The sequence below is a fragment of the Arvicanthis niloticus genome, chromosome 20 (assembly GCF_011762505.2).
Source record: "Arvicanthis niloticus isolate mArvNil1 chromosome 20, mArvNil1.pat.X, whole genome shotgun sequence".
Classification (NCBI taxonomy): domain Eukaryota; kingdom Metazoa; phylum Chordata; class Mammalia; order Rodentia; family Muridae; genus Arvicanthis; species Arvicanthis niloticus.
This window is the reverse complement of record NC_047677.1, coordinates 48,401,076-48,537,725: the sequence shown is the minus strand read 5'-3', so window position 1 is coordinate 48,537,725 and position 136,650 is coordinate 48,401,076. Positions and strand designations below refer to the sequence as shown.

The 136,650-nt window shown below is 49.9% G+C and overlaps 10 protein-coding genes and 1 long non-coding RNA gene across 25 annotated transcripts in view; 4 read left to right on the top strand and 7 right to left on the bottom strand.

Moving 5' to 3' along the window:
- Positions 1-10,656, bottom strand: part of Tap2 (transporter 2, ATP binding cassette subfamily B member) — a 13,308-nt gene extending 2,652 nt beyond the window's left edge. Inside the window, exons 1-7 of one of the 3 annotated variants that reach the window (XM_034524643.2) lie at positions 10,354-10,656; positions 9,145-9,645; positions 8,944-9,058; positions 5,915-6,045; positions 5,490-5,695; positions 1,707-1,904; positions 1,431-1,559 (exon numbers count right to left, since the gene is read on the bottom strand). In XM_034524643.2, the coding sequence (XP_034380534.1) occupies positions 1,431-1,559; positions 1,707-1,904; positions 5,490-5,695; positions 5,915-6,045; positions 8,944-9,058; positions 9,145-9,637 (1,272 nt within the window). In that variant the 5' untranslated portion in view covers positions 9,638-9,645; positions 10,354-10,656. Of the gene's footprint in view, positions 1-1,430; positions 1,560-1,706; positions 1,905-5,489; positions 5,696-5,914; positions 6,046-8,943; positions 9,059-9,144; positions 9,646-9,740; positions 9,814-9,959; positions 10,096-10,353 lie in introns of those variants that run through there. The other 2 variants (XM_034524644.2, XM_034524645.2) reach the window with 2 other exon arrangements.
- A 647-nt stretch (positions 10,657-11,303) lies between these two features.
- LOC143435200 (uncharacterized) lies at positions 11,304-12,851 on the top strand. Its single transcript, XR_013105286.1, has 2 exons — positions 11,304-11,426; positions 11,799-12,851. It is a non-coding gene; the product is annotated as an uncharacterized LOC143435200 (long non-coding RNA).
- On the bottom strand, positions 12,123-15,281 carry Psmb8 (proteasome 20S subunit beta 8). The gene is made up of 6 exons (XM_034524263.2): positions 15,011-15,281; positions 14,188-14,335; positions 13,914-14,025; positions 13,389-13,518; positions 12,715-12,919; positions 12,123-12,415 (listed from the first exon to the last, which is right to left on the bottom strand). Exons 1-6 carry the CDS (start codon positions 15,155-15,157, stop codon positions 12,327-12,329), a joined length of 831 nt encoding a protein of 276 aa, XP_034380154.1. The 5' UTR covers positions 15,158-15,281; the 3' UTR covers positions 12,123-12,326.
- Positions 15,282-16,325: 1,044 nt separating this feature from the next.
- On the bottom strand, positions 16,326-27,266 carry Tap1 (transporter 1, ATP binding cassette subfamily B member). Its single transcript, XM_076916626.1, has 11 exons — positions 26,375-27,266; positions 25,544-25,658; positions 25,276-25,406; positions 24,109-24,314; positions 23,356-23,553; positions 21,993-22,121; positions 21,655-21,843; positions 20,831-20,999; positions 20,447-20,614; positions 18,773-18,909; positions 16,326-16,979 (listed from the first exon to the last, which is right to left on the bottom strand). The coding sequence occupies exons 1-11, from the start codon at positions 26,898-26,900 to the stop codon at positions 16,773-16,775; spliced, it is 2,175 nt and encodes a 724-aa protein (XP_076772741.1). The 5' UTR covers positions 26,901-27,266; the 3' UTR covers positions 16,326-16,772.
- A 110-nt stretch (positions 27,267-27,376) lies between these two features.
- On the top strand, positions 27,377-32,576 carry Psmb9 (proteasome 20S subunit beta 9). 2 transcript variants are annotated; one of them, XM_034524367.2, is made up of 6 exons: positions 27,377-27,532; positions 29,143-29,210; positions 30,418-30,549; positions 31,077-31,206; positions 31,583-31,724; positions 32,398-32,576. In XM_034524367.2, exons 1-6 carry the CDS (start codon positions 27,473-27,475, stop codon positions 32,523-32,525), a joined length of 660 nt encoding a protein of 219 aa, XP_034380258.1. In that variant the 5' UTR covers positions 27,377-27,472; the 3' UTR covers positions 32,526-32,576. The 2 variants fall into 2 exon arrangements, with proteins under 2 accessions (XP_034380258.1, XP_076772742.1); XM_076916627.1 differs by lacking the exon at positions 29,143-29,210 and having other exon boundaries at positions 27,420-27,532.
- A 22,128-nt stretch (positions 32,577-54,704) lies between these two features.
- LOC117724845 (class II histocompatibility antigen, M beta 1 chain) lies at positions 54,705-61,858 on the bottom strand. Its single transcript, XM_034524790.2, has 6 exons — positions 61,596-61,858; positions 59,386-59,667; positions 57,219-57,503; positions 55,482-55,598; positions 55,274-55,309; positions 54,705-55,020 (listed from the first exon to the last, which is right to left on the bottom strand). Exons 1-6 carry the CDS (start codon positions 61,648-61,650, stop codon positions 55,010-55,012), a joined length of 786 nt encoding a protein of 261 aa, XP_034380681.1. The 5' UTR covers positions 61,651-61,858; the 3' UTR covers positions 54,705-55,009.
- Positions 61,859-68,525: 6,667 nt separating this feature from the next.
- LOC117724116 (class II histocompatibility antigen, M alpha chain) lies at positions 68,526-75,723 on the bottom strand. 2 transcript variants are annotated; one of them, XM_034523710.2, is made up of 6 exons: positions 75,607-75,723; positions 72,252-72,812; positions 70,297-70,581; positions 69,486-69,764; positions 69,099-69,227; positions 68,526-68,782 (listed from the first exon to the last, which is right to left on the bottom strand). In XM_034523710.2, the coding sequence occupies exons 2-6, from the start codon at positions 72,337-72,339 to the stop codon at positions 68,778-68,780; spliced, it is 786 nt and encodes a 261-aa protein (XP_034379601.1). In that variant the 5' UTR covers positions 72,340-72,812; positions 75,607-75,723; the 3' UTR covers positions 68,526-68,777. The 2 variants fall into 2 exon arrangements, with proteins under 2 accessions (XP_034379601.1, XP_076772739.1); XM_076916624.1 differs by lacking the exon at positions 75,607-75,723 and having other exon boundaries at positions 72,252-73,504.
- Positions 75,724-87,150: 11,427 nt separating this feature from the next.
- On the top strand, positions 87,151-95,383 carry Brd2 (bromodomain containing 2). Of its 2 annotated transcripts, XM_034524307.2 has the most exons (14): positions 87,151-87,291; positions 87,606-88,797; positions 90,148-90,451; positions 90,682-90,773; positions 91,035-91,172; positions 91,576-91,714; positions 91,807-92,021; positions 92,118-92,492; positions 92,937-93,065; positions 93,232-93,474; positions 93,574-93,836; positions 93,924-94,228; positions 94,441-94,563; positions 94,701-95,383. In XM_034524307.2, the coding sequence occupies exons 5-14, from the start codon at positions 91,062-91,064 to the stop codon at positions 94,832-94,834; spliced, it is 2,037 nt and encodes a 678-aa protein (XP_034380198.1). In that variant the 5' UTR covers positions 87,151-87,291; positions 87,606-88,797; positions 90,148-90,451; positions 90,682-90,773; positions 91,035-91,061; the 3' UTR covers positions 94,835-95,383. The 2 variants fall into 2 exon arrangements, with proteins under 2 accessions (XP_034380198.1, XP_034380197.1); XM_034524306.2 differs by lacking the exon at positions 90,682-90,773.
- A 16,810-nt stretch (positions 95,384-112,193) lies between these two features.
- LOC117724491 (HLA class II histocompatibility antigen, DO alpha chain) lies at positions 112,194-114,985 on the bottom strand. 4 transcript variants are annotated; one of them, XM_034524346.2, is made up of 5 exons: positions 114,836-114,985; positions 113,300-113,548; positions 112,833-113,114; positions 112,605-112,740; positions 112,194-112,439 (listed from the first exon to the last, which is right to left on the bottom strand). In XM_034524346.2, the coding sequence occupies exons 1-5, from the start codon at positions 114,915-114,917 to the stop codon at positions 112,436-112,438; spliced, it is 753 nt and encodes a 250-aa protein (XP_034380237.1). In that variant the 5' UTR covers positions 114,918-114,985; the 3' UTR covers positions 112,194-112,435. The 4 variants fall into 4 exon arrangements, with proteins under 4 accessions (XP_034380237.1, XP_076772732.1, XP_076772733.1 ...); XM_076916617.1 differs by having other exon boundaries at positions 113,300-114,737; positions 114,836-114,980; XM_076916618.1 differs by having other exon boundaries at positions 113,300-113,651; positions 114,836-114,907.
- A 3,011-nt stretch (positions 114,986-117,996) lies between these two features.
- Positions 117,997-124,645, bottom strand: LOC117724498 (RLA class II histocompatibility antigen, DP alpha-1 chain). Its single transcript, XM_034524355.2, has 5 exons — positions 124,467-124,645; positions 120,555-120,800; positions 119,968-120,249; positions 119,725-119,875; positions 117,997-118,564 (listed from the first exon to the last, which is right to left on the bottom strand). The coding sequence occupies exons 1-5, from the start codon at positions 124,591-124,593 to the stop codon at positions 118,561-118,563; spliced, it is 810 nt and encodes a 269-aa protein (XP_034380246.2). The 5' UTR covers positions 124,594-124,645; the 3' UTR covers positions 117,997-118,560.
- A 1,424-nt stretch (positions 124,646-126,069) lies between these two features.
- LOC117724265 (HLA class II histocompatibility antigen, DP beta 1 chain-like) lies at positions 126,070-135,323 on the top strand. Of its 7 annotated transcripts, none has more exons than XR_013105275.1 (7): positions 126,070-126,227; positions 129,658-129,924; positions 132,827-133,108; positions 133,699-133,809; positions 134,219-134,251; positions 134,423-134,532; positions 134,885-135,323. XR_013105275.1 is itself a non-coding variant. In XM_076916615.1 (7 exons), exons 3-6 carry the CDS (start codon positions 129,723-129,725, stop codon positions 134,245-134,247), a joined length of 624 nt encoding a protein of 207 aa, XP_076772730.1. In that variant the 5' UTR covers positions 126,070-126,227; positions 128,840-128,998; positions 129,658-129,722; the 3' UTR covers positions 134,248-134,251; positions 134,885-135,323. The 7 variants fall into 7 exon arrangements, 5 of the variants coding, with proteins under 5 accessions (XP_076772730.1, XP_034379853.2, XP_076772728.1 ...); XM_076916615.1 differs by lacking the exon at positions 134,423-134,532 and adding an exon at positions 128,840-128,998; XR_013105274.1 differs by having other exon boundaries at positions 134,219-134,532.
- The last annotated feature ends 1,327 nt before the right edge of the window (positions 135,324-136,650 follow it).

Here is a 136,650-nt window from a genome sequence, read left to right as displayed (position 1 = left end):
GCCCAGGCTAACCCCAAATGTCACATCTTTCCCCGGGGTTACAGTGTCACAGGATTACAGACATATGCCACTGTCTCCAGAGTAACTTTGGCGGATTTTTAAAGATGAAGAAATATCTGTGTTCTGATTTGCAACGGAAAAGCTATGAAGTCTGCACAGCGTGTCAAGATCCCAGCTTTTGCTCACTGCTCTGCACTCTGTGTGCCTGGTGTCATCTTGCAGTCACCATGGCCAGCTCACCTTTGAAATCATCAGAGAGCTTGGCACAGCTCTTGAAAGATGGTAACAAAGCAACCGGGAAAATTACAGTCAATGCCCAAAGCAAAGTAACTTTTTGTTTTTGAAGTGATCAAATAGAAATAGTTAAATACCTTTTCTAATCAAAGTATACTACTGGGTACACCAGCAGTGGATGGGATTGTCTCTTGATTGATATATCCAAGTTATAAGAGAGGCACTGTTTTGCAACCCTGATAATTTAACAAACGTAGGCTTTAAGCATCAAAGACAAACACCAAGCGAGCCAGATATGTTGTGTCCCCTGAGAAAGAACACAGCCATAACTAGAAAGAGGGAAGCACTAGATCTTAAAGTTTCCAGATTCATCTACCAGTGCATAGGAAACAGTCAGAAGAACACACCAGAGTAACACTACAAAATAATACTACAAATTAGAATACACAGAACCCAGGCCATAGGGAACAGCACAGGACAAAAAATATCCATTCCTTCAACTAATAGCAGGGTGGGAATTTTAAATCTGTGAACACAGAGATTGGAAGAGCATCAACCAATCACAGTGTGTTCCTGTGGCACTCTGAGCACCGAGTACACTGGATGAACTTAAGGTATCATTGTTTTTAGGTGTGATAGTAGCACTTGGACTGCATACTTAAGGTATCTATATTCTAGAGATACACACTGAAATATCTACAGAATAGACTGTGATATGATGAATTTGTTTTAAAATAATATGAGGGAACTGGAGGCAGATCAAACACCGTCGGCTGTTGGAATAGGTTAGGATTAAGGTTAGATTAAGTGTGGTTTGAGATTGCAGTTAGGGATAAGATTAGTCAGCGTGGGGGTATGGCTACTTAGAGTTAGGTTGTTTAGCTAAGGTTAAGGTTAGTGTTAATTTAGAATGGAGTTCAGCAGGGTTAGACTTGGTTGTGGCTGGGGTTAGGGGTGGTGTTTGGGTTAAGGTTATGATCACTGAAAGCTGATAAAAGTTATCTGAAGATTTATTAGAATGGCTTTTTTAAAGCATGTTTAAATTTATCCATAAGAAAATTAACTAGGTTTTTGTTGTTGTTGTTGTTTTGAGTTTTTTTGTTTTGGGGGGTTGTTGTTATTGTTAAACAAATAAAGCTCATGGCCCAGAAGCCCAGATCAAAACACTGAGCATCCCATGAGCTCGCCTCACTCACCCGGACATGGTGCCCCACTTCCTCCTGATACAGCAGGAAGGAGAGCAGGCCGCCCCGGGTGACCTCCCCAGCCAGGATCTGCTGCACGCCGCAGTTCAGAATCAGCACCTGCATGCCCAAGGCCATCACCTGGACAGAAGGAGAGAGGTGAGCAAGTCCCCAGTCCCTGCGCAGCACTGGTCCCCAAAGCCTCTGTTGTCTGGCTCCTCCCCACCCCTCCCTCCACGGGCCCTCTCCCTGCGCCCTGCGCCCTGCGCCCTGCACAGGCCACCTCACCCTCCGTATGACTAAATACAAGTCTTTTTCCAGGTCTCGGCGCCACCACAGCTGTCGACATCTCTCCAGAGCCTCCTTGTAGCGGCCAACTTCCTGCTCCTCCGCCCCAAAGCTTCTCACAGTCTGCAGCCCCCCTACCGCCTCGCGCACCACCTGCCCTGCCTTGGCTACTGCATCCTGGATCTCCTTTAGCAATGCCTGGAAACAGGGGACAGCAGCGGATAACTCAGTTAAAGAGGGAGGATGAAACAGGCGGGGACTTCTCTCAGGCTCTTCACTGTTCGAGCCTTTCTTCCCAGAAGTAATATTTGGGGGGGGGGGGGGGGACGGGAAGAAGAGGTGTTGGGGAGATGGCTCTGTGGGTAAAGTGCTTGCCCTAGTGTATCTCACACACACAGAGTACATATGCACCTCACACACACAGAGTACGTGTGCATCACACACACTCAATACGTTTGCACCACACACTCACAAGAGTACGTGTGCACCTCACACACACGTGTGCACCTCACACACTCACAGAGCACAGGAAGTAGGGACTGAATGTGCATGGCTGAGGTCTCACTGTTCAGCACTGTGGGACATATGTGCTATCCTGTTTAACTTTCATTGGAAGTGAATTCTTGCACCTGATGTCAGATGAGGAAAGAGACAGAGTTGTTAAGAAAGATGGAGATCTGGCTGCCAGGGTGGTCCAGCTGTTCAGAGAGCTTGTGGCTCTTCCAAATGACCAGGGTGTGCAATCCCCAGCACACACACCAAACTCCTGCAACCGCAACTCCAGAGAATCAGGGGCTGTCTTCTGGCCTCTGTGAACACACACATGCACACAGACACAAATAAACGTGTAAATAAAATAAATCTTTATGTTTTAAAAAGGTGAAACTGTAATTTAAAATGGATCAAAGACTTAAATGTAAAAATTAAAACTAAAAACTCTTTTTACAAAGATTTATTTTATGTTTGTGTGTGTGTGTGTGTGTGTGTGTGTGTGTGTGTGTGTGTGTGTGTGTACATGAGTGCAGGTGCCTCTGAGTCCAGAAAAGGCCACCGGATAGCTGGCCTATGGGTGCTGGGAGCCAAATACCAGTCCTCAGCAAGACCAATAAGGGCTCTGAACCACTGAGCCATCTCTCCAGCCCCAATTAACTAGATTTAACAATGAAATCTTGGATTGGACACCAAAAGTGCAGGCAACAAAGACAGACAGGACCCTGTCCACACACATATAGGACCCTGTCCACACGCATATAGGACCCTGTCCACACGCATATAGGACCCTGACAACACGCATATAGGACCCTGACAACACGCATATAGGACCTTGTCCACACGCATATAGGACCCTGTCCACACGCATATAGGACCCTGACCACACGCATATAGGACCCTGACAACACGCATATAGGACCCTGTCCACACGCATATAGGACCCTGTCCACACGCATATAGGACCCTGTCCACACGCATATAGGACCCTGTCCACATGCAGCATAGGACCTTGTCCACATGCATATAGGACCCTGTCCACATGCATATAAAACCCTGTCCACATGCATATAGGACCCTGTCCACATGCATATAGGACCCTGTCCACATGCATATAGGACCCTGTCCACACGCATATAGGACCCTGTCCACATGCAGCATAGGACCCTGTCCACATGCATATAGGACCCTGTCCACATGCAGCATAGGACCCTGTCCACACGCATATAGGACCCTGTCCACATGCATATAGGACCCTGTCCACAGTGAAAAAGCTATCAAGGCCATGGCCATCTTTGTAAATCACACATCAGCTAAAGCAGCTGCTGTTTCAGGATGGCAGCTGACCTGAGTCACCCCAATTTCACACAAGACTGTGTTGCCTCAGGAAGGCTGGGCTTGGCAGAGCCTTTGCCTCCGAGCATAACCGTTATCTGCTCAGAGTTAACCACAAGTCCCAGCTGCAAAGTGTGGGTGCCATCTTAAGTCCCCTGTTCTGGGTTGAGCCGTTTGACTTGTAGTGAGTCTGCCGGTGTCTCAAGGCCGAAATAACCACAAACTAACGATTCTAGGACACTGTGACACTGAACGCAGCCTGACTGTGCGTGCAGAAACACCCCCATCACAGCAGCCCCTCGGAATTCCCCGTGCTGCTTCTCTGCTGTCTCTGCTGCAGCCATACTCGGTGCTGCAGTCATACTCGGTGCTGCAGCCATACTCGGTGCTGCAGCCATATTCAGTGTTGCTAATCAGCCATCTCCTGATGCCTTTTTCTGTCTTGGTGAATTCCTTCAGAGCCCGTGTGTCACTAGCCTACCCATGCTGTCCCCAGCATGTCAACTAACATCTGGATATATGATCCAGAATACATTTTTAAAATATAGTTTTAAAAACATATAGGATATCTTTTAAAAACACAACTTTAAAAAAAAAATGGGCAAAAGAATTTCTCTTAGCCAAAGGGCCAAAGAGTAACCAAAGGCATTGGTGGTGGACATGTGCCAAATGTCCCACAAGCACATGAAATGCACGTAACATCATTAATGGTTAGAAAATGCACATAGAAGCCACGATAACCCACTGCACCAGATCGTGTTGCAGGGGATAGTGGCTTTTATTCAAATTAAAAAATAAAATAAAATGACAATAAGTTTGGGGGGAAATGTGGGGAAATCAGAAGGCTTGTGCTTGCAACTGTGGCCCAAAGTGAGCAATACGGTGAATTTCACATCTGTGTGTTTTACTACAAGAGGAGGTGGAACTAACTTTCAGTCTCAGGACACACACACACACACACACACACACACACAGTTATGTATGCTGAGGGTAAAGGGGAAACGTTCTAGGGCTGGAGAGGTGCCTCAGTGGGTAAGAACACTGGCTGCTCTTCCAGAGGACCTGGGTTCCACTCCAGGCACCCACGTGGTGGCTCACAACTGTCTGTAACTCGGTTCCAGGGGATCCAGCGCCCTCTTCTGGCCTCCTCAGGCACTGCACACAGATGACATACATGCAAGCAAGCAAACACCCACACACATAAAATAAAAACAAATAACTGAGTGTAAACCACCGAAGATTCCCTTCACTCTGATTCACAGTTGTCTGTGGGAAGGGCACAGACAGAGTCCGAGAAGCTCATGAGAAGGCAGAACGATGCCTCGCTCGCCTCACTCACCTGCCTCTCCGACACAGCTAGCACATAAATCACTTCTGCTTACAGATCCAGTGGGCCACCAACCTCCTCAACTCAAATGTCCATCAGTGAATGACTGAGCTAAGGAAATGTGGTGTAAGCTTGTGATAAACTGTAGGTGCTGAAAAGAGGTGTTCTGTCTGTCTGTCTACCTATTTATCTGTCTATTGATCTGTTTATCCATCTATCTGTCTATCTACCTATCTACTTATTTATCTGTCTGTCTACCTATGTATTTATTTATCTGTCTGTCTACCCATCCATCCATCTATCTATCTATCTATCTATCTATCCATCCATCCATCCATCTATCTACCTACCTACCTACTTATTTGTCTGTCTGTCTGTCTGTCTGTCTCTCAAGCTATCTACCTACCTATCCATCTATCTATCTACCTACATACCTATCTACTTATTTATGTGTCTGTCTGCCTGTCTCTCTAGCTATCTACCTACCTATCCATCCATCTATCCATTTACCTACATACCTATCTACTTATTTATGTGTCTGTCTGTCTGTCTGCCTACCTATCTATCTCTCATCCTCAGATCTGCAGGTGGAAATCAGCCTTCTCTCAGGGCACTGTGACATGCATGCATACCTGATGGCGGGGGTTGTACACCTTCTCAGCTGCTATTGTGAGGGGCAGGTCCAGCAGGGAGAGGAAGGTAAGTCGAGGTGACACCTGGAGCATGAAGAAGTAGAGCCCCACCACCTTCACCAGGCTCCGCAGTAAGATATTGGCATTGAAAGGGAGCCAGCGGCTCATCAGGGAGGTGTCGGAACTCAGCCGTGAGTTCAGTTCCCCTGAGGAGGACAGAGAGGATGATGGAAACACAAGCACTGCAGAAACCCAAAAACTCCCTCTGGGTCTTCTTGCCGACTCATCCCCTCATCCTTTACAAAAAGACTGGGCTAGACCTCTACCCTGTTCTAAAAGAAAACTGCCAGGCTCCAGCAGGGAAGCAGACAGGAAAGTAACTGAGCACTCCAGGAAAGGCCAGAGGATCCAGATGCCAGGTTCACCTGTCTTGGTCTCCTGGAAGAACCCAAGGTCTTGGCGCAGCAGAGATGAGAAAAGCTGCTCTCGTATCCGCAGGTTGATCCTGGACATGGTGAAGACAAAGGAGCCTCCTCGGCAGCCTGCAGAGAGGGAGCTGGGGGTGGGGCGGAGGGGGACAGGCAAAGGAAGGGCAAGGTGGAGAGAGAGATGGAGGGAAGGGGAAGAGATGGGGCAAGTCAGCAAGAGTAAAGAGGGAAAAGAGAGAGCGGTGAGAACATACAAATAACCAATCAGGAAGGGCAGACGCGGGAGCTAGGTGTGGGATCAGTCTCACAACCCTCATGAAAGTCCCCATGTGCTCAAGGTCACCGGCCAGGTGACCAAAGGAAGCAGCAGTAAGTCCCTCCCTCCCATTCTGTGGACACCCCCAGTCACTGTTGGGGGCCGACTTTTAGCAGAAAGCGGCTATCAGCTTTGCAGCCATCTTGAGCCATATACCCTGACATGAGACTTGGATCACAATAGCCTGCAACAGCTGAGCACACTCTGATAATCTTGGTTTAGATACCTTGGGTGTGTGAGATTAAAAGTGTGTGACTTAAGAGTGACCTAGAGATCAGATTTAGAGACAAGACCTAAGGGCATGATTAAAGGTGTAACTTAGAGGCGTGGCTTAGAAGTGAGACATATAAAAGGCAGAGACAGAACAAATCAGAATCAGACTGAGATCAGAGAATCAGACACATCAGACATTAGGTAGAAGACACTTGGCTCCAGACAGAATCAGACACAGCAGACAGAGGAGACAGAGAAGGAGACACTTAGAGGAAGAGAGACTGAAGAATAAACGGGATTGACTCACACCCTGTCTGGTCTCCATTCTTCGAGTTCGTCCTCACTCTCGCTCTTGCTGAACCCCAACCGGCAGACCAGAGTGGCAGCTTGGGCCGGGATACAGTGGCCGCCCAAACGTGGGTTGGCCCGGGCCTCAACATTTTGCCTGGGCTGCGACGTTTTTGGCCGCCCCAACGTGGGGCTAGTGTGGACCCCAACAAGTCACCAATCTCATCTTTCATCCTTGGGGGAGCCTCTTAAATCAGCCAGATTCTTACAATAAAAACTTAAAGAAGTGTTTTCTAAATGCATAAAAGCAGGTGTTTTACAAACTATGAGTTTCAAATGCAAATTCGGTTACCATATTGGATAAGCAGACATGAAATGGTGGGCTCTGGGTAACACAGTAAGAACGAAAAGAAGCCACTGATGGAAGAAATGTGGTGTGTGAGTGTGTGAGTGTGTGTGAGTGTGTGTGAGTGTGTGTGTGTGAGTGTGTGTGAGTGTGTGTGAGTGTGTATGTGTGTGAGTGTGTGTGTGGGGGTGTGTGTGTGAGTGTGTGAGTGTGAGTGTGTGTGAGTGTGTGTGAGTGTGTGTGTGTGTGTGTGTGTGGTTTGCATGAGGGTGCACATGAACATCCAGGTGTACAGCTCTGTGTGTGAGCATGTGTGTGTGTGTGTACACGTATGTGCATGTGTGTGTGCATGTGTGTGCATATGTGTGCATGTGTTTATGTGTGTGAGTGTGTACATGTGTGGTGTGTTCAAAGGTTAACATCAGCTGCCTTCCTAGATCACCCTCCACCTTATTTCTTGAAGACTGAGTCTCCCACTGAGAGATAGTGCCATGCACCATCGCCATGAGATCCACCTGTGTTCACCCCACACCCTGAGACTCACAGTGCCCCCAAGTCACCGTGTTTGCACAGTAAGCACGTAATTCACTGAGCTAGCTCCCTAAACCAGGAGAGGCAGTTCTGAAAGCAAGAGACAGCAGGATGCCGCCTGGGCGTGAGGCTGAGACCCAGAGTGTGGTACTGAAGTTTGGTTTGCGGATGGGAACAGGAAGAGGGCCATCTTTAGGAAGGACCAAGAGGGAGTGTGATTCAGTGAGGTTCTGAGCACACAATGTGGAGGTGAGGGTCCCTAACCGGCAGCAGTGTCCCTGAAACAACTGGGTTTATAAAACAGAGCTAAGTGTGAAACCGTATCTGGGAATCACCCACCATGATGACCTGAGTTAGTGCAGAAGGAGGAATATTTTTAAGAAATCAAAATGCACCGTGTAGGCCATCTCAGGTGATAAAGGCGCTTGCCACCATGCCTGGTGCTGACTGAGTTCCATCTCTGCACCCCACACACTAGAAGGACAGAGCTGACTCCAGCAAGCTGCCCTCGGACCTCTAGTGCATATGCCCACCCTCATCCACAACAGAAAGACAGAGCGCAATAGTTTAGAACAGGATTTTCCTGAGAACCGGCCACACAACAGGAAAATGCTCCAAAGAAGACAGAGTAGATCTGAAGGTAGAAGGGAGGTTCACAGATGCTGATTGCAGAAAGATCAGTGTGAACCACAATCGCCAAAACTACAGAGATACCGAAGAGAAACCAAACCTGAGACAGGAGAGCGGGGAGAGCGAGGAATTGACCTATAATAAGTTCACAAGAGAAAACAAAACCAAACCAGCAAAACCAGAATGGAGGTGTAATGAAGGACTAGGGAGAGAGACAGAAACACACACACACACACAGAGAGAGAGAGAGAGAGAGAGAGAGAGAGAGAGAGAGAGAGAGAGAGAGAGAGAGAGAGAGAGAGAGACTACACTGAGACTGCACCCTCCCCCTGTACCTGGGTCTTCTCATCCTAGTCAAAGCCCAGCCAAACAGCCCCTTTTTATTTGTTTACTTGAGACTGCAGGCTCCTGGGTCTGTATAAAAAGAGTCAAAGGCAGACTGGAGAGATGACTCGGGCGTTAAGAGTGCCGGCTGCTCTTCCTAAAGGTTCTGAGTTCAATTCCCAGCGACCGCCTGGTGGCTCATGGCCATCTTTACTGGGATCTGATGCCCTCTTCTGGCTTGCAGGTGTACATGCAGGCAGAACACTACAATGTTCTTTACAGTACGTAATTTGTGCCTTATGCAAAATAAAGTGAGAATGGAGGGCCCCTGTCCAGTCGTGTCTCTACTACAGGGACCCGAAGTCAGTCATCTCTCACCTCCCAACCGAGAACAGGCACATGAAAAAGATGGCACTCGCAAAGGCGTCGGGGTCGAAATCACCTCCCAGGATGTCAATCACACGACCCGAATAATGAGGGATTAACGTCTCCCCTGAAAGAGCAAGAAAGATAAGGAGGCTGCGCCCTGGCCAGGTCCTTCTCCCACCTCCCTCTCACAGCGGTCTGTCCCCTTCTCACCCAGCACAGCCACCACAAGGAAGAAGAAGGCAGCTATGAGGAAAGGCAGGTCCGGCCTGGACAGCTTCAACAACCGCATCATGAGTGTTCTGTTGTTCTCCTGGCCTGGTTCCTTCTCCTGGGCTCCAGCAGGGCTCAGCACAGCCCACACGGCCCGGCTCAGCGCGGCGGCCCCATAGCCAGCCAGCAGCCAGCCCCAAGAGGCAGAAGCCACTCTGACAGCTGAGGTGCCCACGGTGCCTCCCACCAGGGCTCTCAGCGAGAAAAACAGGGGGGTGGCCAGGCAGAGCAAGGGCAGAAGTGTCCCCACAAGTCCCAGCAGCCCTCCCACCTTTAACAGTCCCCACAACACTCCAAGTCGCAGGGTACCCTCCAGCCATAGTCCTGGCAGCCCCCGGGGAAGCAGATTTCCCAGAGATCCTTGTAGCAACCCAAGTAAAGCTATGTCTGCCAGCAGCAGAGAGGCCCAGGGCCTCAGGTAGGACAGCGCCATGGTGGGGTCTGCGGAAAGAAAGAGAGAGATTAGGGCTGTGGAGTTCCAACCCTGGTCACCGGCCTCCTGCCCCAAATCCACCACACTGAGGCTTCTTGTTCACCGGAAAGGTCCCCTCCTAGTCAAGTCTTCCCTAGGATTAATGCCATGCTGCCTGTCTGAAGGAGCAGGGAAGGCCGCACTATTCTAACACAGACACAAACACCACGGGGGGGGGGGGGGGGGGGGGGGAGGGGGGGAGGCGGTCCGCTGCCACCGCGTCTGTCTCTCGGAAGCTTGTTGGTGTTAGCCAAGAAGACTCAATCCCCAGACACACACACACCCCCTATTCCCCGGTCCTTAGAGCCAGGAGACCCGGTGCAGGGGCGGGATGTGAGTGAGTTCGGTAGCCAGAGAGGGCTGGGGCAGGAACTAGAGAGCTAGCTTGGGGTAGGAGGTTCCGAACAGAGGCACTGGGCGGGGCGGCGCCTGCCAGAAGACCGGGGACGCAGGGCAAAGGAATGGAGCAGAGGAACTTGGGCAAGGGGTGAGGGGCAGGGGACCTGAGACATTGGGTGGGGCAGGGGAGCGGAGCAGAGGACTCGGGGCAGGGAGTGAGCGTCAGAAGAGAAGACCCACGATAGAGGAGGAGGAGTGGGGAGCGAGATGGGGACACCAAGGATTTGGGAATGGACCGCACTCCTGCTAACGCTCGGGTTCTAGTCCAAAGAACTCACCAGCGGCTGCGGAGCGGCAGCTCAGGAGAGCTTCTAAAACCTGCTTCTTCCCAAATTGGATCTCCTGGGTGCGCAGCGACGCCCTCGCAGTGAGCGCGCCCGGGTCCCGCGGCTTTCGCTTTCACTTCACTGCTGTGGTCGCGGTGCTGCGCACAGCCGCCAGCAGATGGCGCCTGTCAATCTGCGGGTGGGGTGAGCGCCCCAGGTCCCCAAGGAGGCTCGCCCTCTGAGGCCGCTACTAGCAAAACTCTGAGGGTCTGAGATGCTTCAAAAGGGGGGGGGGGACTGCATTTCTCCGACCTCCGAGCATATTTTAAGAAGCGCCCATTTAACTGGGAATATAGTTTAGAGATAGAGACAAATTGCCTGAGCCCAAGGTTCGCTGTCCAGTAAGTTTGAAGAAGGGCGAAGGCGGAAGGAAGAGAATGGTCATGTAGGGAGGGGGTGGGGAGGGACGAAAATGGAGGAGGGAGTGACTTTAGGTCCCCTCCCAGTCAGCGGACCACACAGGAGTCCCACCTCGAATCACTTTGGAAAAAAAGAGGGAGATGAGGGAAGGAAGGAGGGGAGAGAGAAGAGACGGTTAAGGTTTTTTTTTTCCCCAGGCAAGCTCAAGAATTGGGGTCTGAGGTAAAACGAGGGCTTACACGAAGGCCTCAGCTCCTCTCACCAGGCCCAAGGTTCATCTTCATAGATTTTGAACCCAGAAGGCTCTGGCCTTTTGTCCTCAGACTTTCTTCCCAACACACCACACCTGCGGTGAGGATCCTGGGTCAGTGCCAGAGCCTGCAGCTTGTGAGGTAGGGGGGGGGGGGCTGTAGGCTAACACCATCCACGGGGAATAGTCCTACCCGACCTCCTCCCCAGAGCCCAGAAATCACCCCTCTGGGCTTAAGGGAAGAGCCCTCACAGAACATGGTGAGGCGCCAGGTTCCATTCTCAGAGATGAAAATACAGTGTCTTTGCTGCTCATCACCACGCCTCTCCGCCAGAGCGCCACAGCAGAAGCGATTGGACGGGCTGAAACTCCCTATCAAGGAAAAAACCCCTTATAAATGCCTGAGTGACTACCCGTGAGTCACTTGAAATTTAAATGTTGGGGGTGGCAGTGGCATCAAAGTAGGTCCTGCTACATGGCTACGCCTATCTGCTCCGGGCTTCGGACCGCCCCTGCTGGAGACCGCTCCCATCTGGCTGTTCTGGCTCTCAGAGTCCTCTAACCCCTGACCTGGTTTTTGAGCACTCCTGCACCCGAGCACTCCTGCCCTGACCTCTCCTGTCCCAACTGCTCCTACACTTACACAAGGCTTAGGGGTTCCCTTTATTCTTTCACTTTCTCCTCTGCTCTCCCCGCCCCCATTCCTCTTCATGGCGTTCACCCCTTGTAGCCAAAGTTGAAAGACGATGAAACTGAACCTCAGCTCGCTGTTACATTCACTATCCAGTGTCACAAAGGTGCTGCCCGAGCTTTCCACGCTCACTGTCATCACAACGTCCTCCCGGCCACCCCAAAACATACACGAGGGGCCATGCCGGAGTCCCGAGACCAGGAAACTTGAGGAAGGGCTGTGGGCCAAATGGAACTGAAAAACGAGTTTCCAAAGAGAAAAACGACCATCCGCCCCGAGAGATGCAGCTGAGGGGTGTCCAGGAAGAACCTGGTGAACATCTTCCCAATGGAAGACGTCTGATTTCCTGTTTGCTCCCTAGCCCTCCCTCCAAAGGACCCCACATCCTGGCCCCATTCAGCCACAACACAGAGGCATGTATAACCGTCTTTTCTTTTATTGTACTTAGAAGGTATCCGAAAATATGGTGTTGAGTGAGAGGGTAAACACGGCTGTCTCCATAGCCTCAGAGCTTTCTCTCCAGCCCTGGTTGGGCCCTTTTTTCTTCTAAGACTGAAGTAGACCCAGGTCCCTGAGTCTGTCAGCCAGTGCGGCCAGTGCCAGGGGAGGCCTGGCCAGCAGCCATCACTGAGTGGTGTCTCGGTACTTGTGCAGCAGATCACTGACATCAGAACTCTCCACTTTCACCCAACCGTCTTCCTTCATGTGGTACACTGTGGGTGATTGAGAAAAAAACATGGCATCAGGCCTTTCTTCAGTAAGTCTCTGCCACGGTAGTATGGCATAAACAGCAGCAGCTTACACAAGCATTGAGCGCTCACACACCCCACACACCCCAACCCCACCACACACACACACACACACACACACACACACACACACACACAGGAGCTGAAAACTTTGTCTGGGACTTCAGTGTGCTCAGGCCTGGCAATCTCCACTCCTCTCCCCTGAGTCTCCCAATCTAAGCTCTCCCCTTCTCCCAGGTCCTGGGGGAGCACTGGTCTCTTACTGTTGACAACTCCTCCAGAATAGTTATCTCTGTGGGTAGCGTAAACAATAGCTCTTCGGGCAAGGTCGTAGGCCTCTTCAGGACTGAGGTCCTGCCGGTAACCACTGTCCATCACCCCGTAGGCGTACGTGTTCCCGCTGCCAGTGGAAAACATCTGTCCCGAGAGCCGAGTCCCTCTGTCATCTACGTAGTAAAGTCCTGGTCCCTAGAAGATGGGAAGCCATCCCAAGTTGAACTTGGAAATAGTTTATTGATTATAGAAAAACACAAGTGTGACTTGTGGAGAGCAGGCAACATAGTGATACCATCATAGAAACATTTGAGTTTCATTTGAGCACCCTTTAGGGGGCTGGAGAGGTGGCTCAGTGGTTAAGAGCACTGACTGCTCTTCCAGAGGTCCTGAGTTCAATTCCCAGCAACCACATGGTGGCTCACAACCATCTATAATGGGATCCAATGCCCTCTTCTGGTGTGTCTGAAGACAGCTACAGTGTATTCATATACATGAAGTAAATAAATTTAAAAAAAAAATGTAACAGTGTGTTTATTTAAAAAAAAAAAAAAAAAAAAAGGCAGCACACTTTGGTAAACATCAAAACCTGGACCAAACATGGGGGAGGGGAGGGTTCAACGACCTCTCACCCAGATGGGGAGCACAGGAACAGGCTACCTACCTTCTTGTCCCAGCCGCAGATCATGCTGCCCATGGAGAGGCCCATACCCCGGTACTGAAGCATCATATTGGACAGCAGCTTGGAGGCTGCAGACACGGAGATCCGTTCTCCATTCCTCAGATAGTACAGCCTGCGGAGGAGAAAGGAGGCCTCAGCGGAGGCAGGCAAGCGTTCGTTTTTTTCCCACAGAATGAGGGAGAAGGGACTGGAGAGATGAGTGTTTCGAAGGTATGAACTTGTGTGGTGTAAGAATAAAGGAGAGATTTGGAATTTTAAAATCTCTGAACAACATTTTAAAAGCCTAGTAAATGACACCATCCTGCTGGTTAAATAATAGCCAGGTTATCTGGCTTAAAAGCAGGGACATAGGCTAAGATTTCGGGGATTTTTAATCACTCAAAGGCATTAAAAAAAAAAAAAAAAAAAACAACTTATGATCACTAAAATGGATCACCCACCGGGTGTGTGTAAGTGACCTGGGACACGGAGGGAGGTTGAACCAATGAGATGATAAAATCCACTCACCTGCATTCCTTAGCCAAGAGCCTCTCCCAGTACTGACAGTCGGCTGCACAACCAGACATGGTGCCAAGCAGGTAAGGGTTAATCTCGATCACCTTGTTCATCCTTATGGTGTCTGGAAGAGTTTTGAGATCAAAGAAATGAGCCACAGCTCCACACCCCTTCCCCCCATGTTCTCTAACTCAAGGTCCTCTCTGTCGGAAATTCAGTGCAGGCCTTCCGCTCTACTGGGAGAACATCTCCAACAGAGGCTGGCCACTGGAGCACACATACTCACCAATGTAACTCCCTGCGGTGGCTCTGGAGTCCACAGCCACGATGACGCCATGCTGGAACTTGAAGGCTAGTGTGGTTGTGCCGTGGGCCATCTCAATCTGAACATTCCTTTCCTGGTCACTACCGAAGGACCTCAGGAACGCAGTGGGCTAAGAGAGGCAAGAGGCAGAGGAGGCCTCAGTACTAGGAGTTTCCTGCAGGGTTTCAGGGTGAGGAGGAGGAGGGGTCTGCAGACTCTAGATGTCAATAGCTCCGAAGAGGGAAACGCAGGATTTACGCCCACCAGCGTTCCGCTTTCCAGCACATGGGGACAAAGGTCATGGTAGCCGGCTTCAAGGTGTTTCCTGATCTGTGGCTCCTTCAGTTCTCGGAAAGCACATTTTAATAACTTATTCTCATTTTACAGTCGAGGGGCTTGAGACCTAGGCCACCTAGCGTGTCCTAGAACACTCAGGACATGTTGCCGAGGCCAGGTTAGCCACTCAAGCTCATAGGTCTTCCAAGACAACTGTACAGACCCTGTAGTAGTTAGTGGTGGGTCTGTGAAGCCACAGTGATTTGTGCATGGTGTCTTGGGATGAGCACCAACCATCTTCTCAGTCTCTCTCTCTCCTTCTGTCCCTCCCCCACCCTTTTCTCTCCTCCTCCCTCCCTCCCGCCTTCCCGTGCCTTAATCTCCACGTTGGTTCTTCAGGGCTAGCCTGGATGCTGTTCTCTGGGACAGCCCCTCCAGGCTTCCTCACCTCCTCAGACCCAGGCAGACACTTCTTTCTCTGTGCCACCACCTACCCACTGCATCTCTCAAGAACGCCTACAGTCCTCACCTGCATTCCCCGGGGAACTGCGAGCTCCGGAGCTTGCACAGAGAAACTGTAGTGTCCCGGGTCCGAGCGACACTCGCTTCCCGCATCCGGGGCAGCCCACCCGGGCCGCTGCCCCCGAGCAGCACCGCACAGATCCAGTAACGCCATGACCACGTAGCCCGGGAGGTCCGTCGACTCTCCGACGAGGAAGTGAAAGCGAAAGCCACAGTACCAAGGGGAGGGAACCAGTCCCCCACCCCCATCCCCTGCCCTTTCCAAGCAGAGCCCAGTCAATGGGTGTCTGAACTAAAAAAATGTGTTGGGGATGAGTTTTCCTGCTGCCATGTCGGTGAAACCAGCTAGAGAATGGGTTGTGGGGTGGAAGAAGAGGTGCGCCTTCGGAGGCCACCTAGCAGTGGGGTACGTGAGGACGGACCCACGGGGGGCAGGGGGGTTGCATCTTCTGGGAACAGCCGAGCACTGGATAGGGTACTGTCGTCTAAAGAAGTTCTCTAGAAATTTGGAATCTGAGGGGAGCATGGAGCAGATTCACCTAAGCGTGCGTCCTGGGGATGGGGGCAGCACTCAAATGAGCATTGTTTTATAGAAACTGGAAAATGCGATAAACGGGTGCACCAGGTCTTTAGGTCCTGGGACAATCAGGAAAAAATGGGGAAGAACGAACCAAGGAAAGGGCGCATGTATCCCTCCTAGGGCCCCTCTCGGTTCCACAGTCTCACCACCTGAGGCCACCCACGAGGACGCGCCCTTCTGCCCCGGGCTGCTCAAGTCGCTCAAGTCAGGGCTGAGCGCGCCTTCCTTGAGTTCTAAACCCCACCTCTCTTTGCAACCTTTGCGGACCTTATCTGCCCAGCAACTACTGACGTCACACACCGGGCCCTCCCTGACTGGAAGAGATTGACTGGATAATCCTATCGGTTTTATTGAGATTATCCAGGCGTGTGCCGCAGAGGAGAAGGTGAGCGGTTCAGAAAGACTCAGAGCGGACGAGGTTATCCAGTCTGGCTTCCTGAGGTCCCCACTGGCTGCGCTGCCGCGCTTCCCAGCCTCAACGAGGAAGAGAAGGACTCCAAAATGTTGCTGATGCCTTGGGGTGCGGAGAGGGAAGGGATGCCGCCCGGTCCTGCTCAGCACTAGGAGTCGGTGGGTGGGTAGGAAAGAGAAATGAGAGCCCCAGGAAATAAAGGATGGTGGGTCCAGCAGTAAAACAGAATTCTGGAGAAGAACGGGACACAGGGCTGTGGGGGGTGGGGTTGGGGGGAGGGTGCTGGCTAGCTCAGCAAAGACTTTGTGTGAGCTAAGAAACAGGAGAAGCCACAGTACAAAACACCAGTTTTATTATAAATATCAAGAACCCACAGAACACCCGTTGGCCAGCCTGTGCCTTTGGTTAACTGCGAGCTGCTTGTCCTTTCTCTCTCTGTACATTTTGGGCGTTCCTTCTCATTCTATCCCAACGCCACATCAACCAGGTTTGCGTGTGCAAGCTGTGATACAAGCTCACCGCCAGGAGGGTGGAGACAGGCGATTTAGCAGCTCAGTGTTAGCCTGGGGTACCTGAAACCCTGTCTAACAGGGAGCGAGTCAGGGAAATATCCGTGGTAAATTCCGGGCATCTCCTAGAGGTTACATTTTCTCATGTAACAAACACCACTCCTCAACTATCTCCGTGGGTGTGGTAATATCTCTGGTCCCAGGTTCTCTGCCACACGGGGCAGACAGGGGGAGGAGGGCAGCGCGCAGTGTGCAGTCCAGTGGCCCGTCAGTCTGAAGGAGCCGCAAGAGCCTCCACCATGGCCCGGTAGCACTCTCCTCGCTCCATGAGCTGCTGGTGGGTGCCCTGCTCGCAGACAGAGCCTTCTTTGAGAAAGAGGATGTTGCGGGCCTGCTCTGCCAGGCTGAGCTGCTGGGTGATAAGAAGAACCGTCCGAGAAGCCCGCCTGGGGCTCTCATACAGGAGCCGCTGGACCTGCAGAAACACACACACAACTTACAGCTCTGACCTCTACCGCCCAGGAGGCCCTGTGTCTCCAAGGCTGGGACACATCGTCACTTCCCAAGGAGCTGATATCCCTGGTCTGGAGATCCTCTCCAAACCTTAGATTTGTTAAAGTGTCTTCTCAAGAGGTGGTACAGTTAGACAGGAGAGCGGAAACACAAGAGGAGGGACTGAATAGTCTCTCACCTCTACCCATAAGCTGGGAAACTTTTTTTTTTTTTTTTTTTTTTTTTTTTTGGGTTTTTCGAGACAGGGTTTCTCTGTATAGCCCTGGCTGTCCTGGAACTCACTCTGTAGACCAGGCTGGTCTCGAACTCAGAAATCCGCCTGCCTCTGCCTCCCAAGTGCTAAGATTAAAGGCCTGTGCCACCACCGCCCCGACAGCTGGGAAACTTTAAAAGAAAACTATTCTTCTCCCATATATTACATCCCAACTGCTGTTTCCCGGTCCTCCTCCCCTCCCCCCACTCCTCCATTTCCCCCCCCACTCCTCCCCTCCCCCCACTCCTCCATTTCCCTCTAGGAAAAAGCAGGCCTCCCAAGGACATCACCCAAACACAGCATACTAAGCTGCAGTTAGACTAGGGTCGCCTCGTCCAGCCTTAATATGTAGGAATTTTTTTACATTCAAAAATATATATTAATTTATGCTTTGAGAATTTCATACATGAATATAATGAAATATAATCACATCATCTCCCATTTCCCTCCTCTTCTTCCAGGACCCACCCCACACATCATCTCTCCTATGTCATACATATTTTTAATAACCCTCTAATAAACTCAGAAGCTTTTTATAATTTATTTTTATTTTATGTTCATTGGTGTTTTGCCTGTGTGAGGGTGTCAGACACCCTGGAACTGGAGTTGCAGACAGTTGTGAGCTGCCATGTGGGTCCTGGGAATTGAACCCAGGTCCTCTGGAAGAGCAGCTAATGCTCTTAAAACTAATGCTCTTAACTCCTGAGCCATCCCCTCCAGGCCCTAAAATGAGAATTTTTATATTCAATTTAAAGAAATGTAATGCAGAGGCTGGAGAGATGGCTCAGCAGTTAAGAGCACTGGCTGCTCTTCCAGAGGACCAGGGCTTGAGTTCCAGAACCCACCTGGTGGTTCAAAACCATCCATAACTCCGGTTCCAGGAGATCCATACCCTCTTCTGACTTTCAAAGACACTAGGCACACACGTAAATTCAGGAAAAAATATTCATACACATAAAATAAATTAATCTTAATTTTTTAAAAAATGTAATAGTAACAGCGAACATGAGAATTTGGATAATGTGTATCTGGTCCCAGGCTCCACTGCTCAATAGCTGTGTGACTTTTAGAATGTTAATCAACCTCTCTTAGCCCCTATTTTGCCATCCACAGAATAAGCACAGCAAAAGACTCTGATGGGCAAATTAGTACAAAGGGTGGGATAGAGTGTCTAAGACACAACGCAAGCTTAGCCCACAGACTGTTAGAACAGGAACTCTGTTTGCTGGTTCCCATGTCCTGGAAACCGGGAATTCCAAGGACAGGTTTGAACAGTTACGTTGTTGGTGTAACTAACACGGGGTGAGTAACAGAAGCAAAGCTCCCACAGGAATGAGACTCCAGGAAGATGACACAGCAGGGTGACCCCACCCTCCAGAGGTAGCAGTGAGAAGATTACCAAGGGTCTGAGGCCAGCATGGTCTCCAAAGTGAGGCCCAGGCCAGCCAAGACCACATAGCAAGATGGCTCAAAAAGACAAAGGCTGAAAACCAGAGTCTTACCCGTAGCTGGTTGCCAGCATCCAGGGCACTGGTGGCATCGTCCAAGATAAGCAGGCGTGGCTTCCTGATCAAGGCTCGGGCCAAGGCCACTGCCTGTCGCTGACCTCCTGACAGCTGGTTGCCTGTCTCACCAACCTCTGCAGAGACAAGAGTCCAGCTGAGATGTAGATAGGTGTGTGCTCACACTCACATACACATACAGACACACACACATACATGTTGGGAGCCAACTCCTAGCAGAAAGCAGCTATCAACTTTGCAGCCATCTTGGGCCATATATTTGCAGGTTGATACTTTTCCACCCTGACAAGAGACTTGTTTTTCTAGCTTAATATTTTTGCAAGCAGCCCACAACAGCTAAGCACACTCTGATAAACATCTTGTTTTTCTCAGACATATCCTGGACTTGTTGTTTAGTGCCTCAGCTGCAAGGCACTCGTGGTAAAGTGTCTGCAGCTGCACTCCCCTGCGTGTGCTTATATACACATGGTTCTCTTTCAATAAATGAGACTTGATCAGAAAACTTTGTCTTGTCTCCATTCTTCATGTCTCTTGCCCCTCCATCCCCACTCTCTCTCTTGCAGACCCCATTGACTGACCTGCTGGCCCGGTCAGATACACACTCGCATACACAGACACACATATACACACACAGGTACACACATATATACTCACATACATACATACATACACATACACATACACATACACAGATACAATACACACATACATACACAGGCACACACATACTCACATATGCATACACATTCACATAATCAGACACAGACACACTCACATACACACACAGGTACACATATATACTCACAACACACATACATACATACTCACATACACAGACACATAATACACACATACATACACACAGGCACACACATACACACTCACATAGGCACACATACATACTCACACACATACACACATATACACAGACACACACAGACACATTGACATATATACATACACACAGACACACACATACACACAGGCACACACATGCACCCATGTACATACACAGTCATACACATACACACACATTCATTCCCTTAGGGTATGATACGCATACACACAGATATACACAAACACATAGACATAAACACACTCACATATGGACATATACACTCACACAGAGATACACACTCACACAGACATGCTCAGACACACAGACATACACACTCACACACACAGACATACACACTCACACACACAGACATGCTCAGACACACAGACATAAACACTCACACACAGACATACACACTCTCACACAGACATGCTCAGACACACAGACATACACACTCACACACACAGACATACACACTCACACACAGACATACACACTCACACACACAGACATACACACTCACACACAGACATACACACTCACACACACAGACATACACACTCACACACAGACATACACACACACAAACATACACATACATACATACACACATACATACTCACACACACACCACACACAAGAACATGAACACAGCTATCAGAGGAGCTGGGAAGGGAGGCCGTCTGAAGGCAGATGGAGCACTGAAGATGTGAATCTTAGAAACGAGGGTTCCAACTACGAATTGACATCCAGCGGGCAGGAGGGATTGAGTGATAAAGGCAGGATTGTTGGAGACAGGGTGAGAACTCGGATACCCGTGTCATAGCCCTGAGGGAATCCAGAGATGAAATCGTGGGCTCCAGACTCCATGGCCACAGCCGTGATTTCCTCCATGGTTGGAGTCCGGTTCAGGCCGTAGGCAATATTTTCCCAAAAACTTCTTCCAAATAGGAGCGGCTCTTGTCCCACTGCGGCCACCTGAGGTGAGATGTGAAGAGCCCAGGCAAGAAACACAGAAGTGTTATTGTGTGAGACTGAAGATTCACAATCCGGTGCATACCATACAGTCACGTGTCCTGTACACAGCCCCGACTCCGCCGTGCATCCCCTAACTCTCTGCAAGAGTTTTCACCGAGAATTTTCTCTTGGCTTGATCCCCTCCCCTCCCCTCCCCCACACCTCCTTCTTGCTCACCTGAGTGTGCAGGTAGTGGTGATCGTACTGGACCAGGGGCTGGCCATCCAGCAGCAGCTGGCCCCCGGTGGGCTGGTACAGGTTCTGCAGCAGGGCAGCCACGGTGCTCTTTCCTGACCCATTGGGACCCACCAATGCTGTCACTTTTCCAGGATGCAGCGTAAATGTCAGCCCCTGGAGGCCAGAGAAGCACATCGGAAAAGCATTTGGAGGCCTCTGTCAGTCGGTGTGCTACACGACATCCTACCCAGGAGAAAAACAGAATACACAGCATTCCCTACCCTCTATGCATGGACACCTCCGAAAGAGAAGAGAGGGGGCTGTGGCATGGGAACAGGCAAGAAGCATCACCCAAACTACAAGTGGAGGATGGAGGGCGAGCCTTTCTTCCCAGAAGCAGAAATCCAGTCTGCGTCACACAGCAGCTGGAGACACGGGTTGCTAACTCCTTTGTTAAAGGAACTTTATCTTTAAAAAATAGATTGATTTATTTATTTTTATGTGTATGAGTGTTTGACCAGCACGCATGCCACGTACCCCCAGAAGTCAAAAGAGGACGTAGGATCCCCTGGAACAGGAGCAGGTGGTTGCGAGCCACCATACGAATGCTGGGAACCGGCTCCTCGGCAAGCCCAGCACATGCTCTTGGCCACTGAGCCATCCTGAGCCCCAGAAGCCTTCTCCTTGAGGTCTCTTCTCCCCGTAGCATTATTAGAAGACCAAGCTGGTTCTTTGGTTGGGGTGAGTCTCATTGTCACCTTTGAGGGTTAGGGAGGCCCTGGTCACTGGTAAGAAGACTGAAGAAGTGAAAGGGATGGGTGAACAGTACCTGAAGCACCTGGACGTTGGGCTGGTTTGGGTAGGCAAAGGAGACATCTTGGAACTCCACAAGGCCTTCCATGTTTAAGGGTGCCAGTGAACCACTGAGTGGGGAGCAAGGAGTCAGGTCCAGGTATTCGAATATTTTCTCCGAGGAGCCCACAGCCTTCTGCATGGAGGGGTAGATGGAAAGCAGAACCTGCATCGCAGAGTGGAGTGTGGGTGAGGCTGGGATGGACCATGAAAGCAGGTGGGCGCTCTAACCTGCTTGACAGCATTCAGTGAACAGGCAGAGGATGCGCAAAGCAGCAGAGGTCAGGGGCCCCGCGCAGCGGGGGCGGGGCTCACCTCAACAGCGTTTGTGAACTGAAGCTGGTAGAGCACGAAGGAGACAAGGCTGCCGCTGCTGACAGCCCCTCTGATCACCAGCTGCCCGCCGAGGTACAGAATTCCCACCTTCAGCAGCATTCCCGAGACCTACGAAGAATACAGGGGATAAAACGGACCGCAATGGTCACATGTGAGGTCCTTTCTCCCAGACACGTGAGATGGGGGGGAAGGCGGGGTCAAGGGTCAGATTCAAACACAGCTCAGGATCGGTGGATCGCTGCTGTCTCCTTGTTTGAGGAACATTTGACTCTTTTTTAAAAAGATTTTTTTACAGTTCTAAGTTGTGTGTATGTGTGCCTCTGTGTGTGTGTGTGTCTGTCTGTCTGTCTGTCTGTCTGTCTGCGGGTACAGGCACATGAGTGTAGGCACCCACAGAGGTCAGAAGACGGCATCAGAACCGCTGGAGCTACAGCTTCAGGCGATTACAGAGGTGCCCTACATAACTGCTGGTCACCTGGAAGAGCAGTCTGTGTCCTTAGCAGGTGAACCATCTCCACTTGTAACTTGTGTTACAAGGGTAAAGACTCAGCTCACATCAAGAGCCTCTGTAAAGGAGGTCACATCATTACATTTACTTATCTTTTTATTCTTGTATGTGAGTAGGCCCTACGGTGCACCTTCTGGAAGTCGGAAGACAACTTTCGGGAGTCAGTTCTCTCCTTCCATCCGTCATGTGGGTTCCAGAGATGGATCTCAGGTCACAGCAGCAAGACAGCAGACACATTTACCTCCTGAGCCATCTCATTCCCCAACCCTTTTACTGAGACCAGTCTCACATCGTAGCTCACGGTGGCTGGAATCTCATAGCAATCCTACTGCCTCAGTGTGGGTATCACCAGGATTACAGATGTGAACCACCACATCGGTTTTTATTCCCATTTTTCAAAACAGGGCAGCAGACTTGGAAAAAAGGTAACATGTGATGAATACAGAACTGGTTGGTGGCAGAATGGAGCCTGGGATCTCTGATTAAGACTTTAGTTCTCTGTATGTCCTTATCACAGCTGCCCCTGGCCACTGGCTGCTGGCACTTCTCATAACTCCCACTAACTCGCCCACACAGTGCCAGCATGAAGCACACACCATGCAGGAAACATGTGGCTTCCTGAGAGGCCAAGGAAGGGCTCGAGCTGGGAGAGTGGAAACCTAACACACAGGTCAAGTGGGCTTTGTGTCCCAATGTGGAAGGCCACTTCTTAGCACCACAAAACACTGCCCTGAGCCAATCACTCCCCACTGGAGGAGGAGCAGGAAGGTTGAGAAACAATGAAATCAAGACATGTCCACGCAAAGGAGAGGACTTTCATCTCCTGCTACTCACACTCATGGTCCAGACTTGAACGACGTAAGCCAAGGCCTCCTTCTTGTTTAGCGTCTTCATTTCTTCCAACTTCTGCCTGAACTTCTGGGCCTCTCCATCCTCGTTGGCAAAGCTCCGTACGGTAGGCATCGCTGACAGGGCCTCGAGGGCCACCTGCGTGGACTTTGCCAGAGCCTCCTGCACCTTCACTGCCACTGACTATAGGAAACAAGGACCAGAGACATCACATGGGGTGTCCAAAGGAGAATGAATAGAGATATCTAGGTCACCTACATGGAGACTAAAGTTAAGAGTCAGAGGGACAAAGAGAAGAGAAAAGTCTACAGCCATACTTCTAGGTAGAAGAGGCGTGGAGGAAGCATATCCAGTTTTTCAATGATTTATTTTATTGTGTTTGTGTGTGCATCATGTGTATAGATCTCCATGGAGACCAGAAGAGGGAGTCAGATCCCCTGAAGCTGGAACTACAGACCACTGAGAACCGCCTGGTATAGGCACTGGGAACCAAACTCGGGTCCCCTAGAGGAACAGACAGCACTCTTAACCCTGAGCTGCCTCTCCAGCCTGGGATCCTATTCGTAAGGACAGAATGTGGCCAGAAGTTAGACAAGAAGGCAGAGTACATAGATGTAGGTGCAGGACAATATGGGGCCATCGGTGACAGGACAGAGGCTCAGGATGATGGAAGAGTGGAAGCCACTGAAAGTCTTCTCGGAGAAACCGAGCTTAGGAGCAGAGGATCTGGGAACGCACCTGGTTCACTTTCCCCAGCTTCCTGGGCAGAAGGAATAGCAGAGGCAGGGAAGCCAGGGTGACCACAGTGAGGTACAGTGACCCCCAAACCATGAATGCCAGGAGACACAGGCCTCGCCCCAGGTACCACAGCAGCAGGCTCAGCTTGTCACTAATGGACTCACACACATTGGCTGTGTCCTCGGTCACCCGAGATGTGATGGAACCTGCCCAGATGGGAAACAGGAGAGACAGTGAGCAAGTGGTCCAGAGACAAGAGGAGCTGACAGTCGGGGGGGGGGGGCAGGGTGGACATGTCAGCACAGCATCCTGAGGGGGTAACAAGGGTAGGGGACTGGGGAGGTGCAGGAGCTTCAATGCAGAAGAAGGAAAAGAAACATCTAGTCGGCCTGCACTTGCCTGTAAAGGAGCTATAGCTGGGTGTGGTGTCACACGCCTTTAATCCCAACAGTCTGGGGGCAGAGGCAGCAAAGGCCAGTCTGATCTCCCTAGTGAATTCTATGCCAGCCAAGGCTACACAGTGACACCCTGTCAAAAAAAAAAAAAAAAAAAAAAAAAAAAAAAAAACACCCAAAACAAAACAAAGAGGCAGCAGCCAGGGAGGCAGGCCCAGGATCCTTTAGGAAGTAGAGACTCGAGGGTCTAACCCCGGTGTGTCTGCCTAGGTAGGTTTGGACGTCTCCTGACTAGAATTCAGTTTCCTCCATTTTAAATGAGGCAGTTGGAGTTGAGGGTCTCTGGCTTCCCAGGGCTGTAAGTCTGCCGTTTCTATCTACAGGGAATTTTGAATGCAAAGACTGTTTTTCTTAGAGTAAAAAAGGACAATGTTTTGCTACATTTGAGATATATCATGAATAAGAAGGCTTGGGAAGGGGGTCCCTCAGTTGGTAGAGCTTTTGTCTAACATACAGGAAGTCTTGGATTCAGAGACAGGATCTCGTGTAGCCTAGGCTGGCCTCAGATTGACTCTGTAGCTGCAAGACTTTGAACTTCAGCCTCTAGCTCCTGCCTCTGTCCCCCAAGTGCTGGAATTACCACACCCCATCCATATGGTATTGGGGATCCAACCTGGGCATGTGTGTGTACATGTTTGTAGGAGGTGGACAGTTGAGCATGTGTGGCAATATAGAGATTATATTATCCAAGTGACAAGGTTTCATGAGAGACCTGCTGGGTTCTTCAGGAAAAACCCTGTCTCCTGGCGAAGGACGGCCCGAAACACCTCTCTGTGCACACGGCTGTGCATGTGGCCCATGCTGATGTTGTAGAGTCCATCGCTTGTAAACTCCAGCGCTGTACTAGAGAGTCAGAGACACAGGAGGATCACTGTCTCCTTCCTGAGACAGAATCCCAGAGCCTCACAGAAGTGTAACTTAAACAACAGTCCCAACATCCAGTGCCCTTTGCTGCGGGATCCCCAATCCCACCCCCACACCTGGCTACGGTGAGAATGGACATGAGCCAGATGTTGCGGGTGAAGCCTGGAACTGTCTTATCCTGAAGAATCCAGTCAGTGATGCGGCCGGTGAAGAAAGGAATGGCCATTTCCCCTGAGGAGAGAGGGGAAACACCTCAGTCACAAATGTGATGAGAGAACCACCCACGACTCCTGCCCCTCTCCCTTCACCACTGTCCAGAAAGCTGAGCTCGCCGACCCACGCCTGTTCAGCTACATCAAACTTTTCAAGGGCTACTTAAGAAAGATGGCGGTGAGCAGGGCTTGGGGAGCAGGCTGTTAATCCCAGCACTGGAAGTAGAGGCAGATCTCTCTGGGTTTGAGGCCGGCCTGGGTGGCCTATATAGTGACTTCCAGAACAGCCAGAGCTACATAGAAAGACCCTGTCTCAAAGAGGAAAGAAAGGAAGAGAGGAGGAGAGGCGAAGAGAAGAAAAAAGAAGAAGAGGAAGAGGAAGAGGAAGGAGGAGGAGGAGGAAGAGGAGGAGGAGGAGGAGGAGGAGGAGGAGGAGGAGGAGGAGGAGGAGGAGGAGGAGGAGGAGGAGGAGAAGAAGAAGAAGAAAGGAAAGATGGCGGTGTGGAAAGAAACCCTCACACTAGAGCTATTGATGTAAAGTTCTGCTCCGGAAGACCCTGTCCCCAACGCCCTTGTCAGGACCACCTCTCAGGCCTGGGTCCTTCTCTTTCTGCCTAAATTGCCCCCTTAGGCTCTGACACTTTCCGGGACCACTTTACTTTTCCTTTCTGCCCATTACCCTGGAATCCTGCCCTGTCCCCTGTGACCTGCTCTTTCACCCCGAGTCTCCCTTACCAAGGCAGGAGAGGACCAAGAGAACCAGAACCAGGTAGAGACGCCGCTTTTTGGAGTCCAGGAAGCCTAGCATCCGACACAGCATGTCTCCAGCGCCCCTGCGGCCGCGGGGCGCCCAGAGGCTCCCCAACTTGTGCCACAGGGCGGCTGCGGGCAATGCTGCCACATAACTGAGAACGAAGGCATCTGGACGACTGTTCCAGTGCAGTGATCCAGCGTTGTCACCCTCCCGGAGCGCTCCCCAGGCGGCCAGCTCTCGGAACAAGGCAAGTCCAGGCAGGGCCAAACTCAGCGCCGCCACTAACGGCTGCAAAGCAGCCAGCCAGCCATGGGTTCCCGCGGTGATCCCGAGGACCCCGCGGACTCCTAGTCCCAGGATGGCCCAGCGGCTCAGGCCCACCGCCCAGACCCGGAGCAGCGGCACCTCGGGAACCAACAGGGAGAAGATTCCCGGGAGCACGGGCCGCAGCAGCAGCCAGTCCAGCAGCAGCAGCAGGGCTGCCGCCAGCCAAGCGTGCGCAGCCATGGAGCGTGCGCTGTCAAGAGTCTGGTCCTAGTTTGGGTCTCTCGCTGACCTCGAGGCACTGGAGTCTCGGTCCGGAATGAAGAAGGGCGGGTCCGAGGGTGTGCACGGAAAGTCCCGGGAACCCGCTCGAGCTGGTGGCGCTGGCTAGAAGTGCCAGCATTTAGAGGAAGAAGAAACCGAAAGCTGCGGCCGATTCACTAGACACGCCCCCCGTCTGATACTGGCTTGCCCAGGCTGTTCTGGAAGCTGCCGCTGAAGTCGGAGTTAGAGTTCTGCCTAGCAACCCTGGCTTGCTATGTTCTTCTCCATGACTCTCATTCTCCTCTCCTTCCCCAGGCTTCTTCCCTTGTTTGCATGAATTTTCCCATCCCAAGCCCCACCCCAGCTTCAGGGCGGGACTCTCTGTCGTCACCTGTTTCTGGGCAGATCTGCCCTGCTCAGGATGGCTCTGGGCGCCAAACGCTTGGTAGAATGCCACGCCCCTTGCGCGATGACGGGGCGGGGCCTCAGGCTGCAAGTTGCCAGCGCCGCGCGCGGCCGCTGATTGGAAAGCCGAGCTCCGCTCTGCTAGGATGCTGCGGGCAGGAGCACCTAGCGCCGGCTCGTTCCGGACGGAAGAAGTCCACACCGGGGTAATGGGTCTGGGGGTGACAGTCAGCGGGTGGGGTGACCAGGGACCCCTAAAGCTCTGGGAAGTGAACTAAGAGACTAAGAAACTTAGGAAGTTTGTAGCGCCCAGCGCTTGCGGTCCACAGTGAACGTAGGGTACCCCTGCTCAGAAGTGTGGTGTCCAGGGGTCTGTGGAGGGATCGGCATGCGAAGCTGGTGAGAAGGTGCGTGCTTTGGCTCGAGCTGGAAGCGTCTAAGGGAAGTTGCTCCAAAGCGCTTTCGCTTTCACTCTAGCCTTGGGCAGTGGGGGCTACTGGTTAAATCAAATGAGGGAGGGGCTTGGGAACCCCTGCAAAAGAGTTGCTGAGGTGTCCTGGATGAAGCACCTGAGAGAAGGTAATTTGGAGGGTCGTTGAGAAGGACCTAGCAACACATCATACAAATCTTTGCTTAACCCCAGACAACCTTCACCCTGAGTGAGGACAAGCTCTCTGGCGCCAGGATTGCAGGGGAAATGGGGGTGAACGGTGGTCCTCCTTGTTCCAGGTGCTGCCCTGCTCCCCCCACTACCACCATCCCCATGCTTGCCTGAGAACTTTGCCCAGGCCTAGGAGCTGGGGAGGAGATGGCAGCTGGTTTCTGATCTCTGACAGCCACCAACCACACTCTTAACATGGTATGCAGGAGCAGCCTCCAGGACAGAGTGGCCATTTCTAACCTTTTATTGTGGTCAGAAAGCACACTCACGCGCAGGGTTCCCGGAGATCAGAATGGTGTGGATTGAACAAAAAGACTGGGAAAGTCTCCCTCGTTGCCACGGAGCTGTGGAACTTAGAAATCAGATCAGTCAAGGGTCCAGAGTGAGACCTGGGCGAGTTTTAGAAAGCTCATTCTCCATAAGTCAGTTTTCTCAGTGCGACCGACCGAGGGTTTCTAAGGTGCCATTTAGCCTTGAAGGCATGGGGGAAGCAGACATGGCTGCCCTCCTTCATTCATCCTTAATTCTTTCCTTGACCTGGAAAAACTCTGCTACCCAGCAGTCCCTTCCCCTGGCTGCAGAGTCCAGTTTCACTTAAATGAAACTTGCACCCTACCTGAACAATCCTTGCTGCTTCTGTCCTGCCTCGACTCCTGGCCATGTCAACCCACCGGCCTCTTCTGTGACCCTTGTTCAGTAACCCTGAGGCTCTCCTTCTGATTGAGTAAGGTTGCAGGTTGGGGCGATCCAGGACCAGGAAAAACCTAGCCTTGTGTCACAGTAATTCACAGGGATAATGCGTGTGTACGTGCTTCACACGCTGCAGGGACAGTTTCCGGGCCTTCTCCTCCTGTCCTGCTCTCCTTCTCACGTGGATTATTTCAGCCTCTAGGAACCCAGCCTTGCTTTTCAGGGAGGGAAGAAGTACATTCTGGGAAGCCAGGGTTTGGGGAGAGGGTTCTTTTCCATGCTGCACCACAGACAAGCTGTGACAGTCCCCTGCAGCAGGACACAACACAGAACACGAAGGGAAGTTCAGGCAGGCCTGAACACTGTGTGACCTTGAGTCGGTCACCTCCTGCCATGGACATTTCCTCTTAGAGATGGAGGGTCAGGACACTCCTTGCTCTGACTTCCCATACTGTCTCTCTGCAGACAACTATCATGGCGGTGGAGTTTGACGGGGGTGTCGTGGTGGGTTCTGATTCCCGGGTGTCAGCAGGGTGAGTAGCATTGCAGGCCTGTGTGTTGGGGGGAAGCTGGTGACCCTAAGTGCACATTTTTCTTGCCCGCTTCTGAGCAGTATGGTAATACCGTAATACACAGATGGAGAAGCGTTTGGGCCTCTGAATCCATGGCAGAGGATCCGGAGGACGTAAAGAAATAGTGCCTCCGAGGGGCACAGGGTAGGTTGTAGAGGGACAGGGCTGTCTGCAATTAGGATAAAAAAATAAATGGTGGTTTTGTCAAGCAGACATCTCACTCACTTGCCTGAGTTTGAAGAGAGTTTACTTGGTCCTCTGTTCTGGCTGGCTTCCTCACACACGAGTCAGACGGTAGGATTACGTCGATGCTGTTTCCGCCATGTTTCGTAGAACTACTGTCGCCCCTCGAAGTGATGAACAGCAAAGAAATTCTGGAAAGAGTCATTTTTTCCCTCTTATTTCACTTTTTGTTTTGTTTTTGTTTTTTTCTAGACAGGGTTTCTTTGAGTAGCCCTGGCTGTCCTGGAACTTACTATATAGACCAGGCTGGCCTCGAACTCAGAGATCCGCCTGCCTCTGCCTCCTGAGTGCTGGAATTAAAAGTGTGTGCCACAACTGCCTGACTTCGAGGCACATTTTTCTTACCTAGGTATTCTTTTGTTATAAAAAAAAATAATAAGTTGTTAAAAGTCTAGTATTTTGGGTCTGGAGAGATGGCACTGCTCTTCCATAGGGCCCAAGTTCAATTCCCAGCAAACCACATGGCAGCTCAGAACTGTCTTTAACTCCAGTTCCAGGGGATCTGTCACCCTCACACAGGCATACACCAATATACATAAAATAAAAATAAATAATTTTTTTTAAAACTCTAGTATTTGGGGAATGTAGTATTTGAAAATAGGGTCTCTCTCCTGTAGCCCAGGTTGGCCTCAGACTTGCTATGTAGTCAAGGTTGATCTTGAACTCCTGCTCCTCCTGCCTCTGAGCACCAAGAGTACAGGTATGCCCGCTGTGCCCACCTCACGCTATGCTGGGCTATGTGCGTGCCAGGCAGGTACTCTACCACCTGGGCAACCCCTCCCCTCCCCTGCCCAGCACATCTGATTTTGATTACTGCAGCGACTTACTGCTCTGAGATGGCTTTTTGTTTCCTGTTTTAATCCAAGCATTCCAACCTTGCTGTATCTTTTCAAACCACCTTGAACGTTTGACTCCTTCCCTACAGATCAGCAGTAGTGAACCGAGTGTTCGACAAGCTCTCCCCTCTGCACCAGCGCATCTACTGCGCCCTCTCAGGTTCTGCTGCTGATGCCCAAGCCATTGCTGACATGGCCGCCTACCAGCTGGAGCTACACGGGTACAAAGCCCCGGGGTCCTGACTCCCCTCCCGCTAAAACTCCCCAACTGCCGGCTTTGCCAGCTTTGAGCCCACACTGGAGTATCTGGGAGCCAGTGTTCTGCATCTGTGAAGAGGAAATCACAATAGCGACTCCATCTCCCCTGTGCTGACTTGAAAAGCGCACATCACTGCCCTGATATAGGAAGGAAATCAGGAAGAAGACTACCATTTGACCCACTCCTAATATCAGGCAGTTGCCAGGAGAAATCAAGGTCGTTGGGACGGAAGCAAGTTTATCATCTACTTTAGGGCCAGGCCCTTAGAGTCAAGGGAGGGGTTTATCATTGGGAGTGGGAAGGTGGAGCAGAGACAACAGGTGAGGAGCTGAGGACCTCTGACGTGAAGCTCCGGCTCCCCCAGGCACATGGGAGGGAAGCTGCTGCGGCAACCACTGGTTCAAGCGTGACTTGGCAGGGAGGGCGATGGGGTGACAAGGATGAGACTTAACAGAGTGCCATTGACTTCACTCCCAATGTCCGCTTCAGGTTGGAACTGGAGGAGCCGCCCCTCGTTCTGGCTGCTGCAAACGTGGTGAAGAACATCTCCTACAAGTACCGTGAGGACTTGTTAGCGCATCTCATAGTAGCTGGTTGGGACCAACGTGAGGGGGGCCAGGTGAGTGTGTCCGTTCCAGGTCTCAGGGTTCCCCACTCCTCTCCTGAGACAGATGAAAGTTGTACATCTTTCTAGCTTTGTGGTCCAAAGACGGTTCCTCAAAATACATACTACAGCCCAGATGTGGTGGTACACATCTTCGGTCTCGGCACTCGGGAGGCAGGGCCGTGTGGATCTCTGTGGGTTTGAAGAACCTGATCTATAGAGAGAGTTCCAGGCAAGCCAAGGGCTACATGAATGATAAAAATACATGATAAAGGCATACTGTAGACTACTGTAGACTCAAATGTGGGGGTCCCAGGTCTTCACAATAACTCATCTAACATGAAGAAGCTGTGGAATGACCCTGAGCTGACCTGAGGGACCCTCTCTCTAGGTGTATGGAACCATGGGCGGGATGCTTATTCGACAGCCCTTTACCATCGGTGGTTCTGGAAGCTCCTACATTTACGGTTATGTGGACGCAGCTTATAAGGCAGGCATGACCCCCGAGGAGTGCCGGCGTTTCACCACAAATGGTAACGAGCCAACTGAGAGGTGACTTGGGGAGGGTTTCTGGATGTGGAAAGAAAGTAGATTGTGAAGAATAAGAAAAGAAATACACGGGTGGCCATTCCGTGTCCAAGCTTAAAAACAAATATTTACTTTTAATTATGCTTGTGTACATGAGTGTGTATGTAGAAGCCAAAAGAGGATGCTGGGTCCTCCAGAGTTACAGGTGTTTGTAAGGCACCCAATGTGGGTGTAAGAATAACAGGTGCTCTTAACTACTGAGCCGTCTCTTCATCTTTTGAAACTGGGAGTCGTTTGAGAGTGGGAGGGGACAGACAAGACAACCGGTAAAAGAGATGAGGCCAGGGGCATAGGGATGGAACAGGACTGTCTTAAGCAAATCACGGAAGGGTCCGAGGTCACTATGGGAACTAGCAATGAATTAACCTATCCCCTCCACCCACCCACCCAGCCCCGCCCCCAGCTAGCTCACACAAACTTGGTTGCTCAACCTTCAAGGATTTGGGCAGTTTGTGCTAACTTATAGGTAACGAACGTTTGCAACAGAAACATGGGCGGATACCGGGTTGCTGGACGTTACGATGTGTTCTGAGGGAAAAGTAGCATGTAGTCAGAGAGGGAAGGAAAAGAATATTTCAGCCATTTTCTGCTCCTCTCTCCAACGTGAATCCTCTGCAGCCATCGCTCTGGCCATGAACCGAGATGGCTCCAGTGGGGGTGTCATCTACCTGGTCACCATTACAGCTGCTGGTGTGGACCATCGAGTCATCCTGGGAGATGAGCTGCCAAAATTCTACGACGAGTGACCAACCCCCCGAAGTCCCTTCCTTGTTTGTAATAAACTTTATGGAACCAGAGGCTGATGTGATGGACAATGGTGAAATGGGTATTGAGAGACACAGCATCTGGCAGGAAGCTTCCCTCCTGGCCCTGAGATCAGCATGCTCCTTTCATTCTTTTTTAAAAAATAAACTTTATTATTACAAAAAAAACACAAATAAAAAATAAAATGTAAGTTGCAAATAAATAAAAGCATCCACACTAAAACTAACCACATTCAAAGTCTGCAGGACTCAGTGAACTTCTATACAGTAAGAATTGGGATTTAAATCCCAATTTAAAGAGGTAAAGCTTGACATTAAATTAAACACCTTATTGTTCTTTACCCCTGAGCCAAACACCTCCAGAAAAAGAGAGCAGAGCACCCTAAGAGAAAAGTCTTCCTATATGAAAGGTCAATGTGGATTGAATTTTTTTAATTTTATAAATTTGTTCACTTTTATTGTATGTGTTATTTTTTTCTTCCTTCATGGATGTGTGCAGGTCCCTGTAGCAGCCAGAAGAAGGACACTGGAAACAAACTGGTGTCTGCTTGCAAGCTGCCATGTGGGTGCTGGGAACTGAACCTGGGCTCTCTGTAAGAACAGCCAGGTGTGTAACCACTGAGCCATCTCTCCTGCCCCTGGATGGGTTTATAATATGATAGATCTGGCGCTGAGGAGACGGCTCAGTCAGTAAAGGGCTGGTTATGCACAAAACCTTGGGACCAGATTGCCAGCACTCATTTGAAAACCAGGCACAGTGACACCTGCCTGGAACCTCTGTACTGGGGAGACAGAAATAGGGACTCGTGGAACACAATGGCTGACAAAATCAGTGTGCTCCAGGTTCAGTTAGAGACCCTATCCCCAAAACTACTTCCTCAGTAGAGACTGAGGAAGTCACCTGCTGATGATCTCTGGCCTCCACATGCCACACAAGATAAATAATGTTTTAAAATCATGTAAACCATAAAAATTGTCACAGGACTGCTGAACACAGCTCAAAGGAAAAGCTCCAAAAGGTGGGGGTGGGGAGATAGGTTTCACTCTGGGGCTCACAGATGAGGGAACAAAGCCATCGTCCCCTGACAAGCAGCTCATGGGTGCCCCAGGAGTGATGTTTAACAGCTGCCAGCTCCCCTGGGTTCATGTCCTTAGACAGAGTCAACCATTTCCTTCATCCTCCTGGCAAATGAAGGCACAGTGACCCTGAGGTGGTTTGTGTCTCCAGGGCTCAGTGCCATTTTGCTAATAACTAAATGAGCAGACAGAGTCAAGCGAACCTCAAGTAAGACTCTGAGCACACAGATTGAATATACTCTGAATGGTCCTGCTCCTTTGAAACGGTGCTTATGGTGGGTTGTCTAACACCTGGAGCTGCTAACTCTGCTATTTAATTATTTTTTTTAAGGTAAATGATAGTTTAAGAGCCCTCCCCCACCCCTGGTCTCTCCAGAGTATGATGGCCACTAAGAACTCTGGATAGGATTCAAAAAGCAAGAACTGAAAGTGGCCAGTGAGCAGAGCCAGAACTCCCAGCCTGCCCTGAAAGCAGCCCCAGTGCACAGCTGCTCAGCTGCAGCCAGGAGGGAGGTCTCCCTGGTGAGAGGAACTGAGAAGGGGATCATATGGGGACTCTCCAAGCTCAGTTAGCCTTGACCTCTCAAGCCCGTGATGTGCCTGAACCAGCACCACACAGACAGCTAAACTGCAAACGTGTTCAAACTGGAAGGCTTTGTTCTATCCATCAAAAAAAAAAAAAAAAAAAAAAAAAACCGTATCATTCTTTCCAAGAGTCTGAAATATCTCCCAGAGTCAGATGGTTTTTTAAAAAGCATCTGAGGCAAAGGGGAAATGAGGGAGAGAAAAATAAATAATGCCAAAGATTAAAACAACTACACAACAGAGCTATCAAGAAATAATATTCCCTGCTGGATGACTCCGTGGGTAATGACCAAAGTTCTAGTCCCTGGATCCACATGGTCAGGAGAGAATGCAGACTCTTTGAAGGTGTCCTCTGACCTCAAGGCATGCAAGCATCCTGCACAACAAACAGACAGATAGATAAATGCATGCATACATACATACATACATACATACATACATACATACATACATACCACGTGGAGCTGGCTTATAAGGGTTGGCAGATCCACCATGAAATACTTGAGAATTCTGAAAGACAGTTGTTAACCACTGGCAACTTGATGTTATCTGCAGTGGAAATATCTAGACTGGAAACCAAAAACACTACAAGCTGGGACTTTTTGAGTTCTCAAAGGCCCAATTTAACAGGACACATATTGGTCACAAACTATCCACAGGCAACAGTTGGCTCTGAGCCACAAGTCAGTGAGAGCAAAGAAAGAAAGAAAACCAGGCAGAAGACTAATAAAATTCTGTCTTTCAGTCTCCATTCCAAATACTGAAAGCTATATACAACTTTTGAAGCCACGTGGGACCAGGACTGAGTGGTTTACACTCGAACTAAAGCAATCCCCAGTCAATTTCAGAGAGCCAAGGTCCAGATGGTGTGTTTACACTCGTACTAAAGCAATCGCCAATCAAGGGTCGGCAAACTGTGCTCAGTAGCAGCCTGGCAACTTGGCAACAAGTCGACACTTATTCTCCTCCTGCTTTGGAAACTAACAAAACATTGGTAACAGGGATTTAAAACAAAACCCCAAATGAAGTAAGTCATTTGCAACAGGCTGGTAAACATGTTACTTACGGAAAATGCTACATGATAGATCCCAGCACTGGAGAGGCAGAAGGGGAAGATTCTGAATTCAAAGCCAGTCAGAAATAGATACAAGACACTGTCTCAAAAAATTAAAAAATTAAAAAAAAATTTTAAAAACAAGTTACATGTCCAGGAAAGGAGAGGGGAAGCTGTCTATAGGAAGTGAAGTCATGTCTACAGGAAGGAGACAATGAAAGAGAACTCCGTCAAAGTCTATCCAAGCCTTACATGCTTGTCCTATCCATGGTTACTATTACTGCAGTGAAACACCATGACCAAGCAACCTAGGAGAGAGTTTATTCTGCTTATACTTCCACATAGCCGTTAATTACCAAAGGAAGTCAGGACAGGAATCTGGAGGCAGGAGCTGATGCAGAGGTCATGGAGGAGCTTGTAATCCTCAAAGCTTGTTCAGTCTGATTTCTTATAGAACTCAGGACCACCAGCCCAGGGATGGCACCACGCATAGTGGGCTTGACCCTCCCCTATCAATCACTAATTAAGAAAATCGCTACAGACGTTTTCTTAAGTTATCCTCTCAAAATACCTTTAGCTTGTGTCGAGTTGGCACAAAACTACCCAGCACAGTACTTATATGATAATGTCTTCATGAGACTTGATACTATGTACAATAAAAAAGTTACATGTCAGCTTCTATAGGATGTAGGTAAATATGCACTTAGAAAGAATTATATTCCTCCAAATACAGTTATTCAGGTCTTCAAGATAGCTCAGTGGGTAGAGAGCACTTGTTGACTGATCCTAATCATGGGTGCAAATCCCAGATCTACTGTGAAAGAAGACTGACTCCTGAAAGTTGTCCTCTGACCTCTAGACGGCCCGCAGGACACACACATATACATACACACACATGTACACACACATGCACATGCACACATACCACCACCACCACTACTACCTCCAATGTAAATAAAGTAAATTTAAGGAAAAAATATATTTTTTATTATAACAAGAGATATTGCCAGGCAGTCGTGGCGCACACCTTTAATCCCAGCACTTGGGTGTTGGGGGCCGACTCCTAGCAGAAAGCAGCTATCATCTTCGCAGCCATCTCAAGCCATATGCCCTGACAAGAGACTTGTTTTCAACAGCCTATAAAGAGCTGAGCACACTCTGATAAACATCTTGTTTTTCCCACATATCTTGTTTTGCTGTTTAGTGCCCCCAGCTGCATGGCGCACGTGGTATCCACGCCTACAAGGCACATGACAAAGCATATAATACCCCGGATTTCCTTTCAATAAACAAGACTTGATCAGAACCTCTGTCTTGTCTCCATTCTTCACATCTCTTCCCCTCCATCCCCACTTTCCCTCTTGCTAGACCCTGACCCACGGACCAGAGCAGCAGCTCGGGCTGGGATCCTTGGGAGGCAGAGGCAGGTGGATTTCTGAGTTCAAGACCAGCCTGGTCTACAGAGTGAGTTCCAGGACAGCCAGAGCTCACAGAGAAACCTTGTCTCAAAAAAAAAAAAGGAGATATTAGAAGCAAATGACCTAAAAATTCTCAAAATTCTGAGAAAGAACAGAGGCTGGTGATGCAGACCTTTAATTCCAGCCTGATCTGTATACTGAGTTTCAGGCTAGCCAAGGCTACATAGTCAGACCTTGTCTCAAAAACAAACAAACAAACAGCAGGGACAAGTGCTGGACAGATGGCTTGGCAGTTAAAAGTACATCTTGCTTTTGCAGATGACCCAGCTTCAATTCCCAGCACCAACATGGTGGCTCACAACCAACTGTGACTCCAGTTCCGTGGGATCTGGCGCCCTCTTTGGCCTCCTCAAGCACTGCATGCACATGGTGAACATATATACAAACAGGCAAAGCACTCACCCACATAAAATTAATAAATCTTTTTATTTTAAAAGGCCACATACTACTATTACCAAGGACTAGAGTTCAGTTCCCTGTGCCTACACCAGGCAGTGCACAGCTGCTTGTAACTCCAGCCCTTTACTGGATCATGAAGTAGATCCACTAAGGGGTGTCATCTGCTTTAGAGCTTTGTGCACACCTGTGGCTGTTCGCTTGACATAAGAGGGACCCAGAACTCCTTTGTTCTCCATGATTGGAAATGGACTCCTATTGTCTCTGCCATGGCCCTCAGCTGTAGCCTTCTGGACTCCTAACCTTCTTGATTGATGCCAAGATTTTAAAAAAACCTTTGAAAAGACTCCTTACCCCTCCTCACACTCATCCCCATCCCCCACCATAACTCCCGCTCCCCACTCTATGATCTTGTATAAGTCTATGAGTTACAGACCAGTGGGAACTGGTCAAGATAACAAAAACTTTCAAATGACCTTGCTAAGAAAAACCATCTTAGGACAAGGGAGAAATGGTAGAAGAAGAAACATGCCCAACACCTTCATATGTTAGCCCAGAATCTTTAGTTTAGGATACAAAGGGTATTTGGTGTCAGCCTCCCTAAAGAACTGGGGGATTGGGGGCAAAAAATGGGGGGGGTATATGGGGGAGGCAGTGTGGACAGGATGGACCTAGAGCCCTAGTTCATTCTATAATCTCTCTTTTGACCACCCTAGCCAGAGGCTCATTTGCAGGGCACTTCCCACATACCTATTTTTAAACACCAAAGATTTATATATTTTTATTTTATATGTGGATCTGCATGTATGTACACCATGTGCATGCAGTACCCATGACGACCAGAAGAGGGCGACTGCTTTACTCAAACACTTTCTGCTTTAAATGTTGGTCTTAACTCTAAGAAAACCTTCCGTCTCGGTTGCTTTTCCTGATGCTGTGAGAAGACACCCTGACAGAGGCAATGTGAGGACTTTCCCTTTGGCTCGCAGTGTAATGTGTCATCATGGTGGGAAAAGTCAGTGTAATGTGTCATCGTGGTGGAAAAAGTCAAAGCAACAGAAATTTTTACTCAGCTGCTCACATAATGTCCACAGTCAGGAAGAAGACAGCAATGAATTCCTGTGCTCAGCTTGTTTCTCCTTATTTTTAAAGATTTGTTTTATTTTAAATTATGCATGTATTTGTAATTGCATGTGAGTTCAGGTGGCTACAACAGCCAGAAGAAGGTTTTTATACAGTCTAGGACCCGACTGTAGGGAATGGTGCCACCCACAGTGGAGTGATCTTTCCATTTTAATTGAACTATTCAAAATAACCACCCCAGTATGCCCAGAGGTCTGTCTCCCAGGTAATTCCAGTTCTCACCAAGTTGATAACTGAGACTAAACCTCACACCTTAACATCAGCATCTAGACTATTACCTAAATAAGAGAAAACCATAGCTATAGCCCAGACAAATTGACCCCAAATGAGCCACCACAGGGTTCTGCTGAAACTTCAGGATAAGCACAGCTTAGGTATTAATGGGAGAAATAAACTGAGTATTACCAGCTGGGGCTGGATCGTCGCTCAAGGGAACCTACAACAGGTGCTTAGATGAGACAGAAACCACACCACTGCTGAGTGATTGAGTTGAACTTTTTGTCCCAACCTCTGTCTGCTTCTGACTACCCCGGAAAGTGTACAGAAGACAAGAAATAAGATTAAAGTTCTTCATCTGAACTCAAGACATGAATGAAAGGTTTCTAAGATCCTCTTTCATTTAAAGGCTAATTTTTATTCGCGTGCCTGGCATGCCCAGAAAAGAGTGCTGAGCCTCTTGGAGCTGGAGTAATGGGCAGTTGTGAGCCACCCCATGTGGGTGCTCCCCATGTGGGTGCTCAGGGTCAAACCTGGGTCCTCAAGAGAAGCAGTATGTACTCTTAACTCCTGAGCCATTAATCTCTGTAGCTATTTCTACATCCATCTTAAAGGATAACTTCTTTCCTAAGACCTAGCACAGACACGGAGGAGGACCAAGTCGTCAGTCCACTGATGGGGGCCAGGATTGACTGGACAACCTTACAAAGGCTCTCTGATGTCAGAGTATGGGAACTACTAGGATGGAGTTAGGTCCTGAGATATGAAACGCAAACAGAAGGGCAGACACAGACTCTGGCAACCATGAGTCACCATGCCCTTCAATGACCTCCCTGACAGAAATAGACCCTGTATGATGGCTTGGATCCAGCCAGTGAAGGATGGTTAGCTCACAAATGATTACATCCAGTCAGTGGGCTAACCCATCGATGGACTCATAACCTCATCATTATTGGAAAAGGGAAGGTGGGTCTTATTAGAGAGTTAAGTCATGGGGTCATGCCTTGGAGAGGTTCATCTTGTCCTGGCACCCTTCCTGTTTGCCTCTTCCTCCTGTCTGCCTAGGATCTGTTATGCCCCACCATGTCTTCTACGCCGTGATGCCCTCCCTCACCTCAAGCCAAGAGCCATGGTTGATCTTAAACTGAAATCTCTCAAGCTGTGAGTCAAAATAAACCTTTCCTCCCTCTGTTTATCTGAGATGTTTTCCCACAGCAAGAGAAATGCAACACACCCTGATGTTAGTTATCTGTTGCTAGGTACCATGAAGATGTTAGCTATCTGTTGCTAGGTAACCATGAAGATGTTAGTTATCTGTTGCTAGGTAACCATGAAGCCAATACAGTGTGCATTTACCACCAGGTGCTTTGGGAGACACTCCAGCATAGACTGTGTGCTAGATAAGATGGTATTATTTTTAACTATTCAGGGAGTGATGGTTATGCAGGAACAGTGTCCTTGTTCTTAAATTACAGGTGATAAAATTCTTAGGGGTGAAGTGTCAGGCTGCTCACTTCACAGGCTGCTTCCCAATGGTTTCACAAAATAGCTATTTAACAGTGTGGTGGTAGTTAGTTAACCCAATGGGCTGCATGCACACACACACCCAAGAGCTATCTGGATTCTTGAAAGAAAGACACACACACACACACACACTAGCTTAGTTTTGATATGCTATGACCAGCCTAATGGCTGGGCACGTCTAGTTCTTCCCACTGCTAACAAACACTCCCCTCTGGTACTCCTGAGTTAACATCTATTAAGATCTATGTTTCATCTCTGCTACTCCAGACACAGCTGGAGAAGTGGCCCATGTGGCTACTTCCCTGATTCTCACCTTTAGGTCTGGTCTTCCTTCTTCCCATCATGGCGATCTCTACCTGCTTCCTCTTTCCCAGTTCCTAGCCCGTGAAAATCTCAAAGTCCCGCCACAGTCTACCTGCCCAGCCATTGGCTGTTGGTTCTTTATTGATCAATCAAAAACCAATTGGGGACAAGGACCTTCAGCATTTGGACAGGTAGATTCTCAATTTTAGGGGTCAGAACTCAAAGCATTAGAACCAATCCCTGACACAACAGTAAATAGGCAAATTAAATGTTGCTTATTGAATACTGCAGGGCCGATGCAATTTACTGGGTGTATGACACCACGTGAATGGATCTCAGAGAAATGACACTGGGTGACACAGCCCTGAAAAGAGTCACTCCCTGTCAGCGAGCCATCCCAAACTTCGGTGGCTAAAGGAAAAGTAACAGCTTTATCTGACATGGGGAGCTGCCAATGGACTGAGGTCAGTTGCCTGACAAAACCCATGAAGCGTAAACCAGAGCTCTCAGTCACAAACCACTGCCTCGAGGTGTCTGATCAATTACATGAATGGTCAGATTCGGAGATGTCAGGGTGTATCGCAATGTCTCTTCCTTATAAGCCCTGCTTTCTTAGAGGTGAAGTGAAACAAAGCTTGCTTCCCACATCCCCACCTTTTTTGAAGACAGGGCGTAAATGCAGGAACCGAGTCCTGTCAATCAGATGCACGCACCTGACATGTCAACTCAAAAGAGCAACGTCGGGAAAGAGGATCCAGGCTGTTATTCATTTCCCTGGCAATGGGCAGTGGAAAAGGGAAGCGGCCACTGGCTTCTGAGGAGCAGAAGTCACAGGAGCAGGAGTCACAGGAGGAGTTCCTGGGGCAGAAGTGGCCAAGCAGGTGGCTTAGGTAGCTCTGCACAGAAGCCTAGTTCCTCTCCGCAGAGTGAGCAGCAACTGGGGGTGGGGGAAGGGGGCAGACACCATTTATTGCATCTCTGTGTGGTTCACAGCATTTCCCTTTACCCAAACAAGAGAAGCCTCCCATCCATTGCCTCACATCTCCTGTTGAAAAGCCAAACATATGTACACACACACACACTTTTTTCAAAAGCAAAAAAATAAACCGACAAAGAAGTAAATATTTGCATTTGTAAACCATTCAAATATAAAACCCAAAACTACATACAAAGAAATGTTTCTGGTTGTGACAGGCTTGCTGACATCCAGGTCAGTGTGACATGGTACCCTGACTGCTACTGTGTGTGTTCGTATGCTGTAAAACAGGAAATTAAAAGACTAAGTTTACAAACCAGTCTTAAACCTGCATTTACAACAACACCGGAAATATCCAGTTAGCTGTGTGTAAATCCAATAAAGCCTTTGTAGAACCCTTGTCGGAAAAAGAAAGAACAAAAAAAGAAAGAAAAGAAAAGCCACACACAGCCAGGCCTGGTGATGCACACCTGCACGCCTTGCTCTCAGAGCAGGGGGGCAGGAACAGAAGAAGTGGAGACCAGGCTGGGTACACAGAAAGGTCCTGTCTCAAATAAACAGACATGGGGCAAAAAGAAGAGGTGAGAGAGAAAGAGAGAAAGGAAAGAAAAATAAAGAGAAGAGAGGGAGGGAACAAGGAAGAAAGGACAGTTAAGAAAGACAAGAGGGGGCTGGAGAGACCTCTCAACAGTTAAGAGAGCATCCTGCTCTTACAGAGGACTGGAGTTTGATTCCCAGCATCCTCATTATGAACGAAGCTCACAGCAACCTGTAACTCCAGCTCCAGGGGATCTGATGCCCTCTTGTGGCCTCTGTGGGCACTGCATTTATATGCACATGACATAGAAGCACACAAACTTTTTATACAAAAATAAAATTTAGTCTCTAAAAATACATTTTCCAAAAGTGTTTCGGTTCATTTTCAGACATTTGGTGGTTTACATATAGCCCCATAAACTCATAAATTAGGGTGCCTTGTCTCCAGTTGGAGGAGATGTTTGGGAAGGATTAGAAGGTGTGGCCTTGGAGGAAGTGTGTTTACAGGGGGCAAGGCGGGGGAACTTTGAGGTTTCAAAATCCCTACCCCACCTCTGCCTCCTGCTTGTGAGCTAGGTGTGAGTTCTCTCCTACTGCTGTGGTGCTAAGCCATTCCACCATGCTGCCATCGTCCCTGAAACTTTAAGTCCCAATAAACTCTTCTACAAGTTTGCCTTGGTTGTGACATTTTGTCACAATAATTGCAAAGTAATTAAAACGTGCATTTATCATTTCTTCTATCTGGCTTGTCTTAAGACTCAGATGAAATGAGACATGATGGCACACACCTGAAATCTTAGCATTTGGGAGAGTAAAATGGGGAGATTTTCAGTTCAAAACCAGCCTAGGTACCAGGCATGGTAGTATACACCTTTAATTCCAGCACTCAGGAGGCAGAGAAAGATTGATCTCTAAGTTCAAGGCCAGCCTGGTCTACAAAATGAGTTCTAAGACAGCCAGGGATACAGAGAGAAACCCTGTCTGGGCAGAGCAGAAAATCTAAGAAAGAAAATATTCAGGTGAGTTTAAGATGTTTTAATTTTACATGTATGAGTGTTTTGCCTGCATGTGTATGCACCATGTAGGGGTGGTTCTCTCTCTCTCTCTCTCTCTCTCTCTCTCTCTCTCTCTCTCTCTCTCTCTCTCTGTGTGTGTGTGTGTGTGTATGTTGTTGTTGTTGTTGTTGTTGTTGTTGTTGTTGTTGTTGTTCATGGAGGGCAGAAGAGGGTTCAGATCCCTGGAACTGGAGTTACAGACAGTTGTGAGGGGCTATGTAGATGTGTAGACCAAACCTGGGTCCTCTGCAAAGGCAGCCATCTCTCCAGCCCCTCTGGTGAACTTTTAAGTTCCCTGCTGCAGTCGGACAGGAGGCAACATCAGCTTAGATGGGTAATTTTCTTTCCAATGTTCTATTTTCTACAAACATTGAGGGCAAAGATAATTTGGTGGCTCGTTTCCACAGAGCCTGGCTTGTCCTTCTGTCATTTCTCAGAGGGTCCCAGTTTCTACCAGGTGATTCACAGCAGAGGCCTTCGGGCCCTACAAAAGCAGAAATTGTCCGTCTGTGACATCAGAGGAGAGGAGTCGTCAGTGTGTGACTATTCCACCAAGGCCAGTCACCTGACATTGCTCTGAAAGTAGAAACCCATCTTAGACCGTCCCGACATCAGTCACCTTCCATCATCTTCTGTCCAGCTCACTCACGGAGCACACATTTGAATTTCTGCTGATCAACAAGACTTTCTAAATGCAGAAATTAAGACTGCCTAAAAATAGGCTTATTGAAAAAGAGGGTGTGGGGCTGGAGAGATGGCTCAGAAGTTAAGAGCACTGGCTGCTCTTCCAGAGGTCCTGAGTTCAATTCCCAGCAACCACATGGTGGCTCGTAACTGTCTATAATGGGATCTGATGCCCTCTTCTGGCCATGAAGGAAAACATTATATACAAAATAAGTAAATCAATTAAAAAAAAAAAAAGGCTTATGAACAGTCAGACACAAAATAGGGACAAGAATATAGACTCAACTGAAAACATTCAGTCACTAAAACATTAGTAATATTGTTCTCAGAGAAACGTTACCAAATATCCTCCTTTAACTTCTGTTGCTGTGATAAACACCATAACGAAAAGCAAGATAGGGAGGAAAGGGGTTATATGGTAACATATCCTGTTTCCGGTTGATCACTGAGCAAACTCAGGGCAGGAAGCAGAGGCTACCCGGAACGCTACTTACTACTTACCCACCCTGCCTTGTCAAACAACCCAGGCCCACCTGCCCGGGGATGGCACCGCCCACAGTGGGATGTGCCCCTCCACGTCAATCATTAATCAAGAAAACGTCCCACAGACATGTCCACAGGCCAATCTGATGGATACATTTTTTCAGTTGAGGGCCCTATTCCCAGATGACTTAACACAAAACTAATCTGTACACCAAGAAAGATTTGAACTCTTGTTTTGCCTTCGCTTTTCCGGGTTTTTCCCCCCCACACTTTAAATTTGATACTAGGATCGCTGAGTCGTGAAAGCACATGCCTTTGGCGCCACCTAGTGGACAAATATGTAGTGGCTCCCTGATGCACGGGTTTGGGAGCGTGAAGAGAGAGAGCTTGATTCTTTTATTATCCTGAATCCAAGATACGAAGTTGAAAACGGCAACAGCTAGAGGAGATTCCAAAGGAAACCGGCCGCCTTTTCTAGGTTTACAGAGTGTGGAAATTAGCCGCCGTTAGAACCTTTGCCTCTCATAGCAAGCGGACGGAATCTAGTGCCAGGAGAGCGTGTGAGCCGTCTCCCAGATACACGCCTGCAGTCACCTACTCGGCCTGACATACCCAGTCTCCAGCATTTATTTAAAGGGTGGCTTTGCCTGTGTGCTGACATCCCTGTATCACTAAAGTTCTAATTTACCAAATTTTCACTATGGCCACAGAATTCCTTGAGTTTTTCAGCATCTATTTTATCAACAACAAAAATCCCTCTCACTTCAAAGGAATAAGAAATTTTGTTTTTCTGAGCCGAATATGAGTAGGTGGCCGCAGCCCAGGGACAATGACTCAGTCTGCCCCGTGGCAGGAAAGCAGTTAAATAAACGTTTCGATAGGAAGTCATAAATCAAGCCACCCGCTAAATATATTAGTAGGAACGTCAGGGCAAGTGAGTTACAGCAAAACAAGCAGTCTTTCTCTGCCGTAGATTTTGGGTACTATCCTATGAGGGTTGATGGAAGCAAGCAGTTTGCTAAGTTCATATATTCCAGTTTTTTTTCCCTGATGTTTGAAAGGATGTATGGTTGGCAGCTTTAACTGTCAAATTGACGTAACTCACAATAACTTGGGAAGGGAGTCTCAGTGAAGGATTTTTGTACTTGGGTTGGCCTGTGGGCATGTTTGCAAGGGGTTGTCTTAAGTTAATTGATGTGGGAAGATGCAGCCCACTGTGGGTGGTATCATTCCCTAGGCAGCCATCCTGAATTGTGTAAGAGCAGAGAGGATGAGCTGACCATAAACAGGTAGAATGCATACATTCATTTCTCTCTGCTCTTGACTGCAGATGTGAAGTGAACAGCTGTTTTTTGTTTTTTGGTTTTTGGTTTTGGTTTTGGGTTTTTTTGGTTTTTTTTGTTTTGTTTTGTTTTGTTTGTTTGTTTTTTGTTTGGTTGGTTGGGGTTTTTTGGTTTTTTTTGTTTTGTTTTGTTTTGTTTGTTTGTTTTTTGTTTGGTTGGTTGGGGTTTTTTTTGTTTTTGTTTTTGTTTTTTTTGTTTTTTTGAGACAGGGTTTCTCTGTGTAGCCCTGGCTGTCCTGGAGCCCACTCTGTAGACCAGGCTAGCCTTGAACTCAGAAATCCACCTGCCTCTGCCTCCCAAGTGCTGGGATTAAAGGCGTGCGCCACTGCTGCCCGACACCATCTGTTTCAAATTGCTGCTTTAACCTCCCCACAATGATGGATGTCACCTGGAATTGTCGAAACGTTCCTCCTATTTTTGGGGGGAGGGGTCAGGGTACTTTCCCACAACAACATAAATGATACTAGGACAGGCTGTCACATCAGCTTCAGAGGTGGACTCCAAATGACTGTGGATTCTAAAGATAGTGCAAGATAAATCTGACTAGATCTTCAACCCCACAGTTCTCCACAATCAGGAAGTTCTCATCAGTAGATAAGCCTTACAGAATCTTCGACAACGGTGTGATTCTTTTCCCCCCTGGGAATATTCAAGAAACAATCTCTCAGAACCACTGAGTCTGGGGCTGCCCAGAAAAAGGATCTCACAAAGGGAGAGTTTAAATTTCCATCTAAAAATCATTAGCTAGTTATAACCTGTAGGTGTCAGCAAAGACTGACAATGGGCAGGAAACCTGGCTGACTGGTAGGTGCAAAGCAGGTTTTCACATTGACTCTGCCTTATGTCTCTTTCCCCTGTGAATCTTTTGGCCCTGTGTTCTTTCTTTGTGTGTGTGTGTGTGTGTGTGTGTGTGTGTGTGTGTGTGTGTGTTGTCTATCTCTCTCTATATATATATCTCTCTCTCTCTCTGTCTCTTCTCTCTCTGTGTATGTGTGTCTATGTCTCTCTCTCTGACTCTATCTCTGTGTGTGTGCTGTCTATCTCTCTCTCTGTATGTGTGTCTCTCTGTCTCTCTCTATATCTCTATGTGTCTCTGTTTGTCTCTCTTCTCTCTGTGTGTATGTGTTCTATGTCTCTCTATCTCTGTGTCTCTCTCTGTCTCTCTCTTTCTCTGTGGGTGTGTCTATGTCTCTGTGTCTTTCTCTACCTCTCTCTCTCTATCTCTCTCTGTCTCTAATCTCTCTATTTCTCTCTGTGTCTGTCTTCCCTCTGTCTCTCTCTTTGCATGTGTGTGTATGTGTGTCTATGTCTCCCTGTCTCTTCTCTGTCTCTGTCTCTCTCTGTCTCTTTCTGTCTCTCTCTTTGTGTGTGAGTGTGTATGTGTGTGTATGTCTCTGTGTGTGTGTGTCTGTGTGTGTGTGTGTGTGTGTAGCTATACAATGATCCCCAAATACACCCCTGAATTGTCCTTGATGGATTTTATTCACTTCACTAACCAGCTTAAGAATTCCAGGTTTGTCCTTATTTCTCTCTAAAAGTTTGGGGTTTTTTGCTGTGATATAAAATTAGCTGCTCGATCGCATGTAGGCATTTGTTGTTTTCTATTTTATTAGTGTCTTTAACATTTGTTTATTCTCAGGGGTGGTGCACACACACCACAGTGTATTATGGAAATCAGAGGACAACTTGCAGGAGTCCCTTCTGGGGTCAGCCCTGGGTCTTTAACTTGGCGCAAGTACTCTTACCTGCTAATAGCCGACGCACCAGCCCTAGGGGCGTTTCCTTTTTTGTTTTGTTGTTGTTTGTTTTGTGTGCTAAAATTATACTTACTAGGGGACTGATAGCTAATGACATTGCAAACAAATCTTTTCACATAACTTATGCCATGTTTATCTTTTGTGACTTATTTGTTCATAAATATTCACACTGGTTTTCTAACACACTGATCTGCGATGTGAAGGATCTCACTGGGGAACGTACAAATGCTAGCCAGGGAAGGGGTGTTAGCATTTCTACTTACATACGTCTGACAACTGTGCCAAGAAGGGGCATCTTTACAGTCTGACAGAGATGGAGCTGGCCAGGCAGAAAAGAAGGAGAGAGAGAGAGAGAGAGAGAGAGAGAGAGAGAGAGAGAGAGAGAGAGGTGTCCTGAGTGGGAGTCAGTTGGTAGACTGCTCTGGATTTGATCTCCAGCTGTAGTAGAAGATCAGGAGCTCAGGGCTATCCTTGCTACCTAAAGACTTCAAGGATAGCCTGAGCTACATGAGACCAGGAAGGAAGTCAAGGTAGCTAAGTGGCTAAGGGTCTCCCTATGTAGCCCTGGCTGTCCTGGAACTCGATATGTAGACCAGGCTGACCTCAGGCTCACAGAGATCCTCCTGCCTCTGCCTCCCCAGTTCTGGGATTAAAAGCATGTTCCCCTAAATACCCCAGCTTTAGAGTGTAGTCCTTTATAGATCTCTCTGTTCCCTGTGGTTGTTATAGCTACCTCTACTTTTTACTATGGCCCCCTTTAAACATTTTATTGGTGTGTTTATGCTGCACATGCATTCTATAGCAGGTGACTAGACACCAGAGGACCGTTTGTAGAATTTGTTCTCTCCTTCCTTCCTAAGGGTCCTGGGGTTGGACCTCAGGTTATCAGGCTTGGGGTCAAATACCTGTACCCACTCTGTCATCTCCCTGGCCTTATGAACTGTTTTATACACATGTATTTTGGCCTTGTACATACACCCTGAGATCTTTTAGACCTACTGATGGGATTTAACCAGTTTTGATGAGTCCACCAGGGATGTTGCTGTCATGACAGACATTGGTTGGTTTTGTATAATTTGGATAAAAAAGAATCCATCTGGAATTTTAGGGCTTCACCAGTAACACTCACGGCTTATGTTACTCCAGGGAAGACGATGTCTTACTGTGTCCTCGAGGTCCAGAGTCTTTAGCTCCTGTGGTGGGTGGGTTACCTTAGCATTATTAAAACCAATAGGAACCAAGTGATCCAATTGTCTGGACATCATTAATAATCTTTTTCTTGGTGGGAATTATTAGTTTTGGTTCTAGGAATTTTAGTCAAGTTACCGTCCCTGAGAACTCCCTCGGGTAGCTTTAAAATGGGTCTCTGTCCAGCTAAAATCTGGAAATGTTTTAAGCCAGATTATACTGGACATTAAGAGAGATCTTTGGAGAGACAGTGAGAAGTTGAGTATTTCCAAGCATGAAGACTTGGTTTAAATAAAGTAGGAGTTTTGAGTTAGCAAGAGAACTCTGGTCAGCAGCAGGACAGAACACTCCAGACCTCAAAATCAAAACCTTTACCACATAAGAAAATATACCATAGGGGGACGCTTACCTTGTAAAAACACTTTAACATTAGGAAAAAAATTCCAAGATTCATATGAGCCAGATGTGGTGGCATAGACCTGTAGTTCCTGCACTAGGGCTAGCCTGGTCTACAGAGTACCAAAAAGTGTTTGCCCACTCAAGCATTTCCCCCTTGTTGAATCTCTCTGTTCCCACAGCCCTCTATGCTATCGGTGGGATTTGTGTTTTATATTAGGTGTATGTGCTGCTCCCAGAAGTAGCTCCCCAGGGTGTCACACTGAGGTCCGCCTCCCACTGTTTCTTAAATGTATTCTATCCATTTGCATGAAGGGGCTCAAGATGCTGGGTAATCGCCCCTTAAGTGTATCCTCCTAGCTAAGCCAAATAAGGCTTTCCTAAGCCGGCAATGGGTTAATACCGCAGAGAACCTGGTGTCTTCATGTGGTGCTAGAAAATCCCTAAGCTGAAAGGAAACAAGGTTGCAACAAGCAAGGGTTATGGTTCTGACGACAAGAGAGAGCATCTAGAAATCCAGCTCAGAATAGACCTACCACCAATCACTGCCTAAGCCAAAGGGAGTGGTAAATTTCTTCCAGCCTCAGGAAGAAATTTACCAACATCCACTCGAAGAGACAGCGCCAGCCCAACTCATATCTGTCACTAACTTCCCCAGTGAGACAGGGTCTCACTAAAACATAGACAGCAGGGAATGGTGTCACAGGAATAAAGAGGCAGGAGGATGGGGAATTCTAGTCTAACGCGCCCCCCCTAGAGCTTTGCGTCCGCGGAGAAATCACGAGACGCAGAGATCAGGTAGTTACTGTAAACGAGGCTTTTTAATCTTTATCACCCACGTGGAGAAACGCGGAGAGACGCGGAAGGGGAGAGCTGAGGAAGGGGTCCCGCTTAAGTACAATCTAGAGTGACGTATTCACTTTTGATTGGCTGTTCGCTCACCACCCAATATGCCTCGGGATTGGCAGTGGCTAAGGCACACCTATCTGCCTAGCAACTGCGTAGCTAAATGTAAATACAAACGTGTAGCCACTGAAACAGAGGCTCACTACATTCTAGATCAGCCTTGGCTACAATAACAGTTCAAGGTCAACCTAGGCTATGTGAGACCCTGCCTCAAAAAATAATAAGGGGGCTGGAGAGATGGCTCCATGGTTAAGAGTACTGATTACTCTTTCAGAGGATCCAGGTTCCAGGTTCCGTTCCCAGCACCCAGTCGGCTGCTCACAACCATCTGTAACTCCAGTTCCAAGGGATTCAGTGTCCTCTCCAGCCTCCAGTGGGCACTAGGCACAGGCATACATACATGCATGCAGGCAAACACACATACACATAAAATACAAAAATGTAAACATATCAAATAAAATATTAAAGACCTTGCTTGGATTATAGCTCAGAGTGGTCCACATAAGAAATGCCCCCTACCTCCTCCGCAGGCTCCAGTGTTTGAACACTTGGTCCGGGAAGTTATAGAACCTTTAGGAGATGGAGCCTTGCTGGAGGAAGCGTGTCTCTGGGATGGACTTTGAGGTCTTATCGCCCTGTCCCACATCCTGCCTGCATTTTCTACTTCCTATTTGAAAGGTAACCAGCCAGCTTCCTGCCGCAGCCAGAGGCTGTGGCTTCCCTGTCAATGGATTCTAAACCCCTGGAACCTCAAGCCCAAACAAGCTCTTTCTTCCATAAGTTGCTTCGCGTCATGGTTTTTTACCACGGTAACAAAATAAATGGTACTGAGTGAGACAATTTATCCAGCATGTGGACAACCCTAAGTTTGAACCCTAGTATGATAGAAAGAAAGAGAAAGAAAGAAAGAAAGAAGGAAAGAAAGAAACCAAGAAAAGGAGAACGGTAAGTATTAACACGACGAAGTTATATAACTTTTGCTTATTAATAAAGCCTCCATAAAAAAATAAACTGATAGACCCTCACAGACTGAAACCTACCACAAAGACAGGAAAGGCTGCCAAAGTGCAGCATACCAGACTGGAGGGTGGGAGGTCAGGGAGGGAAGGAAAGAAATAAGGACCTTCATTGAGAGACTGGGGCAATGGCCCAGGTGTTGTGTTTGCTGTGTAATAGGAGGAGCAGAGGTTGGGTCCCAGGCCTCGTGGAACCAGGCTGGCATCCCATGCAGACCTGTGGGGGGAGGGTTGCTGGGGCCTGCTGATGCCCAGCAGAACTTGCAAAATGTGACCTCCAGGGAGACACTGCCTCAAAAGGAGTAAGTGGAGGTTAGAGAGGGCACCAGACACCCACCGTCTGGCCTCTGTGATGACCACGTGTGTACACACTGTCTCATACACCACACACATATACACAGAGACATACACAGACACACTTATAGAGTCTTTATTTCAGAACTAGGAAGATAGATCAGCTATAGACCATTCCCAGCACCCACACAGTGGTTAACAACTCCACTTCCAGAGATGCTATGCCCTCTTAGCCTCTCAGGGCACCACACACACGTGGTGTACACACATACATGCAGGTAAAACACCCATCCACACAAACTGATAAAATAATTTTTAAATGCTGTCTTTGAAAAAAATTAAGCAAGGCAAAATGGGACGGAGAGATGGCTCTGTGGTTAAGAGCACTAGTTGATCTTGCAGAGGACTGGAGTGTGATTCCTAGCACGCACATGGCGGCTCACACCCATCTCAAATGCCAGCTCCAGGGGATCCAACACCTTCTAATCTTCATGGGAAGGTGGTACACAGACATGCAGTCAAAACATTCATACACAGAAAATAAATAAATCTTTTAAAATAAGTTTTATTTTATTTATTTGGGTTATTTATTTGGGTTTGGACTGGGTTTTTTGGTTTTGTTTTTTGTTTTTTGTTTTTGAAACTGGGTATTTATGTAGCTCTGGCTGTCCTGGAACTCATTCTATAGACCAGGCTGGCCTCTAACTCACGGAGATCCGCCAGCCTCTGCTTCCCAAGTGCACCTCCATGACTGGCTAAAACAATTTTTACAAGTAAAGCAAAATAATGAGAATTTGAACCTGGATAAAGTGTATATAAAGGGTGTGCGTGTGTGCATGCGTGCATGCGTGCGTGCGTGCGTGCCTGTGTGTGTGTGTGTTCATAGCAGCTGCTCACCAGCAAGCACCCCACCACTGAGCTTCACCACAGCCCAAGACTTCTTGGTATTGTTACAATTTTTCTACAAATTTAAAGTTATTTCTAAATGAAAAAGCTCAATGTATCATCTTTGAGTTAAAACACTAAAAGAAATAAATAAAAACATTACTATGAGAATTTAATGTAATTTTGTTGCTATTAGATGTGGGGCTTGTGGGGGGGGGAGGACAGAAAGACGATGTAGCAGGTTCTGTGGAAACAAATCTTAGAGGGAAATGGTCGCCTTTAAATACACTTCTCAGGAACCATAATCACAAATAAATAAAACACACACACAGGAACCATAATCACGTGACTGGAGCACAGGTGAAGGGGGACTGACTGCACAGGCCAAAGGAGGAAGGAAATGCAAAGATAAGAATAAAAAGCAAAGGCTGGAGAGATGGCTCAGTGGTTAAGAGATGGCTGCTGCTCTTCCAGAGGTCCTGAGTTCAATTCCCAGCACCCACACGGTGGCTCACAACCATCTGTAATGAGGATGGAGATCCAATCTCTCTTCTGGTGTGTCTGAAGACAGTGACAGTGTACTCATATAAATAAGATAAATAAATAACTGGAAGGAAGGGGAAAAAGAATAACAAAGCAACCAGAGCTCGATGAAAATAGAAACCCACTTTGGAAACCTTGCATAGACTCTGGACACCAGAAAAGAGAGTTGGGAACACACCAGGGGCCCCACCTGTGTCAGGATCTGCATCACAAAGACAAGCAAGGAAACACAAGAAAGTTGTATCTATGCTTCACAGACAGTAGTTTGATTCCACAGACAGTGTTTGATTTCAGACCTGAGGCGCATATTTTACATATCAAAGCAAACCCAGCCTCCCGATTTTCCAACACAGCTCAGTCCCTACCTGGCATAGGCTAACCCCAACCCTGACCTGAACTTTCCTCTCTCTCTCTCTCTCTCTCTCTCTCTCTCTCTCTCTCTCTCTCTCTCTCTCTCTCTCTCTCTCTCTCTCTCTCTCCATGTACGGCCTTTCTTTCTCTTCCCCCTTCTCGCTCCCTTCCCATGGCGACTTCCCAGGAGCCAGTGAACTCGACCGCCCGAGAGCAGCTTCTCAATCAAGCTGCATTTAATATACTCTAATCTGGCTCGAACTGGCTCATTTCACCAGCGGAGAGATAATTTACAAGTACAAACCACACCCTGAGTGAACATGAAGTAAATGAAGCCAACAGTCCGATAGGCTTGTCGCGGGTTGCGAGGGTGTCTCACAGCCAAGTGTCTCCGTGCCGGAGAGACTGCTCAGTAGTTAAGAGCATCGGCTGCCCTCCCACAGGACCTGGGTTCAATTCCCACCTCCCCCAGCACATGTCACTCCTTTGTCTTACCCAGATTCCATTTGAATTTCTGAATATTCTCCCCTCCCTTGATGTCTCCATCTTCTCCCGGACGAGCTGCAGTGCCCTAACCCCGGGATTCTCCTGAGAAAACCGTGGTCGCTGTGGAGATCCTTGTTTATGAAGACGCAGGGGCTTCCGATGTCAAGTTTTATGATGAGGGCTATGCCCACCTTCCTCCACGCCCCGTATCCATAGAAACCATCTAGAGCAGAGGGTCCAGCCCCTTGACCTCCCATCCACCCACACCAGCCGTGATAAGAGACCACAGCTCTTTTGACCCCTGGCTTATCAGACCGTGGCCTTAAGACAAGTTCCCCTGCAGGAGCCCACAGACAAATGTGTCCACTACCCATTGCTTGAGCTCCCTCACAATCCTGTTCTGTTAAACTCCTCCCTGGCTTATTTATTTCTTTGTTGTGCCTTATTTTTTTTTTGTTTTTTTTTTTCTTGATTTTTTTTTTTTTTTTTTTTTTTTTTTTGAGACAGGGTTTCTCTGTGTAGCCCTGGCTCTCCTGGAACTCACTCTGTAGACCAGGATGGCCTTGAACTCAAAAATCTGCCTGCCTCTGCCTCCCAAATGCTGGGATTAAAGGCGTGCGCCACCACTGCCTGGCTTTTTTATTTTTCTTATTAATTTATTCATGGGTTTTGCTTGCAACTAGATCTATGCATTGAACCTGGGTCCTCTCGTCCAGCCGAGCTCTCTGCCCACGGGTCTCCTTCTGTTGCTGGCAGTTGACATCCCAACTCTAATCCCAAAAGCAGTTCCATAGACCAACTCTCTACACCCAGCTGTGTCTCCACTGGAAGACATTTGTCACCAGAGGTCCCCTCTCCTCTAAAGATGTAATCTCCCCAGCAGGTGCATATTGCTGGGGTTTGGGACAGACAGGAATAGGAGGGTGACTTTCCAGAGAGGTGTACTGATCCACAGAAGGTTTTCAGAATAAGCTTCTGACTTCTATCAGGTAGACACACACCCCACGGAGAATTTATCCTTAGACCCCTGACAAGTGATTTAGCCATACTGACTTCACTTCCTTGGTCTGTTCTTCATGACACCCTGAGCTCAAGCCCTAGACCCCTCACAGTGGAAGAGAACCCACTCCTGCAAATTGTCTCTGACCTCTACATGTATGCTGTGGTAAGCGCTCTCACGTGGGCATGTGTGTGTGTGCACATACACATGTGCATACGCACGTGTACACACACAGACGCAGATAAAATGTCTCAAAAGGCCTTTTCTGAGCTGAGCTAAGCCCCTCCCTCTTCCTCACAGGGCAACTCCATCTCACTAAGCTCAGTTTCTCCCCTCTAGTTATAATTTCAAAAGATGCCCCAGGTCTGCTTCTTGTAGGTGGGAGACCAGGAGGTGCCACCGGCTATGTCACAGGAAATGACCAACTTCAGCCAGGCTCTGCCCCAGTCCCTCCTCCAAAGCCCAGGACAAACTTGGGAGAAGCCTGTAATTCCACCAGTTTATTTCTTAGGAGTGATCATCACCTATGACACAGTGCCTTCTGTGATGGGGGGGGGGACAGGAGGGGGACCTCAGGAGGGCCTTGAACCCCCTCCTCAGATCAGCTCACCTTGGAAAACACCTGAGACAGACTTGATTGTGAATACCCACAAGGTGCCAATATTTACATGGGGAAGGGGAACTGAGTAGAAGAATGATGAGACAAGAAAGTGGGGTATCCTGAAGATGTTGGGGGCATGAAGGCATTGTCAGGAGTCTGAATCTCCTTCTCAGCGTGGGGTTCTGCCCTCTAGTGCCGTCCTGCAGAAGCAATGGGAACCAGGCGGTGAGAAATGCATGGTGTTCCACTTATGTCTGTTACCACCCAGTGCCAGAGCCCTCAGACACCGGTAATGCAAAAAATGCCCAGCAAACCAACACTCAGACAAAGGAGCTTCCTCCAGCCGGCCCTCAGCAGGTTGTAAGCTGCTTACTGTACGCAAGCACCATTAACTGAACCTATACCCCACCCCTTCTGAGGACCACTGAGCACAAAGCCCAGCGGGAATGTTACCTTCCGGGTAGGTGGATCCAGGGAGAGGAGTATAGCCTAGAAGAAGAAGATACTTGATTATACCAGTCCTTGTGGATGAGGGAACCAAGCATTCTTCAGTTCCTCACCACGGAAGTCGGGAGTTCAAATAAGAGAATCAACCACAGACAGGAAGCAAGACAGACTGGGAGAAAGAGGAGGACTGGGGAGTGCACAGGGGATCACTCACTGGAGGAATGAGACTTGTGCCATCTGAAGAAGCCAACACAGAAGATGATGATGCCCAGGCCCAGGGTGGCTGCAGACACAGAGACCTTCACTGTCTGGATGGGGGACAGCCCAGGTGCTGCAAAGTAACGGAAGAGGTCTTAGAAGTAATGTCTGCAGTTTAGTCCCAGGGAGCCTGCACCTAGAAGGGTCAACCGCACCATTCACTACTAGAACAGGGGAAACTCTTCCCAGGGTTACTGCCCAGTTTCTGCTTCCCCCTACCCTAGTGGAGCCTCTCAAGGTGTTCTCTGTGGTTCCTCCAGCCACCAAGGGTTCCTCACTCCCTGTGGCAGGGCTGACTCAGCTCCGAGCAGCTTCCTACTAAAATGTCTCCTTTCCAGGTCTCCAAAGTTCCACAGTATGAGTCTCCCAGAGCCACGCTGCCCAGAGCTGTTCCTCAGAACGATATCCTACCCGGATTCTTACCCCAACATCAAGACAGCACTCTCACCAAAGGAGCCCCTTGTGTGCCCTACAAAGGAGACCTCCCCTGAACAGCTCAAGGGCACATGGATGTTCCGCTCTCTTCTTGTTCCCCCTCTGTGCTAGTTAGTTCTGTGTCAGTCTGACACAGGCTAGAGTCATCTGAGAGACGGAAAGCTCAATTGAGAAAAAGCTTCCATAAGATTGGGCTGAGGCAAGCCTACAGTGTGGGGTATTTTCTTAATTAGTGATTGATGGGGGAGGGCCCAGCCCATTGTGGGGAGGGCCACCCCTGGATCGGTGGTCCTGGGTTCTATAAGAAAGCCGGGTGAGCAAGCTACAAGGAGCAAGCCAGTAAGTAGCACCCCCTCCATGGCCTCTGCATCAGCTCCTGCCTTTAGGTTCCTGCCCTGCTTGAGTTCCTGTCTTGACCGCCTTCAGTAATGGATCATGATGTGCTGGTGCAAGCCAAATAAGTATTTTCCTCCCTAATCTGCTCCTGGTCACAGTTCATCACAGAGATAGGAATCCTAACCAGGACACCATCCCCTCCCTGAGACTCACTAGAACCAACAGCAGACACAACACTCCCCACAGAGGAAGGCCTGGCCTCAGTAGGCTGAGGAGAACCCTGCTCCCTGGTCTTTCCTAGCTTCCCTTCCTCTTCTTTCTTCCTCTCTTTTCCATAATCTCCAAATTGGTATGTACCACCTCCCGTTACCTTTAACTAGTCCTACGGTTCAAACAGTGAGTTCTTTATTGATTAGACCCTCCACACATCCACCAAAGTGTCTACCAGTCATGGCTGCACTATCCCCCAACACTCAGAAAAGCTGCCCAAATTCAGCACAGCCGTATACCGAGAGGAAAACCAGCCCCTTTCTTCTTCTGTCTGCTTTATATTTTCAGTTCCCAGTCCTGGCCTGACAAGATGGCTGGATATCAGGAAAACTAACACAGTGAATTCTAGGTCTTTGTTCTAGAAATGCTATCAAATCTGCACACTTTTGGGATGACAATCAGGCTGCTCTCCCTCCCTCCCTCCCTCCTTCCCACAGATGAAGGCATCGATCCACAGCACAACTGCCAAGCAATGGCCTTCAGTCTGCGACGACTAACTCTGCAAACCCCCAACGGGAGCCTCCAGACTCACTTCCAGTCCCAGCATCCCCTCTCTATCACACACCATGCGCCCCGGGCATGACTCACTCCCTCCTACAAAATATCCACTTCCCTTTCCCATCCACCAACGTCCGAGTTCCCACACACTCACTCCAGTCTCCACGGATGGGCTCGGGGGTCCCACTGTGCTGTACCACACAAGTGTAGACATCCCCGTAGGAAGGGGTTAAGGCTAGGTAGGAGACGGTCTGGTATGTCCAGTCTCCATTGGGCTGAGCCGTCTTCTCCTTGTTGCTGTAGGAAGTGACAAGCTGCCCATTCTTCATCCATGTGATGGTCACATCCGACGGATAGAAGCCCCAGACGTAGCAGGCGAGCATCACAGGCTCCCTTGTGTTAAAAGGAGCAGTTTGAGCTACTCGGACAGATGGCGGCCCTGCATGGGAGAAGCATTTATGGTTGAAAAGAAAGTCTCATTACATTCTTTCAGAAATGTCTGCAGCCACCCATTGAAAGAGGAAGTAGAGCTCACTCCTGCCTCTCACGTAGCTTCTTTGTTTTCTCCTCCAAAGTCATGTTTGATCAAAATTGGTAAATACCCCGGCGGAGCTGTGAGCTGTCCGCACAGTATCTGTGCTTATCTTGCATGGCCACATGCCTGTGTGTTTTCTAAGATGGGGTCTCATACAGCCCACACTCCCTCTGAGGCTGGGCATGGTCCTAACTCCAGGTCTCCTGCCTCTTCCCAAGTGCTGGTATTACAGGTCTCTACCACCAGGCCTGACGATGAGATCACTAAGACTACCATGTTCTACCAGCTTAGCTCCCCAAGGCTCGCCCGCTCTCCTCTATCACAGTATTTTTGAGCAACATTTTAAGTGAAAATCCAATATATTATGTTAAAATACAGACTCTCAGGCTGGAGAGATGGCTCAGCGGTTAAGAGCACTGACTGCTCTTCCAGAGGTCCTGAGTTCAATTCCCAGCAACCACATGGTGGTTCATAACCATCTGTAATGGGATCTGATGCCCTTTTCTGGTGTGTCTAAAGAGAGCTACAGTGTACTCATATAAATTAAATAGATAGATAGATAGATAGATAGATCTTAAAAAGAAATACAGTTTCTCTAGGCTTCACTCAAGGTATTTTCTCCCTGTCTAGAGTAGTACCCAGGAACTTGCATCTTCCATAAATAACTTGGCCAGGTGATGCTGAAAGGTGGCTCAGAAACTGCATCTTATGACACACCACTCTGACCTACAGAGATCTTCAAAATCTATACAATGTTACAAACTTTAGGCAGTCCCCATGAGCTATTCTCTATGCAAAGGCTTCCAGAGGAAGAAAGACAGTACTGGAATCTCCCGAACACCATCAGATCTCCCCACACCTGCATCCCTCCTAAATATGGAACAACAAAATCTGAGCTAAAAAACCAGAGACAAGCCAGGCTTGGGAACCCAAGTCTACAATCCCAGCTAACTGGAACACTGAAACAAGAGAGTTACAAGCTCAAGGCCAGCTTGGGCAATCTAGGGAGAGCCTGCCTCAGAATAAATAGAAATGGGGCTGGGACAATCTCAATGGTAAAGCATTTGCCGGACATGTGCCAGACCCTAGGCTCAATCCCCAGTAATGGGAAAAAATATTTAATTAAAATAAATAAAAATAAGAGACAGGGGGCTGGAGAGATGGCTCAGTGGTTAAGAGAAGTGACTGCTCTTCCAGAGGTCCTGAGTTCAATTCCCAGCAACCACATGGTGACTCACAACCATCTGTAATGAGATCTGATGCCCTCTGTGTCTGAGGACAGCAACAGTATATATATATATATATATATATATATATATATATATATATGTGTTTGGTTTTTCGAGACAGGGTTTCTCTGTGTATCTCTGACTGTCCTGGAACTCACTCTGTAGACCAGGCTGGCCTCGAACTCAGAGATCCGCCTGCCTCTGCCTCCCAAGTGCTCGGATTAAAGGCGTGTACCACCACTGCCCGACTAAATAAATCTTCTAAAACAATAAATAAATAAGAGACAGGAACATTTTGGGGAAAGTCATGGGGGATTTCTGGCTTGGACCTGAACCCTGACACGCTGTGGCTCCTGCTTCAGGTCCTCATCAATTCCTCCTCACTATGTCCTTCATCCTCTGGTCCATCTCAATTACCACACTGCTCCCTCCGTGCCCAGCCCCCCTCTTCCAGGCCCACACCGCCTCCTCCTGCCCAGGCATCAACCCCTTAGTGCTCATGCACCTCCTTGTCCTCTGCCCTCCCGGCTGTGCTCCCCGACTGCCCCTCTGCTCACTTGTTCTGTGGGTTAGCGCATTCCAGAAGGGCTGGGTGTGCATGGCGCAGTCCTTCAGCCCGTTGCGCATGCGCCGGATCAGGCGCTCATCTTGGTTGAGACTATTTGAAATTGCTTCGGCCAACTTAAACAACACCCCAAATTCACAGGGAGCTATTTTTCCCACTTCTGGATCCCAGCAAGCCAGCAGATCTTTGTTGAAGGAGATACAGTATGTGAAGTCCTTTGGGATACCATCATCATCCAGCAAGCAGGTGCTTTCCACATGAGCCACAAAACCGCCTGGAGGAGCCAGAGAAGGGAAGGCAGGTTGGCGTCTGCATGGCACGATTGCAATATGGTCTCTGCCCAGAGATCCCGACACAAAGTTCCTAAAACCCTTATGACTGCTTATGGTGAGATTAGATGCACTTCTGCCCTAATACCTAGTCTTTAACTTGGTTACCGACACAGCGCTCTGAAGCCCTTGGAACTGAGTGACCGCAGGTTCTCTTGTTCTAATGAGGTCAGTTATGGCAGAACCCTGGGACAAGGCCTGTCAGTGGAAAGATGGAACCATCTTTAGAAACCTGAGACTTAGATCTCCATCCTGGAGCAGCAGGAAGGGGACTGGAGGCTGGATTACAGATAAATCCTGTCTATTTGCTAAAGCCTAAAAATCTCAGGTTGTGAGGTCCTGAGGCCTTCCCAGTCCATGAACACATTCATATTCTTGGGAGTGGCACACCCACCTCCAAGGGGGCAGAAGCTACCCGCAACTGGACTCTGTCTGGACATCATCCTATGAACCCTTTGTTCTTTAGAATATTCCTCACGGGGATAGAGATGTGGCTGGGTGTTTACGAGCTTATGCTGCTCTTGCAGAAGACCAGGGTTTCAACTGGAGCACCCACCCCCAGCGGCTCCCTGTAACCCCAGTTCCAGAGAGTCTGATGCCCTTCTGGCCTCCTCAGATACTACACAAATGTAGTGCATACTCAGATAAGCAGGGGTGATAGCACACACACCTACACACACACACACACACAGAGGGACAGAGACAGAGACAGAGAGTGACAGAGAGAGACAGAGAGATGGAGAGACAGAGAAACAGAGACCAAGAAGTAGGGGAAAGAAACATTTTTGAACCCTTGCAATAAATGAACAATAATGGTCCATTTGCACAGACTCTGTGCCCTCTCTATTTTCCAAGCCAAGGGGCTCTAACTCAGCCAAGCGAGGCGGATGTTGTGGTAATCCTGGGACGTCCTACTTGTGCTTGAGGTGGGTGCGAGGAATTGAACCTGGGTCTTCTGCAAAAGCACCCGGTTCTCTTTATTACTGACCCCTCCCCCCCAAAGCCCTGACACTAAATCAGGCTGTCATTTTCCACTTTCAGTGGTCTTGGGTTTTAAGGTAACAAATTTAAATAACTCAGTTTACCAGGCCTTTCCTAGCACAACAACAGCAAACCAAACAAAACACAGAAAAGACATTTTAAAGTTAATCCCACTTTTCTACCGATACACAGGACGTGACTGACTCCCACATCCGCCAGAGGCATCGGGTTTGGGACCAAGCTTGAGATTCATGTGCACAAAGCTGAAAACAATTAGTGCTCTTTCTCCTGTATGTGAGACTGGATGACAAGAGGGGACAGCCCAAGATTTCCATGTGGCATGCATAGCTGTCTACCCTGAAACAGCCTTCAGAGCAGCTCGGTATTGGCAGGGAGATAAAGGGTAAAGTGAGTGTGGCTGGCACACTTGTGATGCCAGCACCGAGGCAGGAGGATTGCCAGGAGTTTAAGGTTAGCCTAGTCTTAAGGCGTAACAGGGACAGACAGACAGACAGACAGACAAGAGAGAAGGGGAGGAAAAGAAGGGAAAGGAGAGAAAAGAAACAGAGTCAAGAAAAACAGTCGGTCTTGCTCTGTGCTAGAAATATTTTGACTTTTGAACACTTACGACATGCCAGGTACCATGTTCGGAACCAGGACCCAGCAGTACCCAGTCCTAACCTATGTCCCAACAGGGACATCCATCACACAATCTACAAGAATTATTATTAAATTCTTTATTATTAAAATTGCTGTAAAATATAGCCCACAGGCCTGGAGGAGGGCCACAGTAGGGAGACTGGCTAGTGTGGGGCACTCAAACCTGTTAGCAAAAAACGAACATGTTTTACCCCAAGGAGCAGGAGAGAGAAGGTTCAGGAGGGGACCTTACCTGCTCCTATGCAGCCCAGACTAAGGGCCAGCAGCGGCAGCCAGAGTGCAGCCATGGTCCACTCTCTGAAGGTGTAGGAAGGTCAGGCCCCTGGGCCACCTAGAGCAGGGGCCTGGGGCCTCTCCTGTCCCAGCCTCGACAAAAGGTCTTCACACACTGAGGTAAATATCGTACCTGTTATTCAGGTCCCTTGTTCCTTGCCGCCCATGTGGCCCCAAGTCACTCAGCCCCTCCTTAGATCCTAAACTTGCACCCACTAACTCAACCGATTCCCGGGTCCCAAAAGGAGTGGTCAGACTAGCTGGGTAGGCGGGTCAGACCAATCACTGCACGACTCAGCCTAGCATCATCAGTTACTAGGTAAACCTCATTATGCCCTAGGCTTTAAGAACAGGACTTTGGCGGTGGTTTCCTGAGGCCACTGGGTTAGTCACTGAAGCATTTCCAGGATACACAAGCCTGCCCTGCCCACTGGGTTGACTTTCTCCTCTCACACACTTTCAACAAAACCACTTCTAGACAACTCTCTTCATCTCTAAAAGGGAGGCCGCCTAGAAGATAGTGCAGACACCCCTGGTCTGTTCTGTCACTCAGGACACAGGTAGCAGAGGCAAGACCGTGGGGAAGGAGGGAGGTACAGAGAGTGTACACTGTTGCCTTGCATCAGAGCAGGACTGAAAGACAGAAAGCAATCCGACCTTAGACAGCAGGGGCGGGCCTGGAAACCCCATTCCCTCCTGGGCTGCTTACCAAGCCTCACTTCCTCCTAGGCTGTACAAGCTGCTTTGGGAGCCAGGACACCCTAAGCTGCACGCAACCATCTCTTAGGCGGCTCCATTGAAGCTCTTGGTGAAAAACTGACCTCGGACCCAAAGCTCAAGTGTTTCCCCTCCAGAGTCTCTGCCTCCCTGAGCGTGTCTCCGATGCTTCGCTCCGGTGAGCTGATCTCTGGATTATGAAGATACTACAGTAGTGATTGGCGCCCCGACTATTCTCTTGGAAGGACATCGTCTACTGACCACACCTGGGTGTGCATGCACATGTGCACACATGTTCCTGTATATGGGTGCTTGTGTGTATTCAGGCATGCATACACCTATGTGGAAAATGTGTGCAGAGGCCACAGGAACACCTCCACCTTATTGGTGGTTACTTGAGACAGGGTCTCTCACTGACCTGGAGCTGGCCAAGACGGCTAGGCTAGCTACAGGGCAAGCCCGAGACACACCTGCCTCTGCCTCTACAGCAATGGAACCACAGCCGTGCACAACCACAGCTGGCTGTTTTGTTGTTGTTGTTTTGGTTTTGGTTTTAATGTAGGTCCTGGGGATTGAACTCAGACACTCAGGTTTGTGTAGCAAGCGCTTTACCAATTGAGCCATCTCCCAGATCTTAGTGTGTGTGTGTGTGTGTGTGTGTGTGCGCGCACGCGCGCGGGCGTGTGTGTGTGTGTGTGTGTGTGTGTGCTAAGAATTCAACCCAGAACCTCATGCACAATAGGATAGGTTTTAAAAGTCTCTTCCATCCGACTGTGAACTGATAGTTTCTTCAACGCATATAAAAATCTTAAATTGACCACATAAACACACACGCACTTGGGAGGCAGAGGCAGGCGGATCTCTGAGTTCGAGGCCAGCCTGGTCTACAGAGTGAGTTCTAGGACAGCCAGGACTACACAGAGAAACCCTGTCTCAAAAAAAAAAAAAAAAAAAAAAAAAAAAAAAAAAACACACACACACACACACATACATACATACACACATACGCATATATACACATACATAGATACATACATACGTACATATGTACACCCACACTCACAGACACACAGACATGCACACACAGACATACACTCTCACATATACACTCGTGCACACGCACATACACACACACACACACACACACACACACACACACACACTTCATCCCCAACTGGGAAGAACTCAAATAACCAAAGTTGGTGACACCTCTGCTGAGAAAAAGAGGAAGAGAAGAGATACAGTCACCCCACTCCAAACGCTTACTCCACCCTCCTCCGCCCCCAACCCACTCCACCCCCACCTTCCCACCCACACACCCACTCTCTGATTTGCAGAGTTCCGTCTGCTCCAGGAATCACAGTTTCTTCTTCTACCTGCTCTTAAGTGACTCCCAGCCACCAGCCCCTCTCCTCCCAGCCCCGCCCCGCCCCGCCCTACCCTGCCCTACCCTAACCCAACCCACCCCCCCACCCCCCCACCCCCCCACCCCCCCACCCCCCACCCCCCACCCCCGCCTCCCTGCCTTTGCAGGAATCTGGACTTGATCCCCTTCTCTGAGTCTACCACCTGCAGCCCAGAGAAGGCCTTCTGAGAAAAGGCCAGCTGAGCCTCCCTCCTGCTCCCTCCCCCTCGTGGGCGTGGCCACGGCAGTAAGACTGAGTGGAGTCCCCTCAGGAGTCTAGCTTTCTGCTCCAGCAGTCAAAGGAGATGTGAAACCTCTTGAGACACCACAGGAAGCCGTAGGAGATTTCACTTCCATATTCATGTGAACATGGACGGAGGGTTTTAGAGTCAGAACGGAAACCCCAGAGACCTGTGCTCAACAAAGCGGTTCTCTCTCTCTCTCTCTCTCTCTCTCTCTCTCTCTCTCTCTCTCTCTCTCTCTCTCCCCCCCCCCCCCCCGCGTTTGTTTACTGGTTTACTAGCAATAGGATCCCCACGGGCCATTCTTTGAAGTCCCCTACATGAAGACCCACTCACTGTGTCTTCATCTTTCCTGCCTCCACCCGGCCTGGCTCCCCCACGCCTGCAGTGGGCTAACACTGAGGGTTTATGCCAAGCATTATAGGGAATCATTTGCCACAGCTGAGAAAGATGGGATCTCTGCCCCCACATGATCCCATCGGAGGCCAGGTAGGAAGTGGAAGAAAACCTGATGTCAGGGCTATTCAACAGTAAAGCCAGAGGACTTGGACGGAGGGAAGAGCGCTCACCACAGGCACAGCGGGCAGGGCATCCTCCGTGGAGGGGGCATAGAGGCAGACCTTGCCTAGCAGGCTGGATTCATGTGGAAGAGGAAGGCACTATCTTCTAGTTCTGGCTCCCCTCAGCTCCTGAGTCTGGCAGTACTGGAAGGCTTTGTTGGAGTTCCACAAGGGGATGGGGGTCACTGGAAACAGAAACAGGTGCCAATATTGACACTGTCATTGAGTTGACATTACAGGAAGTCACAGTGTTTTCCGTGGGAGTGTGACCTTAACCACATGCATCTCTTCTAGGCATTTCCTGAATTCATTCCATGCAAGCTCTCAGCTTCCTCTTCTGGACAGATGGTTTTAATTCAAGGTCCCATTTTGTGACAGAAAAAAAAAAATGCTGGACTAGTCAATCACTTGCCCACAGTGGCTCTCACAGCCAAAACTAAATAATTCTGTCCAGGGAATCAAGGAATCAATTGTATGTAGACATCACTGGAGACCAGCCAACTGAAAGGCCTTTTGTTTGTTTGTTTTTGTTGTTGTTGTTGTTGTGTTTTTTGTTTTTGTTTTTGTAGTTTTTGTTTTGGTTTGGTTTGGCTTTGATTTTGGTTTTGGGGTTGTTTGTTTGTTTGTTTGTTTTTTGAGACAGAGCAACCTAGGATAACCTTGACCTTCGGTGATGCTCCTGCCTCAGCCTCCCAGATGCCTGGATTACAGTCATGTACCACGATGCACAGCAGAAGGTATTTTCAACACCTATTCTGTCCTATGTTATTGCACAGAGTATCATGTTCCCAGAAATCATAAGAAAAAGCTGTACACACAGTTTTTAAAATGGCAGAACGGTGTGGTGGAATCCCGAAGGCCCAGAGCTTGAGAGGTTGGAGCCAGAGATCAGAGTTCAAGGTCATCTCAGCTTCATGAGATTCCGTCTCAAGATGACATTTGACAGAAACGTCTGACTCAGTAACAGAGAAAGAAGCCTGTGGAAAGGCGTTCAGCCTCACAAGCCATACACAAAAAGCCAACGCCACCAGATCCTGCCAGCACCCACCTCGTCACCAGGGACTCTGAGTGTTAGTGGGGACAAAGGTAGCTCTAATAGCCGCTCTCTGACCTCTGTAGAGGAAATTACAAGCTTGTTGTTCAAAAAAAATATTATTATTAGGAAACAAGCAAGTGTCCCTTAGGAAGTCCGTTTTTTGAAAATTCTAAGAAAGATAGAGCTGGGGCTGGGGAATGACAGCAAGAGCTGAGTGTGGGATGGTCCTGCAGTTGGTTGGCATGGGAACAAGCCACACAGAGCAGACAGGCATGGCTCCATCTGGGAAGAATGAGGAATGAGGGCTGCCCAGGAATGGGCTTACTGTGGGATAGCATCTCTGCTTTAGAAGGCACCAACCAAATCCAGGCAATCCCAGCATTTGGGAGTAGGGGCAGGAGGACCAGGAATGCAAATTTATCCTCAGCTAAATCGGGAGTTCAAGGACAGCCTGGGCTACATGAGACTTTAACTCAAAGAAAAGGGTAAGAGAATACCAGGCTAAAAACGGCTTTTGATGCTTCTAGGTAAGGAGGCCTGGAACTCTCGGCTAGAGTCGTCCACCTTCCTCCACCCTAACGCACTCAACCTTATCCAGTTTCGAAGCTGAGCAGAGTTGGCCTGGCTCTTACTTGGATGCAAGAATGGCTGGTGAGAGAGCAAACAGGGTGGTGCCTGCCTGTAATCCCAGCAGTTGGGATGGGTGGGAGTGGGGAGGGAGGATCATGTCAGCTACACAGCAAGTTAGAGGCCAGCCGGGGATGGTATGGCACACTTATCACTTGATGGGCGAGCATCTAATCTAAGCCTATCCTCTAAGGCACAGAGAGAGGACTTTGCTAGAACTAAGAACAGCAGGTAAACAGCTGGAAAAGTGCCACGTCTTTAGTCCCGGCGCTTGGGAGACAGAGACAGTACATTTCTTGTATGTTTGAGATCAGCCTGGTCTACATAGTAAGTTCCAGGTTGGGCAGAGCCATACAGTGAGACCTTGTCAGTTTTCCGTTTTGATTGGAAGGAAATTGCTGGGTACGTTTGAAGTAGAATAGGAACTAGGAAAATGTAGGAAGTGATAGGGACCAGATCCACCAAGGTACAATGAGAATGAAAACAAAAGCATCTCTAAGGGAGAAAATCAAATACTGGAGACAGAGTCAAAGGCGTAACCAGGGGCTCAGAGGCTCAGAGCACTGTCTGCTCTTCCAGAGGACCTGGGTTTGATTCCCAGCATGCACTTGGCTGCTTACAGCCATGCATGATTCCAGAACCAAGAGATCTGATGCCTTTTCCTTGCTTCTGCAGGCTCCAGGCATGTATGTGGTACACACATATATAGACAGGCAAAATACCACCCCCCACACATGCAAGTTTAAAAAAAAAAATGAAGGCAGAAGAAAATTCCTGATGTCACTAAGTTCTACGACACTGCAGACAGTTGATGACAACGCAGTTATCCTGCCCTTCTCCATGTGAAACTGCTCTCGGCAGTCCCCAGGTTAAAATCACAGGACTGAGGTGCTGATAAGTGGTTGGAGCACTTACCCAGCATGCATGAGGGGCTGGGGAGATCGCTGGACTGTTAAAGCTCTTGCCACACAAGCATAAGGAACGGAGTTTGATACAGAGAACCCACAGAAAGGCCAGGAAGACATGACTGGCACTAGTAATCCCAGCCTCCTAAGTCAAAGAGGGGGCAATGCTCCAGGCAGCTAGCAAGACTAGCCAGGTCGGTAGGTAAGCTCTGGGTTTGAATGGGAGACTCCGTCTCGTCTCAGTGAATGAGATGGGAGATGAACGGAGGATGGAGGATTCCTGGTGTCTCCCTCCCACAAGGCTGTGCACCCATACACATGCAAAAGCATCACAAGAGTAAGTAAGTGAGTAAATAATCATTACGTTTATAACAACGCTACAAGGGAGGCCGTTACCGTCCTTTACTGAAAATTGACACGAAGGCACAGAGACAGTAAGTCACTCGTCCAAGAGCACACAGCGAAATTGACAGTCATGCATTCCCGAGGTCTTTATCCTGTACACACTCTGCTCTTAGAAATGACGTGGTCCAGGAGAAGAGCCTGCGCCTGGGAAGAACTGGATGGTGTATGCCCCTTAGACTATGATACGATATGAAAACCGGAGATGGTTTTGCCAATACCAAACTAATTCTATGAGTTAGCCTCAACCGCCTCCGCAACAACTCCCATGTCCCACAGAAAGCAAGGCATAAAATGTGTGTGAAACAGTTTGCAAGCAGCAGGCATGTGCCACTGGCTCCCACCACCTGCCCGGGACAGAGCCACAGTCGCCCTAGGAAAGTTCAAGAGGCCATTGAACAGATAGGTGAAAGAACCCGAGCTTCTTCACCCACCCTCCCTGGCTGTTCCCGCTTCATTTCAGGGGCTCAGAGAGTTTGTTTGCGTAGAACTGATCTGACCGATCAAAAGAGCAGCTAGAGGCTGGAGGCGGGGCATACCGCCCCTGAGCTCCTGTTTTTCCCAGGTACCCCGGAGGGGTGAGGGAGCTAGATATTCTTCAAGTTCTTCAAGGCAGAAGCCATAAAGAGGTTCACTGGCAACAAAGCACGGGGGAACCAAAAAATACATACAATTTTCTCAACTGCTTTGTGAGTAGATTATCGGAAACGCTCTGCCTTCCTCTCTCATGTATTTTGCACAAGCAGATGGGATAAAAAGCACAGTCAGCTACGCTGAGATCAGGGAACCTGAGCTTGGCTGAAGAGAGGGGTTTTCCCATTTCCCTCCCTAATGAGCTGTATCCATGTTAAGGCAAGCTGAACCTGAAGTGACAAGACACTCAGGTCAGCGATCCAGAAGCAAATTCCAACAGTTAAAAAGAAGATACAGCAGACTGAGGCGCGGCTCAGTGGTAGCCGCTTGTCTAATATGTGGAGGGAGAGGTCACACAGGTGTTAAGAAATAAAGTTTATTTCCTGGAAGAGGGAAGGCACAAGGTAGTGGTCTGGTGGGGCCCAGGGCTCCTGATGCGGGCTTTTCTGGATGCAAGTCAAGGGACAGCAGAATCCTGAGACACCTGCACACTGGCACACACCCCAAAGGATCCCTGGGACTTCAGCTCTGATGAGAGACCTTGGGTAAGCACAGGATGCTTGGCCATCCCTGCTGGCCTGGCCCGTGCTGTTCCAAGCTCTCCTTGGGAAGAATCAGTCTGAAGAGAGAGCAGAGTGAAGGAAAGTCACCAGAAGGACTCTCTCCCTTTCTGAAGTTCCCCCCTCAGTGCTCCCAAAGGAGTGCTGGCTCTCCTTCCCAGGTCATCACCAAGCATGTTTCCCATAGGTCCCCAGGTGACCTCACCCCCTGCTCCAAGCTGTTTCTGTTCTCCCCAATAACTGTGTGTGTGTAACAGGGCCCCCAGATAGCAGAATGCAATCCTGAATGCTGAATACAGGCCCCCAGACCAAAAGGAGAATCCTGGCACACACCCATACTGGCACTCTTATCCCTCACCTTCCCGAGTGACTTACCATCTGAGCAACGTCTCTGGGAGCAGATGAAGAAGACAATACCCATGATGATGCCCAGAACACCGAGGCCAAAGGCCACACCACACAGGACATTCTCTAGGAGATCTGAAGGCAGGGCGTTCTGGGGTACTAGAGCAGAAAGGGTGAGGTCATCCTCGAGGCCCAACTGAGGAGCACTCCACCCAAGGAACTTGGGTATCCGGGATAACGAGGGAGAATTGGCTCATGGAGGCCCAGAGTTGGTTAGAGTGAACACTAGACTCAAGGAGCCCAAGGAAAATGAGAAGGCCCCTCCCACAGGCCTGCCCCTCCCACGGGCCTGCCCCTCCACCGGCCTGGGCCTTTTCGCCCCTCGAAGGACCGGACTTCCACAGAAAAGGGCCTCACCCCAATAGGCAATTGCCGTGTAGCGGTCAATCTCGTGCGTCACGGTGCAGGAGTAAAGGTCAAAGGGGTCCGGTGTGAAGTTTAAATACGAGAAAGCCTGGAAGCTGAGCCCATCGACGGCTGAGATGGACGTGGGGCTGGCTCCCTCCACAGGGACGGAGTGAAGCTGCCAGGTCACGGTCAGGGTTGGTGGAAAGAGGTTGCTGATGAAACAGACCAGCGTGTTGGGCTTGCCAAACTCCAGGGGCTTCAGCGTGAACACCTCAGCCGCAGGCAACCCTAGAGGGTGGGAGGGGGTGACACCTCAGTCGCAGGCAAGGGGGGGGGAGTAGGGGGGGAAGCCAGGAGAAGAAGGGGCAAGTTTGGAGAGTTGAGACACGTGTAAGGGAGGGCAGACATGGAACCAAAACATGGATGAGGACATCTGGGGTTCCAAGAAGGGTCTTCCCTGCAGCTAGGACACTGTGTGGGTGGGCCCCTCTGCCCTGACTTCCTGTCTGTAGCCAGGTTGGCATTTATTTGACACTGGCTTCTTGTTGAAACACAAGCTCATCCCTCCGTCTTGCGGGGCATGGTAATGAGAATGCAGACATTCAGTGGGGTCAGCAAGTTCAATCGATTTCAATGCCTTCGGCTGCGTCCTCCCAACCACAAAACACGGTACAGACTGTAGCTGACGGGAGAAGTGTTGAAAGAGAGAAGAAAAGGCCCAAGCAGAACCAGGAGGTGGGAAAAGTGAGAGATGGTGTGAAGTTTGAGGGAGTAAGAAGGCAGCCCCACGCCATGCCCGACGCCACTCCTTGCCCCTGACCTCTGGACACTGGGATTTGACCTTCGAGCGCCGGGCTCACTTTCTGCATCAATAGCTCACAAAAGCCTTTGTCAAATGCAATGGCAGAGGCGTCTCCCTGCTCCTGAGCCCACTCGGCAAAGTCAGGCAGTCGGGGCACTCTGGTGTTCTGGGAGAAGTCGAAGGAGAAGAGTTCGTCCTCGTCGTAGGTCTCAGAGAGCCCCATGTTGGGGATCCCATCCTGGCAGAACAGAGTGTGCCGGAATGTGTGGTTCTGTGGGCCGTCCCACAGCACCGGGGTGGAAGCTGCAAAGAAACAGTGAGTTCAGGGCCTGGACACACATACACAGATACACACATACATACAGATACAGACACACATACACGCCCCCCCACACACACATATACACTCACATGCACACACATACATACACACACATATACATACACACATACACACACACAGATACACACACACACACACACACTTTCTCCTTAAGGTAGAAAACAGCGAGGTCTCTATTTTGGGGGTGCAGCAGAGATATGACCTAGCCCCCCTTACACCTGCTGCTTAGGCTCCTCCCAGTGGGACAGTGGGGAAGGGATCAAGGAATCTTTCCAAACTTCCTTACACATAAAAAAGCAACTGTCATGCCGGGCAGTGGTGGCGCACGCCTTTAATCCCAGCACTTGGGAGGCAGAGACAGGTGGATTTCTGAGTTCGAGGCCAGCCTGGTCTACAGAGTGAGTTCCAGGATAGCCAGGACTACACAGAGAAACCCTGTCTCAAAAAACCGGAAAAAAAAAAAAAAAAAAAAAAAAGCAGCTGTGTACACCTGGGAAGTATAGAGTCAGGCATAGTGACGTCTGTGATGTCCTTGGAATTGTGGGCAGGGGATCTGAAGTCTAAGTCCCTAACCCCCCTCAGCAACGTACATCCAGGCTGAGACACACGAGTCTCTGTTGTGGAAAAATCAAGCAAACAAAAAAGAAAGCAAAAGTGTGTGAACGGAAGGCAAACTGACCAGGTCCTGTGCTGCTCGGGTTTGTGCACCAGCCACGGAGTCGGCCTCACTTCTCACCCAGCCCAGGACACAGCACAGCGGCCACCGTTGTCTGATCAGAAGCCACAGATGTGACTCCTGCCTTGAGAGGTGTGAGGGAGGACCATGGCCTCCCTAAACCATAATGATGTGGCCCCAGGCTACCCCAGACACAGTGTAAAAGTGAACCAGTCTCTGGACCTGCTTGGCCACTTTAGTGGCACCTGACCTATTCCCTGACCTAAACACTCCAGACCTTGCGCTGACAGGATTGGGGGGGGGGGCTGCAGGAAATAACAGTCTTATTTGAAAGTCCTCTCAAGAATCCCCCCAGACAGCAGAGTTTTCAGCAAACACCCAGAATAGCAAACACGCTGTAAGAGGGACCTTCCAGGTTGTTCTTACATCCTGCCCCAACCTTCCTGGAGAAGAAACTAAGAGACATGTCGAGAATGTGAGCTGACAACAGACTAAAGGTAAGATCTCGACTGGAAAAATGTAAATTACTTTGTGGACTTTTGAGGCTGGGTCTTGCTATGTAGCATGGCTGGCCTTGAACGCTTCACCATGCTGCCTCCACTTGGACGGCAGGAATTACTGTCCTGCACCACCACACCTGTCTAGGCAATAACTCTTATTTTGCTCAAACCCCACCTCTGTCATTTCCCCACTTGGAGAACAGAACGTGCTCAGGTCTTTTAAGCCAGCGGAGTCTCATTTTCTTCATTTGAAAAGTGGCTAGCACACAGACGGAGCATTTGAAATACATGGGTTGCTTGTCATTGGTGAACAGCAGCCCTCTCCCTCGGGGTCTGTTACCCTTTCCACTGCCACAGAGCCCCGCCCGCACTAAGTCCAAGGTTCATCTGTCTGTTGAGTCCCCTGGGCTCGACAGCCACTCGTGACGCACGCAAAGGGGAGCCACCGTCTTACCTTCGAGCACCGCCCAGGAGTGGGGCAGCAGCCACAGAAGCCGTAGCAGCCTCAGCAGCCCTGCTCCTGACTTCTGCTCATGCTCCATACTTTAACACTCTCAGTAACTGGGAGCTACCCCAGTGCCCAGCTCTTCCAGATCCATCACGTTTCTACAGAGCATCACCAATAGCTGTCCATCTCGTGTCGGCTAAACCAATCACAGAAATGTATAGCTTGACATCATCAGTCACTGAGGAGAAGCTTGAGTCCAGGCACCTTTTTGAGACTTGGCTTGGAGGCCAGCGGATCCCGGAGGGCCTCTCGAGACCTCCGCCCCCTGGTGGAAGGTCGGGCTCCAGCAGGTGGCTGCCTGGCTCTTCAGAGCAGCGTCGCCTGGCGGCAGAACGCCAGAACGGGATAGTCTTTTCAGCAGAATCCTCTGGGTTCTCAAACCCTCCCAAGTCTCCCTCAGAAGAAAGTTGGCATTGAATGTGAGGCTACAAATTCCATGAGGGGCGCAGAGGGCCTCTCGCTTAAGGTTGCATCTTCCATAGGTTAGTACTTAGAACCAACTTCAGCCTGCAGATGTTGAGTAGAAAATTCCAGAAAAATAATTCAGAGGGCAGGTGTGTTTTGTTGTGTTGTTTATGGGGGAGGAGGGTGGGAGACAGGGTCTCATGTACCCTAGACTGGCCTAGGATTCACTCTGTGTCTGAGGATGACCTTGAACGTCTAATTCTCCACCTCTACGTCCGCAGTGCTGGGATTACAGGCAAGCACCATGGTGCCTGGTTCACTTAGTGCTGGGAATTGAACCCAAAGCTCGAGGAGGGCAGACACAGTCTCACTACGTAGTCCAGTTAGAGCCTCGATTCCAGTGATCCTCCTGCCTCACATTCCTGAGGCTGGGGCTGAAGGCATGGGTCACCACACCCAGCATAGTAAGTTTTGGATTTTGCTCTGTCCTGAGGCTCCTGAGGAGAGCTCATCTTACCTCAGGCCATCACCTGCCCCAGGTGTGAGTCATCTGTTTGCCCAGTGTGTCCTGCCGTACTTGCCACCTGCTCCTGTAGTCACTGAGCTGCTACTTGGCTGGACGGTCACTGCAGTGAGTCTTTGTGTTCTAGCGACCCTTGTTTTAACTTAGAGTGGCCCCAGAAGGCAAGAGGAGGAGGCTTGGAAACACCAAGGGGTGAGCTTTAAAGGGCTTCCTGTAAGTTGGAAGGTGAGAGTTGTAGCTTAGTAAAGTAAGGGAGATGTCGGGTTAGAGAGATGGCTCAGTGATTAAGGACACCGACTGCTCATCCAGAGGACCAGGGTTCAATTCCCAGCACCCACATGGCAGCTCACAACTGTCTATAACTCCAATCTCTCTCTCTCTCTCTCTCTCTCTCTCTCTCTCTCTCTCTCTCTCTCTCTGTGTGTGTGTGTGTGTGTGTGTTATAGATGGAGGGTTTGTGAGGAGACAGTCCATCATGAGGCTGCTGGTCACATTGAGTCAGGAAGCAGAGAACTGCCCAACTGTTCAAAAGCAGACTGCTGGCTGAACACTGTGGCGGGATAAAATTGTTCTTGGCGCCAGGTGGTGGTGGCACACGCCTTTAATCCCAAAGTGAGGCAGAGGCAGGCAGATTTCTGAGTTCCAGGCCAGCCTGGTCTACAGAGTGAGCTCCAGGACAGCCAAGGCTACACAGAGAAACCCTGTCTCAAAAAACCAGAGAGAGAGAGAGAGAGAGAGAGAGAGAGAGAGAGAGAGAGAGAGGAGAGAAATTGTTCTTGGCTTTCAAACCCCATTCCTTCCTCATGGACCCCAGGAAGGTATATTCCTCCTGACTTAAACCTTTCTGGAAACACTCTCATAGACACCTGTGTGTCTCCATGGAGATTTTAAATCTAGTCATGTTGACAATTAGCTTAAACTACCAATGGCAGCTGCATGTGGCGAGGGGCTGGGGTCTGCTATCGGCGCCAGGCCATCCAGGCGTGGTCTCCAGTGCATGCCGACCTTCAGAAGACCGCACAGTCATGGTACAAGGCAGCCTACAGCTTTAGCAAGAGGAACAGGCGCCCCCTGGTGGTGATGGAGCCACACACTGAAATACAAGTTACTGGAGCTGATTGGCTTCTGGACAAGGAGTGGTTTGCTGATGTGGACACCCAGGGTGGTGGTTATGTGGCTCAGGTTCATGCTGTCCAACAGTCCATATCCAATGCCCTCGTGGCCTAATACCAGAAAAATGTGGATGAGGCTTCAACAAAGATCAACAACATCTTTGAGGTGGAGAGGAGTCTCAGCTGTTAACAGCACTGGCTGCTCTTCCGCAAGGCCTGGGTTCAATTCCCAGCACCCACATACTGGCTGATATTGGCTCTTAACTCTAGCTCCAGGGGATCTGACACCCTCTTCTGGCCTCCTTAGACACCAAACACAAACATGGTGATGCTGTGGGAAAAACACTCCCTACCCCCACACACACAAAGTAAATTCTAAAAAGACATTTTCATGCTGGATGGGAGGACCCTCTTCGTAACCAGGGTGTCGCTACAAATTCAAAGGGTTTGGAGGCCCATGCTCGCTACCAGAAACCCTACTGATAGGCCTGTCCTGAAGACCAGGCTTTCCTTGTGTGATAGACACTGTGGGAATTTAAAGTTCCCAGGGGGAATTTGCCACAATAAATATATAAAAAGTGTGTGCATGTGTGTGAAATGTCTGTTGCTCTAAGCATTTGCTGAGGTCTTGAAATGGATCTCTTGGGGATGGAGAGATGGCTCAGCGGTTAAGAGCACTGACTGCTCTTCCAGAGGTCCTGAGTTCAATTCCCAGCAACCACATGGTGGCTCACAACCATCTGTAATAGGATCTGATGCCCTCTTCTGGTGTGTCTGAAGACAGCTACAGTGTACTCACATACATAATTAAATAAATCTTGAAAAAAGAAATGGATCTCTTATGAATAAGGGTCCACTACCACCATCTTGAAATGTTCCCTGAAGGCTCCTGTTTGGAAAGACTTGGCCTCAAGCTGACGGGCTATTGGGAGTCAGCAGGAACATTAGAATGGAAGGCCTCGCCTCGTTGGAAGGCGTGAGTCATTGGGGTCCTGACCTGACAGATTTATTACCACCTTTCCCTCTCCCTCGCAACTACTGGACTGCATTGCTCACGCCCTGCCTTGCCATAGGCCCAAATGATGGGGCCAAGTGACAGTGGCCTGAAACCAGGAGCCAGAACACGCCTTCCTGTTAAGTGATGTCATTTTGTCACAATGCTGGAACCCTGACACGCAGGAGAGTCCTGCAAGGCATATTCCTGTCTCAGGAGCTAAAAGTCTAGCAAGGACCAAACTAGCTATAGATACATTGTGTCTACCTGAGAATGCGACAGGGGCTGGGGGTGACGCTCAGCAGGAGGACTCGTGCCTGGCATGCCCAAGGCTCTGGCTTTGATTCCCTGAACCAGAGAGCAGGAATGTGTCAAGAGTTTAGGAGGTTTTAGGAACCTGTGGAACAAAGAGGACATAGGACAACTTTTAGGAGCTGTGGGGGTTCTTCTTGATTGCCAGTTTGATGAGATTTAGAATCACCATGGAAACAGACTTCTAGATGTATCTGTGGGAGAATTTCTATGTTGGATTAATTGAAACGGGAAGGCTGGCATCATACACAATGCTGGGTCCTGCCCTGAGCAAAGAGCAAAGAGCTAAATGCCAGCATTCTCCTGTCTACCCTTGACTCCACGTACACCGTAGCCAGCTGCCCCTCACTCCTGAGGCCGTAACTTTCCCGCTCTGATGGACAGTCCCCTCAGACTGAGCCGCAGCAAGCTCTGACTTCCCTAAGTTGTTTTTGTTGGATATTTTTTCACGTCAGTAAGAAAAAGATCTGACATGAGAAACTGGAAGTAACATTGACTCGACCAGAATGTGAGAAAGGAGAAAAGCATTCCAAGGTGAGGGGAGGGAGGGTGCTCCTGAGTCAAAGGTATCTGTAGCTCCTTTGCAGCTTCTGTGACGTTCATACGAGAGGCTGCAGAGGCTGCCCACGTGTTCCTAGAAATCCAGAGTAGGGCTGGCCACGTAGGCCCTGACACAGCACAAACAGGATCTGACCGGCTCAGCCGGCAACACAGAAGACACCAGGAAACATGCTGTGGATGGATGCAGCTCAGTGGGAGATGCTAGCATGTGCAGGCACTGAGCTCAATGCCCTGTGTGACAGACAGACAGACAGACAGACAGACAGACAGACAAAAAGTCAGAGCATGACACAAAATATCACCACCACCACCACCACCATCATCATCATCTTAAGAAAAGGCCTCACTGCATAACCCTGGCTGGCCTGGAACTCACCATGTAGACCAGGCTGGCTTTGAACCCATAGAGATTTGCCTTCCTTGGACTCTCAGAGTGCTGTTATTAAAGGAGTATGCCACCCCAAGCAGCCAAATTTAGCATTTTTAAGTGATAGTTTTGGTTTTCCAAACCAAACCAGTGGAAAGTGAGAAGAACTAAAACCACTGGCCAACTGGCTCGTCTGTCAGGAGTGAAGATGTTAATGTACCTTCCAATCACAATGGCTTGAGATAAGACGGTTCCAGATGAGGTTATACTCAAAGAAAATGCTCTCAGACGCAGAGACGTTGAGTAAGTTGGCTCAGAAGGGCTTGGCTACTGAGGGCTTACTGAAAAATGAAGCTGGGCCTGGAGGTGCCTGTATCCTGGCTACTCGGGGCCCAGAAGACAAGATTGCAAGTTCAAGGTGGGGTTAAGAAGTGGAAACTTCTAGTTTCTTTGGAAAGTTAGTTACGTCAAATGATGTTTTGCTGCAGGCACACAGGTGAAAGACTGTCTTGCTAAAGTAGACACGTGAAAGGATGTTTTCCTGAAGCAGACACAAGTGAAAAAAAATGTTTGGATATAGCAGACACGTGAAAGGACCCATGATGAAAGATTATAACTATGACCCCACAGACAGCTGGGGAGGAGCCCTGAGCTTTGGTTTGCCCCGCCCCGCTATTCTTCACTAAAGACACGCATGTATTGGTTCTCCTTATATATATAATTTCTGAGCTCAACTTGTGATAAGGCTGCCATTGAGAGAAACTCACCCAAGAACTACGTGCTCATGAGGTTCCTGTAGCAACTTGCTGCCTCTAGCGGCTTCGTTTCAGGCTGGCTGACAAGCCTGGCAGTTTCTTCAAGATTGAACTACAGCTGCCTGGTGTCTGCCTGCTGAAAGGACTGGTCTGCAGCCGCTGAGTCGGATTTGGTGTTTGCTACAGGACTGAACTATTGCCAAAGAAGACCAAGCTCGCCCCCAAAGAACTATTGCGGAATAGGTCCACGTCACCTATATCCTAATAACTTTTCTCTTCCCCTACCTCTGCTGGGTGGTGGCCAGAGGAGAGGCTGAACCCTTATTAAGAGTAGGTTGCAAAAAGTTTATGCTTACAGGGACTACCAAGTGGGTTTAAGGCCAGTTTGAGTCTCAGAACTTGCCTCAAAAAAAAAAAAAAAAAAGGTGGGGGTTAGAGAAACCCAGTAGTAAAGCACTTGTCTAAGATGTATGAGGCCCTGGGTTGGGGGAGGGAACAAAGGGAAGGAAGAGGAGATTGGGGGTGGGGGCAGAGAGAATATGATCTTAAATGTTTTAGATTTGGGGTGCTGTGGAACAGAAGTGTTGAGGTGTAAGGAGATGGACCCCAGGTGTGGCTGATGAGTCTGATTTGGGGAGCTGTGAGCACACAGGACGAATTAGAGGGTCAAATCACCAAGTAGACTTCACTGAAGGTAAAGGGGGTAACAGAGACACAGGACTGCAGGAGTCAGCTACCACCCAGCGCCCAGGCCTTGAGCCATGTCTGGAATCCAGGCTGGTTTGTTTTGTTAAGACAGGATGTCCCTAAATAGTTGAAGCTGGCCTCAAACTCATAGAGTGGCCTTAGCGCCCCCCCCCCCCAAGTGCTGGGATTTGCAAGCTCACTAGACTGAGAGAACTGAATATATACAGTCAGTTTCAAAGAGGCAGGAAAAGCCAAAGGGAGGAGGCTGCCTGCAACTGCAAACTGCAGCCACAAGAGATGGATGTGTGGGATCAGACACGGCCCCAGCCCCTGAGCCGGAATCCCTGTCTGCATCTGCAGCAGCCGTATAGAGACACCGGTGGCAGAGGCAGTGGAAGTCCATCTGCTGAGAAGCTGCCACCAAGCTCAGGATCCTGGAGGAGCTTTTCCCAGGTAGCTGTCATCCAGACTTCTGCAACAAGGACCACAACTGTCAGTCACCCGACTGGAGACTGAAGCATTAAGTTTCTGTGGTTTTCCTTCGGTCTTTTTTTCAGTGCCTACAGCTGGCAGAATCCACAAGGAAGGAAGCCAGCCAGGAAAGCCAGGAGGGACAACGACGTCTGGAGGGTGGATCTTCAGAGAGTAACTAACACCGCATGTGCTAATTGACAAGAATCTGGAGGTGCCAGGGACACCTCCAGGAACAAGACTGCCCCAGGTGATGGAGGCACACAGTGGGTAAAGGTGCTAACCGGCCCACTCTGGATGCAGGAAGGGCTTGAGGAGTGTCAGATGTGGCAGTTGTAAGATGAAAGGTGCATTTACTGAGAACGCTCTCCGAATTGCAGTAGGAGTCAACTCCAGATTGTGGTGGGCTGTGGAGGGGGAGGTGAGGGAGAAACTGTCACTGTGTGTGCTTCAAGTCTGATAGAGAAGGAGACAGAAGGTGGGGGGAGAAGCAGAGAAAAGATCTAATGCAATTAAGTAACCTAAGTAGTCCATCTCTGTGAACATGGTCGCTCAGTGCCTCTGAGGCTTGTGCCCAACCCCCCTTTTAATTAATTTATTTTTATTTTATGTACATTAGTGTTCTGCCCACATGTATGTCTGTGTGAGGGTGTCAGGTCCCCTGGAACTGGAGTTGCAGACTGTTGTGAGCTGCCGTGTGGGTTCTGGGAATTGAACCCTGGTTAGTCCTCTGCAAGAGAAGCTGCCAGTGTTCTTAAACACTGAGCCACATAGTAGCAACTGTAGCCAAACACAAAAACAAAACAAAGCTAAGAGCGCCTGATGTTTTAGAACAGCGATCTGATCTGCGTCTGTTTAGAAGTGTCTGGGCGGGGGTGAGGTTTCAGGAGATTGTTTTTAATAGGCTGTAGGGGAGACACACCACACAACTTTCTTCCACTTACAGTTCTGGAGGTGGAACCCAGGGCTCACACATCCTCAACAAGCATTCTCTCTGGGAACACAAGCCCAGCCACCCACCTGGAATTCTAAACCAGAGTCTGCGAACCTTCTGCTGGCAATTAGACCAAAGAGTGACCAAGATTCTGCCCTTGTCCCTCCTTCCCTCCCTCCCTGCTTCCTCGGGCCTCCCAGGCTGCTCGGCCTCATGGACCTCTCTCAGCCGCTCATTCTCTACTGATCTTCCCTCTAGTTCTGTCCTTAACTCTCTTTTTATTTATGGATACTAAAATGTGAATTTCACAACATTTCCATGTATCATGAAACATTCTTGCTTTAAAAAAAATAATTTTAAAAAAAATGTGAAATCTCCGAGCCGTGGCGGCGCAAGCCTTTGATCCCAGCACTTGGGAGGCAGAGGCAGGCGGATTTCTGAGTTCCAGGCCAGCCTGGTCTACAAGAGTGAGTTCCAGGACAGCCAGGGCTACACAGAGAAACCCTGTCTCGAAAAACCAATAAATAAATAAATAAATAAATAAATAAATAAATAAATAAATGTGAAACCATTCAGTGGGCTGGCTTTGGCCACAGGACCATACTTTGCTGAATGCTGTTCTATGTGTGGTCAGAATTAGGATGGACGCCCCAAATACAGTCACCTTTAATGTCTTGCATTTAGGAACTGTGGCCGGGTACTAAGCACCTTATGTTCCACAGACAACAGGGAGTCCTGAGATCTTCTGGGCAGAAGCAGAAGCTAGTGGGCTGTGTGGGAGGGCTTAGGTGTGGCCAACTGTATAGTTACTTGGGGCAGGAGGAACCAGGCAGAGGGGCCCAAGGTCTCCACAAAGAACAAAGTAAGAACCAGCAAAGAAGGGAAGGCAGCTTTACCTGGAGATGGCAGGCTAGCTAACCTTTCTCCATTGGCCACAATCAGATATAAATAGTAACAAGCCCAACCGTTTGTAGCTACTCCACCAGAGCCAGCTCCCAAGGTCTTCTACCCTCCCCACCCTGCACAAGCCGATGTGCAACTGTGTCCCCCACCTTTACATCTGCTGAAATCCCTTGCTTTCCACATGACACTGTTCCTCAATATTTCTGTGCTGCTCACCAGGTCGATTGTGAGCAGTCTGTACATTTGACACAGTTGGCCCTGCCCTCTCACCTACTTGGTCTGGGCCCTGCCCTGCCCGGAAGCACTCTCTAGTCCCGTGTGTCCCGTCCCCCCCCCCCCCCCCCCCCCCCGTTCCCTTTTCAGCCAACTGCATAAGTCCACAGCTTTTCTTCCAGCTACTGCTTTGTTTTTCTGAGGTAGAGTCTAGTTGTAGCCCAGGCTGGCAGGAAACTGTGTAGGACAAGCTTTGCACTCAAATCAATTCTCCTGCCTCAGCCTCTCAAGTGCTGGGATTATAGGCGAGAGCCACCACACCTGGCTTTAAGGACTCCCCTGGGGCTCTGTCTTCTTCAACCTTTGTCCTTCTTGGACAAAGCAATTGCCCTGAACGGTATTTATGGCCTCACTTCCCTCTCCGCTCAGCCCATTTGCTGGCATCTTCCAAACTCAGCAGAACCACTCAGGTTGGGCCCTGGAATCCACCCTGACATTCCACCGCTTGTGGTCACCTCGACTGAGCAGCTCAGGTTCTCAGATCGTTTTGTCCAAAGGGAATCATGTTGCTCACGGAGTAGGAATGCTACCTGTTACGTTGACTTCAGCAGAATACAGTAAAACAAGAGACGTTTCCGGCATGGAAACCAACCAATTCTGGAGGCCAGGTATGGTGGTACATGCCAGAAATCCCAGCACCGGGGAAGCAGAGACAGGAAGGTCATGAGTTCAAGGCCACTCTGGGCTAATAGACACTTCCTCAAAAATGGAACAGAATAGGATGGAGAGGATGGGAAAGAGAGAAGGGAGGGAAGAGCTAACCCTGGCTAATGTAATTTATAAGGAGTTATAGGATAGATATGGCTCAGCTTGTGGGACCTGGAGAGTGACCATATGGGCCTTGAGCTGTCACTCCTAGGCTTCAAAGGCCTCCAGTCTGTGTTAACTTTCTCATTCCTTCAGAGAGAAGATCGCACTGCTTCAGCCTGAATTAAGTATGTGCCCACTAGACCTGATTGTGGCCAAGGACAATCTCGCCTCTCGGTATTTCTAAAGAATAGAGAATCATCACCAAGCCCCTCAACACAGCTATCAACATAGCCAAATGCATGAGATCACTCTAGGCATGGAGGTTAGGCTGAATCTATGTGCTAGCCGGGTGTGGTAGGCCAGGCCTCTAATCCCAACAGCCCTACCACAGATTAGGGGCACCCTGGTCTACATAGGTTTGCTCACCAACACTAAGCATCTCACAGGCAGATCAGTTTAGATCTACCCTGCTCCCTTCTGGTACCTCAATGCCTGTAGTCTGGGGCTCAGGCAATGACACGGTTGGCCACTCAGCAGTCACCTTAGTCATCAGTGTGGGAGCTGTTATCCCAACAGATTCAACTTTCTCAACCAAGCCCTGGCAACTGGCCTGTAATCTCGTGAGTCTGCCCTCCACACTGAAAGTGCCCCACATCTGCCTCTTTACTTGTTGTTTAAGATTACTGTGAATTATGTAGGTTGTGTGTGTGCAAGGGAAAGTTGATCCCTGTGGCCAGAGACAGCGGCTCTCTGAAGCCAGCCGGCCTCACAAAGGTGCTGGGAGCTGATCTCGGGTCCTTTGTGAGAGTAGCAAGCACTTCTCACAGCTGAGCTGGGTCCCCAGTTCCTCTTCTCATAAAGTCACTTCTCCATGATGGCGTTGGACCAACTCTGTGGACATGAGTACTTCGGTTGTCTCCTGAGGCATGTCTCTGGTTCACCACCAGCTGTTGCCACCCCATCCCATGTCCTTCCTAATCCATAAACGGATCCGTGAATTCTGTATGTAACCAGGCTGGCCTTGAACTCACATAGATCTGCTGCTTCTGCTGCCTAAATGCTGGGCCCAATTACTGCTCTCTTTTCCTCTCCTAACTCCTATTTCAGAGGACAAACCTAGATACAGCTCCCTTATCCACACTCACCCATGCCCACATGTTATGACAGTTAACCACTATCTTACTGGATGAATTCATTATTCTATATGTGGTAGTTTGACTACTCTTGGCCCAGGGAGTGGCACTATTAGGAGGTGAGGCCCTGTTGGAGGTGATGTGTCACTACAGGGCTTCGAGACCTTCCTCCAAGCTGCTTGGAAGCCAGTCTTCTGTTTGCCTTTGAAATAAGATGTAGAACTCTCAGCTCCTCCTGCACCATGCCTGCCTGGACATTGCCATGCTCCCCGCCTGGATGATATTGGGCTGACCCTTTGACAAGTAAGCCTGCTTCAGTTAACATTGTCCTTGTAAGAGTTGCCCTGGTCATGGTGTCTCTTTACAGCAATGGAACCACTGTGTAGCCTGGTCTACACAGAGTCGCAGATCAAGCAGGGCTACATAGTGAGGTCCCTTTCACATACACACACACCACCACCACCATCATCATCACCAACAACACAACATTCACCCTCGGGACGAAATCTCATAGTAAGGAGAAGCAGGTGGTCACAATTCACTATAAAAGGTACAATCATAAGTGGCTCCAAGGGCTGGAGAGATGGCTCAGCGGTTAAGAGCACTGACTGCTCTTCCAGAGGTCCTGAGTTCAATTCTCAGCAACCACATGGTGGCTCACAACCATCTGCAGTGGGATCAGATGCCCTCTTCTGGTGTGTCTGAAAACAGCTACAATGAACACATATACATAAAATAAATAAAATCTTAAAAAAAAAAATAAGTGGATCCAAATAAGTCAGCTTGATTTAGGTGTTGAGAGTCAGCTGTTTGGAGATGCTGGTTTAAATGAAGAGAAACCCATGTGGAAGGAACACATGTGAGACACTGAGACAGAATCCAAGATGACACTAACATGTGAGCCGGGTAGGGGGGCCGGAGAGGAACTGGCTAACGGGAGACTTGCCACAGGAAGCAGACCTTTCCGACAAACATCGTATTAACAGATAACACAGGAGCAGAGTTGTAGCATAGGTCCAGAAGGAAAGTCCAGGGTGCCACCATCCAATACACAATTTCGGGGCTGTGGACAAAGCTCAATGGCAGAGCACCTGGAAATGTGGCTTCACGTGGCGGCCACCAACCACAAGCCACTGAGAACTTGGAACAAACTTAAACTGCATCTAAATTCAAGTTGCTACAGTGAAGGATAGTGACTTAGGCCTTTAACAAGTACAGGTGATGCAGCAGGCAAAGGCACAGTCCCTGGTTATGTAGGACACAGTATGCAGCAGTAGGTAAGGGAGACAATGGTAATATTCAGGTGGATAGAAGTCGTGACTTGGAAGCTGCTACAGAGTAACACAGCAGCAGGTCTGGTGCACTGTGCAGCCCACATCAATTCTGAGCATGCTCCAGTGCCTGGGGTTATCCAAGCAGGAATTCTTAATAGGAAGTTCTGCTCAAGAGAACTGTCTAACGGTGGAGTTGAAAGGCTTGAGTCACTGAAGATGTCGGTGTAGAAGCAGTCCAGACAAACAGCAGGAACCAGCTACCCAAACGTACAAAAAGGAGACTGGGGGTTTGGTGTAGATATGGCAGGTCAGGGAGAAACCAAAGGTCAGGTGAGAATTCAGAAGTGGACCCTGGGATGGGCAGCTGGGAGGTTCTGGTAAGTAGGGAGGTGAGGTCGTCATACTTCGGAGCTGAATGAAGGGGGGGAAATAAAAGAGCAGGGAGGAGACAAGCCGGGAGAGTTTTGTAAGTCCAGGTCCTGCTGTGCAAGGGAGTTGAGAAAACCACCGAGTACTTACTGACAGGGTGGATGCTGAATCTTTTTGGCTAAGAGAGCAAAATGGACAGGGAAGTAAATTAGGTGAACAGAGAAAGGTGACCAAGTCAAAAGCAATTTCCCTCAGCCGAGAAGCCCCATCCACACACGGAGAACACAGGGGGTCTGCGGGTGGAGAGTGGAGATCCAGACCGTACTTTGAAAGACAAAGACAGAGATAAGCACGAGCTTCACATTTTAAGTCAACTACATTATGTTTTAAGTTGCCGCCCTCAACTTTAATAGGACGACTTCAAGGCTGAGAAAAACTGGAACTGGTAAGACCGGCCACAGAAATTTAGAGTATAGACAACGTCAGGAAAGAATCAAGATCAAAACGGGCAAAATCTCGCAGCGGGAGCTTTAGGTTAAAGGCCCATCTACCTGCACGAGATCAGAGAAAGAAACTGGTGGTAAACTTCGTAGAAGGCAGGCTTCGGGGGTGTCCAAGTCTCATAGGGGAAAAAAAGCAGTTTAAGGGATTCGAGGAACCCCGCAACTCCTCCTGATTAACACGACTAATCGAGCGTGCAACACCCGAACGGACCCTACCGCTCCGGGGAGGCTCGCCCTGCAGACCCGCAGCCGCAGCCAGGCCCCGCGTGCCTCCCGGGACCACAGCATGGGGCCGCGCGGATGCTGGTCAGACCGGAGCCGGAAGAACCTACTCCCGCCGCCGCGGTGGGGAATGTCGGGGGGGTGGAGGCCATCGGGGCGCAGGCCCGCGCGCTCCCGCCACACCCATCGCGCGCCGCGAGTCGGCCCCGAGGCTCCGGGCGCACTGAGCCTGCGCACCACGGCTCTGCGCGCGACCCGTGCCTCCCCTCCCCCAGGCCAGGCACACCCTCACGCATGCGCTCTGTGCATCTTGGGGCCGTGGCAGCCACGCTGAACCCGTACCGAGAGGCGAGTGGGGGGGACGGGGGCGACCTCAGGCGCGCGGGAGGCCGGGGACCCGGCGAGGCAGCAGCCGTAGTGAGGTCTGGGGTCTCGGGACACAGGTCTGGGCCGCGCAGCCCCCGTGACCCCGTACACGACCCTCGGCAGTGTTCGGAGCCTCGCCCTCGTGGCCGTGGGGGGGCGGACACGTGACCCTGCCCAGCCAGTCCGAGCGCTGCTGACGTGGCCGCGCGGCCCCGATGCTTCCCCACCCCCGGCGGCTAGGGAAGGGAGGGGCTGGGGGCGACGCCCCCTCCCCCAACGCCGTCTCGGCTTCCGGGGGGGTTGACACCCCGGATTCCGTGCTCCCCCCAGCCGGGCTGAGGGCGACGTTCGAAGCCCCCCCGTGGCTCCTGGATCCAGGTGAGCTGGGGCCCCTGGGGCGGGGGCGCCGTCGGTCATTTAAATGCATAGGTGAAGGTGGGGAGTGGGAAGAATTCTTGGGGTTCAGGAGAAAAAAAAAAAAGATCCCGAGGGGGAAAGACTTGTCTTTCAAACACCTGACAGCCAATGGGAGTGTGGACCGGGGCCAGCCCGAGAGGGCCACGGGGGGAGGGGAACGGCCAGCCTCGTGCCTGCGTACCCACTGGAGGGCAAAGGGGCGAGGGTGGCGTGCGCCCCCTGGCATCCGTCCCCTGGGGGCGCAGGACTCGAGCCAGGTGAGACGGGATGTTTTGGGCGGGAGTGGTGGTCGTGGGACGCGAGCGCTGCGGAGTTGGCAGCCCTGCTGGTGAGCCGGTGCGGCTCCTGGCGCCGACTCCCTGCCTCCCCGGGGACTCGGCGGGCGCGTCCCTGAGCGCCCTTGTGTCAGGGGTAGCGGGCTCGCCGCCGTCACATGGCGCTGGAGGCTCGGCCTCGACGCGACTCAGTGTGTGTGCTTTTCACGAGGGCGCGGCCCGTGGGGCCTGCTGTCCGCAGCCGCGCGGCCCCTGCGGGGTCTCGGCTGCTTCCCTGGGCCCGGGGTGGGAGCCGGGAGGGCAGGCGAGCGCGGCCCGGGTCGGGAGTCGGCCTCGGGCCCCGAGGTTTCGGGTTTCGCGGGGCGGCTCCTCGCCTCCCCCGGCCCGAACAGTCGCCTCCTTGTGCGCCGCGGGGGAGGGAGCGGAAAGCAGGAAGGAGTTACTTCCCCAAATTACTAAGTAGCGGCCGCGGCCTCCCCGGTGACTCACGTGGGGGCAGGGAGGGCCGGGCGCGGCGGGCGCAGTGATTTTCCGGAGCCGCGGCCCGGCCGAGTCCCCGCCCCACCCCCGCCGACTGCGGGTCCCGACCCGCCGAGGCCCGGGTGCGGAGACCCCGGTGTGGAGGCCGGGCCGCAGGGGGAGGGGAGACGCCTCCAAAGTTGCTGTGTCATTGCCCCGCTGGCCGCGCGCACTCGGGCGACCCGGGCGACCCCGATCCCCACCGGCGGGGAGTGCGGGGTCTGCGCTAGTCTTGCCGCCCGGAAGACGGGAGCTGGGCCGCCATGTTAGGTGCGGTGATGAGCGAGGTTCGAGGTCGAGGGCTGACGTGGAGGGAGGGTCGCCCGGTTGCAGGTCGAGGACCTAGGCCGGGTGGAGCTGTGTTGGGAAGGCGAGCCCGCCCTACCGCCCCTCGCCAGCTTCGGCCCCGGCCCCGACGTGCACACGCGCCTTCCCGCCACGGGAAGGGCCTTGGGGGGCGAGACCGGGGCGCTGCGCTGGGGGACGCGTTTGCCTCCCCGCGACGGCCGCCCGCTCGCTCTGGCCGTGTGACCTTGAGAACTGTAGGTCGGTCCCTCATAAGCCTGGTTTCCAGAGCCCGAGACGGGGAGGGGAGGGGAGGGGGCGAGACCGCTCCCAAAATGGCTCCTGCCCCTCCTCGGAGGCGTCGGGCAGCGGGGGGAGGGGAGGGAGGAGGCTGCAGCGCCGCCGCCTCCTCGGCTCGCCCTCCTCCCCGGCGCTGACCGACGGAAGAGGCGCTCCGTGGGGAGGACTCCGGCCGATGGGGGCGGGGGGCGTCGGCTCGCCCACGCTGGGGCGACGGGGCCGAGGAGCCGCGCTGCGGCCGCTCTCCCCAGCCCGACGCCGGGGAAGTTTGCATAGGTAGGTGTCGGGGCCTGTGGGCGCCCGGTGCGTCGCGGGGCAGGTGAGGGCTGGAGGGACGGTGGCGGGGCGGCCCGGGGGCGCGCGGGCCTGGCATCCGCAGAGCTGAGGGCTTTATAGCAGAGCGTGGCCTTTGTTATCTGGTGACTTTGGTTGGGTAAGGAAGGGCTAGCCTTGGAACTCTGTCCAGAGTCACGGGTCGGGTCACGGAGCCCGGCAACCTTAGGTTGCGTCGCGGGGACACGGGAGCGCTCGGGTCGCTGCCCCAGAGCAGGCCGCGGCCTCTAAGATGGCGTCTGTCTTCCTTGTTTCAGGTTCTCCTGCGGCCGCCGAGAGCCCGGCCCCGCCCCGCCCGCGCCGCCAATGGGAAGCTGCGAGTGGCGCGGCCGGGCTGTCGCGGGCGATCGGCGGCGACCCGGTGCCTGCAAGCCCGGGAGGGCTCCGTCAGACCTGGAGGCGGGGACGGCGTGTTGCAGGCCCCGGGGAGATGGCGCCTACCCGCCGCGCGCCTCCATCTCTCCCCGGGCTGGACCAGCCACGGCGCAGCCAATTGGCTCGGAGACATGGCGGGGCGCCCCTTCGCCTTGGCTCTATGCGGCACTCTCCTGCCGGGTGATCGACGCCTTGGAACTGGAGTCTGTGACGTCATCCTTCAAGCGGACCAATAGGAGAGGCTCCCGCGAAGAGGCGGTCCTGCCTCCTCGCCTTGGCGGCTTCAGGCGCGTGAGCGGGCGAGCACGCGCGGAGGGGGCGGGGGAGCTCGCGAGCAGGGTGGCGCGCATGAGCAGCGAAGCTCCGCCCCTCCGGCTATATATAAAGCGCTGGCGCGGGGCTCGGCGGCGCCATTTCGCGCTGGAGTGGAGCAGCCTCTAGGACGAGCCGGGGATCGTGCCTGCCGACCCAGCGTCTCGGAGCCTCCGCGGGCCGCCAGTGCAATCCACGTCCATCCGCCCGGAAATGGCCTTCGTCCCGGCCCGTGACCGCTCCCGGCGGACAGTGCAGACCCCATAGAAGCCCCCGGGGCTCCCCTTTCCCGGGCCCCGCCCAGTCCTCGGAGCCCGTCCACCCCTCTACTCCGCCCTCGAGAGGATTTCAAAGATGGAGGCGGCGGCGCTCTGAAGCCCCCCTTGCTGCTCATCCGCCTCCGTCGGAGCGCTGACGGGGCGCTGCTGACCCGGCGTCGGGCCGGATCGACGGCGGTGTCCGGTTTCGGGGACTGTCGGGCTGCAGACTTGACGCTCCTGTGGCTCGCCGGCCGGCGAAGGCCGCCGCCATTTTCCTGCCGCCGCCGCCTGCGGAGCGCGCCAAGCTGCCCGAGTCGTGCGGAGGACGGCGCCGGTCCCGCGGCGAGGCTGTCGCCCGGAGGGCCAAGGGCAGCGGCCTTCCCCCACTTCCCGGGTTATGCTGGGCCCGGCGGTGAGGGGAGCCGAGGCCACCCGGACTTCACGCAGCTGAGCGCCGGCGGTTCCCTGAGGTCAAGATGCTGCAAAACGTGACTCCCCACAAGTACGTCCCCGCCAGCCGTGTGTGTGTGTGTGTGTGTGTGTGTGTGTGTGTGTGTGTGTGTGTGTGTGTGTGTGTGTGGGGGGGGGGTGGGGGGCGGCGTTCCGGGGAGCGGCGGGCGGGCGGGCGGGCGGGCGGGCGAGGCGCGCTTCCGCGCCGCAGCTGTTGACGCGAGCTCGCGGAGGGGGCTGCGACGGTTTTGAGTCGGTGGCGGCGGCCCAGGTACTGCGTCTGAGCAGCCTGTCGGTTCCCGCGCCGCGGCGGCCGTGACGGCCCGACTGCGGGCTGCTGGGGGTGTGTGCGCAGTTCCAGCCCTGATTTGTCATCGAGCTTGTGGGGGGTCTCGGCCACTTCAGTGCCCGCGGGGTTGCCATGGTGACAGCTTGAGGGCTTGCTACGGGGGATTCCCACCGGGTGGAGGGATCGATCCGTCACGCCCGGGGCCAGGTTTCCACCCCGTGGGTCTGGGCTGCCGTGAAGGTCTGCCCGCCCGGTGGTGGTGGGTGTGTGTGCACGGCGTTGAGTCCATTCAGTGGAGGAGGCCGAGTCCGAGGCGGGCAGGCGGGCTCAGCTCCCTGCAGATGTAAACAATGAGCCCCGGGTCCAGTGTCCTAGCCGGCAGGGCACACCTGGTCCACACTGACCACAGCGAGCCTCTGTCAGCCTGTAGTCTGAGCTTCGGTGGGCTCGCTGGGGACCCTGGTTGTAGGGACAGTGCTGTCCAGATTAGGACTTGCCGGCGTTGACCTTGACTGTAGGGTGCTTTTTGTGGTGCCTTTGAAGGAGACTGTTTTGTTGGTAGTTTCTGGACGTCTGGCGGTCACTACAGAGGGATGTCTGACGAACGTTCCCTTGCGTTTTAGCTGGGGTTTTCTTATTGGTTCCTACTATGGTCTTGAAACCCCCCAGAGATTGTAGAAGATGGATGGCACGGTTAATTTTTTTTTACGTGTGTCGATCTTTATGAGGTTTATTCTCCCTTTTCTTTTTCACTGGCTTCTCTATCTCAACCACCATGGCAACCATTAAGTCCCTAGTGAGGATGAAGCTTCACTTATTTAGCTCCACCCATTTTTGCTTCAGATTCCTCTCCATAAGGCTAGAGTTGTCATGTGACATTGGTTTTGTATTTATTTTAGCCAAGCAGCTCCTCAAACTCGGGTGTAAGCTAGATAAAGATGGGCAAAGACTATTGCTGAGTTTAGTGCAGTCCTGGTTGGTTGCAATTCGCTTCACTGTGTGCCTTGTGGCAGCCAAAGCCTGGCTTTATAGGGTTGCATAGTGCAAGTTAGCAACATTTTCTTGCTCTTTCATGTTATTACCACATCTAAATTCTGCTTCCCCTTTTTGCAGACTCCCTGGGGAAGGGAATGCAGGGTTACTGGGGCTGGGCCCAGAGGCAGCAGCACCAGGGAAAAGGATTCGAAAGCCTTCTCTGTTGTATGAGGGATTCGAGAGCCCCACAATGGCTTCTGTACCAGCTTTACAACTGGCCCCTGCCAACCCACCTCCCCCTGAGGTGTCCAATCCTAAGAAGCCAGGACGGGTAACAAACCAACTGCAGTACCTGCACAAGGTAGTGATGAAGGCTCTGTGGAAGCATCAGTTTGCGTGGCCGTTCCGGCAGCCTGTGGACGCCGTGAAGCTGGGTCTGCCGGTAAGAGGCTGGATTGAGGGCAGCTATGGGAATGAACTGGAATGCGTGAGTGGGGGTTGGGGCTACTTCAGTATAGGTGCTGCGGCCCCTAGGGAGTTCCCATTCTCTTAGAGCAAATAGCCACCAGAGTTCTGGATTCTTGGTCCTTTGTGCTTGTTATCTCTATCTTGGCATTTCTCATCTTGCCTCCATGTGTCCCTTAACTTTTATGCCCTGGCTCCATTTTACAGATTCCCACCCCTGGTTGGGAGAGGACCACGGTGGCCAAAATTCTTAGCTTCTTCCTTTCCCTCATGCAGCCCATGGATAGCCATCCCCAGAGGTAATGTCACAGGATGGGGAGTTTCCAGAGTGGATGGGAGGTGGGTGGTTAGAGAAAAGGTATCAGGAACCTACCTCCTAGTGGGAATTTTTAAAAATCTAATTTTCCTAGCCCATAGTTTTTAATTGGGGCCGCAGTGTGGGCAGTACTCCTTAATGGCCAGGGTGTGTGTGTGTGGGGCTGTATGTATCTGCTTCCTGTTGGTAGTTGCCCTAGAATACACATTTACCTGTGGTTCTGACCTGAGATCTTTCTTTATAGGATTATCACAAAATTATAAAGCAGCCTATGGACATGGGTACTATCAAGAGGAGACTTGAGAACAATTACTACTGGGCTGCCTCAGAATGTATGCAGGATTTTAATACCATGTTTACCAACTGTTACATTTATAACAAGGTACGTTTATGTAGCAGCTGCTGACAGGCAGAACTCTGCTTCTTAGTCCCAACATTTCTGGAAACGCTGTCCAACTAGTCAAGGTCTAAGAAGGCCTGACCTCCAAATGGTGCTGTTAGATGTGGCTTCAGTGTTCCTATAATTAACAGTCATTTAAGTAGAACACATTTCATATTTGGGGATGGTGGCCCTGTTTCTCAGAAAGCTCCAGAGACCTGAGAAAAGCGGGATCTGCAACTCACCAGCTCTGCCCTTGTATTTTCAGGTGGTGGGGGTTAGTTTGATGTGGTGACCTTAAGTTCTAGTGAGGGGTGTGGTGGGTGCCCTGGGGCTGGGAATTCTTTCTTCTGGAGAGATGGTAGCTTATGCTAGCAATTGACCTTTTCTGTGCTTGTTCCTGCAGCCCACCGATGATATTGTCCTAATGGCACAGACACTGGAAAAGATCTTCTTACAGAAAGTGGCCTCAATGCCACAAGAGGAGCAAGAGCTTGTGGTGACCATCCCTAAAAACAGCCATAAGAAGGGGGCCAAGTTAGCAGGTAGGAAGTGGTGACCTAAAGACAAGAAAGCTATTCAGGTGACCTAAGGATAAGAATGAACAAACCTTACTTGTTTCTGTTATGTTTTGTAGCACTCCAGGGCAGTATTACCAGTGCCCATCAGGTGCCTGCTGTTTCTTCTGTGTCACATACAGCCCTGTATACACCACCACCTGAAATTCCTACCACTGTCCTCAACATTCCCCACCCATCAGTCATCTCTTCTCCTCTTCTTAAGTCCCTGCATTCTGCTGGACCTCCACTCCTTGCTGTATCCACAGCTCCTCCGGCTCAGCCCCTTGCCAAGGTATGCATCAGTAGATTGATTATACGGGATGACTAGGAGGAGAAGGTGTTAAAAGGACCTGCAATGACCGATTCCCTCCATCTTTCTACTACACAGAAAAAAGGCGTTAAACGGAAAGCAGATACTACCACCCCTACACCTACAGCCATCCTGGCTCCTGGTTCCCCAGCTAGTCCTCCTGGGAGTCTTGAGCCAAAGGCAGCACGGCTCCCTCCTATGCGCAGAGAGAGTGGCCGCCCAATCAAACCCCCACGAAAAGACTTGCCTGACTCGCAACAGCAACACCAGAGCTCTAAGAAAGGAAAGCTGTCAGAACAGCTAAAGCACTGCAATGGCATCTTGAAGGAGCTGCTCTCTAAGAAGCATGCTGCCTACGCCTGGCCCTTCTATAAACCTGTGGACGCTTCTGCTCTTGGCCTTCATGACTACCATGACATCATTAAGCACCCCATGGACCTCAGCACTGTCAAGGTACCCACTGCATGGGGCAGACGGCATGCTCAGGCAGTGGTTGGAGCCTAGAGGCCAATAAAGCAATATCTATCCACCTCTCCTTGTGGGAACATGGTAGTTTTTTACTCTGTATATTGTATAAAGCTGTGCAAGGTCACATACTTTGAAGTCCTGTTTTTTTGGTTTTTTTGTTTTTTTTTTTTTTTTTTAAACAGTAAGGATAAGAGTTGGGTTAGGGAGATGTGATGGGAGAGAGATGGCCTTGGTCACTCAGAAATGTTTTCTTCTAGACATAGATATTTCTTCAGACCTACCCCAAATCCTTGGACTTCAAACTTGAACCCCAGGGCACAGATCCTTAAGGTCATCCCCACTTGTTTCAAGAGAGGGCTGCTCTTGAGTCGGGTTGGCAGGGAAAGATGAGACTGCCTGTGAAGCTTCTCATGCTGCCTCCTTCTGCAGCGGAAGATGGAGAACCGGGATTACCGGGATGCACAGGAGTTTGCTGCTGATGTACGGCTTATGTTCTCCAACTGCTATAAGTACAATCCTCCAGACCATGATGTCGTGGCTATGGCACGAAAGTTACAGGTGAGCGTGAAAGCTGAAGTTTTAATTTCCTCCACAGGAACTGCTTAGAGTTTAATTTTTGCTGTACAATTAAAACTTGTACGACTGCCATTCTTTTATCAAGTTGGAGCTAGTATGCTGGGTGGCTGGGCATTAAACACAGTTTTGAGCCTGCCTGTCTTCTTAGGATGTGTTTGAGTTCCGCTATGCCAAGATGCCAGATGAGCCACTGGAGCCAGGACCTTTACCAGTCTCTACTGCCTTGCCTCCCGGGTTGGCCAAATCCTCCTCAGAGTCCTCCAGTGAGGAAAGTAGCAGTGAGAGTTCCTCGGAGGAAGAGGAGGATGAGGATGAAGATGATGACGAGGAGAGTGAAAGCTCGGACTCTGAGGAAGAAAGGGCTCATCGCCTGGCAGAGCTACAGGAGCAGGTAAATGACTGTGTTGTGGTCTTTAATTGGGTGGAAACTTGGACTGTGTTGGTCCCAATTGTTCCTTGGTCTTAATTACTAAGCCTTTTTCCTGTGTAGCTTCGGGCAGTTCATGAACAACTGGCTGCCCTGTCCCAAGGCCCAATATCTAAGCCCAAGCGGAAGAGAGAGAAAAAGGAAAAAAAGAAGAAACGGAAGGCAGAGAAGCATCGATGCCGAATTGGGATAGATGAAGATGATAAGGGGCCTAGGGTACCTCGCCCACTTCAGCCCAAGAAATCTAAGAAAGCAGGCGGTGGGGGTAGCAATGCTACTTCACTCGGCCATCCTGGTTTTGGGACTTCTGGAGGAAGTAGCAACAAGTAAGGATTTAAGAATGTCTTAGGGTATTGTATAAGCCAGCTCTGTATGGTGTTAACTCATTACTGACACTTTTCCATTGTCCATAGGCTGCCTAAAAAGGCTCAAAAGACAGCTCCACCTGTCCTTCCCACTGGCTATGATTCAGAGGAGGAAGAAGAAAGCAGGCCCATGAGTTACGATGAGAAAAGACAGTTAAGCCTGGATATCAATAAGTTACCCGGGGAAAAGCTGGGTCGAGTTGTACATATCATCCAAGCCAGGGAGCCCTCTCTACGTGATTCAAATCCAGAAGAAATTGAGATTGATTTTGAAACACTCAAGCCGTCCACACTTAGAGAGCTTGAGCGATACGTTTTATCCTGCCTTCGAAAGAAACCCCGAAAGCCCTACAGTGAGTATCAGATGATATCCATCAGTTAACACTTCTCCACAGTAGTAGTACTGAGGACAGACAGCAAGGGCATAGGGGTCTGGGTGTGTGCTTGCCGTGTGTGTTTGTGGCGGTCAGCATCCAGGATGAATAGGCTGCTCCATTCAGGAATGGAAGTTGGCAACTCTGGGAAGACTGGGGCAATAGAGTGAGTCCTGACTTTTCCCCTCCAGCTATTAAAAAACCTGTGGGAAAAACAAAGGAGGAACTGGCTTTGGAGAAGAAACGGGAGCTAGAGAAGCGGTTGCAGGATGTCAGTGGACAGCTCAACTCCACCAAAAAGCCCCCCAAGAAAGGTATTTGAGACTCCTAAACATTACTTACCCTTCCTCGCCTTTGAGTTGAATATTCGCCCCCTTGATTGCTAACTAGACAAGTGTTCTGTTGGCAAATGAAAATGTCAAATCTTTTACCTTTTAACTTTGCTCTACAGCGAGTGAGAAGACAGAGTCATCTGCACAGCAAGTGGCAGTGTCCCGGCTCAGTGCTTCTAGTTCCAGCTCGGATTCTAGCTCTTCCTCCTCGTCTTCATCCTCTTCAGACACCAGCGATTCAGACTCGGGTTAAAGGGTCAGGCCAGATGGGGCAGGAAGGCTCCGCAGGACCGGACCCCTGTACCACCCTTCCCCACTTTTTCCCTTGCTGTGACGCTTCTTCATCTCACCCCTCCATAGGAGAGCTGGCTCTGCAGTGGGGAGGAATGCAGGGACATGGACAAAAAATAAGATTGAATTCCTAGCCCTATTGGGTGTGGTGTCCCTGTTGATGATGATGGGGGTGGGGCAAGGGCATGGGTGGGAGTGGGTATAGGCCTGGCACAAAGCCCCCTGAGCTGTAGCTGTCCTGTTCACTTCTAAGGGCCCTGTTTTGAGGTTTTAATTTATTTAAGCTAGGTGGTAAGGCTGGGGTGTGTAGCACCGTGGTCCTCCCTCCAGCCTCCATGGGGAGGGAAGAAGAGGGAGCTCTTTTTGTTTTTTACATTGACTTTTTTTTCTACTCTTCCCTTTTACTTCCACTCCATTTGGGGCCTGGGGATTTTAGTCACCTCTCCAGTTGGCCCCTGGACTGTCTTTTCTTTCTTGATTCTAACTTGTAAATAAAGAAAATACTATTGAAGTTTTGAGTTAGTTTTCTTAGTGAGATTTGTTTCTGTATTCAAAGTGGTTCAAAAGAAAAGATTGTCTTGAGTAGTGTTTGGTACTGGTGTGGGCGGGGAGTGTGATGCTTGACCATTGCCATGCTGACCGTCACCATTAGCCATATCCCCCAGCTGTCCCCCAGGGCTATTAGAGTGCTAAGAATTGAGCCCGGAGTCTTGAACATGCTGGACAAAGGACCACTACTGAGCACATCTCTTGTCTAAGCTACCAAATACATGCCAATGACTAAATAGGTGAGGGGATAGCTTAGGTCAGGTTTCAACAAGGTTACAAGGCAGTGTGTCTTATGTTTCAAGTCCACAGTCTTCAGGGGCTGTGTGATGTATGTATGGCTCCTGGAAATGAGGCTTTGGGACAATAAAAGGGAGCGAAGTGTACCAAAGGAAACAGAAGGAACTGTCAAGTGAGTTACTTCCAGGACAGCCAGGGCTACACAGAGAAACCCTGTCTGAGAGCAAAGTATGTACCTGAAAGTGTCAAATATACAAGGACTTGTAGCCGTCCTGGTCAATAGCTTACAGATCGGATTGAAGGTGGGTTTTTTGGGTTTGGTTTGGTTTGGTTTTTTAATTTAAAAAAAAAACCGGTTGTTACCTGTACAGGAAGGTGGTGTGACTGGGATTTAACCTAAAGGCAAAAGGAATGGATGGAGGTTTTTTGATTGAAATTTGAGGGAAATTTTTTAAGGCTTAATTAAAAGTAATTTGGAGAGATTAGAAATGTTAGAAATGGCTTGATAATTTGCCTGCTCTGCTCATAGACTTCATAACTAGATTGGCATCTAGCATACCTTAGGACGCCTTAAAAACAACCCCTAGTTTAAGAGAAGGCCTGGGTCATGGATTGTGACTTTTGGTCAGTTTATCTCCTGAATAACTTACTCCTTCCCCAACTGGTCAAAGGTCCTTCTGTCCCTTAAGCATTTTGTAAGTGTCATGACTTCATCTTGGTTTCTAAAGCACTTTGGTAGACAAGCAGCCTGGGGTTGATTGTGGAATGCCGGGAATTTCCTGTGCTGCTTTGGAGTTCTGCCTTCCACAGCCAGTCTTTCTGGGATCAGCCTAGCACTGGGAAGGGGCTGGTGCCTGTCTCTTAGATCCCAGTCTAGCCCTCATGGTCTAGATTTCAAAATGCCTAGGACAAGTGCCAGAGCTGGCTGGAACTGCTGGTGCAGAGTGAAGGAAGAGCAGGTGGGCGGGCCTGAAGATGAGTGGCTATGAGGGTGGCCAGGACGTGGGTGGAGGGGTCTTGAGTCTCACATACCTCTCACATTGCTAGCCTGGTGTTCTCTACACAGGACACCACAACTTTAGACACAAGATATGATCAGAAGAGGGACTAGAGATGTAGAAGCTTCAAGTCAAGCTAAAGCAGGGAAAAAAATGGAGGATGAGTGCTCACCCACATTGCCAGAGTGGCAGCTCTATAAAGCAAGCATCTCAGCCAGGTTTATATTTTTCTCCTGATAGTTCATAAGGAATAATTAGTGTGTGCCAAGCACAGTGCCAAGAACAAATTGGTCGTTATGGTAACCTTAGATGAGGTATGTACTGTAATAACCTCTCAATGGATGGGGGAGGGGTGAGTCCCAAGAGCTAGCTAAGCAGCTCGCCCCAAGTCAACACTCAATGGAGGTAGGATTTGACAAGGCAGCCTGACTTCATAATCTATACCTTCTGCACTGGGCTTGCAAGGGCTTACTGCTATGCACTGAAAGTGAGCTAGGAGACAGGTAAGTGTGTAGTTGTAGCTACTGAGGTTGAAGCAGCAGGTTAAGGCTAATTACATTAGGACAGGGAGTGTGTAGATAAAACAGCTTTTCTGACTGAGGGGCCCACTGTACTGGCGCACACACTGAGGTACTTACCTGAGACTGGGATTTTTGGTGCCATCTGTTGGTCATACCTGTGACTTCCACTTGTTTTGTCTGTGGGGTCCCATTCCATGTTTTAACATGAGCCTTTACCCTGTGCTGTGGAGGATCATAGGTAAGGCCTTAGGCCTTGTTTCTCGTTACCTGAGCCCTTGCTGGAGAGAGCTCAGCCCCAGCTTTGGTGAGATATCCCTGTTACACCTTGCATAACCCTCATGAGATCTCTGAACAACTATCCAGTCTCTGCAGACCTTACAGTCCAACTGTCCATAGGACTGCTAACATGCAACAACCTTTCCAAACATGCCCCCTTGATACACTGTACCCCCATCCCTGGTCCTCACATGGCTAGACCAGGTATTGAGGTGCCACCCTAACCTGGCAAGTCATCTATGTAATAAGCATTTCCATGTGCTTACACACACGAGCGCCTCTAGTCAGTTGCTAGAGGTCGTTGGATCCTTCGTGGGAGCTACAGCCTTGTGACCCTGCCTTGCTTTCTCCCTTGTCCCTCAGTCTGTCTGAGCCTTGCCCATCTAAGTTGTCCAGCTAGCCCATCCCCTCTTCTCATTTGTTTGCCTTGTAAGTCTTCTCTTTCTGGGGTCTGTAACCTCAACATGGTCAAGATAACTCCCCACCTTTCCTTGTTAGACACCGGATTACAGACTCAAGTGCTTTTGTTTCTCTGCGTCATGTAAATACAGAAGTATTACTTGCCAAGTGAAAAAGTCTAATCCTGTCAGATAAACTAGCATTTGACTTGAGATTGGGGGAAAAAAGATTTATTTAGCCTTGAACAGTGTGATGCTTTGGGTGTATCTGGGAGGGAGGGGAGCTACTAAAGCCCGTTCTTTATAACAGGGTCTCTACTATGTACACAAGGCTGGCCCCAAGTTTGCCCTGATCTTCTGTCTCATGCGCTGGAATGAAACACTGCTATTGGCTGCAGCTGTCACGCCTCAGAATCAATGGCTAGACTCAACATGAGGAAGCACTGCTCATTTATGAAATACTTTCTTTCCTGCAGTGTCAGTCCTGACTGACTGGTCTCCTAAAGAGGTGAATTGTGGACAGGATTCCTGCAAGCATGGTCGTTTCCTTGGCCAGTATAGTTCTTGTTTCTCATCTGCCATTGATACTGAATAGAAGACAGCCTCATTCCTCTTGTTTAAAAAAAAAAAAAAAAAAAATCCGTGTATTTTCAAGGTTTTTAGAGTTTGCTTATTTGCTTTCAGTTAAGATACAGCCACACAGGAATGAGAGCTGAAACAGCGTGGGAGAATGATGGTTAATCTATGGTACCCACAGTACAAGTCCTACTGTGGTGGGCTGGCCTTCTTTGGGAGTCCTGTAACTTAGAATGGCCTCAGTCCCCTGGGTCATTCTGCTCTTACCTCACAAGTGCAAGTGAAGAATCACACGTGTGCCCAAGTACAAGCGTAGGATCACACGTGTGCCAAGTGCAAGTGTAAGAACACACATGTATCCCAAGTGCAAGTGGAGGATCACACATGCGTGCCAAGTGCAAGTGGGGGATCACATGTGTGCCAAGTGCAAGTGGAGGATCACACATACGTGCCATGTGCAAGTGGGGGATCACATGCGTGCCACGTGCAAGTATGGGATCACATGTGTGCCAAGTGCAAGTATGGGATCACACGTGTGTGCCAAGTGCAAGTGGAGGATCACACATGCGTGCCAAGTGCAAGTATAGAATCACACGTGTGTGCCAAGTGCAAGTGGAGGATCACACATGCATGCCAAGTGCAAGTGGAGGATCACACATGCGTGCCAAGTGCAAGTGGAGGATCACATGTGTGTCAAGTGCAAGTGGAAGATCACACATGCGTGCCAAGTGCAAGTGGGGGATCACATGTGTGTCAAGTGCAAGTATAGGATCACATGCGTGCCAAGTGCAAGTGGAGGATCACACATGAGTGCCAAGTGCAAGTGAAAACCACTCGTGTGGCACTCGGTCCTACATTCCTGATTTGAGAAAGGGTACTGCTGCTCAGCGTCCGTGGTTCCAGCTTCTGGTTGTACCTGTGACTAACTCTCCTTGCCCATCCCGCAAGTGCCTGATGTCTGATCCATGACCCAGCCCTGAGACCTCTCTAAGCTTCTGCAGACTCGGTACTTACTTTGCTCTGGACCTGTTTCCACCAAGTGACCTTAGTCACTAATCTCTTGCTGATACCATCGCCTGCCTCTTGGGCTAACTGCACGTGCTCTCTCAGCACAGCAGAAGCCAACTGTGATTTCCCCGGTATCTTCAGCTGAGTGTCCGAGAGAAAACTCAGGGAAGTACAAAGGCCTCTGTCCTGAACATTACCGTGCACTGAAGTCTAAACAAGGATGGGGTAGTATTGTCCAGGAGGCTGAGAGGAAGTGCACGGAAGGGGACTAGTGGGCCTTGAGCTATAGCCTCACATATTCTAGAAAGGAGCTACCACAAACCTTCAGCCCCAGTTTGTTCAGAAGCAGGGTCTCACCAAAGTTCCCAGGCTGGCTTTGAACTTCCTGTGATTCCGACACTACTTCCGCCTCCCCCAAGCAGCTGGGATTACAGATCTGCCTGCCAGGCATGTGATGGTCACTTTCTACAGTTAACCTCAGTGTACGAGCCAGGATGAGACTGATTTCAAAGTTATACACTGTATCAGAACTTTCTGGCGATGGTGATATAAGCAAACACTTCAGATGAGGCCCCGAGATTCAGGGTGGGGGCGGGGCCTGCGGGGGGATAGAGCAGCTAGAGATATACACGGTCCGTCTACATTGTCTAAAGATCACATACATATTTGTGTGTGTTGTGGTGATTGCGGAGCTTGAAGACAACTTGCAGGGATCTTTCTCCACTTGTGGGTCCTAGAGATAAGGATACCAGATTTGGCAGCTGGGGTCTTTACCTGTGTGCGCCGTCTTGCTGGCCCTCTGTCCCTTTTAAATATAGAATCTGCTAAAGATTGTTGCGTACTGCCAGAATGTTTCACAAAGCCCGGTTAAATGAATGTAGCTCAAGGAAGAGCTAAGAGTTAAGAAGTGAGAAAGCACAAAGAGAATGAGGTTGTTCTACAAGCATGGGTAAGGGGAGACCCCACTGCTGGTTTCAGTTCAGCTGTAGGACAAGCTGGAGTAAGGGGAAACGCCTCTTTTAGACTGAGTTATGAGTTCCTAGTAACATTTTGGGAACATTTTGCCTTTGCTGTTATTGTCTTTTGTTAATCCTCATAATTTTTCTAACTGAAATCCACAGTATAAATCTCAAACATAGAGAAGGAGTTAGGCTGGGCAGTGGTGACGCATACCTTTCATCCTACCACTAGGGAGGCAGAGCCAGGCAGATCTCTGTAGATTCAAGGCCAGCTAATTCCAGGACAGCCAAAGCTAAACAAATCCTGTCTAAAATAGAAGGAGGAGGAGCAGGAGGAGCAGGAGCAGGAAGAAAAGGAGGAAGAGGCAAAGAAACAAGCTAGTTGCAGAAAAAGGATTTGATGTGTGTATTTAATAACTAGTATCAGAAGTTAAAGGCAGGAGAATAAAATAGCTAAAGTCAACACAGTATGCCCCTCCCCAAATCACCTATTCACAGTAATGGTCCCTAATGAATCTACTTAGATAAAATGTCAGAAAGAATTTAAAGTGGTTATAAATCCATTCAGGGAATTTACAGCTCAGGAATGAACTGGGGAATGGATTCTAAGGGAATACAAGCAACTGTTCAACCAGGAAATAAGAACAACTCAACAGAAAAAGACCAACGTGACATGAAACGGACATCTCAACAAAGCAGAAGCTCAGTGGGAGGGGCCGCCTGGAGCACAGGACACCAGCTCTTGAAGACTTGACAGGGATTTCCCACCAAAGAAAAATGATATTTTTAAAGAACCTCCTGAGTAGGACAAGTGAGATCTTTGGGACACCATGAAAATACCAGATCACGAACTGTGGACATAGAGGGGGAGAATTCCATACCAAAAGCATAGAAAATATCTTCAATAAAATGTAAAAGAAAAATTCCCCACTCTAGAGGGAAAAGACCCCCCCTTACCCCCAACACATCCAGATATAATGACACAATATATCATATAACATATATGATATATCATATAACATAACCAGAATAATGGAGAAAAGAAAATCCAGTGCTGGCCAAACCACTAAACAGATCAAAGGACGAACACTGAAGGCTGGAGGAGAGAAGGATCATATCACACACTGTCAGCTACACACCGTCAGCTACACACCGTCAGCTACACACTGTCAGCTAGCAGCTGATGTCTTTTCCAATGGAAACTGAAAGCCAGAGCGTTAGTCTCAGGAGAAGGTTTTGAGTTCCAAGAGACCACAGCTGCCATCCAGCCAACCTAGACAACTACACCAAAAAAAAATCTTAACTGGGGGAGAAATGAAACTTCCCCTGTCAAAAGCAGACTAGAGGGCTTTATGACCACACAGACACACAACGGGGGATGACAGAGCACTGTAGACAGGAAAGAAGGTGTCTAAGAGGCTTCGGGGCAAATTAGGAAGATGAGAACCCACAGAATCAACTCAGCAAGGTTCACAGGGGCTCACAGAGGCTGGAGCTACACTCATGGACTCTGGGTCTGAGCTGGGTCCTCTGCATACATGTTATGGTGGGGCGGTATCCTTATGGTATACTTGGTGTTCTTGTGGGACCTGTAACATCAGGAGTGAGGGCATCTCTGACTTTTGGGGGGACCTTTTTTCTCCTACTGAGTTGCCTTGTTCAGCCTTGAAAGGAGAGTTTGTGCCCAGCCTTATTGTAACTTGTTACACCATGTTTGGTATGGAGGGGTCATGGATTTGGGGTTGGTGGGAGAGTAGAGGCAGGGGAAACTTTGGTTGGGATGTATATATGTAAAGAATAAAAAAATTAAGGGTAAATGTGGGAAAACACCACATACTACAAAACCCAGCAAAACTACAACTAGCACACACCTTTAAATAACTGGATATTAGTGGTCTCTGTTCACCAATCAAAAGACACAGACTAGCGGTGGGGCTCAGGGCACAGGAGCTCCTCCTTTGCTGCATGCAAGGAACACACGCCAGCACCAAGCAGGAAAGGTGGGCATAGGTATCCCAAGCAAAGGGGTTCCTATGCTAATATCTGGCCCAATAGGCTCAGACTCATCAGAAAGGATGAAAAAGATGACGCCATGAGGATGCAAGGAACCATCCATCCAGCTGGCCTTCTGATTCCAAATGTGAAACACAGGAGTATTCTCGGTTTCCTAAAACAAATACTACCAAATAAAAAGTGAAATAGTAGGTGACATAAATAACCCACTAGCAACAGGGGACAGATCATCCGGGCAGAAGAGTCGAAGGACATCTACAGAACACTCTACCCAAACACCACAGAACTCAGTCTTCTCAGCCGGCCACGGGACTTACTCTAAAGTAGAAAGTCTACACACATACAGAAAGGTAAATTGTTTCCTCTTTTCTATCTGTATTCTATTCTGGAACGAAGCTAGAAATCACACACACACACACACACACACACACAAACTACAGAAAAAAAGAACCTCAGATATTGGATGAGTAGGTCATTGAAAGAATAATAATTAAAATAGGAAAATAAAAACACAAAACCTGGGAGACTCCATGGAGGCTGTCCTGATGGGGAGGTTTCCACTCTGTCTCTGTTACAAAAGCAGAGTGGTTCCAAGCAACGTGATGAACCTTAAAACATTGGGAAAACAAGAGGGAGCTAAATTCAAAGGTAGTTAGAAGGGAAATGAGCAGGAGAGAAATGAACAGAATGAAAACGAAACAAAAAGCAACAAAGAGTTGGTTGTTTGAAAAGATAAACAAAATAGACAAACTGTTAGCCAAATTAAACAGAAGAAAGGGAAGTCCCTATTTAGTAAGTTTATAGGCGAAAGCGAAACGTTACAACAGATGTCAACAACACTCAGAAAATCACAGAGACATAAAGTGTAGATACACTATCTTTAAAGAGCTGTATTTGGTCTGGAAATGGTTGTGCAAGCCTTTGATACCAGGACATGGGAGGCAGAAGCAGGAGGACCTCTCTGAATTGGAGCTCAGAATGTTCTGTGTGGAGAGTTAAGGCCAACCAGAGATACATAGTGAGACTCGGTCTCAGTAAAACAAACCAGTGTTTGTCTGGGACTCATAAATAGGATACAGCTTAGTAGGAGAACGTCTGCTGCTCTTTCGATGGCCCCCAGTGTAATTCCCAGCACCCACACTGGGCAGCTCACTGGCCCTGTAACACTAGCTCCACAGGGGTCTGGTGCCTCTGACACATAAATAACACTTGTATTTATATGCACATACAATTAAAATAAGTATTTGTGGGTCTGGAGAGATGGCTCAGCAATTAAGAGCAATGTCTGCTTTTCCATAAACTTTGTTTTGGGTTTTTTTGTTTTTGTTTTTGTTTGTTTGTTTGTTTGTTTGTTTTTTTGTTTTTCGAGACAGGGTTTCTCTATGTAGTCCTGGCTGTCCTGAACTCACTCTGTAGACCAGGCTGGCCTCGAACTCAGAAATCCGCCTGCCTCTGCCTCCCAAGTGCTGGGATTAAAGGCGTGTGACACCACCGCCCGGCCTTTCCATAAACTTTGGATTCAGTTCCCAGTACCATATGGCAATTCCCAATCACCTGTCACTCGAGTTCCAGGGGATCTGACAGGTTCTTCTGTCCTCTGTGGGCACCGGGTGGGTTCTTGGGGAGACAGATAGGAGAACTTTTGCATGTGATGTGAAAAGTGGGGAGTAATCGGTCTAAAAAGGTTAAAATGAGAACAGCAGTGAGGATGAGGGAAATGAGAAGACTTTATAAGGTGAGGTGTGACCCCAGCACTTGGGAGGCAGAGGCAGGCAGACAGGTCTCTGTGAATTCAAGGCCAGCCTGGTCTACAAATCAAGTTCCAGGAGAGGCAGGGCTACACAGAGAAACTCTGTCCCGAAAAACAAAACATAATAAATATAATAATAATAATAATAATAATAATAATAATAATAATATAACCACTTAATGAGCTAACTAAAAGATACAATTAATTTTTGGAGGTTTGGATATAGCACGCAGGGATGAATAATGCCACCCTCAGAAACTATAGATCTCTAAACCGAAATCCCATTGCCAAGTGCGGGTTATCTCCCTGTGTTGCTGGCCAAGAAGCCCTGAGAAGCACTCAAGACAGGGCGGCTACTGTCATCGCTCTCGGTTCCTGTTCTACTTTTCTTCCTGTTGTGATAAGACATTGATCAAAAGCCACATGGGGAGGAGAGGCTTTGTTTCAGCTTCTACCTGAAGGCCACTGTCCGTCATGGAAGGATGTAAGGATGGGAGCTCAAGCAGGAGCTCCCAACCGAAACCACCACGGCGGGGAGGCACGGCTGCCTGCTGGCTCACAGCTCTCCAACACAGGCGAGGCCACCTGCCTTGGGATGGATGGCCCTGTCTCCGGGGGCTGGGCCATCCTCCATCAATCAACAGCCAAGGCTGCCACGCCCCCTGCCAAGACAGGCCCACAAGCCACTCTGATCCAGGCAATTGTCACCGGAGGCTTTCCTGGTGGGTTGACTCTCGCTGTTGTGTCAAGTTCACAATTAGAGATACACATAAGCGCGCGCGCCCCCTGGTGGAAATTTATTGCTAATGTCAGCTAAATGGTCATAGCAAGCTGCTTTCTAACTGCATTTACGTTCCAGACTGGCTCTGCCCCATCTGTGGCCAGGGAAGATGCTTTTCATGGTAGGCAATGGCCGGGACACACTCAGAACTGGTCAAAGTTCTGGAATGAATGGCAGCTAATGGCTCAGCCCTAAGCGAGACATCGGTATTACCCCCTCCAAGCCTAAGGGACACGGTGACAAAGGGACTGTTAGAGCCTGAGGCTGGGGTTGAGGTGGGGCTATGAGACACCACCTCGTGGGTATGACATCCTGAACACACGGCAGCTCTGATGATTGTTTCCAGGCGGTGTGTGCAAGAGGGGGCCTGGAGAGGTCTACATGCTGAAGGCCTGAGAGGGGGTGTGGTTGAGAGGGGTGTGGTTGAGAGGGGGTGTGGTTGAGAGGGGTGTGGTTGAGAGGGGTGTGGTTGAGAGGGGGTGTGGTTGAGAGGGGGTAGGGGTTGGGGGATGGGAACTAGTGACTGGTGTAGGCAGGTCATTTTCAGGCAAAAGATATACCAAGAGCTGTCTCCTATACCAAGACTACGTCTAACTGGGAGGCAGTCAGTACCTACGGTGATCTTGAACCACAAGATGGAGCCAAATCCCAAAATGTCTGAGGCAGAGTCTTAGGTGTGAGGGACTGGAGGGGCAGAGCCAGCCCTGGTGGCTACCGTGGGATTTAGATAATATTCTAAGAAGAAAGTCTGACATGGGCCAGGCGGTGGTGGCACACGCCTTTAATCCCGGCATTTGGGAGGCAGAGGCAGGTGGATTTCTGAGCTCAAGGTCAGCCTGATCTACAGAGTGAGTTCCAGGATAGCCAGGGCTACACAGAGAAACCCTGTCTTGAAAAAAGAAAGAGAAAAAGAGAAAGAAAGAAAGAAGAAAAGGAATAAAAGAGAAGAAAAGAAAAAAAGAAAAAAGAGAAGGAAAAGAAAGAAAGTCTGACAAGGGGCTATCACAGATGAGGCAGGTGAGAGAAGTGCATTCAGATGTCCTCAGTAACCCCAGGACCTGACAATTTCTTCCCACCCCTCGTGCTGAGTCTGCCAGCAGAAGTCATGTTCAGGAAGAGGTGAACATCCTGGGCCTTTGCCAACACTGCTGTGTGCCCCATGGTAGCAGGGTGCAGGGGGAAGCCCACGGCATCTAGCCATCACACAGAGCTCACACACTGTCTGTGTGACCCCTGGCAGGCTAAGTCACTTGCATGGCACTTTCCTCCTAGATGAAGTGGCGGTGGTTTTGAGGAAGGGACTGGGGCCTGTAAGGCAGAATAACACGTGTCCTTGATCTATCCTTGAATTTAGGCCTCTGACACAAGCAACACTGATGTCACCTCAGAGACCCTTCCTCTTCTGGCTTTGAGTTTCCCAAATTTCCCCTGCTTCCTACACCAGCTGTCCCAAATATGGGTAAGGATCCTAGGACCCAAGTCAGAAGGGGGGTTCTCCTAGCCTAGAGTGCACTATGGTTGATAGGTCTCAAGAACCTGCTCCCCCTCAGCACCCAAGGAGCCCCCAGGGGAGAGGGGGGACAAGGCCAGGTGCACCTTCGTAGGACTTAGGAGCCACCTCTTACCAAAGGCTCCTCCTGCCTTGTATCCAGGAAACAGCCTTGTAAAAAATAAATCCAAGTTTTTTCTCCCAGCCCCTGCTCCCGGAATGAGGACTCTGAGACTAATTATTCATATTAATAAATGCCTATGTCTCCGACTTGCTCCTAACTTATTATCTCTTACTTACTTTATTCTATGTTTCCCACGTGGTTAGTTACCTCTCCCCAGCTTCAGGCCTCCAAGTCCAGGGCAAATCTCCTCTTTATCCAGTCCTGAGTTCAGCTACCTGCTGGTTTCTGTCTGTCTGTCTCCTCAGCATTCCTGGGCGAATGTCCCCTGTATGCTAGCCTCCTCTCCTTCAGTCCCGGCCTTCCTCAGCATCTTCCTCGAATCTTGTGCCTTTATTTCCCAGAAATCTGTCTCTCTTCCTGCTAGTGCTCCACCTCCTATTTCCTGCCTCCGGTCATTGGCCAGAGGCTTTTTTTTTTTTTTTTTTTTTTTTTTTTTTTTTTTTTTTTTTTTTTTTTGACAGGTGCAGCAACAATTAAGAATCATGCAGGATTGGATAGCGCATGCCCCTGCTTGGAATAAGCTTCAGCCTGCTGGAATAAGCACTTTGGTCAGAGGCCGGAGAAGAGGGGGTTCTCTGGGGCCTCATTTACTTTGTGAACTTTGAGGCACACATAGACCCTTTAAATAACCATGAAAAAGAAGGGTCTCAACTATGAGGGCCTTGCAGCAGCTCGGGGTGGATCGAGCCAGCTTTGAGATTTAAACATAAGATGTTTCCAAACTCTTGACGTTATGAATAAGATGTAATATCACTGCATACGGAAAGCACTCACCAACCTGGACCTGAAACCCCAATTACTGGAGGCTGAAGCAGGATTTCAAGTTTAGGGCCAGCCTGGGCTACAATGAGTACAATGCCAGCCTGGGCAACTTTGTCTCAAAACGGAAGCAAAGACAGAGCTTAGTGGGAGAGTGTCACCTAGTGTGGCTTGGTTCCAGTGACCAGTTGGAACCAGTAAACCAGTGAAACCAGTGCAGGCCAGTGGGATCTGGCTGAGGTGGGAACAAATCAAGCAGAATTAAGCACGCTGCGTCAAGTGTTGGGAATACCAGGTACCGACCTCATTGTCACAGAGGTGCAAGTAGTGTGAAAACCAGACACACCAGAGCGTGTCCCATTCCACAGTGAGAGTCAGAAGGCGGAGGCAGAAGGTGTCACAGTGCTGACATCTAATCTGGGCATGGGGACTGGCAGGCAGGATCTGGGCAGAAGTCTGGCACACAGCATGACTTATGCAGAGTCAAACATACATGTGAAATCTGTGACTGGCACAGCGACTGTTTTGTGGGAGTTTCTAGAGCTAAGGTCAAAGTCAGCACGGTTGAAGGAGGCTCCGCCCCCTGTGGGGAAGGAAGCGCAGGTGTGAATGGAGGTGTGAGACAGGAGGAAGGGAAAGTTCTACCCAGACTCACTCCGGAAGCTGAGCTGAGCGGTTGGAGGCATTCCTTAGATGTCGTTGTGGGAATTACTTCCAATCTTGACCTTTGTACCGCCTGTAAGGCTATTCCTGGTTGTCAACTTGAATATGTCTGGAATGAACTGCAACCCATAATTGGAGGGCTCACCTGTGATCCAGATCTTGAGGCTGGAAGATTCAAGTTTTTGACCTGGATCTTGGCCTGGAGATCTTGAGGCACAGTGGCTATGAATCCCAGGAGACTAAGGCAAGGAGTTCAAGGTCAGCCTGGGACAAAACAAGTCCCAGATCCAGCCGTGGTGGTACACACCTTAATCTGGGCCACACCTTCTGCTGAAGACCTACATAAGGACGCTGGAAGGAGGAAGACTTCGCCTGCTTGCATTTACTTCCCAGCACGTCTGTTGGAATCTACCAGCCTTGTGGGACCGAGCAACTACTAGGTCCTTGGACTTCCATTCACAGCTGATCACTGTTGGGGAGTTGGACTACAGACTGTAAGTCATCATAACAAACTCCCTTACTGTATAGAGATTACCCATAAGTCTGTGACTCTAGAGAACCCTGACTGATACACTGTCCAAGGGTCAGAGTGGAATGAGACCATCCTCCTCCACCCACATCGCATAAAGCTGGCCTCCTTTGCACACACTCTCTGAAGCTGAAGAAGTGTGTGCCCCGATAAAATAAGGCACCAGACCGTAGAAGAGAGGTGACAGGAAACAAGAAACCAGAGATCCGGCAGAGCAGATAGGTGCATCCTGACAAGATGCTGAAGGGAGGTGACAGTTGAGTCACCGAGGACTAATTAGTAAGAGCAGACAAAGTTCTGGGACAACCCGGGATGTGTGTCTGAATTTTGACTGGTTAGTAACAGGTACAACCAAAGTCAAGCAAAAAGAAAGTGAACTAAGTCCCCAGGGAGAACAGGACTAGGAAGAGCTTCTGGTTGGTTCCACGGTTCACCCTGCGTAGGCAACCCTGAGCCAATCAGAGTCATGAACAAAACTGCTGAAAGTGAGTGTGTTGTTGGAAGGGGCGCGTGTGACCCTCACAATGGAAAAAGCAAAGCACAACCCCAGCTCCTCCTCTGCCACAGTGTCAGGAGAAGAAGGAAAACTTAAAGACCAACAATTGGGATGTGCCTCTGATCCCAGGGGAGACTGACGGGTCCCTGTGAGTTCCAGGCCAGCCCAGTCTACATAGCAAGTTCCAGGACAACCAGGCTACATAGTAGGTCCCTGTTTGAAAACAGAACCAAATCTGCCAAAGGCGTAGTAACCCATCCCATGTGGTGTGCACAGGAGGGTCTTGTTAACTGCGGTAGTCCTTTTTCCACTAACAAACTGCTTTTCATCCTTTATAAGATTTATTTCCGTTTGTGGTTCTGGAGAGTCAAGGGCACGATTGCCAGGCTCTGGGGAGGACCTGAAGTCTGGGGATACCCCCATGGAGGGAGTGTATGTGAGGAGGCAGACAGGAAGCCAGAGGACAGTTGGGGATCAGGCTGCCTACAACTAGCTAACCAAAGCTATCTTAATCCCCTCCCCAGGACAATGTCCCCAGTGATCTCATAACCTCTCCTCGACCTCATTATCTTAAAGGTCCCTGTACCCCAACATCACCAGCACTGAGGACAGAGCTGCTAACACCATAAATGGGGGAGGGATTGATCTAAGACTGAATCACACCCCAGGGTCTGTTAGGACAGTTGAAAGTAATTGTGCCTGAGGGTGAGGCGGAGGTGAGGGAAGAGGCTTGGTCACAAATCCTGGAGGGCTCTTTTGACCCTTAAGCTATTCATGAAGGGGATCTGAGGAAGCCAGCGCAGAAATCTCAGGGAAACTGGTTGGACAGTGGCTGGAGGTCAGAGGGGAATGGTTGCTGTCATTACGTGGGAGAGGTGACCTGATTGTTATCTGTAGGGAAGCACTCAGGATGGGGAGAGTTGGAACCATAGGGAGAGGCAGTTCCCGATGACCCGATGACCCGGCTTAGCTCTGTGTGGGTGCGTGACAAATTGGGCAAGGGTAGTGGCAAACTGGAATGTCTTCCAAGAGCCGGGCTGTCCTCTCCCCTCGCCTCAGGTGAGGGTTCAATGGCTGTGCGATCTTGTCCCCTGCTCGGAGTACGTTGGATCAGCATGGATGACCACCCAGGTTTAGCTAGCTGTTTGTTTTTCCAAGAATTTGAAAGTGTGACTGGGAGATAGTCCCGTGGGAGGGGCAGGGCGGGGCGCATCGGCAGGTGCAAAGTGAGCTCGAGTGCTGAGAGAGATCGGCCAGGGAGGTCAATGCACGGAGAACTCTGGCTAACACGCAGGCGCAGGCCGTGTTACGGAGGACTGTGGCTAACATGCAGGCCGTGCGGCCCAGCAAGAAGACAAGCTGGGTTCTGCTGCCTTGTCCCAGCTCTGGTCCCAGCAGATAGGCCAAACACACCCTGGGTTCTGTGTACCCTGTGCCTTTATGGTAATAACGTCTCCTTCGGTGTACAGGGAAGACCTTGCCATTACTGGCAAACAAAGCCTTTGACTTAAGACACCTTTTCCTAGACCCAACGTTTTTTGGTTGGCTTCTACCAGTTTTACTCTCGCCTGGGAAGTCCGTGAAATCCTTCCCAGCCTGTTCTTTCCCAGGACCAAACTTTTTCAGTTTTTTTTTTAATCTCCCCCCCCCCCCCTTTCCTTCTTCCTCTTGCTCCAGCTCCGCTCACTCTAGGCCCCTGCTCGCTGAGGGAATCAGATCCCATTACAGATGGTTGTGAGCCACCATGTGGTTGCTGGGAATTGAACTCATGACCTCCAGAAGAACAGTCAGTGCTCTTAACCGTTGAACCATCTCACCAGCCCCAAACTTTCAGTTCAAACCACCATTCTGGTTCTATTTATCTTAATTAACTTTGATGCTCTGAAAAGACAACAAACCCAGTTTCTTCAGGAAGCAGTTTTGGTCCAGCTCAGCTGTCAGGGTTCCCTCTGCCAGTGGCCTCTGGCAGCACTTATATCAGGGATCTCAGTTACCAGGCCTCCCCTAGCCTTGAGATAGTGACATCAGAATCAACTGGGACGTGTTAAGAAGTACAGCATGGGGCGGAGAGATGGCTCAGCAGTTAAGAGCACTGACTGGTCTTCCAGAGGTCCTGAGTTCAATTCCCAACACCCACATGGCAGCTCGCAACTGTCTATAACTCCAAGATCTGACACTCTCACACAGACATGCAGGCAAAACACCAGTGCACATAAAATAAAAATAAATTAACTAAAAAACAATGTGCAGACTTTCTGTTTTCCCATCCCTGAAATCCTACTCTAGAAGATCCCAAGAGAGACTCCTAAGGTATTCCGGCTTGGAGGCCTCAAATCTAGGCCACTCATTTGGTGATTGACATGAACTAGCTTGTAAGTTCACTGATCTCTTTGTGTGCTTCAAATTTTGCTCATGGTTAAAATCTTCTGGCCCACGTGGTTACAGAGAGCTGGTGAGTCCCTTGAACATCCTGTCTTTTTTTTTTTTCTTACTATTTTAATTTGATATGCACGAGTATTTTAGCTGCATGCACATCTGTGCACTAGGATCCCCAGTTTCTGGGAGTTACAGATGGGTGTGAACCACCATGCAGGTGCTGGGAATCAAACCCAGGTCCTCTGCAAGAGCACCCAGGGCTCTAACCACTGAGCCATCTCTCCAGCCCTGGACCGCCTATCTTCGTGTATCTTGCAGATCCACTGTGCTGTCCTCCTGCCTAATATGATTGATACCACTGAAGGAAGTAGCCATTCGGAGTCTTGGGCAGCCGTCTGTCATTCACAGGATGCCAGGGAATGTCCAAAAGGGAGGTGGTGTTCACGAAGGAGCAGAATCCCTGTGACCCCTCCTCTTCCAGTGCCCTACAAAAGTCCTTGGTTGGGGGAGTTGCAATAATTGGATAGTCTGTACCCATTTCCTTAAAGTCTGAATTCAGGAGACGAATTTTGTGAAGCCCTTGTGAAATGGCTCACTGACAAAGTAGTACCACTGTATGGGCTCAACAAGGCCCAGATGAGCTTGCATAAAAACATTTACTAATGTGGCCCTGCTGGGTCGCCACCACCCAGAACGCCTCTTGATGCTCCAGTGTCCCTCACCTGTAAGTACTGACCCCGTGAAAAGGACACACGCAAGCACTCTTAAGAGAATTTAGTGCGGCTGCCAGAGGCGTGGATGGTACCGGAGCTGTGAGTGCACTGGGGTACCAGAGCAGAAGACTGCGCCCACAAAATTTTACTGGGATTTGGTGACCAGAAAATAAAGGAACAAAGATTGATGCCACTCGAAGTCAACACTGTAATAGGCTGCTGCTGAGCCTGCAGAAGCTTCCAGAAGTCTGCCAGGAATCATCTCTCAAGGGTTTCTCAGAAGAGACCTTACCTAAAGTCGCGAAATCCAGATGACCATTCACTTTCGTTCGCCCACTTCTCCAAACTCCTGCCTTTCTATCTCCTCCCCTTCCTCTATTTCCTTCCCCTCCGCTCCTCTCCCATCTGCTCTCCACGACTTCCTCCCTTTGTCCACAGACTCCCCGGGCTTCTGCACCTGCGGATACTGAGCATGCGCGTGCCTGTGATTATGAGCACGGTGCCCAGGAGACATCCCATAAAGCCGAGAACCAAGCCCAGGCCACAGATCAGGGTCTCTACGGTGTCCGGTGGTGGGGAAAGCACCTGGGGCTCTGGGAGAGAAAGTAAGGGTTAGAGGAGATAGGAAAGGATCTGGAGTAGTGGAGACACGGACGTGAACAGGCTGGGACAAGGTGCTCCCTACCCCAGTGCTGGAGGAGCGGTGTGTCCAGGCCCCAGTGCTCCACCTTGCAGTCATACACATCCTCCGCCGAGGGCACGAAGGTCAGGTAGTGGAACTTCTGGAACCTGTGGTTAGGCTGGGAATAGAAGCTGGTCTGGGCCACTCCCTTAGTGACGGGTTGGCTGTTGCGAAGCCAGGTGATATTGATCACAGGCGGGAAGATGTCATCCACGATGCAGATGAGGACATTGGGCTTTCCCAGCTCCACACGAGACTTGGGGAGTACGGTCACCCTGGGAGGCACTAGGAGGAATGAGAAGCTGAATCCCAAAGTCCCCTCCCGTACAGCCGGGCCTTCCTAGAGCCGAGATTAAGGGATACTTCCTCCCGTGTGGCTTCCTGGGGCAGGAGGGGAGGGGAGAAGGGTTGGAGATCCTGTCCAGCACCTTCTCTGCCTAGTTAGGTGGGGTGGAGGGAGGGCCAGGTACCACTGTCGGCTCTAGTTCGGTTGGAGCGTTCCACCAAGATGTCCAGATGGGCTCTGATCATGGAGATGCTCATCAGCCCACTCTGAAAGTCTGAGCGCGCGAAGCCTCCAAACTCAGGCAGACGCCACACGACCTCCTCGTTCTTCAGATCCACGGAGAAAATTTGTTCCCCGTCAAATTCGTGGGTGAACTGTCCAGAAGCATCGTAAGACTGGTAGAAGGCTGGTCCGTAGGAGCCCATGTGGTCGGCTGTATTGGGTGAGGGGTGAGGGAAGGATGGGAGCGGAGAGAAGCATCTCTCAGCTTCTGAGTCTCAGCCTGGTCTCATCCTGGGCTGTGTGGGAAGACAGTCCTGTAATGCCATAGTTGCAGAGACAGGAAAGGGGGAGGAGTGAGGGGGCGTGGCCGCTGCGCGCATGGGTGGAGCTGGCTAAGCAGGTGGGGAAAAGGAGAGACTGCCCACCCGAGACGGTGTTGGGTTTTCAGGCCGCCTTCATCTGCTGTAGCTATAGCAGCAGCCATCCTGTCAGGTCTTGTGTGTAAAGATGGTACATTTGGGGTGAGGGGAAAGTGGTTACGGGGAAGCACTGAAGGGAGCTTTTGGGAAAGAGAGCTAGGATAGAAGTGGGTGAGGGACAGTGACAGACAGGAGCATGAATTAATAATGTCTATGATCCGGAGACCAGGGTGAGGGAAAGGGCCGCTTCCACAAGCTGGGCATGATGGCAAACCCCTACAACCCCGGCACTCACAGGGTGGAGTCAGGAGGATCCGAAGTTTAAGACCAGTGTGAGCTACCTAATTCAATGAAACTCATGTCTCATAAACACAATGGAAGATCCCAAAATATTGTAAGGTACACTGGACATAAAGTCAGGAGTTCGAGCCTGGCAGCAGCAGCGCATACCTTTAATCCCAGCACTTGAGAGGCAGAGGCAGATCTCTGAGTTTGAGGCCAGCCTGGTCTACAGAGTGAGTTCCAGGACAGCCAGGGCTACACAGAGAAACCTTGTCTCGAAAAGCCAATTAAAAAAAAAAAAATCAGGATTCAAAGTTTACGTTCCAACTTCCATCTGGGAGTGTTGATTAATAGGTCTCACCCATGGCAGAGTGCTGTTCCCTGGGTATCCAGGGCTACATTTCCGCTGGCTCTTTCAGAGCTCTACACTTCTGTTGTGAGCCCAGCATGATGCCAAACCGGGGAAAACCAGAGGAGGTCACATGTAAACACAGCGTGGACGCTGCAACAAAGCTGGACAAGAACTACATGCTGCAGCCAGGAAGTGGTGCAGGAGCCAGGGTGCTCTGCAGTGAGGCGGGTGAGAGTGGGGAGCGCCGAAAAGAGGAAGGGGTCAGGGGGGACTCGATGTAAAGGAAGCCCAGAGGAGACCTGGTCTCAGTCCAGTGGTTAGGTCCACAAAGGAGGTGACGGATTTGTCTGCAGGTGGAGAGAGTTGCCATATACAGAGAGACACACAGAGAGGCACTTTCACCTGTGCTGTCTCCTCCCACCCCCCAGGTGTCCCCAGCACTTACCCTTGATGGCCCATACTCCCTGGGGACTCAGGACGCTCATTGTGATTAGGAGTACAGGGACCAGCTCCACAAAGAGCACCATTGTCGGTTTGGGGAGCAATGGAGCAAGATGGAGGTAAAAGAGGTTAGGGGAAGACCCTTGAGGCAAGCAGCCAATCAGAGCAGTTCTCTGAGATAATGGGTTTGTTGCTGGGTAAGGAAGTAAAGAGTCTGGGTGAGAAGGTGAAGGGTGGAGGCCATGAGTCGCCGGGTCACTTCGCCCTTCAAGAAGGGTTTTCAGGAAGAAGCAGAGAAGCCACAGAGCACCAAACGGCTGTGCTGAGCAAAGCCTCCATCTGGTCCGTGATAGAACCTGATTTTTCCTGTGGGTCCCTCTGGAAAAATTTGGGGTAAAATATAAACTAAAACACACTAAGAAACTTTAAAGGGAAATCACTGGATAAAATTACCCGCAGGGTAAAAATCTTATATTTATAAATCGTTTTCAAAAACATTTTATTTCATCCTGTAAGAAAGAATGTAAGGGCTGAAGATGCTCACCCTGAAGGAACACTACAGACAGTTCCCATCACTGATGTGAGCTGCGCAGAGGGCATTGGTGGTCTTCATTTATCCCTTCTGGTCCTCAAACACCCTCCTTCATGCTGGCCAGAGATTGACCAGGGTCCCCATGCACCTAGCGTTTGCCTCTTGGTGGGCTCTGCCAATGGCTGACACTGAAAGGACTCGGTCAATACAGTAAAATAGAGAGATGCAGGCATGGTGGCCATGCGGTTAATCCCAGCACTCTGGAGACTGAGGCAGGTGAATCTCTGTGAGTTCGAAGCCAGCCTGGTCTACAGAGCAAGTTCCAGACCAGCCAGGGCTACATAGAGAAACTTTGTCTCAAAAAGAGAAACAAAATAAAAATGGAGAATGGTCTCTCCGGATAAAGAGAACTTCCATCAACTTTCTGGCAGCCATCTTCCAAAGAGGCTGAAGCAAAAGATCTTCAAGCTTGACTACATCTGAGAAATCTGGGTCTTTGGCTCTGGAGAGTTGCTTTGGCTCAGTGGAGTTTGTAACAAATTCACGTTTCTGGTGATGCAGAGGTATTGTGGGTCAAGTGTGCGTCACACAAGCGTAAGGAAGTGAGTTTGGATTCCCAGCATACCAAAAAGAGCCAGCCATGGTGGCACAGGTCTGTAAACCCTCAGCCCTGGGAGGGCAGAGACAGGCAGTTCCATGGAACTGGCTGGCCAGCCAGTCTAGACAAATAGGTGAGCTCCAGGTTCAGGGACACAGTCATCTCAGAAGATATGATGGAGGTAGCCTGGGAAACACTCAACAGGTAAAATCCCACACTGCTCTGCCAGAGGACCAGAGTTTGGGATCCAGCACCCAGAAGAGGCCGCTCACAATACCTTGTAACTGCAGCCCCAGGGGACACACAGAGTATTCTCTGCAGATGTCTGCATGAATGAGGGAACCTCCTCACAGCCTTGGTCCAGCCCTGGTCCAGCCCTGGACCAAGTCTCTCTTCCAGTGAGGCTGCAGCTGGAGTCCCAGGTCAGCAGGACAAGAGGTGGGTTCGTCTTAGAGAAATCATGGCAACCTCGGTGGCTTCTCTGTTTAGTAATGGCTGAGTGGAGCTGAGTGATTTTGAGAAGGGATCACCCATCATGAGAGACTGCCCAAATGCAGCTGGCAATGCGTTTTTATTTCTAAATATTTGAAGATTTTTGAGACAGGAGTCATAGCTCACACCTACAATCTCAGCACTGAAGAGTTCGAGGAAGATCGCACAAATATAAGACTAGATTCTGTCTCAAAAAAAAAAAAAAATCAAGATGGACTGGAGAGACGGCCCAGGGGTTAAAGCACCGACTGCTCTTCCAGAGGACCCAGGTTTGATTCCCAGCACCCACATGGTGTTCTACAACTGTAACCCCAGTTCCCTGAGATCCAGTGGTGCACAGGCACACACACTGGCAAAACACCATGCACTATAAATAAATCAATAAATCTTAAAAAAAAAATAAAACAAGATGAAACAACAGTAAAACCTGTGGGCCTCCTGGCTGCTGCCCCTCAGAGTGAACTGCATGCTCAATAAATCTGTTTTCTGCCCAAAAGATGGAAATTTTGTTCTGCTTTGGGCTTTTGTTATTTGTTTGTTTTTATTTTTTACACTTATCTATTTTGAGACAGGGTTTCTCTGTGTAGCCCTGGCTGTCCTGGAACTCACTCTGTAGACCAGGCTGGCCTTGAACTCAGAGAGACCTACCTGCCTCTGCCTCCCGAGTGCTGGGACAAAAGGTGTATGCCACCACCACCCTCTTCCTCTTCTTCTTCCTCTTCTTCCTCCTCTTCTTTTTAAAGATTTATTTCATGTGCATTGATGTTTTGCCTGCATACATGTCTGTGTGAGGGCATCAGATCTCCTAGAACTGGAGTTGCAGACAGTTGTGAGCTGCCACGTGGGTGCTGGGAACTGAACCAGGTTTGGTGGAAGAGCAGCCAGTGCTCCTCTTCAGCCACTGAGTGCTCCTCCTAACACCATGATATGTTTTACTGTCAGTCACCTTTGACCCCTGCCACTTAGGTGGGTGGACTACGGACTTTGGAATTGTTAGTTCAGGTGAACCAGGCTTTTCCCGTTCTCATGCGAGCTCAGTATCATTACAGGGCCAGACATAAGTTCACGGATGGAGTCACAGTGTGGGACTCAGCACATTTTTGAATGTGAAATGAAATCACATTTCCAACCTGAAGGGAGTGAAGACTGCTGAGTCTTTCTGCCACCCGTAGACCGAAGCAACTCTCAGTAGATTTCAGAGTTCTGTCCACAGCACTTTGATCTCAGGTGTCATGAATGAGAACATTAGCATTTTCTTGTTTCCATTTCCAGTTGTAAATAATGATGGTCAAATTTGAAAATATCCATGAGAATGCCGGGCAGTGGTGGCACACGCCTTTAATCCCAGCACTCAGGAGACAGAGGTGGTGGATCTCTGGCAGCCTGGTCTACAGAGTGATTTCCAGGACAGCCAGGGCTACACAGAGAAACCCTGTCTTAATAAGTAAGTAAGTAAATAAATAAATAAATAAATAAAACATCTATGAGATGCCATCCTAGTTTTACCTAATATATTAGAAGAAATGAAGGTTCACCAAAAGATGCTTTATTACAATCAAACTAGAGGAAGGGTCCCACTCTCTTCCCTTAGGAACCGCAACCACCGTGGCCCTCAGACTCATCCAAACAAATCTTCATTCAACTAAATTTTACCATTGTTTCCTCTCCAGGGCCAAATCCAGATTCTCAAACCCTCCCCCCAAGTGAGGTCAGAGCCCTCAGGAACTACTTCCATGGTGCCACTTGAAGCCACACCGCCATGAGATATCAGTCATAAACGACCTGGTCCCAGACATCCCGCAAGACTCAGTCTTCCGGCTCAGAAACAGGAAAAATGGTTCTTGGGCATTCTCTGGAAGCAGGCAGCAGTGTTCATGAGGAGCCCAGAGCTGTGGAGCCCAGGGCGGGGTGCCCAGGCTGGTGCCACGCACAGCAACGCCCACTTGATACCATTAATTTGTTGGTAACTGTACTAAGAGCTGAGTGCTTTAAGTCTGTCAAGGAGGCAGAGAGAGCCCTCTGTGAGCTCCAGGACAGCCAGGGCTATGTAGCAACGGTGCACATTCAGGGCATCTTCCCAAAGCCATGTTCTTTTCAGAAAATATCATCACCTGCAGCAAGACGCACAGAGTCACCATCAACCTCGGGTTGATCCATCCTGTTTCCCCCTTCCTTTTATATATGGCTCCCACCCCTACTTTCTCAGCCCGTGAAGCTTCACTGTAGTCTTGCTTGAGCTCTATATGATATATACTCTCCACTGTGGCGACAGTGATTGTAATACAGGCATGCTGTGTATGTTCTAGTGATGGTGCCACAGAACACCCATCACTGTAGTGTGTAGCCTTCAGTATTCGAGGAACTAAACAAGCCTGTGTCGGAGTAATAAATACTATTCACAACAAGTCAACAGACATTTATGGAGAAATTCCTAATATCAAGATATGTGCTAACCTCTACAGATAAAAACAACTAAGAAGAGCCTTCTAACTGGGCTTGGAGGTGCATGGCTTTGATTCCAGGGTTTGAGAAGCAGAAGCAGAGGCAGGTGGATCTCTGTGAGTTCAAGGCCTGCCAGGTAATTTAGAGAATTCCAGAACAGCCTACAGAGCTACATAGTGAAACTGTCAAAAAAAAAAAAAAAAAAAAATACTGACTGATACCTCCCCGGTCCAGAGTGAATAATGGTATCAGTCAGTATAAGAGAGGATCATCATGGAGAGATCACTGTCCAGTGGGAGGAGAATTTAAAAGCACTAGTATTTGAAATATAAATGTTTTGAAAAATTGAAGCCCAGAAGAGAATTTTTATGCAAGCTTTGGCAGCAGTGGGTGCAAGCAGAGATGGGAGGCTGCGCGTCATCTTCCCCCCCCCCCACTCCCTACCCCCCGCACACTGTCCGGGACGCATGCGCAGGACAGACTGGGTCTAAGCATGGTTGAACTTAGTCTCTTCCACAGGAAGCTGTTTCGATCCAGACAGTCTAGCTGTGTGGCCTTGGTGAAGGTGCTTAATGCTCTTGTGCACATAGATGGTATAAGCATCTCTCATGTATCAAAACCACAGTGACTTTAGTACTGTCACGCAGATTATAGGTGAGGGTAGCAAGGGACGGTAAGCGCAGACGCTCAGGGCAGTGCGTGAGCCTTAGGTTCTCAGTGTTGTCTCTACAAAGCTCTGCCTTGCTCACCTCCTTTCTGCACAGCAGGTGGAGACGCCCCCTCTTTCCTCTGACTGCACCCTAACATCCCTACCTCCACAGTTACTCACAGGGGTTCCTGGGCCCGGGGGTTCTGCCTCCTGTGCGGAGCCCTTATGATGAGCACACTGCCAACCATGATGCCCACCAGGCCCACCAGCAGGCCCAGGGCACAGACCGCAGTCTCCATTGTCTCGGACACCTGAACTGGCTCCTGCATTTCTGAGGGAAATGAATAGAAACAGTTAGTATAGCGGGATGCTGGGATACCAGGTCCTGGAAGCAGAGGAGTGTGGAAAGCGGGTGCTGCTTACCCCAGTGACCGAGACTGGGCTGGCCCTGGCCCCAGTGCTCCACCCTGCAGTCATACACATCCTGCGCCGTGGGAATGAAGGTCAGGTAGTGGAATTTGTGAAACCTGAGTTCTGTGCTGGGCAGAAAGATGGTCTCAGAAGTTCCTTCAGTGACCAGCTGCCCATTACGCAGCCATGTGACATTGAGCACTGGGGGGAAGAGCCTGTCGATGTGGCAGATGAGGACGTTGGGCTGGCCCTGCTCTACCGGGTTCTTAGGGAACACGGTCACCTCAGGAGGCTCTAGAAAGAGACAGCTCTGGTCAGTTCTGAGTAAGTCAGGGAGATCCCACCCTGGGTGTTTTCTGTCTCAGGTTCAGAATTCTGTCACCTCTGGGTCCAGAGAGAGAGAGAGCGCGTGCTGGAAGACGCCTTCTACTCAGCTCAACCTCTCTTGGGTGAGAAGAGGAGACACCAGCCCCTGACTGTACAGCAGGGAGCCCAGGGCCACTCCAAGGAGGGTCCTCAGCAGAGGGCATCTGTCTCTCATTCTGAGTGTGGACCAGGGGTCCTCCCATCCCTTCCCACTGGGTGGCAGAAGAACCCACCACTGGGGGCCTGGGTGACGTTGTATCTCTGGATCAAGGCTCTCAGGTTGTTCTTCAGGCTGATGATGTAGGGCAGAGCCTCCTGGGCGTCGAACGCATACACCTTGCTGAACTCTGGCAGGTCCCAGACCGTCTCCTCCCTGTCAAGATCCACGTAGAACAGGTCATCGCCATCAAACGCGTACATGCATTCACCGGATGGATGTTGCGTCTGTACAAATATGTCATAAATCGCTACGTGCTCCACTGTAGATGCAAGATAAAGGAAAATGAGACCAGTGTAAGAACTGTTGTAAAGTGGCGAGACGGGGGAGTGGCTGGATTTATTAATAAAGTCAGAAGAAACCAATAGAAGGGAATGAGACAGTAGGAGAAGCAGTAGACAGGAGGCGGTGTGGGGTGTTGGAGAGAGGGAGGAACAGAGGTTCAGTCAGCAGAACCCCATGACTCTGCAGGAGTCTGGAGGTGACAGGAGCCTCGGTTGAGCATTTGCTGAGCGCCAGGTCTGTTAGCAGGCTACATATTTGACGCTAATGCCACATCAACCCTAGATGCAACTAAGGAAAGGAAGGTCGGTGACTTGCCTCAGGTCACACAGCAATGTGAAGCTAGGAGAGACTTTCTCCTCCCCACAGCTCTCGGTTCTAGGACTGCAGATGTGAAATTAGGTTTAAACCCACGGAGGTGGAGGGGCAGGCATGCTAACATCCTTATTACAGAAAGGTGGGTGGCTCCCTGCGTTGCAGTGATACGGTCACTGTGTCTGTTTTAGCTCATAAACGCACAGGCAACTTGTGCTAGCACTGTGACTCCGTATTTCTTTTAAATCTTGAGCATGTTAAATCTAACAGGATGGATTTTGACAATGGTTTCAAACTTTATTTTTTTTAATTTAAGCTTATTTAAATAAATTTTTAAAAACTATTTTAAAATGTTTGCTTTTGTTTTAAGTGGAATTATAGAAGTTGTTAAGTTTGAAATCCCTGTGTGGTTTGACTTTTTGTTGTTGTTGTTGTTCCTTAGTCTTTACTAGTTGGTAAGAAATGGCAAACACAATACCAAGTATCATTAGAGCATTCTGGACTTGGAATGGAGGACCACGGGAGCACTTGGACGCTCGCCCTCCTCTTCCCTGTGGATCCTGGGCCCCAGCAGGTCGAATGTCTACGCTTGGAACAAATAGCATGGAGAATGTTCTCGAAGAGGATTTTAGGTGCCTTGTGAACTCAGAAAAATCTTCTTCATAAGACATGGTGAAGATAACAAAAAACAAAACAAAAACCAACTCTCTGTGGTCTCTGCTTCAGTTCCTCCCTCTCTGACTCCTGCCCTGATTCCCCTCAGTGGCAGACCATAAGCTAGAGGGTCAAATAACCCTTTCTTTCCCATCTTGCTTTTGACCATGGTGTTTATCACAATGACAGAAACAGGTGGCACCCCAAGGAGCATGTGTAAAGTAAGAATTGAAAAGCCCCAGGGAGCGTGTATAAAGTGTGAACTGAGAAGACCTGAGGCCATAGCTGAAGGGAGGTGATAGCTAAGCCCTCAATTCAAAGGAAAGTGAAGAAGGTGCAGGGTGGGACAAACAGGTTAAAAGAGGATCCTTTTAAAGGTCCAATATAGGAAAAGTGAGTTGAACTCAAGTAGTCTGGACTTGATGGCACAAGCTGGAAATCCCAGCACAGTTGGGAGCCTGAGGCAGGAGGATTGAGATTCATGCCAGCCTGAGCCACAGAGAGAGACCCCTCTCCAAACCAAAAGGCACCCACGGGTGTGGTCTCTTACAGCAGTTCTGGGCATCCCAGGTGAGCACTGTAAGAGAGATGGCTGCACATGGAGATAGGATGTCACACACAGGCATCCTTTTTGGTTTTTCAAGACAGGGTTTCTCTGTGCAGCCCTGGCTGTCCTGGAACTCACTCTGTAAACCAGGCTGGCCTCGAACTCAGAAATCTGCCTGCCTCTGCCTCCCAAGTGCTAGGATTAAAGGCGTGTGCCACCACTGCCGGGCCAAGGATGGCTTTTATTGGGTAGTTCATGTTTGTGTTTTTAAGACAAAGGATATATTTACACACTGAGAGGAGAAGCCGGGAGACCAGGGAGACTGTGCAAGGGGATTGGGGCAGTAGCTCAGTGGGCGAGTGCTTGTCCAGCACCCATGGAGACCTATGCTTGCTCCCAGTGCTTACACACACACACACACACACACACACACACACACATCCAGTGATGAGTCAATTTTCATATTTATACAAATATGTGTTTATTAAGGTATTTACTACAAGGGCAAGGTTTAAAACGATGCAAGTGACCATCAACAGGGTTTTAGGTGTCTCTGTTTCTCTCTAGCCTCGTCTCCTTTACACTTCTATCTACTCCAGGATTCCTGCCTTAAATTCTATGTGGGCTGTGCTGTTAGGGTTTGTTTGTTTTGCTTTGTTTGTCTGTTTATTTTTGAGACAGGGTTTCTCTGCAATAGCTCAGGCTGTCCTACAACTCACTCTGTAGACCAGGCTGGCCTCAAACTCACAGAGATCCACCTTCCTCTGCCTCCTAAGCACTGGGATTAAAGGCCTCCGCCACCACCGCCCAGCTATGTGTTGGTTAGTGTTAACCATCAACTTGACACAACGTAGCACAACCTGGGACAAGAACCTTAATGAGGAATTACCTAGATGCCAGCACTCAGGGAGGCGGAGGCAGGCATGACTTTGAGGCCAGCCTGGTCTGCATCGAGAGTTTCAGGCTAGACAGGGGTAAAGGAAGACCTTCTTTCAGAAAAAGAGAAACAAAGAAATAGCCACCCAAGTAGCAAGGTGTTTCGTGGCAGGGTCGGGGTCCTAAGAGGCCTTTAGTGAAGAAGAACCCTCAGCTGCACTGGACCCTAGGATATTGACGATACGAGGACCATGTGACCCCTGCCGAGGAGAGCCCCAGAGGTAGAGTGGAGCTGCCCTACGGGGAAACCTGTGGGTGCTGTGGATGGCAGAGCTGGAAGCTGGGATACTCAAGGCCTTTGGGGCCTAGAAGATTATGAGTTCGCCCACGCCAGACACAATAGTACAGGAGGATTTGGGTTTATACTGATGGACTTGGTTTTGCTCTGGAGTGACTGTTTTTATACTCCAGCTCTTCCTTTTGGGAATAAGTATGTTTAGTACGTAACTTTATTTTATATTTTATATATATTTTTATATTTTATTGCACTTACCCATTGAGAGAGTTTGCCCTTTTGAAGTATTGGAATTTTTAAAGGCCTTGGACTGAATTTTATATTACATAGACTTTTAGGACAAGGGTGGAAGGCTATGCATTCAAGGGTTGTGCTTTTATGTCAAGCTGACAAGGCATTGGTTATACTGGTCAATCTTACTCATCAACTTGACACAATCTAGGATCACCCAGGACAAGAGTCTTCATGAGGATTGCCTAGGTTAGGTTGGCCTCTGTGAATGTCTATGGGGATTGACTTGATTGTTAACCTATGTGGGATGATCCAGCCCACCGTGGGCAGCACCATTCCCTAAGCATGGAGAGAGAACCTAGGCAGGATAGCAGACACCTCTAATCCCAGCACTCAGGAGGCAAAGACAGGCAGATTCTCTATCAGTCCAAGGCCAGCCTGGTCTACATAGAGAGTTCTAGGCCAGCAGGCACTACACAATAAAATTCTGTCTCAAAAACAAACAAAAACGCGGGGCGGTGGTGGCGCACACCTTTAATCCCAGCACTTGGGAGGCAGAGGCAGGCGGATTTCTGAGTTTGAGGCCAGCCTGGTCTACAGAGTGAGTTCCAGGACAGCCAAGGCTATACAGAGAAACCCTGTCTCGAAAAACCAAAAAAAAAAAAAAAAAAAAAAAAGGAAGCTCGTTGCTGTCTATTCCCACCATGTGACCCGCCCATCCTCCTGACCTTTGATGGCCCCAGATCCTGGGAGACTCAGCAGGAAGGCCAGGAAGAAGGCTCTCAGGGCCTCAGCTCTGGTCTGGAACATTCTCTCTTCAGAGCACAGGTTGGGGATTCTACGACTGATGACCATAATCACGGGACAATGATGAGGAACTGAGGCAGAGTGGGGACACCTGAAACTCCCGAAATCTGGTTCTGTAGCCTGACTGCATAGACCAGGGGAAAACAGCAAGGTTGGGCCAGCCAATCAGAGAAGTCAGACAGCTGATCTGGCTGTTGCTGGGTAAAGATGGCTAAAGAAGAGGAAGCATTTTCAGAAGCTAATGTGGCCAGGAAACTTCTGCCACAGTCGCCATGAGGGGTAGAGACCTAAGAAGACGAGGTGCACACCCTCTAGATAGAAATCGTCACTCAAGTCCCAGACATCACTGCCACTCATCGTCAGATTGTCTCTGATGCTTTATTCACTGTTTGTTTTTGTTTTTTAAGATTTATTTTACGTATGTGAGTACACTGTCACTCTCTTCAGACACACCAGAAGAGGGCATCAGATCTCATTACAGATGGTTGTGCCACCATGTGGTTGCTGGGAATTGAACTCAGCAATCAGTGCTCTTAACCACTCAGCCATCTCTCCAGCCCTTGTCCGCTGGTTTTGATACTTTTTTATTTTATGTGCATGAGTGGTTTGCCTGTATGTTGTATGTGCACCATATGCATGCCTGGTGCCCACAGAGGCCAGAGGAGGGCGCCAGATCCCTTGGAACTGGGGTTCTGACACTCGTGAGCCACTATTTGGGTGCTGGGAACCGAACTCACCATCCTCACGAGAGCAGCAAGCGTTCTTCACCACTGGGCCATCTCTTCAGTCCCTCCCTCACTGAGCCGGTGTCCAGCAAGATCTGCCTGTCTTGGCCTCCCTGGCACTGGGATTGCATGTGTGCCAGCGATTCAGGCTCAGGCTGTTATACTTTTGTGGCAAGCACTTTGCTGACTGAGCCATGTCTCTAGCCCATTCTGTGACTCTTGAACTAAGATTTGGCTGCGTCTCCTCAGGTACACACGACCTGTGCCTTCTTCAGTTATGCAGTGCGGGTCTGGTTGCCACTGTCTGCAGCAACGCGCTTCCTCCCGTCTGTCGAGGACTGGGATGGGGCTGGCTGAATTATTCCAGTCTGGGTCACGGTGCTCCCTGCATTAATACTCTGCTTTTACTTCAACTCCAACAGACACCTGGCTTTAGGAGGGCGTTGGGGTCACGTGGCTGCCCTCGACTGGGTGACAAAGAAGCTCATGTGTGAGATCAACGTCATGGAAGCAGTGCGGGACATCCAGTCAGTGTTCCCTCTGTTGGCGGTCGATGGGAGTGGGCCAGCCCTTTCCCTGTTAGATGGTGCCCTGTGGTCCTGTCTCTCATGAACCCCTCCCCATTTCTATCCAGCCTCTGCCATCATCTCACTTGTATCACTTGCACTAGGTTGTCAATCCTCTCACATCATTTGCCCAGTGACTGATGACTCATAGGAAGCTCAAGTCTCATTGGTTCGCTCCTCAGCCTCTGTCCAATGGGATTATAGCAGACAACTTTAGTCATAGGCTCTGCTGTTCATCCAGGAGCTCAACTTCGGGAGTCCACCATCCCCTGCTGTTCTCACTTCACCCGCCCTTCCAGCTCCATGATGGTCCCATGGGTCCCTATGGTCCCCTGGACAGCAGCTCTGATGGTGTTGCTGAGCAGAGAGACCCAGGGTGGGGCCCCTCCAGGTAAGAGCTAACAAGCGGGTCACGGGAGAGCCTGGCTCAGGACTTTCCTCTTACAGGACCACACTGAGAAACAGTCGGGCTTCTTCCACAGCCCGTGTCCTTCCTTCCCAGCTAGAGAAGCAGGCTCATATCAGCGTTGCCTTTTTTTTCAGCCAGTTTTCTCCCATTCCCGGGAATATAGAAACCGTGACCCAGCTAGAGGTGCTAAGGGGTCTGCACGCCACATCCTGTGGACAGCAGGCCTGGAGTTCTAGAATAGGTTTGCGGGGCAAGGTTTACAGAGAGGTCAGAAGGCTTAGCCTCCTGGGTTTCCCCGCATCTCCATCACAGCCTTGAGGGGACCCAGGTCACCTGACTGACTCAGCGCTAGGAGGGAGTGGCTTCTGCTCACCCAGGGCGAGGCAGGAGCCTGTGCTTTCTCTGGTGACACTGAGTGCACTTGCCGAGGAGGGAGAGAGAACTTGTTCTTGTTGATCACAGAAGGCTGTGAGACCCAACTAAGGGACAGCTCAGCTGTGGAAACTGTACCTTCACGGTCTGGGAAATCAGAAATGGATGGAGCCAGGGACAAGTTTAGCGGTGTGTCTGGGACACTGAGTGACTGCAACAGGTGAGGGAGACTTCTTCCCCCCCCCCCAATTTCAGTTTTACCTCCTTCATGGATAAGTTTTAACTTTTTACAAAAGTTAAAAGTTGCCCAAGGAAAGTTTCAAAATTGTTGTCCTTGCTCGTACAAGCATGAATTGTTGATAAGGGAGGAGAAATAAAAAAACTAATGAACTAAAATGACAAGATTCATATTCAGAGGCAAGGAGAGGCAGGTGGGGAAGAGGGAGAGAGAGTGTGCACAGAAAGGGGTGGGGTCCTGGGACCTGGGCTGTGACACCTGTCGTGAAAGCAGGTCAGGACTTCTGCACAGTGTGGGTTGGCTACTGCAGAACCCCTAAGGTCTTCCCACCCTCCCCTTATCCTCTGCCCCAGCCCTGCAGGTCCTCCTGAGCACACCGAGATGGACCAGTTGTTCTGGGGTTACTATGGTGACAGAAGGAAATATCAGAACATCCCATAGTCATCTCTTCCTGCATCTGCACCCCAGGCTTGTTTGCTCCCCCACCTCAGGAGGGCTTCCCAACGTCCATAGCTACCGTGACCAGGGCAGATTTGTCTGGCGCGCTGGCTCCTGTCTTTGGTCTGAGTTCCTCAGCTTTACCTCCCTCTGACACGGTAGAAAAGTTAATTAATGACCATCTTACGTCAAATGCATCGGGAGCCCCAGCAGTGTTAATACTGAGGCCTCAGAAGCTGTGAGAGAAAACTTGGCCCTTTAACTTTTAATATCCTCTTTGTCTTAGACGAGAGTCCAGTCTGGCCTCCAACTCTCCACAATGCCCCTGCCTCAGCCTCTCAAAGCCTGATATCTTAAGTGAAACAATAGATTATTTAGTTTAGTGTGTTTATTACCTGCTGTGCAGGGAATGGAACCCAACCAAGGGGTCACAAGCCTCCCGGGGTGCTGGCTGTAAACCGCATTAATAAACCAGCTTAGAGCGCCCTCTTGTGGTACAAACAACACTTGCCGTTTTATCATAGGATCCGCTTGCCTGATCAGGACGGACTGTTTTGGAACTGGTTGTTGGACTGGAAAAAAGGCAGGATTTGCTTTGAAATGCTAATTTTCGGGGGGTGGGGACATGAAAACAACCATTTTCACTGGTGAGAGTTAGGACAAACAGACCCACAGAGGCTCACACAGGGCAAATGGAACAACCCACACTGCCGGAGGCTCCTAGGGAGAGAGGGAGGCCCCCACATCGCTTTTGTAACAATTCCCCAATTCTAGGAACGAGGGGGCCCACTAGGGCTTCACTGAGGTGATTTTCAGTGATTAAGGTTCAGGACAGTGCCCTCCCCCACCCCCGTTAGGCCAGGTTGTCCCTAGATTTGCAGCAATCCTCCTGCCTCTGCATCCTTAGCCCTGGGATTTTAGGTGAGAGCTGCCATTTCATATTATTTTAAAAATGAATGTATTATGTTTTGTATTATTATGTGTAGGATGCTTTGCCTGCACGTTTATAAGTGGACCATAGGTATGCCTGGGATCCACAAAGGTCAGAAGAGGGTATTGGACCCCTTGGAACTGGATTTACAGGTGGTTGTGAGCAGCCCTCTGGGTGCTAGGAACTGAACCCAAGTCCCCTGCAAGAACAGCAAGTATTCTCAACTGTTGGTCCACCTCTCCAGACCCTAATTAACTTTTTAAGTTATCGTGCCAAGAGGTGAATTTCATCATGGTGTTTCTATGTATGCAGTCCACACCTTTTAAGGCCTTTTGCACATGGCTACTTAAAGGTGAAATAGCGGATTAACTTTTACGTTAGGGTTTATTTCCACATCCCAGCACATGGGGCAGGACATACTGTATGTCGCACAGCGTGCAGGAGTATTAAAGATACTGGTTCAGAAAGAAAAGCACCTTATTATAGGGAGGTGGCGTTTGAGGTATCCAAGTGGGCTGGTTCAGACTCCACAGATACAGGGATGTCAGTATCTCCCAAGGCCCCGCCCCAAGGCCCCTCAAGGCCCCGCCTCCTACCCTGCAGCTTCACTCCTAGGGACTGCTACAGTGAGATTCTCCCAGCGGCACCATGTGAAGTGTCACTCCACTCAGACCCCGGAATTGTGACCTTCCTCTCAAGTGCCTCAACCCTTCACTGGTACTGGTCACTCTCAACAGGAAGTCCCTTTATGTCCTGTGAACCCTGATGTCACTGGTGAGGAAACCGAGGTCTAGGGAGCTGCTGAAATGGGAAAACGTGTGTGTGTGTGTGTGCGCGCGCGCGCGCGCGCGCACGCGAATTTTGCATGTATGTATGTTTGTGCGTCATGCGTGGTGTGCCTGGTGCCATTGGATGCCAGACGCAGGCTTTGATCTTGAACTGGAGTGTGAGCCACCATATGGATTCTGGGATTCAAAACTGCCAGTGCTCTTAATCACCAAGTCTGTCCTTTTTGAAAATGATGTCATTGATCCCATGCGCCAGTGGATGGGACAGCATTATTGAACTTAAAGGAAAAGAGGAGGAAGAGGGAAAGACGAGGGACAGAGAAGGAGGGAGGAGAAAAAGAGGAGGGGGAAGGAGGGAGAGGAAAGGGAGAAGGTGAGAAAGAGAGAGGAGAGAGAACCCAAAGCAGGGAGGGGCCATATTGGGATATTTGCAGGGAATTGGAGGGGGAAGTTGGGGGGGTAGATATGATCATGTCTAATTCTCAAAAATAAAGAAAAACCAACCAATATAAACAATATTCAAAGATCCAGACCGAGAAGGAAGCTGGGGAGAGGCAGCAAGGCTGTGGCGGGGGTCCCTCAGTGGGGTGGGACTGAGGCCGGCGGAGTCCCAGCGCCTCAGGGTTCGGTCTCTGATGCCCTCAGAGAACCATCTACTGCGCGCACTGCACGAGTGCTACGCGGAGAAGAACGGGACGCAGCGCTTCATCATGAGATGCATCTTCAACCGCGAGGAGTTCATGCGCTTCGACAGCGCGGTGGGCGAGTTCCGCGCGCTCACCCCCATGGGGCGACCGTGGGCCGAGTCCTGGAACAAGCAGAAGGACTACATGGAGCGGCGGAGGTCCGAGGTGGACACGGTGTGCAGACACAACTACGAGCTGAACCAGGGCTTCACGGTGAAACGGAGAGGTGAGATCCCGGAGGAGAGCCAGGCCAGGCAGCAGCCTGGGGGACCGACTGGGTGGCATGGGGGTGGGGGTGGCAAGCGGAGACTTGGGGGCGAGGACAAGGGCACAGAGGTCGGACTAAGGACTGTCAAGAGCATGTCAGGCCTGATCAGCCTGCTGAGGGGTGAAGGGAGCAGGACCATGGGACAATCATAGGAGCTGTGGGAGATGGACTTCTGGTGCCACCTCCCAGGAGTGCAGGCTGTGTAGAGGGGGGACACAAAAGGGGCAATGGAGGCTCAGGACTCAAGGACAGGCGCAGGAGGGTCCGCCCCGTGGGGTCACCAAGAGAGACCAATCAGTAAAGATAACAAAGCAGAGTCCTGGGGACCGTGGACCCCAAGCGGGTTAAGAGCAGTCCTGTGAGGAGACCATGAAGTGAAGCAAAAACCGGGGTAGAGAATTGCTGGGGAAACTGAGGTAGAGAGGCTGACAGACTCCAGCAGACATAGGGACCAACGGCTTCAGAAGGTAAGGACAGAAGCTGGAAGGTGGGAAGCAGGAGACCTGGTAGGGTAGACTAGGTGCTCAGAGAGTGAGGGTGAGCTGTGCAGAGCCTGAGCTGTGCAGAGCCGGGATAAAGGAGCCCGGCTCCTTCCCCTCAGCTCTTGGAGTGAGGGAGCTTGGTGAGCATCCTGAGAAGACCTGAGGGGACAGAAGCCAGGGGTGAAGCGGGGAGCCTTCTGCAGATACAGGGAAGAGTGAGTGGGGACACACGCCTTTAAACCCCTCTTTGGAAAGTGGGAGTCCCCGACATCAGCTAAGCCCTGACTCCTAGGAATGAGTGGGAATCCAGACGTGTTGGGAAGGAGCTGGGACAGTGATCTGAGTTAGAAAAGATGGCTGAGTAGCCAAGTAAGGTGACTCCAAAGGACACGGGATCCTCAACTGTAGGCTGGCATCGGGTGCGCTGGTTTCGGCTTGCAGAGAGCCCTGTATTCCAGCCTGAGCTTGGGTGAATCTCCGGGATCAGAGTGTCCCAGACTGGTTTGCTCAGCGGATACCCCCAAATCACTGCTCAGAGATCACACTCAGCAGTGCCGGGAACCCCAGAGAGCTACACTGAGCAGTGCCAGGATCTGAAGTCTGTTTTCAGTTAGTGTCCCAGTGGTGACAGGGTAATCAGGTATGGACGTGTGCCCAAACCCGAGGGTGGTTGTTTCACCGTGTAGCCCAGGCTAGACTAGAACTCTTCACTCACCAGCCTCAAGAATTAGAATTGGGGGCCGGAGAGATGGCTCAGCGGTTAAAAGCACTGACTGCTCTTCCAGAGGACCTGAGTTCAATTCCCAGCAACCACATGGTGGCTCACAACCATCTGTAATGGGATTGGACGCCCTCTTTTGGTGTGTCTGAAGACAGCTACAGTGTACTCATATACATAAAATAGATATTTTTAAAAGTACAGTTTTATATGAAATATAAAATATGAAAGTACAGTATATATGAATTAGAGTCGGTGCGAACCACACAGAACTGCCGTCCAAGCGGAAAAGGTCAAGGTCAGAGCTGAGCTTTCAGTGTGAAACGAGTTGGGAAGAGGGAAGGCTGGAGTCCGAGCAGCAGATGAGGAAATACCGTCATCCTGAGAACAGTAACTACAGCACAGATGACGGGAGAGGAAAGTACCTTTGTAGTTTAATCTTAAAACGAATTCAAAATAAATAAATATATAACAAACAGAAAAGAAAATGGTTAAGAGTTATGAAATTTATTTTCCTCTCCTGTTTAAAATTTTTTTATTTTATTTTATGTGTGCGGGTGTTTTGCCTGCATGTCTGTCTGACTGTCTGTGCACTGCCACGTCTGTACTGGTGCCTGCGGAGGCCAGAAGGGAGTTTCCTTGGCACTGGAGTTACATAGTTATGAGCTGCCATGCGCAAGCTGGGAATTGAACCTGGATCCTCTGTATCCTCTTAACTGCGGAGCCATCTCTCCATCCCTGCCCCCAGCCCCCGCCTTGAAAAATAATCTCTGTAACTCAGGCTGCCCTTGAATTATGGGTTCTCCTTTTTGTATCCTTGGGTATTTAGCCTTGTGGTGCCCATCTGGACTAAATCTCTAGGGTGAATAACTGACAAGACTCTAGAAATAATCATACAGATATTTAGTGGCCATTCAGCATGCAGCCTTAGGACACTGGAAAACTTTTGTCTTTGTGAAATTTAGTTTGAACCAGAAAAGTAATGAGTCCTTTTGCCCCATAGATTTAGCTACAGAGCTCCCTAGAGGTCAGTTGTATACTGCAGGCATGTTGTTTATCTCTAAGGCATGTTCTAAGTCAAAACTGAAAAAAAGTCCAGGAGTTCAAGTGGAGGGAGACACATCTTAATTCATAAATCAGTTTAGGAAGGAGTTGACTGAGAAACCGTCAGTTCATAAAAGTGGCCAAGTGGGGGCTGGAGAGATGGCTCAGTAGTTAAAAGCACTGGCTGCTCTTACAAAGGTCCCAGGTTCAATTCCCAGCACCCATATGGTAGCTTATAGCCATCTGCAACCCCAGTTCTGAGAGAACCAACACTCTCTTGTGACTTCTGAGGACACCAGACATGCTCGCGGTGCACAGACATGCATGCAGGCAAAACATTTGTTACACATAAAATAATACAAATAAATCTTTAAAATTAATTTGAAAAAGTGTTTGAATGAATATTGCAACCTTGTCACCATGACAAAGTGGGAGACTCACAGCTAGCTGGAAGACATGTCTCACTATGTGTTCCTGGCTGTCCCGGGACTCACTCTGTAGCCCAGACTGGCCTCACACTCACAGAGATCCACCTGCCTCTGCCTCCAGAGTGCTGGGATTGAAGGCCTTCACCACAGAATCACACTCTCATATGACACTTCTTCTCTACTCCTAGTCAAGCCTAAGGTACATGTGTCACCCTCCAAGAAGGTCACCCTGAAGCAGCATAACCTGCTGGTCTGCCACGTGACAGATTTCTACCCAGGCAGCATTCAAGTCCGCTGGTTCCAAAACAGCCAGGAGGAAACTGCTGGGGTCGTGTTCACCGACCTCATCCGAAACGGGGACTGGACCTTCCAGATTCTGGTCATGCTGGAGATAACTCCACAGCGGGGAGACGTGTACACCTGCCATGTGGAGCACCCCAGCCTGGAGAGCCCCATCACAGTAGAGTGGGGTGAGTCATCCCTGGGCACTCTTGTAGGTCTACAACCCATAGAGCCGGTAGCACCCTGACTCAAGAGCCTCTGCCCTGCCCTACTTGCTTATACACTGGACCTGATCACCCCAGGTACTTCTGGAGGCCCCTGAGGCTGGTTCTGAGCTGGAGGCACGAGAGGAGAGCCTGTCCCTGGTCTGGGGATGTGGAGGATATGGGATCTGGTCCTGTCAGGAGTCTAGGGAGACAGACATCCCACGTCTGCCTTTTGAAAGGCAGCTGCCCGAATCCTCATGGTGACCATTTGAAGACACCAGCCGAGGTCTACGTGTGTCCCTCCATGTTGACATTCTGCATCCCTGTCAGACCAAGGGGTGGGGTTTTTTTTTTTGTTGTTGTTTTGTTTTGTTTTTCGAGACAGGGTTTCTCTGTGTAGTCCTGACTGTCCTGGAACTCACTCTGTAGACCAGGCTGGCCTCAAACTCAGAAATCCACCTGCCTCTGCCTCCCAAGTGCTGGATTAAAGGCGTGTGCCACCACCGCCCAGCTGGACCAAGGGGGGTTGTGCCTCAGGAGGGGATGTTAACCCCAAATTCTCTTTTTCCCAGGGGCAGATTCTGACTCTGCCCGAAACAAGATGCTGACCGGGGCAGTCGGCCTGGTGCTGGGACTCATCTTCCTGACAGTGGGCACCATCAAGCATATGAGGAGCAAGCTGGGTGAGAAAGGGTGTGAGGGAGCATCCTCCAACCCCAGCACAGGCAGAAGGGTCACAGGTTTAAGACCTGCCTGGGCTACACACAGCTCAGACATCAAAGATATGAAACAAAGAATCCTGGCAGGTGGCTGGGGCTAGCCTTTCCCTATACACTCGTCTGCCCACAGAAGGGCCTAAGGGAGAAAAGTAACGCTAGTGAGATCTAGAAGCCATTGAGACCAGTGTCGGAGCAAAGTTGTCCTATAGGAAGAGAAGAAGCCCCAGCCTGGGGTCTGACCATTAGGCTACAAGGTCCCCAGGTTCACAGACTTCTGTAGGTGAGGTGAAGGAGCTGGAGGGGGTGGAAAGTGTCTCCCTCCGTTTAAGGAGATCTTAATAGCTGAGTGTGTCCTCTTTCACCCCTCATTCAGCTCAGCCGAGATCTCCAGGATCTAGATGAGCAGGTAAGATACTGTGTTTGTCCTGAGGGTTCCTCTGCATGGTCAGAAAGTCTCAGCCTGAACTTCCTTCTCAGTAATGAGGGAGCGTGGAGGCAGAGTGAGGCTGAGGAAGGGAGCTGGGTAAGTTGTTCTGATCAAGCTAACCCTTGGTCTTTTCAACGACTATTTGTTCAGTTTTATTTTATGAGAGAGATAGAATCACCAGTGTGCCCAGTGCCTGCTGAGACCAGCTGAGGGCATCTGATCCCCGAGAACTGGAATTACAGACAGCTGTGAGCTACCATGTGGGTGCTGGGAACTGAACCTGGTTCCTTCGAAAGAGCTACAAATGCTTCTAACCACTGAGCTATCCCTCCAGTCCTTAACACCTTCTTACAGGGTCATACTTTCTCTGTCCTGGGGCATAGAGGAGGAGATACCAGTAACCTACAGTGGCTTGTCTTCCCTCCATACTGCCCCTGATCTGATCTCAAAGACTGTGTGTGCTTAGAACAAGCTCTCTCTCTCTCTCTCTTTCTCTCTCTCTCTCTCTTTCTCTCTCTGTCACACACACACACACACACACACACAGTGGGGCTTGGGAACTAGTTATCCCTGTAAAGGAAATATCCTCACCCTCTTTCCTCCTCCAACCAGGTTGCACCTCCCATTGTCTCCACCAGCTCCCAACAGTCCAGAACTACAAATTCATCAACAGAGACTAGAGAGATGGCGCATCCGTGATGTGTGCACTTGCTAACGTTCCCGAGGTCCCCAGGTCAGTTCCCAGTATCCATGTCTGACGTCTTCCAGCTGCCTCTAACTCCAGCTCCAAGGGATCTGAAGCACTCTTCTGTCCTCCGTGCACACGCATGTACACATAAATACAAATATAAATAAATCCTCCGGGGCTGGAGAGATGGCTCAGCGGATAAGAGTACTGACTACTCTTCCAGAGGTCCTGAGTTCAGTTCCTAGCAACCACATGTCGGCTCACAACCATCTGTAATGGGATCTGATGCTCTCTTCTGGTGTGTCTGAAGAGCTACAGTGTATTCATATGTATAAAATAAATAAATATATTTTTAAAAACCTATCAATGGATGAATCCACTGACAAGCTCCAGATCTGGTGACTGCTCACCTCTGAACAGTCATCAGGAACTGTCCTGGACAGCTCTGCTGCTCCAGTCCACGGGTCAGGGTCTAGCAAGAGAGAGAGTGGGGGAAGAAGGGGAAGAGACACAAAGAATGGAGACAAGACAGAAGTGTGTGGTCAAGTCTCATTTACTGTCTCTCCTCTCTTATTGTCTCCTCCTATTGCAAGGAAATCCTGGGGATTTATAAGCACAAGCAGGGGAACACAGCTGAAGACATTTTGCCACATGCACCATGCAGCTGGGGGCACTAAACAGCAAAACAAGATATGTGGGATAAACAAGATATTTATCAGAGTGTGCTCAGCTGTTGTAGGCTGTTGAAAACCAAGTCTCCTGTCAGGGTATATGGCTCGAGATGGCTGCAACGATGATAGCCGCTGTCTGCTAGGAGTCAGCTCCCAACAGGGGACCAAGCCATCAACCCATGAGCCTCTGGGGGAGCATTCCAGATCCAAACCATAACCTCAGGCATAGCCATCAGAAAATGCCAAGAGCACACTCCCCAGCAAAAGTGTCTGCCATCAAACATCTACCTGCTGTCTGACAGCAAGGAGGTTGGGAGCTCAGAAGCTATCACTTCCTTGCGATTTAAAATATTTAAATTTAACTGAGGCCATGAATGATCAGTAGCTGCCACAGTGGGCAGGCTGAGTTTATAATCTTTGTCTAGGGCTCTCTGAGTGGCTTTTGTGGGGACGTTTGCAAAGACTACGCCGCCAGAGAAGTGAGCAAAGGAAATAACTGGAGAGCTCGGGCTTACCTGGAGAACCAGAGAGGTAACGCGTCTCTTCGTGGCTCATTGGCTCTCAGGATATCACATCCCCAAAGCATAACAGACCCATTAACAAGCTGATAAAGTTACCGAAGAATCGAGCCCCAAGCTGTGAGAGCATCAAACACTGCCCAGTTCAATAGACACAGAACCACTGAGCAGCGCAGAATCACTGTGTGACTGTGTCTCACACAGGCTCACGCATCGGCACACTTAGTTCCCAGCCGGTGGTGTTATGTTCTTTGAGACTTTACAGAGTGTTTAGGAGATAGAGCCTTGCTGGAGGAATGGATCACTGGAAGGCTGGCCATGTGGTTTTACAGCCCAGCACACTTCCTGTCTGTCTAGTTTGTGACTGCTGAGGCAGTGTGACCAGCTGCTTCATGCTATTGCCCTGCCTCTTCCGCCATGATGTACCAAATCCCTTGGAACCGAGGGCCACGATAAACCCCTCCTCCCTTATGTTGCTTCTTGCCAGGGATCTGGCCACAG

Excerpts from the sequence above, each read along its gene's own strand:
- LOC117724116 (XM_034523710.2), bottom strand. The coding sequence starts at position 72,339 with ATGGAGCATGAGCAGAAGTCAGGAGCAGGGCTGCTGAGGCTGCTACGG. Across the intron at positions 69,765-70,296 it reads TCAAATCCCAGTGTCCAGAG|GGTTGCCTGCGGCTGAGGTG; the intron begins GTCAGGGGCAAG and ends CCCACCCTCTAG. Across the intron at positions 69,228-69,485 it reads CACGGCAATTGCCTATTGGG|TACCCCAGAACGCCCTGCCT; the intron begins GTGAGGCCCTTT and ends TTTCTGCTCTAG.
- LOC117724845 (XM_034524790.2), bottom strand. The coding sequence starts at position 61,650 with ATGGCTGCACTCTGGCTGCCGCTGCTGGCCCTTAGTCTGGGCTGCATA. Across the intron at positions 55,599-57,218 it reads GCCCATCCGTGGAGACTGGA|CACCTGGGCTGTCCCCCATC; the intron begins GTGAGTGTGTGG and ends GTTACTTTGCAG. Across the intron at positions 55,310-55,481 it reads GCACAAGTCTCATTCCTCCA|GCTATACTCCTCTCCCTGGA; the intron begins GTGAGTGATCCC and ends TTCTTCTTCTAG.
- LOC117724498 (XM_034524355.2), bottom strand. The coding sequence starts at position 124,593 with ATGGTCATCAGTCGTAGAATCCCCAACCTGTGCTCTGAAGAGAGAATG. Across the intron at positions 120,801-124,466 it reads AGGATCTGGGGCCATCAAAG|TGGAGCACGTAGCGATTTAT; the intron begins GTCAGGAGGATG and ends TTGCATCTACAG. Across the intron at positions 119,876-119,967 it reads GCCCAGTCTCGGTCACTGGG|AAATGCAGGAGCCAGTTCAG; the intron begins GTAAGCAGCACC and ends CATTTCCCTCAG.
- Brd2 (XM_034524306.2), top strand. The coding sequence starts at position 88,772 with ATGCTGCAAAACGTGACTCCCCACAA. Across the intron at positions 91,715-91,806 it reads GAAGGGGGCCAAGTTAGCAG|CACTCCAGGGCAGTATTACC; the intron begins GTAGGAAGTGGT and ends TATGTTTTGTAG. Across the intron at positions 94,564-94,700 it reads CAAAAAGCCCCCCAAGAAAG|CGAGTGAGAAGACAGAGTCA; the intron begins GTATTTGAGACT and ends TTTGCTCTACAG.
- Tap1 (XM_076916626.1), bottom strand. The coding sequence starts at position 26,900 with ATGGCTGCGCACGCTTGGCTGGCGGCAGCCCTGCTGCTGCTGCTGGAC. Across the intron at positions 22,122-23,355 it reads TTCAAGTCTGGACCATGAGT|GTCTCGGGAATGCTGCTGAA; the intron begins GTGAGTAGCAGG and ends TATTCTTCGTAG. Across the intron at positions 20,615-20,830 it reads CGATCACCACTACCTGCACA|CTCAGGTGGCCGCAGTGGGA; the intron begins CTCAGGTGAGCA and ends TTCACATCTCAC.
- Psmb8 (XM_034524263.2), bottom strand. The coding sequence starts at position 15,157 with ATGGCGTTACTGGATCTGTGCGGTGCTGCTCGGGGGCAGCGGCCCGGG. Across the intron at positions 14,336-15,010 it reads CAGTTCCCCGGGGAATGCAG|CCCACTGCGTTCCTGAGGTC; the intron begins GTGAGGACTGTA and ends TGCCTCTCTTAG. Across the intron at positions 12,416-12,714 it reads TTCTGGAGGAGTTGTCAACA|TGTACCACATGAAGGAAGAC; the intron begins GTAAGAGACCAG and ends AATCACCCACAG.
- Psmb9 (XM_034524367.2), top strand. The coding sequence starts at position 27,473 with ATGCTGCGGGCAGGAGCACCTAGCGCCGGCTCGTTCCGGACGGAAGAA. Across the intron at positions 27,533-29,142 it reads CGGAAGAAGTCCACACCGGG|ACAACTATCATGGCGGTGGA; the intron begins GTAATGGGTCTG and ends GTCTCTCTGCAG. Across the intron at positions 31,725-32,397 it reads CCGGCGTTTCACCACAAATG|CCATCGCTCTGGCCATGAAC; the intron begins GTAACGAGCCAA and ends AATCCTCTGCAG.
- LOC117724491 (XM_034524346.2), bottom strand. The coding sequence starts at position 114,917 with ATGGTGCTCTTTGTGGAGCTGGTCCCTGTACTCCTAATCACAATGAGC. Across the intron at positions 113,549-114,835 it reads GGGAGTATGGGCCATCAAGG|CCGACCACATGGGCTCCTAC; the intron begins GTAAGTGCTGGG and ends CACCCAATACAG. Across the intron at positions 112,741-112,832 it reads ACCGCTCCTCCAGCACTGGG|AGCCCCAGGTGCTTTCCCCA; the intron begins GTAGGGAGCACC and ends TTTCTCTCCCAG.
- LOC117724265 (XM_034523962.2), top strand. The coding sequence starts at position 126,140 with ATGATGGTCCCATGGGTCCCTATGGTCCCCTGGACAGCAGCTCTGATG. Across the intron at positions 126,228-129,657 it reads CCAGGGTGGGGCCCCTCCAG|AGAACCATCTACTGCGCGCA; the intron begins GTAAGAGCTAAC and ends TGATGCCCTCAG. Across the intron at positions 133,810-134,218 it reads GCATATGAGGAGCAAGCTGG|CTCAGCCGAGATCTCCAGGA; the intron begins GTGAGAAAGGGT and ends CCCCTCATTCAG.